The following is a 144,179-nucleotide window of genomic DNA, read 5'->3' on the forward strand; positions in this document are numbered from 1 at the left end:
TTCCCCAGCCAAGTCTTTACAGACTGCAACAAAGGGATGTCATTTCCAATGAGTAGTTTGTCATCCACATACAATACAAGGAAGACAACTGTATTCCCAACAACCTTCTTGTAGACACAGGGCTCATCTTCATTCTTGATGAAATCAAACTGTTTGATCACATCATCGAATCGAAGATTCCAGCCCCGAGAAGCTTGCTTTAGTCCATAAATGGAGTTATACAGCTTGCATACTATTCCAGTATGCTGTGAATCTACAAAACCCTCAGGTTGTGTCATGTACACATCCTCGAGCAAGTTTCACTACAAGAAAAACCCTCATAGACATCGGTGGAACAACATCAGTTTTAAGCAAAAACCGATGTCTTTGAGTATTTTACACCGGTTTTTCCAAAAATCGGTGTCTATGAGCACAGATTTTCGCTCATAGACATCGGTTTTTTAGGCAATATCTATGAGCATCTTTTTTCCGTTAATAGACACCGATTTTAACAGCGATTTTAAAACCCGGTGTCAATGAACCAAAATAAAATTATTTAATTTTTCTACCAATACTTAGCCAAAATTTATAACACTTCACTCTTCCCTCCAAACCTAAACCTAGAGCGTCGTCCACCGTATACACTTCACTCTTCCCTCCGTAACTTTTTCACTCGCCCGACAAACCCTCAATCCCTAATTCTCATCACCCTCCTCCCTCTCCCTCCTCCGCTCCTGGTCAATCCACCACCCACCTCCCTCTCCCTCCTCTGCTTTGCTCGCCTCCGCTACTTCTCCTCCTCCTCATCAAGCCTCTGTTTCTTTTCTCTTCGAGATCCTCACTTCCTCCACCCCTTCCTCAGTCGATCGTGCCCTTGATAACACTGGCGTCCGTGTCTCCTCGCAGGATGTGGAGGTCGTGCTCAAGTTCTCTTACTCCCAGCCAGGTGTTGTCGTCACTTCTTCCATTGGGCAAGATCCCTCTACCTTAGCGACCAACACTCACCCTACGCGTGGAACCTTATGGCCGACCTCCTTGACAAGAACCCCCTTCATCGGCTGCCCCCTCGAAGAAGGATCGACATATCGTAACTTGGATACCTCAGGCCTCAGGTCCCAAATTCCCATCTTTTTGGTTGTTGGTATGCTGATGTCGTTGCAAAATTGAGATTTTGAGCAATTGGATCTTGATTTCTTGTAGGAGGATGATTTACTATGGGAGAATATTTCTCTGCACAGGACTGATAAGTTAGTTTACAATATTGGTTTCTTCTTTTAGATCTTGTTTGAGTTTGATAGAACAATTTCTATACTGACATGCAACAATCCTTGGTTGGCTTTGGCTACAATTGGACAAGTATCGAAGCTTTGTTTAATGACAAGACTAGCAGATAGTATCGGAGAAGGTGAACAAGTTTGTAAATTGTCAAAAAATAAACATTTGAGATTTCAAATGTGTATCATAATTATTTTAGTAGAGGTTACTCCTGGTGAAACTTGATCAGCAATGCCAAGCATTAGAGCTTCATCATCAAAAAGGACTACAAGTTTATTGGTATCCCTTTCAATTTAGTAAAAGTTTGATAATTTTTCAAAAGAGTTACTATAATGCCACATTCTAGTTTCTTTGTGTAGGTGGCAGTAAAATGTAGGCCATTGACTGAAGTAGAACAAAAGCAGTGCATGCATATTATTCAAGTTATGGATGATAAGGTATTAACAACAGATTATTTATATTTTCCCTATTCTTTGTCAAGTAAAATTTTCTCTCTAGAGTCTAGTCGTGAGATGATTGTTTCTTACTTTACAGAGCTTAATTGTCTTAGGTCTTGACATGTCAAAGGACTGTCTTGACCTCATACAAAATCGGACTAAAGAAAGAAGATATAACTTTGATAATGTATTTGGATCTAGTTGTTCCAATACGTGGTATGTGCTTTTTATTTATTTTCCTTGTGTTTTTGGTTTATGTATTCCCCCTTTTTTCCACTTTCTCCTTGTGTTTTTGGTTTATGTTCCATTTTTGTATATGCGCATCATCTTGTGTAAACTTCAACTATTTCTATGTTTCTTTATTCTTCATAATTTCTTCAATCATGTGCATTTTTGAGAAAGAGGAAAGGTGTTTTTTTTTTCTATTTTGATATTATAATTATAAGGATGGTGCGATTCATTATGCTTATGTAATTTCTATGTTTCTGGCTCAAAATCCTTTTTGTTGATCATAAATTAATAATAGTTGTAATTATGAGAAAGGTGCAAGGAGATTAACTTTTGTGTTTCTTGCCCCTTATGCATCTGACCAGTGAGTCACCTTACTTATAATCGTCATACTTAGTTTCTCTTGCAAATTACATTTTTACCTAATTGAAGGGTCCAAGTATATAAAGAATCCACTCAGTGTCTAAGATATACATAAAAGTGTTTGAGTAATTTGAAAAAGGAAAAAATATGTATTTCTGCTTTGCTGTTGGCTCATTCTAGCCATATATGAACCATAATAATTAACTATATTGTAACATATTTGGAAGAAAGAGTTACCTACTGATTTTTGATGATTTGGTTCTCACAACTAATCGAGAGTATGCTGTTGGAAGAAAGACATGAACAACAATGACCTAGGTATGCTGGTGCATGGATGATCGAAATGTTTCATTTAAGTCACTATTAGTCGAATGGAGCTTGCTGAAGAAACCAACAAATATATTCTGCGTTGGCACCCATTTTGAAGCTACTTTGTTTTATAAAACTTAGTGTTGGATCTGCTTAGTTATGCTTGAGCCGTGTAGATTTATGAGTATGAGTTATAGTCCCTTGTTTGGCTAAAATTAAGCAACAATCACACAAAAAGTGGTCATCTACTTATTGTATACACATTGATGTTAGCTTCAGAAATGTTATTCTTGTTGCTAATATTGTATGAAATTCTAGGATGGGGTCTTTGACATGGTTTCTGCACTGTATAAATATTAATTCCTCACATCATGTTAGCAATGTGCTGTGCTTAACAAATTTGTCACTAACCACATAGATTTATGGTAAGTTCTTTATTGATACTTCTTCAAAATTCGTGTGATTCTATGGGCAAAATTGAGTTGCCTGTGAGAGATAACCCTTTTAACACAAATTCAAGCACAGACACTCCGACACTCCAGGTTGACATCCAAAATCCCTCTGCATTGTTCCGGTGTTGTTGTTCCCTTTACATTATTCTAAAAACCCAGTTTGTTTTAATATTGTTGTATCTTATGCAATGCGTTTTTAGTGATGCGGAACCTTGGGCTTGTTCCTTGAAGACCAATGCTCGATATAGAGTTTGAGACAACAAAGTAATGAGTGGATGTCATTCTTTCTAGGCTTTTAGCAACTTTTGTAGTATTTTTTTTCTTCTATATCGCTGGCGTTGGCTCCTGAAGGCAAAGGATAACTTCTATTTAGGAAGACTAGATCAAGCATTTGAATTGTTGAAGAAGCTTGAATAAAGAGCCTTAATTGCTGTGTTCTATGAATAGAAACTGATTATTAGATTCACATGTGTCAAGCTGTTCTAAAAATAATTGACCATCAGTTGCTGTTATTCATTTATTTGATTCTGCCAGGTCAACTTCCATGCAAGGAAAATTACTTCAACACAATTTAGAACCAGAAGTAGTTCATGCTCTGAAAGATCTAAAAAGAAAGCTTTTAGAGAAAGAGTCGATTTGACCATCTCTTTTTGTTTGGTTCAATCAATGGAGTTGTAGACTCAATTTGGGTAATTGCTTCAGCACAATTTTGCCTTTATTGTTGTAGGAGCTATAACTCTGAGCATGATCTTTGCTATCAGGGCAAGCCCTTCAGAGTTTGTCATCCCTCTAGATAAGTATGTCAAAGCAGTATATCACACCCGTGTTTCCATCGGCATGCGTTTTAGAATGCTATTTAAAATTGAGGAGTACAGTGTGCGCAGGTTGGTACTGTAGCATTTCTCATTCCTGAGTTACATTTTTCTTTTTGTTGTTGGAACATCCATTAGCTATCTGATGTGCAATTGAGTATTGCTTTCCCCTATTTACATTAAAAGCATCTATATTAGTTTGTCATAGGCTTTTTAATGCACAGTAGCTTCTAATTGTCTTGTCCTTTTATTATTAGATATATGGGCACTGTCACAGGGATAAGTGATCTAGATCCTGTCCGATGGCCAAATTCATATTGGTGCTCTGTGAAGGCATATATACTGAAGTTTTCTGACTTTCCTCTTCAGCAAACCTACCATGTAATAACCATTTTCTGACTTTTATAGTAACATGTAAAAGTGTTGCAATCCATTAATGTTTCTTGAATGCCACCGCTATGTTCTTAATTTGCCACTTCCTCTTGAAACTGAATCTGGCTTTTCTTGTAGGTTGGCTGGGATGAGTCAACTTCTGGAGAGAGGCAGCCAAGAGTCTCTCTTTGGGAGATTGAGCCTTTAACAACGTTTCCAATGTATCCATCTTCCTTTCCACTTAGGCTCAAGCGCCCTTGGCCTTCTGACTTGCCCTCACTACATGGTACATATCATGTTTGCTTGCAGAATCTTAACTAAACAGGTATGAACTCCTTGTTACTGCCATCTCACTTCTGTCACCTATATGTTTAGGTGGGAGAGATGATCTTATGTGGCTTCGAGATGGAGACAGAGCAATCCAGTCTTTGAATTTCCAGGGATTCTGTAATCAGACGTTTACCGAGTGCTATTTCAAAGCTGGAAATATGAGTGGCTGAAGGGGAAGAGAACACTAGGGAAGATTTAGTTAAATCTCTGCACAGAGCAAGAAGAATAACGTTGGCACCGGTAAGAAGAATATTTGTGTACTATCTATTACCATTTGATGTTGTAAGAAAAATAGTTATGTGTAATTATGGATATTGACTTGATGTGCACAATATCTATTATCTTTTTATGTTGTAAGAAGAATATTTATGTGTTGGTTATATGGATATTGACTTGGTGTGTTTAGATACATCGGTGCATTTTTATTTGTGATTTTCTTAGTGAATTAATAATATTAACTTAATTTTATGATTTGCTTGGTGATAATATTGGTTTTTCACTATTTCGAAAATCGAATTTGTATCGTTAAACAATACTGATATTACATCGGTTTTTCACCGCTGTAAAACCGGTGTCATTAACTAATATTACATCGGTTGTATACCGCTGCCAAAACTGTTGTTATTAACATATAATATTACATTGGTTTTACACCCGATGTCGTTAAGTTATACTACATCGGTTATAACTCGATGTCTAAAATGGCAGACCTTTTACATCGCCTTCATAGACATCGGTCGAAAATGTAATAGACATCGGTGGAAAATCGATGTCTATGAGGGTTTTTGTTGTAGTGTTTCCATTCAGAAACGTGGTTTTGACATCCATCTGCCAGATCTCATAATCGTGGTATGCTGCAATAGCAAGCATAATCTGAATGGACTTAAATATCGCTACTGGAGAAAAGGTTTCATCATAGTCAATACCATGAATTTGCTTGAAACCTTTAGCTACCAAACGACCCTTATAGGTTATAAGTCCATCCATGTCAGTCTTTCTCTTAAAGACCCACTTACACCCAATGGGTTTGACGCCTTCAGGTGGATTAATCAAAGTCCATACTTGGTTGGTGTACATGGATTCCATCTCAGATCCCATGGCCTCTAGCCATGACTCAGAATCTGGTCTCATCACGCTTCCTAATAGGAGGTAGGCTCATTCTCAACGGGCATAACGTCATCATGGTCAGACATGAGAAATGAGCATCTCTCAGGCTGACGACGTACCCTATCAGACCTGCGAAGAGGTAGGTCTACTTGAACTAGTTGTTGTTCTTCAACTCTTTGTGGAACAATCTCATCATCCACAACATTTTATGGTTCCAGTTCAACTTCCATCAAGGCCTCAATGCTATGGTCTATATCTTGAATTTCTTCAAGATCGAACGTACTCCCACTAATTTTTCTACAAACAAAGTCCCTTTCTAGAAATACCCCAGTCTTAGCCACAAATACTTTGTGTTGACTGGGAATGTAGAAGTAATATCCCTTCGTTTCCTTGGGATATCCAATAAAATAGCACTTGTCGAATTTGGGTCCTAGTTTGGTCGAGACTTGACGTCGAACGTAAACCTCACAACCCCGAATTCTCATAAAAGACACCTGAACATCTCTCCCAGTCCATATCCTATATGGTGTCTTTATCACAGCTTTTGGATGGAACACGGTTAAGTGTGAAGGCTGCTGTGTCTAGAGTATATCCCCAAAAGGATATAGGAAGATCTGTGTGACTCATCATAGATCGTACCATATCTAATAGGGTATGATTCCTCCTTTCGGATACACTATTCCACTGTGGTGTTCCAGGAGGAGTGACTTGGGATAGAATCCCACACTCAGCTAGATAGTCACGAAACTCATGGCTAAGGTATTCACCACCTCGATCTGATCGAAGTATTTTAATACTCTTGCCTAGCTAGTTTTGTACTTCATTTTTGAATTCTTTGAACTTTTCAAAGGATTGTGACTTATGTGTCATCAGATACACATAACCATATCTACTGAAATCATCAGTAAATGTAATGAAGTACCTATAACCACCTCTGGCAGTGACATTGAAAGGGCTACATACATCACTATGTATAAGTCCTAACAAGTCAGTTGCTCTTTCGTTGTGTCCACTAAAGGGAGTCTTGGTCATCTTGACCAGTAGGCATGACTCGCATGTCTCATATGATTCAAAATCAAATGAATCCAGCAAACCATCTTTATGGAGTTGGGATAAGCGATTATCATTTATATGACCTAAGCGACAATGCCAGAAATAGGTTCGGTTCAATCCATTTGACTTGAACCTTTTGGTATTTATATTATAGATGGGGTTCTCTAAGTCTAGAATGTAGAGTCCGTTTATCAGAGGTGCACTATAATAGAACATATCATTTAAATTAACAGAACAACATTTGTTCTTTATTATAAATGAAAAGTCTTTCTTGTCTAAACAAGAAACTGAAATGATGTTCTTTGTGAGAGCAAGCACATAACAACATTCATCTAATTCTAGTACAAGCCCCGAGGGCAGAGATAGATAGTAGGTTCCTACAGCAACAACAGCAACCCGTGCTCCATTGCCTACTTGTAGGTCCACCTCGCCCTTCGTCAATGCCCTGCTATTTCTCAGCGCCTTCACATTAGTACAAATATGAGAAACACATCCGATATCCAATACCCACGATGTAGAAATAAATAGATGGACTTCTATAACATATATACCTGAAGTAGAAGTCTCACTCCTCTTCTTCTTAAGATCTTCCAGATATACATTGCAGTTCCTCTTCCTATGCCCGGTCTAACCGCAGTGGAAGCAGGTAGAATCCTTGGCAACCCCTCCTTTAGGTTTCATTACCTTGCCTTTGCCCTTGACTTGGAACTTTCCCTTACCTTTAGGTTTGCCCTTGCCTTTATGTTTTTGCACCATCAAAATGGAGTCGGGCTTTACCTTCTTAAGGTTGAGCTCAGCAGGTCTTAACATGCTTAGCAGCTCAGGCAGTGGCTTGTCAATTTCGTTCATGTTGTAATTCATTACAAATTGACTGTAGCTCTCTGGCAAGGATTGCAAGATCAAGTTAGTGGCCAGTTCTTGGCCAAGTGGAAATCTCAGCCTCTTTAGGTTTTCTATGTACCCAATCATCTTGAGCACATATGGACCTACGGGAGTCTCATCTTGCATCTTGCACTGAAACAGTGCCTTGGAGATCTCGAATCTCTCGTGCCTCGCTTGTCCTTGATATAGTTGACGAATATGTTCAACCATATCATAAGCAGACATCAACTCGTGTTGCTTCTGAAGCTCAGAGTTCATGGTCGCGAGCATGAGGCATGACACATCTAATGCATCATCTTGATGCTTCTTATAAGCATCTCGGTCAGCTCGTGTGGCAGTGGCAGGAGGTGCCTCGGGAATGGGTTGCTCCAGGACGTACAGTTTTCTTTCTTGTGTGAGAACGATTCTCAGATTCTTGTACCAGTCTAGGAAATTAGCTTCATTGAGCTTGTCCTTGTCAAGGACAGAATGCAGGGAGAAGGTGTTCATGTTTGTCGACATGGCAATCTACAACAGAAATAATGCAGAAAGTAAATATCATATTCCATTTATCATTTAATTAGGCCTTTAACTAAATGATGCTCCAACTGAATTATAGAGCTTTTGTAGAATCAAGTTATAGATGTGGTCAAACCACACTACTAGATTCATACTAATGAGATATAATTCACGCGGGACAAGATCCACATCATACTACGCCTTGAGTTAACTTTAGCTAAATTGCCCAAGATTTAGTATAATCGGTAGATAACTAATTATCAATTACATCTCTATGCAACTCTTGTTTATAGAATCAAGATCCTCATTTTTACTAAAGCTTGAGTTAGCTTTGGCTAAATCGCCCAAGATTTAGTATAAATGTGATTTTTATCCTATCTTCCAACCGTTGGAAAATGCTTATAGTTATACCCAATCAAATTGAGTTAACTAGTTATACTCAATCTAATTGAGTTTGTACTCACCCAAGCTTTGATAGGCGAGACCAAGATTATCCCTCCGCACCCTACCAAGATAATATGCGTTACTCTGCTTTGGCAGATTCAACAACAACAAATGATCGAGGTAGTGATGGGTATCAAAACATGGTAGGCATTTCGAGTTGACTCGATTAAGATCTAATCTAATTGGTAATGTGTATCATATACTCATCAAGGCACTAATTACCCTACAATAGCATGCATCACATACACACAGAATATATCACTATTCAAAAATAATGTGACATGGTTATGGCCCTACTACGATCCTCTCTAGCCAAAGAGAAGATCAAATGGTCAACCTAGGGATAGCACCTTCTCTAAGGTCTTCATTTGACCACCTTGTGTTATCGGCTCCCTTCTTGTAACTCAATCTTCAATTGTACATTACAAAAGTGAAACTCGAGTTACATTCGAGTCTAAAACTATTTTACAACAGGAATATTAAAAGAAAGAGGGCACGACACACAGGTCGTGTAACAAAATACAACACGCACAACCAACTGAAGGCTTGCAGGCCGTATTATGAATTACAACACACAATTTTCAATCATATTGGGTCTTTTGGGCCATAACCATGAACACATCACACACATATTCAAAATATGTATTTTCATTAATTTTTATAAATTTACTACCATTCTAATAACCATTTATGAGCCGCAATTTCGTAGCGGTCTAGTTTGTTGATTTTTTGGCCGAGGTCAAGTAACAATTCCCCTGGGGCAGCACCCCTACTCACAAAATTAATTTTGTGAGTGTTACATAGACCTTACAGTACCTAAAATCATTTAGATCGCCGATTTGGTCGAGACCAACTCGTTTGCGAAAATTTTTCTTAGTGGCTGAAACCTCCAAGTGACTATACACTTGTTATTTTGCGCCCAAGAGGAAAATACTCATAAAAATGTTGAAATTTAGTAAATCTACATAAATTTATAGATCTGCAAATATCCAATAAAATGCAAATAAAACTAGTATATGCTTCGCACGTGCTCTGATACCACTGTAGCAACTTTCGAGCCGCAAAAACCGCTTTTTGTATTGCGGAAATCCCGAAGTTCTTGCCACGGATCCGTGCGAAGATAAAAATTAACATATACATAGTTTTCTCCTAGATCTACACTAGATCTACATGGTAGAGATTATACCTTTGTAGCAAAGCCCTTCGCTTATCCCGCTCGTCCAAAAGGTATCGGATCTCGAAAAGTATCAAGTGAACACTCCTCTACAAGTATCCACACGGACAAAAGGTAAAGAAAAACCACTTAGAGTGTGCTAGCACTCTTGGGTGGCTCGGCAATGGAGGAGAGGGAGAGATGAGAAGAGAGGAGGAAGAAGATGATCTCTTGAATGAGCACTTGATTGCTTCACATCACCATTAAGTGGCAGGCCACCTTATGAGAGGTTATATACCTCCATATAATACCAAGAGTCATGGCTCTTGGTCTCCCTCATGAGGTGGCACACAATTATGTGGCCATGATGATGTGGAACACCATCATTGGTCGGCCCCATACCAAGTCACAATGAGGTGGCATTTGGTCAAGTCAAACTTGACCCTTCATCTTCCCTCTCAAGTTAAGTCAAACTTAACCCATTTATCTCTCATGATTGATCAAATCTAACCATTGATTCAAGTCAATTTGATTTAATAAATCTCTATTCATTGAATTAAATTGATTCAATGAGTCATAATCTAAATTAGACTCATTCAACACATGAATCAAATTGAGTTCAACTCAATTAGTCTAATTTGGATTACTCTTAATCAAATATGGTTCATCATATGAACCTAATCCTCTTGGTCTATCATATGAACCTAATCTCCATCTAATTGCCCTTTGTGTGTGACCCTATAGGTTCTTATAACGTTAGCAATGCTCCTAAACTCATTTAGAAACATAAGTAAAGAGCAGTATCTAGCAACACATCATTACTACCCAAGTTACAAGAATGTTAAGATCCAACATCACCTTTGTGACTATTAATTGTGACTCTCACAATATATGATAATATCCTTCTATCCTAGACATCTAAATTAATCAACTGAGGCATAGACCGTGTCATCCTCTAATCAATTTATATCTCGAACTCCAAGTAGACTCACTCTAATCAAATGAGCTCAATATCTCATATTGACTCATTTGGGCATGGCCATGCACTTAGTGGTCTCACTCTATCAAGAATCATGATGTTACTCCCGTCATATAGGAGGGATAGATCTCATCTACATCACTCACATCCCTCCGCATAATTTGTTACATACCCAGTAATCGCTTTTATAGTCCACCCAGTTACGGGTGACGTTTAACGAAGCCAAAGTATGTAACTCCTTATGTAGGGAACCATGGTGACTTCAGGTCCAAGGACTGATAGTTATACTAATAGTCACATGAGAAAGTATATGACACTCGTATAACAATCCATGATACTTTCTCATGGTGGGTCATTCAGTATACATTCTTCAATGCATACTCATGTGTCAACTTGATATCTCTATATCCATGACTTGTGAGATCAAGTCATCGAGTTGACCTACATGCTAGTCTCAGCGCATTAACATTGTCCCTAAATATTAATACTTGACTAGGAATGATTAAGAGTAGTGTTCTCTATATCATCTCACTATCGATTCAACCAATCGATTGATATAGATAAGAACCTTCTACTCAAGGACGCTATTACACTTAGTTATTTGTCACTAATACAAGTAAGTATAATAACCATAAAGAAATGTCTTTATAAGTATATAGGAATATGATACATCGAGTCCATATAACAATCATCATATGATTGGTTCTAGGGCTCTAACTAACAACGTTGTCTTCCCTGAGCCGACGACGGTGACTCGCTTTCCTCACATGTGAGTGGTAGCACCGATGTCGTCCATGTCGAAGTACTCCATCGAGTGCATAGTCATTCCATCGAACACCTAAGCTACACCCCATCGCGCAAAATTGGGGAAATTTGGGGCATTGCTTAACCTTCCGTTGCACACAATCAAGAAATCCACCCAATAGATCTAGGGATTTGATGAGATTGAAGTTCAATTGCTGAAATTGGAGACAGGTATGAGCATCAAGAGAATCGGTTTGGGGATCTTACCTCGGTGGAGGGATCACCCTTATAGCTGCTCGGTGAGGTGCCATTCTCCCTTGGCGACGCCAGTCCAGAGGTCCTATACGGCGATCTCCTCTTCGAACGTCCCAACGAGGTCTATCAATACCACACTAGAGTGGAACTTGATACGGCGGAGTAGGTCGAAGTGGCATGCATAAGATTTGAGGTAGTTCATGAGCTGGTCGTGGCAGGGGAAGATCTCAGTGACGTCTGGTCGTGGTGAGGTAGTTCATGACCTCGATGGAGGAGGCTTGGTCACGGGCAGCGCGGATGCAGGTTTTGCATGGAGTCTAGGTCTTGGACGGAGATGGAGGTTTTCACATGGAAAGTTTTTGAGGAGGGGTTTCAGCGGAGATAGAGGTTTTTGTTGCCATCGCGTGAGAGGGGTTCGGGAGGAGACTGAAGACGCATGAGAGAGGTTCGGGAGGTATTCGAGAGATAAGTGGGTACTGAGTGAAATCTAGGACTTTTCTACTCCTTGATCCAACGGTTCATATCATCCCAAATTTAGATGAGAACTTAACAATAGATAACGCTTGTTAAAAATCATTGTCGTAGACACTAAAAAAATACTAATAGATAACACTTTTCAAAAAAACGTTGTCTGTGACCTATAAAAATTATTAATAGACAACGGGTTTTAAAAAAACGTTGTCTATTAGTAAGAAAATAAAGAGATAAACAACGTTTTTCACTAAAAATATTGTAAAAATAAAAAAGACAACGCTTTTTAAAAAAAAAATGTTGTCTTTTAAGTGTTGTTAAATCTCAATTTTCTTGTAGTGTATTTAAATTGACTTTAATTGAATTTATTACAAAAGATGAATGATATGATAAAAAAATAAAAATAGTAAATTTATTCTAGTTTCTAAAAATAGAAATTTAAGGTAATTTATTTATATAAAATATTTGTGCTTGGGATATTATTTTTAAATTAGTTTATTCCCGATAACTGTTATAAGGATACTCAATTCTGATAATACTAATAATATTATATTATAGCGTATATATTTTATCTCTCGTCAATATTATAATGAAACAGTTATATATTGTAATATATATATATATATATATATATTATAACAGTGACTGCAATTGTATAGCAAAGTTATAATAATAAAATTAAAAATATTTTTAGAATAAAAATGAATTATAATAGAATGGAATGTATTTTAATAATAAATAAAAAAGAAACGTCAGAATTTACCTTTTCATTTTTACCCAACTATATTTTCAAGATAACCTAGCAACTTTTTGCTTCCGTTGGTGGTCACTCATTAATTAATATTACAATTAGAATTCAGAAATAAATAAATAAATACAATATTTTAACAAAAAAAATTAAATAATTTTATATAATAGTCTTTAAAAAATAATATTATTTTATCAATAATATTTAGGTGTTCATCATCCACCATCAGAACAGATATCTTTCTCTATAATTCCTCGCTGATGCTCATCAACCCTGATACATTTAATATGACAAAGCCACATTATAGTGTACCAGGGCTTAACTCTGGGCAAACGACGTAGTTGATCATATTGAGAAGAAGGTCATAGTGACGGGAGAAAGAAGAGATCAGCTCAGTTATAAGATCAGCCTGGTTGGCTCTGTCTTGGGTTACATTAATGCTCCTGCTCTTTCCGTCACCTCCTCTATCTCTATCGTCGCAATGCCGCAAATTCGCAGCGGGAAGTTGAGGACCGCTCGGGCATCATGGATGCGGAAGACACGATCGTATGCAAGCGCGGCCTCCTCTATCGCGACTTACACCCCCAACCATAATCGCGCCCCCTTTCACCCCATATCCTATATCTCTGTCGCATACTTTCCTCATGATTGTTGCCTCACGCCCCATTAATCCTTTAATTTTTTTTTTTTTTTTTTGGTCCCCAGGGCGTAGCACAGATGGGGAGTGCATGGTTCTGTGGTCCCCGGGGTGTCACTGCCTGGGGTTAACGTCTCCGCTATGCACTTTCCACCTGTGTACCTGCATTTACCTCCCTCCATATCCGTGGGACCGGCTCTATGGGGGCCGCTGATGTGGCGGTTCCATATTTTTTTTAAATTTATTTATTTTTATTAGTAAAATCAATGCTTGTTATTTTTTTTACTCTTTTATAATTACATATTAAAAATTGAAGATATTAAAAATCAAGAAAAAATATTTTAATATTTTATTAACCTTTTTTTTATATATTTCAATTTTTTATTAAATTTATAAAATTAAAAATAAATAAATTTAGAGGGTTATTATTAAAGTTTAAATAGTGTTTAAATTAATGTAATTTAGGAGGAAAAAGAAAATAAGAAAGAGAAGTTGAATGCATACAGAAAGAGAGAAAAAAAATCTTCATACAACGGTAAAATTATAATTTGGTGGGCATTTTGGAAATAATGAAATATTGGTGTGCCTTTTGAAATTTCTGAAATTTCATATGCCCCATTCAGAATTTGCCCTTTTTTTAAATAGTTCCATTTAACTATCTTTTGTAGCTCTAATATGTTACGACAGTTGGCCTCCAACCTAATTGAATAGTTTGTTAAAAAAGAGTCAGAGCTGTACCTATGTTCAACGGGGCTTGAAGCGCATACTAAAAGTGACCCTCTTGATGCGGTAAATAATGATAAAATTTAATTTACAAATAATATATATAATAAATACATAAATAAACTAAAAATAAATATACTATATCAATAAAAAGTTAATAAATATTTAAAATAATTATATAAACACTACTCATCAAGCTGTTTTAGAGATATTTAATCAAATTTGCATAATCCAATTGCCAGACTATTTCCTTTTCAATCGATAACATTGATAGTCCATTTAGTGTATCTCGTAACATTGAGACAAATGCGGTAACTGTAGTCAGTAGCAAGGCGACAAACAGTAACCACCATGCAATTAGGTCGTAGTTCGCACAAGCGACCAGGGTAACGTGCGACAGCCACCACGTACGGAATTAGGTCACACGAGCAAAAGTCAACTGGCAGCCCACGTCGCATGAGATAGCCACTGCGAGAATCGACTCGATTAGGCACACAAACAACCGTTGTTGCACGATTAGGATACAATTGGTGTCGCGTGTTGCAAGACGAAGAAGATGGTCGAAGAAAAAGATTATGATTACCTCTTGTTCAATGAATTCGTGCCTTGGTAGAAAGAACGTTAAGAAGAAATCGTGTGCAAAGAAGTGCAACACTAGATAAGAAATTGCATGCAAAGAAGAGTCATGCGTTAGTGTATGCCTCAGAGCCGTGAGAATAGGTCGGTCATTTAGGGTCCATGTCTTTTTTTTTTTGTATAATAAAAAAAATGGGTCCTTCATTGGGCTGGGCCCTCAGGCGATTGCCTCTCTGACCTCATGGAAGTTACGGCTCTGAAAAGAGTGTTAATCTAATAATAATAATAATTATTATTATTATTATTATTATTATTATTATTATTATTAATGGTACCATTAATTTTTAGACTTAAAATGATTATACATCATGAAATGACGGAAAAACATGAAATTTTGGATCATTTGAATGCCTCAATTGGTTTAGATAATTTGTTTCTTAAGAATAAAAGATAGGAATAAAATAAATATTTAAATTGACTTTAACTGAATTTATTACAAAAGATGAATGATTTGATTAAAAAAATTAATTTATTCTATTTTATAAATATAGAAATTTAAGGTAACTTATTTATATAAAATATTTGTATTTGGGAAATTATTTTCAAATTAGTTTATTCTCGATAAAGGGCACTCAATTCTAATTAATAATATGAATATTTTATTTGGGAGGTGCGATCATGTCTTTTGGCACGACTCAATTCTAATTAATAATATGAATATTTTATTTGGGAGGTACGATCATATCTTTTGGCACGACCATGGCTTTACTCTGCTCTGCTTGCCTGACATGGCCATGTGAAAATACACGGATAGAGTCTTTCTCTTCTCTAGACGAATGGCGTGGCCGTGTGAAAACACACGACCAAAGTCTTCCTCTTCTCTGGATGAATGGCACGGTCGTGCCTTTTGGCACGGTCCTGTGTTGCTTGCTCATGGGAGAAGGGACATGGTCATGTAAAATAACACGGCCGAAACTCTGCTCTGTGTCTCTCCGAAGCACATTTCGCACCGTTTTCACTCCAAAAGTGCATCCTATTGACAAAAAACCAAACAAAAACAAATCTCCGACAAAGAGTGTAATTATGCTGAAAATATGACAAATAAGAGTAACAATGCATTGAACAAATACAAAGAAAGCAAGTGAATATGCATTAAAACATATATAAAAATAGATATGTTCTACGCACATCATATCCCCTAGACTTAAACTTTTACTCGTCGTCAAGCAAACTACCGCAATCTAGATACATGTGCTAATATATTGCATTATAATCTCTAGTAAATCAATCAAATTTTATCTACTAGTTTTATTGATGAGAAAAAATTGTAGAGTAATCTAAGAGTGGTCTAACCATGAGTTCTTGTACAAAATGTAATAAGTGATGTAAACTCTTCAAGTTTCAATCCCTAGTCCTAGTCAAGTCATCATCCCAAATGATTTCCTCATGTTCCCAACGATAGACATTTACCTGCCACATACTTGGTTTATATTTCTTAGTCTACCCAAGGTCTTAAAGACGTGCTCGACATCAAGAGAAACATAACATTTATTTCCCCAGTAACCTAACTCGATGTCAAATGGGTAACTTGCTAGTTTCCACTTGCGAAACTATTTTTTTATATCCCTTATTCTTTTTTTTCTCAAAGTGATTGCTTGTGCAACACTTGAATTTTTTTTTTCTCTTTTTTTGGTGCTTTAGATGTAGCACTAATGACCATAGGGATATTTAGATTCTTTTCAAACAAGCTTATATGATATGAGCATCATCCTCTAACCAAAATGTAGTCTAAGAAATCACCAGGAAAACCTAAGTATTAGATAAATAAGATGAATCATAACTATTTCAGAGTTATCTACTATTAAAGCTCAAGCAAAGTGAAAATAAGATTCTTAAAATCAAGCCAACACTCAAATCTATCTCATTACAATACAATGCTCACTTCATGCTACTAGTGATAGAGAAAAGAAGTTCACCAAAATAACTCAAAACTATCTCATTACATTACAATGTTCATTAAAATATGAGTTATTTTGGTCTTTGTAACACATTATGACTTAAAATTAAATCAGATGGATGTAAAAATCGCTTTCCTTAATAGTATGTCTAACGAAGAAATCTATATGGTTCAACCAGGAGGTTTCATTACTAAATACCAAGAGGAAAAAGTATGTAGACTTAAAAAGTCGATACGTGGGCTAAAACAAACGTCAAGATAATGAAACATAAGATTTAATAAAATTATTTTATCTTATGGTTTCAAGATAATTAATGAGCATCATTGTGTTTTCCTGAAAAGAAAAAAAGAAAAGTAAGTTATTTTACTATTATATGTTGATGATATGTTAATAGTTGGAAATGTCATAGGGTATGTCAAGAGTAGTTGTCGTCACAATTTGATATAGCTGATATAGGAGAAGCTGAGTACATCTTATGGGTGAAGATCATTAAAGATCGTTCTAAAAGACTTTTGGGTCTGTCACAAAAGTCTTATATAAATAAGATATTACATCATTTCAGCATGTCTAATTACAATGTAGAACATATGCTTATTGTAAAAGGTATTGCTTTAAGCAAGAGTATGAGTCCCAAAACTCCTAAGGAAATAGACAAGATGAATAAAAAATTATATGTCAGTATTATTGGTAGTTTGATGTACACTATATTGTGTACACATCTTAACATCAGCTATGTTGTTGGCTTAGCCAGTCGCTTCCAGTCAAACCCAGGACCAAGACACTAAAAGGTGGTAAAAAGGATATTCAAATATCTAAAGACGACAACAAATTATTGTATTTGTTTTCAAAGATTATTGTAAAATACCGAAAAAAGGCTAATAACCATAAGGGAATTTTCTAAAATTTTTAAAAAATTTCTGAAATTTTTAGAAATTTTCTGAGAATTTTTCGGAGACCGTATGGTGTAGGTTACGGGGACAAATATTGGGCTCCGGGAAAGCCTGTTTAGGCTACCCTATTTAAACGAGGAAAAGTTGAATTTTTCCTTTTTCTTTTATTCTTTTCCTTCTCCCCCCACGTGCCCGAGCCCTAACCCGGTGCTTCCTCACGCCGAGCCTCCTCTCACGTCGATCTCTACCCTAACCGCACACGGTGGTTTCTTCTTCCCGAGCATACAAAACCCATGCCTGATCACTTCTCGCCTCTTCTTCTTCTCCCGAACTTCTTCCCCTCTTCTGATCTACGCACCGATGCCGACCGTCGTGCCCTAATTTCCTCATCGCCTTCTCCACACAACAGCGTCGACGCCCACAGAAGCCTCGCTCCTCTGCCCTAGGGCTCGAGCCACCGTCGACCAAGATTTCCCTCTGCCCTAACGTCGACAGTTCAGTCCATCTTCTCTGTGAGTCGCTCCACCCGATTCCTCTTCAGTGCCGGAGTAGTTCTTCTCAACCGGTGATGCCCTCGTGAACCAGAAGCAATAGTGCCACTCTCCCTTCTTCCCCCTGTGTTTCCACCAGCTACCACAGCCAACACCGACTTCACTGCGCATTGCCACCCCGTGCCCTAGATTGGGTCCACCTAATCGCCGACGCCAGCCAAGGTGTAGCCGACAGTTGCCACTTTTCCGGCTACAAGAAGGTAGGATGTGTAGTTGTCCTGTTATCCTTCCTATTAACCCCTGCCACAGCTTGTCACTGGTTTAGCACGATCTGGATTTGCAGATCTGTAGATGCGGCGGGGAGGTGTCGGATCATCCTATTGCTGGTTCTTCCCCTGATCAGATTCTTGGCTTCTCTTTCTTTCAGTTGATTGGAGTCTTGGATAAGAGGTGTTGGGAATCAGTAAGGTCTTCTTGGTAGCTGTCAGCAGAGGCTTATAAGGCTGTAAGCTTTGTATCTCGGTTGTATCTTAAGGTAAGAATGTTGTACAGTGAAGTGAAGAATAAATTGTACTAGAATTGATTTAGGTTCGGATTATTAATCTAATGGGTTGATTGGGGATTAGGTAACTAACCCTAATTAACCGTTGGATTTAATTTAGGTAGGTTGAGGTTTATAGTTTAGGATTTTTCCCTAAATTGTTCTTAAGGATTTTTATTTAGCTATTCGTTTGAGTTATAACTAAATAAAAATGTATATATATTGGTGACACAGGACTTTGACGCGAGACGAGTATCTCGACGTCGGATTTGGACCGGATTGGACCTTTCTATTAGAGGCGGGTACTTTGACTTATCTTTTTAGATATGTCATTTAATATGCATAGTAATTTTTAACAAATAGTAATAATTATGTTCCTTATTTGCATCAGTTTGTCACTACCGGATACTTGTTACATGCTTGTTTTTCTTACTTGTTATGCATTCCATGTTAGTACCCACCTGATTTTATATGCTTATAGAAGTAGTGACATAATCATGCCTTATTATGTGAAGGACCTAGTTTTAATACCTTCTCTGACCTGTGTACCTAGATCTGTTTATTTGATCCATTTATATTCGGTACATATTTTATGGAGGTAGATATGGTCAGGATTTGTATGCTTAGTGTCATGCACCATCTCGCATGATTGCATGCTGTGTGATAGTCGGCTCCATTATTGTTAAGCACATCACCAGTTACATGGATCGTCACACACAACCACTCATGGGTTAATGGTTTTTATCAGACAGGGTGTGTTGCAGCAGGTTGCTCTGTCAAGGGCTCCGTTGGTCCACTCATGGGTAGTGTGATGCAGCGTAGTAGCAGGATCGGGATCCCTCCTCTGGACTGGCTCAGGGAGATGAGAGCATTGTGCTCCCCCACTTATGATTTGGGGGTAAGGAGGATAGATGTACTCCGACAGCATCCCGTCCACTCGGTCACTTAGGAGCAGTGATAGCAGAGTGCACGGTTGTCACAGCTTTATCCACTCAATCTCACCATCGTGTGTGAGACGGCTGACTGGCAGTAGGGGTGACTAGGACATGTCATTGGCATCATACGCATTGATGCATTTATTGCTTATGTTTGCTGCACTTATATGCTGCATATTTGGTGGATGCATATGTTTGACAATGCATACAGGATTTCTATACCTCTCGGTCTATTATCCATATTTACCATGTCCTGGTTAGTATAGATACTCTTTATTCCTTTCAGTGTGCATTTATCATTCCTATATCAGGAAACTGTACGCATAATTATTGTTATTGGTTATTTCTTACTATGTATGTCAGTAGTTACCCGCTGAGGAGTTGACTCACCTCGTTGTTATCACTATTTTCAGGTTGATGCTGTCAGGAGAGTTCCAATAGCTAGTCCCCCTGCAGATCGCGAGGATATTTATTTGGTCATTTGGTTTTTCTTATGATGCTATATAGACTACGTTTTAGACTTGTACTAGTTTTGTTCTATGGATTATTGTATGGTCTTTTATTTGTCGATGGGTTTTCTTTTTATATTTATTTGGATATGTTGTGCTACATGCCTGCCTGGACGGCAGAAGAGGTGAGTTGATTTTATTTGCGTCGTTATGATTTGTGTTTTATGGGTGTAGTTGAGTAGGATATAAGTTTTGAGCTTTATGGGTGTAGTTGAGTAGGATTTTTTGAGATGGTTTTCCTTATCGATGCATTAGTTTAGTCTACTATTAAACTGCGTGGTATGTTATCAAATATATATTGTTCCGGCCGTGTTGGCCGAGTATGAGTATGTTGTAGGAAGTTTCAGATTGTCACCCGTACAGGGGAGATACTGCCGAAATTTCTTCTGGCATGGACTCCCTCGCGGCGTGACAATTATATATGAGTTTGAAAGGCTATTCAGATGTAAATTGGGTTGAAGACCTGGATGATAGAAAATCTACATCAGGCTATGCGTTCTTGTTGAATGATAGCGTCATCTCATAGAACAACAAGAAACATGCTTGTATAACTTTGTCAATTATGGAAGCTGAATATGTGGCATATTCAACGGTTGTGCAAGAAAAAGTCTTACTAAGAAGGTTCCTGAAGCATCTGAAGGTTGCTAAGAATAGTGGGAGTCCAATAACTTTCTACTGTGACAGTCAAGCTTAGGGGTGTAAATGAGTCAAGCCGCTCGTGAGCTATTCGAAACTCGATTCGATAAAAACTCGTTTAATGAGGCTCGTTAAGATAAACAAACCAAGCTCAAGCTTCACAATATTCGGCTCATTAGCTCGCGAACATGTTCGTTAAGCTCATAAATCAACTTTTAAATAAAAATAATAATAGTTTTGATATTGAATTTATAAATTTTACACTCTACTATGAAAAACATATACAAATATATTAAATTTATTTATTAGAATAAAATTATAAATTTTAACAAGAATATTATAATTTTTTTAAAATATATAATTTAGTTTTTAATGAATATTTAAATTTATAATTTATATTTATTAAGCTCGTTTATGCTCGATAAAAGTTCGAATAAGCTTGTGAGCCATGAATATATTCGTTAAATAAAGCTCGAGCTAGGCTCGATTATAAACGAGCCAAACTCAAACATCCAAGAGTTCGGCTCGGCTCGGCTCGGCTCGGTTCGGCTCGGCTCGATTACACCCCTAGTCGAGTTAAAGTAGCTTTCTCGAAGGATCCCAAATATCACAATAAGGGTAAGCATATAGCTATAAAATATAACTATGTGAGGGATGTTATGGCTAAAAGGAAAGTAATTCTTGAGTATGTCCCTACACATGCTATGTTTGCAGATCTTTTTACTAAGTTATTGACTTAAGAGTCATCATTTCAAGGATATGTGAAGTCTTTGAGACTTCGTAAAATGTAACACTTTGTAAAGACAATTGGATATATAAAATGTAATGAACTACTCAGTGTAAATATCTTTGTTACATTTGGATAAAAGTCTTGGTGAGCATGTGACAGGTTGAGATTGGTCCACTCACGTGAACAATCGTCTCTATTTGTTAAGTATAAATAGAAGTGAGACAGTTAGAGGCATACTCATAAATTAAAGTCGCCTTGATAATTGTGTCAAGATGAAATCATTTATGAATGAATAATGATTGAAGTAAATGTATCTACCATTTACTAAACCTATTGGAAGCTAAATTTAAATTCATGAGTTGAATTCAGGATTAGCCATTAGGTATGTCTAGATCAAAATCTATAGGATGTTAAATTTGAGAACAGCATGCACTCTTTTTAGTAAAGAATATCATTGTAGCATGTGATTCATACTACATATATTACTACGACAATAAAGGTAGTAAAAGAATGGATCCGTGCTTTTTTACTTTGTGAGACCCTTGAGATTTAAGTTAATCTTAGTTTTAACCTAAGTGACTATTTAGCTGTTTACTTCAAGGTCTAATCAATAACTGCTACTTTAGCATGTATCCTATGGCTATGGATGATTCGGTGTATGGAACATAACTAGAAAAACAACTGATTAGAATGAATAGATTCAAGCTAAAAAGATTAAGATATATTTATATCTTTAACATTTATTCACTAATGAACCAGTTATATTTTTTGTTAAGTATATAAAATATGATTGTAAATAATTGTATTATTTGGAAATATAGAACTTGCTCTCGACATAATTATTATTATGAGGGACTAAAGATCTTCATACTAATGTATATAACTTAATCTGGAATAAAGATAAGATATGAATGTCTTTGATTCATTTGGTAGAGTGACAAAGTAAAGTGTAACAATTTGAATAGCATTGATCGCTCTAAGTGACTATGTAAGGTATAATAATCTTCTTCACATCAAACGCTCGGTATACTTACTATCACATTAACTATTTTCCCTAATATATGGAATAAATATTCTTGTATAATTTTTGTAACTTGATTATTATATTGTCTTTATGATTTAATTTTTATTTAATTTTTTGAGTAATTAGTCTTGATAATTTGACTTGCGAATGGAAGATGTAGGTAGTGGATAACGTGTGCAGTGGCATCACACGTTATCGTGGGAGTGGGCGTGTGCAATTGTAAATTGTTGCACACGTTGCCCCCACTCTTTCCCTATCCTCTTTTTTTATAAGCAATATGAAGAGAACAGGTCCCACGGGGTTATCCGAAATGGTTAGGACGTAGAAATTTACCCAATGAGAACATGGGTTCGAATCACGGCGGCAGCAAGGGCATAAATCCCTTATCCTCGTGTCCCTCAGCCTACTACGCCCTTAACCCCTTCGGCTACCATGATTAACCCTCCTCGTGATAGCCTTGGGCAAAGTCCACGGGAGCGCTGGGGGCGAGCGTTATCGCCTTTTTTGCCCAATATGAAGAGAACAGTGTAGGAATTGGTTCGTCCAAGTACAAGAGAGAATATAAGAGAGGAAGGCTCAAATTCTCTTCGAAGGAAGAACATCCAAGAACAAGAATTTGATTTGTAAAATTTGGAGGGCTTTTTTTTCATAATCACTCTATTGACATCAAATAAGAAGAATCAAGATCTCCGAGAGATCGCTACAAGTTTTTTTACTGGCTTCGAATGATGTATAACATACATTTCAATTAACATATATAATATTATGAAATGTGTTATCTTTAACTGGATTAGTCGTTGCAAGAAAAGAATAGTTAGTTTAGTAACCCCATTTAATATTAAAGAATAATTTAAATTACCGTTGATTGATTAATTAAAATTATTTTAAAATAAATAATTAATAATAAATGCTGTCTGAAAATTTAAAATTAACCCATTTAATATACATGCATACATATAGAGAGACATAATTGATATGTTAAGTGACGCTATGTACGTGACCATGAGCGACATCCAACATAGGTGATCTGACGCAACCAAAATTCATTTTTTTTAATCCCGATTTCATCTGCATGCAATAATTTTTCTTTCTTTCCTCTTAAATTAAAATAAAATTTTATCTTCTCTCTTATTATTACATGTAACAATAATTGTAATACTGATGTTACAACGTTGTAGCAGCTACTATGTAGTAGCTGCTACAACTATATAATAGTTGTTACAACTTGTACCAATTACTATGCAATAATTGTTATAACTGTGCAGCAGCTGCTACAACTATACAACAGCTGCTACAACTATGCAGTAGTTGTACAACTTGTAATAGTTACTATACAGTGGATAATACAACTGTACAGTAGCTGCTACAACAATACAATAGCTGCTACAACGATGCAACAGCTACTACAACGATGTAATAACTACTACAACATAATATCTACACAATAACTGTTACACGTTGTTGCAGCTACAACACAATAGCTGCTACAATGCAATAACTATACAATAACTACTACAACATATAACAGTTATTGTGTAGTAGCTGATACGACATATAACAATTATTGTATAGTAGCTGCTACAACTTTTAAAAATCAGCACTACAATGATTATTACATGCAATCATATAAAAAAGAAACGTTTATTTTAATTTAAGAGGAAAGAGAGAAAAGTTGTTATATGCAAATGAGAGAATGATTAAAAAAATTAAATTTGAGCCACGTCAAATAACACACATCGGATTTCGCTCACGGTTGTGGACGAAGCGTCGCTTAACCTATCAGCGCTCTCTCTCTCTCTCTCTCTCTCTCTCTATATATATATATATATATATATATATATATATATATATATAATTTAGAAATTAACCCACACAAAAATAAAGGTTACAGTAGAATAACTAAAGATAAAGTGGCTGGCCCATCCAAAAAAAAAAAAACAGAAGTACAAAATCAAGTTGGTATGTTTACATGCAAATCATGAGATGAAGCTATTTCTTTCTAATTTTCAATCAAAACAAAAGTTTATTAGAAATTACACAATGGACGTGATCCAGATATCGTACAATTTGTAAATCGTATGAATGGCTACTGCTTCCCCTCTTTTAAATAATAAAGCGTATTCGTATGTGGGCAGAGATTTCACCTGTTCGGCTTTGAAAGCACTGTGGAGTTCCAGTGAGTTTGTGGGAGGTAAGCGATCATGTAGTTCACAGCCTCACATGAATGTTCACCACTGTTGGTTGCATGTAAATTTGTTGGATCGAAAGCACGAGAGGCAAGTAGGGATGGAAAAGAAAAGAAGACCGCTTAGCCCTGCCGTCTGCATTGCTGGAATCGACTCCTACATAAAAAGATTTTGTGGAGTAAGTCCATGTTAGAATGATCTCGTTGATTCAGTTTTGCAGGATCCGTACAATGGACTATGGTTTATCACGCCAAGACATGAATGATCACTTTGTTGCACAGAAAAATTCTCAGAGCAGTTTCATGGAGTAATTTGTTGAAAACAAATAACCAGATACATCAAAGGATACATAAGCTATATCGCGTTCCTATATATGTATAACATAGTTTGAAATAGCATAAATCCTAAGAACTAACAAGTTTTGCAGAAAAAGCTTATCAGTATCATGAAGAGTTGTACGCTTGTAGCAGAGACAGTGCAACACAGTCCTAACACTGTAAATCATATATTACTCTAAATTCCGAAGACCAACATATGTATATAGGTAAATATGCAGAAATTGAATCAAGAAATTATACATCAATAAGTATGCACAAACATTATTAGTCCATATTGGAGTTCCCGTGTGTAAATTGTACGTTCTCTTTTATTCTTCATGGTTAAGTTCTTTGAGTACTCTGCGTCCTTGTGAAGCTATATGCTACCTCTCACTATGTCCATTTAGATGTATTTATTTTGTCTATATCTTAATCCTAAGCAAAAAGAAGTTACCACCATTTTATCTTTCAAGTGCCTTTTGAGGTTATTATCTTTTGCAGTAAGGGTAATATTGCTATTGCTGAGTTACATCAAACCGTTTTTAATTAATGTGACAGTTTTTAGCCGATTTCTTCTCCATCTCACCTACATGGCTAACGCACTGGTGTTTAAAACCGAGGTATTTTATCCGTCTTCCGTGAATCTACCCCAGCATCTTCTATTGTATATTTTTTGCCACTCTCTTGCCATAACTCAAGCCTGTTATAACTGCTCCTTAGAATTTCATTGCATTATCAGAACCCTATGTAACACTAGATGCTACCTCCAATTTTGGCATTCTAATTGCCAGAAGAAAAAAAAATACTCTTAAATGAACCATCTCTTCTTTTTCACCACAATATTCTACTACCACTTTTTCTTCGGCTTTATTTAAAGTTCTCCATACTATATCAAAGATTATTTTAATCAAGTTGGAGATGACCTATGATGGATAAAATGGTAATGTTGCACTCAAATGATATACAAGAACTAGTTGGATGCAAATGGGTGTTTACTGTTAAAATTATCCTCTGATGGTTAAGTTGACAGGATCAAAAATTGACTGATGGTAGAAGGATGCATATAATATATGGTGTTTACAGTAGGTATAAATTCTCTCTTATAGCTAAGATTGCTTTCATATTTTTTTCTTTCTAAAACTAGATGTAACATTGCTACTTGTTACATCATTTGGATACCAAGAACACTTTCTTCCATGCTGATGTTAACAAGGTGAGTATGGCAAATCTTTTGGATTTGTTGCTCAAAAGGAAGTAGGAACTTGAATGCAAATTTAACAAGTTTTTGCATGGAATATGGATTGAAATATTTAGACTTGACAAATTCAGTTATGTGCTTATTAAGTTTGGCATGATCAAGAATACAACAAAAATAACAACCGAGCCTCAAGTGGGGTTAGCTATATGGATGCTCATACACCATTGGATTCAATCCCCTACAATATCTTCATCTATATTTAAATAAAAATTATCTTATTTTATCATTGATAATTAAGTCTTCTTTTGTCTCTCTTCCTCTATTACTGTGTGTATTTGATATAGTCTCACATTATCTAACTGGGACATTTATCGGATACCTAAGTGCATGTATATACCATCTTAAATGTGCCTATTAAAGTTTTTTCTCAATAAGAACCTAACTTTCTCTCTACTACTGGTTTCTTATTAGCATTTAAAATTTCTCTTTAAACTTTAGAGGTACCTTAGGATTATAAAACACATCTAATGTCCTTCATTTCAACAATTTTACTTGTATCCTATATAAAATATCTCTATCAACCCTTCTATCCTTTGGCAAAAACGATCTTACATATGTCAGTTGCATGTAATTCGCCATCTCCTAGCTTAATAATTGTCTTGCTACATCTAATACTACTAAATTTAAATTTCATATATTATGTCTTTATTCTACTAAACCTAAAACCTTTTTATTTCTAGCATTTTCTGTCAAAATTCGAGCTTAGCATTTACTTCTTCATGTATCTCATAGACCAAATGAATATCATCTGCAAATAACATACATCATTGCAACGTGTTTTGGATGTGTCCAATAAGTTCATCATGACTAGTGTAAAAAACTATAACCTTAGAGTTAATCCTTATGTACCCGTATCTTTATAGGAAATGATTCAATTAATCCATCTAAAGTCCTCACTCTTGTCATTACATCTTCATACATATCCTTAATTATTTCAATATATGCTACATTAATACTTTTCTTTTTTAAAATTCTCCACATAATTTCCTTAGGGTCTCGATCTCCTTAATATTGTTTCTATCGCTCTTTCCCAAAATCTCATGGTATGACTCATTAGCTTAATGCCCCTAAATTAGCATAATTTTATATGTCTCCTTTGTTTTTATACAAGGAACTAGAGTACTTACCCTCCACTAATCATACATGTTCTTCATTTTCAATATCAGGTTGAATAACTTCATAAGTCATTCAATACCCTATTTCCCTAAGCACTTTCATACCTTTGTTGGAATATCATCCGATACAACCGTTTTCTCATTTTATTGCATCATATTTAATGTTTGTTCTACTTCTGCGATTATTCTTGACATGGTCAAGAATGTATCAAGTTATTCAGTGTTTCATGTTCCCCCGATTTGACAAAGTCGAGAGCTCCTTTTTTACTTTGAATTTATATTCGTTATAGCATATAACAACGAAAATATACACTTGATATACTTGAGATATGTTAGGTAACTAGATTTATTAACACTTGAACGGATCCAAATACCATATTAATACCAGGAAAGGATGAGACGCCATTTGGATCAGGAATATATCATTGATTAGTTGCTGAACTATCTTATATAGCTATTAAACCTAAACTTCTCTTTTGTGGAGAGTATAGAAAGTCAATTACTTGAGCACCTTGTCAAGGAGCCTAGAAGGTGTCTTTGATTACCCCACCATGAGCCTAACGCCTGTTTACCTACATTTACCTCTCTCTATATCAATGGGACCGACACTAGGGGTGTCATTAAGGTAGCAGATATACTTTTTTTTCCCCCTAGAAGGTGCCTTGAGAGTCCTCTAATCCTGTACATAGTAACTTTTATTGTGATTGACGCCATCTCTCAAATTAAATATTACAGTGATGCAAATTGAGCATGTCTCCTGATAAATTTATAATCCACATCAAGTTATTATATTTTTTTTCTACAATTAATATATTGGAAGTATAAAAAAGTATAATTAATGGTGAAACAATTAGAGGTAAAATACAAGACCATGGCTCTAGCCACAGTGAACTTGTTCAGCTGAAAAAATTAATGACTTGATGAGGTGATGCTCCTACTGAACCAATAAGGAAACATTATGATAAACTACCTGCACATTTTCTCCTTTCTAATCTTCCTAGAAGGATAAACTATGCAGTAATAGGATTGCCGCCTTGTTTCAAAAAGATACAATTTCTTAAGATCATTACACATACTGTTGGTTTCAAAGTTAGTCCTTGAATTTGCTAAGTTTTTGAGAGGTAATAGAATAAAGTAGATTTGTAATAAGATGGGGACATCCGATATCAGTCAAAAAATTAACCTACTTGTAAATAAGTAAATGTACAATGACCTATCAGTAAAAGCATCTAATATTGGCTACCTAGGTTATTGATTTATATCAGATTATTCTGCATCAAACATCACATTATTTAAAAGTTGATCCATAAATAATGTACTAGAACGTAGTTTACCTGTCTTTATCTTGAATTTCAGAACATTTGGTTGCCTTCTTGAAATAAACTTTAATGGATGATCAGTAGAGTGTCTATGTCGATCTGTGGCAGAAATTAACTACCAATGGAATTGAAATGCCATGTATGTAAGAAGCATATCAAAATGACAATGATTAAACTGAAAGATATAAATTGTGAGAAAACAAAGATACAATAGAAAAATAAAATGAAATAAATAAAAATTAGATTCTGCGGGTCAACCAAAATGAATTGCTAGCTGTTATATCGAAAAATGTTTCAAGTAAATAAAGGTGCATGCAGTACCAAAGGAACTTAAACCATGGATTCAGAATAGAAGAAAAATCATAGAAACGTAAAGTATCACTACAAACAAATTGCCAGTATGATCAGGATCTGGGTTCAGAAGATCATGGAGGGCATTAGCAAAGAGATCAGCTCATCTGCAAACTACCAGGTTTGTGAAACCAGTAAAATCAAAGTGAAACCCAATTCACAATCAGGCAGGACAAAATCAGAATGTCACTTAAGGTATGACATCATCCTAATGTGCATGGCATACAGACACGTATAATCAGTCCATGTAAAATTATTTTCTTAATTATTTGTAAAAACTCCAATTAAAACAATCATCAATTCAACAACCATTATATAGATGGATTACATCTACCACCCACTTAATTAAAATTGCAACCGAAACTTAAGCCTCTAACATTTGCCAAATTGCAGAAAGACAAGTAATGCGAAGCATAAACTTTAGATATGCAACACCAATAATCAAACACTCAAATGCTGGACATTTTTAACACCTCATTTTTTCAATTTTCAGATTCATTTAAGCATAAATCAGAAACTTATAATTTTGCATTAAATTAAACATAACAAAATCAATGATAGTGTCACATTATTGTAGATATTAATTTAATTCAAACCAGAAACTCTGGCTGGATTTGAATGAGTCGATTAAAGATTATAGCCACATGCAAAAGCATATACTATGTCTGTATTATGACTCAATATTGAGTCTGACTACATAATGCTTGTAGGAAAGCCCAGCACATGTATATGTGGCTACGTGGTACAAAATTTCACTTCATTTATTGTGCATTCAATGTTTCTCTATTTTAAATAAGAAATTGTAGAGCATGCCTCACGCAAAATAAAGATGGTCAATTCCAGGAACGTGTGCAACATGAACATCTCACATGGAATCTGGATGGAGAAAGTACATGTAACTTGAGGTTGTTTTAATTAGTCAAGACTCAAGAGTAGGCTTTTTGATGAGAACAAAATCTGTATATGTTCCTTTTGAAGAGCATATACTGCCAAGCATCTCAATAAAGGAGGACTTCCGCATCAGAAACTTCATATAGGCTAAAGGAATGTGACAGCTAAATTAGCCATTCTAGAATAGAATCTAGAAGAGATCCACAAAAACTTAGAAAGGATTGAAAAGAGTGTGGTCAAAGCACTCAAAATCAATATCAAGATGGCTAAGCCATCTTAAAATTATTCTTTCTTGAGTAGCTATATCTAGGATAGTTTCAATCTTCAATCAGAACCTTAGGTTCAAAACTACAGATTACTTGGTAGATACCATGGTTCTTCTGTTAGTTTTCAGTGCAAATACACATCGTCTAGCCAGTTGCAAGTAAATCCTCACAAATAATAGAAAGTAAAACACACACATAACTTCAGTAGAAAATATACCTTGCTCTGCCATCTACTGGACTCAGAGAGTTGGTACTTTATACAGAAAGTCAATTTTTCTTAAAGAATATAGCTACTGTGAAGAAAATAAAACCAAAATAACAAGCAATGTCACTCTTAGCCAAATTTTAGCATAACTTATGAATACAACATACACTAAGAGGTCAAACCTTTTCATCATATCGAAAGAGTGAGAGATCAAAATATGGTGAAGGGCTTTGTGATTGACAAGTGTATGGTAATGAGCTCAGCATCTTCTTCATGTACTGCAAGAAAATAAGTAAAATGGATTACGAGAGTTAAACTCTTCAACCATTAACAGTACCATGTTTCTGCCCAGCATATCAGTACACAGAATAAATCTTTTCTTCGGTTACAACTTAAGCAAAAATATCAGATTAAGAAGTTTGAGAAAGAAAAAAAAAATAGATTTATAGAACCATGCAAAAATGGCCTCTAATGAACATCATGACTTAGAAATCAATCAATATTCATGCAGGAATATGTAGCTTCTTGTGATAATTGTCTAGGCGAGTAATAAAGATTACTATAGTGAATTAATATAATGATGAAAGCCATAATGCCACAAATTAAGAAAAAAAAATTAAAAAAAGATAGAATATATGAAATAAATAAAGAATGTGCAATCTAAACAAGTCGCATGTCCACAATGGATGCAACCTTTTATCCGGAAAAAAAAAAGATAAAAGATTTGGTTAGATAATTCGCAATATCTCGATTACACATCCTCCTAGGATATCATGTATATGAGTGAACCGTCCCCTCGGGACGGTGCGGTAGTTGAGACATGGGATGTTGCCACATGAGGTCTTGGGGTCGAAACTAGGCACGTTCGAGCATGCCTTCTCCATGCCTTGGCCACCTGCACTAATGGCTGGTAGTCACTCATGATTTACCTCCTCCGTATTAGCCTAAGGACGGGTTGACGGGGGCGCTGGGTGAGCGAATCGTCTTTTGCCACATGTATATAAGTGAACCAACCCACTAACTTGTGGACTCTTAAAGTAGGTAACTTATCGAAACTTATAAAGCTCTTTTATTAGGCTACATCCCACAATGTGGGACTAAATCGAGGGTTACAATTTCCCCACTTAAAGCTTGATATCCTTGTCAAGACCTAAACCCCTAACTCATAGCCTGAAATCCCCCACAATTGGTGACATATGAGACCCAGTAGTAGCTACACCTTGACACAAACAACCCTTTTAAATAGCTCACCATGCCTATGATTAGTTTCATTCTAATTCCAATTATTGCACCTTGCTTAGATGAGAGATCTAACTCATTAATTTATCAAGTCCAACAGCTGATCCAAAATGCTTAAATCACTAACTCATCAAAACTTATAGAGCTCGTCTGTAAGCCCACAACTCAAAGATTAAACTGTGATGTTTATACTACATCTTCTCATTTGCCAACAAACTAGAGTTATCACTTGTTAAGGGGAAAACTAGGTTACATTTTCCTAGGAATTTCTTTCTACTATATTTAATATTCATTACTAGAAATGTATACTCAAGTTGATTCAAAGATATTATAATGACCCTAACTTGTTAAAAAACATTAGATTCAAGTACTCATCTATGTACTTTATCCTCTTGTGGAACATTAGGTTGCTATGTATATGGTTGTTTTGTTGTCACAATATAATCACTCAGGGAGTATATCCCAACTTGATCATCGATTGTTTGACCCACATGTTTCTAGGATCACAACCCTATTAATTAATGATTATAAAAGTGCTTTGTGGTTTAATTTTGTCAATCCTAGATTTGAGATGAGCAGTGGATTGCTAATTAGTTTGAATTGTGATCACCCAAGGTATTAGATCTGGAGGATAATCAACAATATGTATTTGATTGCACTTTGACTTATGATTCTATAATCTCTATTTTGATAGAGAATATGAATCTCAATGATTTTTTATCTTTGTGTGCAAATTTTGTTGATTTAAAATCTATAGATAGTTAATTTTATTAACTAGTGGACAAATGAGTATATCATTTTGATTGACAAAGTAGTGTGTAGGATGATATTGATATGATATTATACACTTGGTGTTAATGTGAAGTATATTTAATTCAAATCATGCACCAAAAGTGGAGATTGTACGTGTTGCTCTATATAAAGTTTGAAATCTCATTTTGAGTTGGGGTTTTAGTTCCAATCAAAACAAGATGTTGGTTGCGTCAAGTGTCTATGATTGTGTTCAGCACCAACCCTAGGTGGGAGGGAACATGGAATTCACTGAAGCCTTGCTGCATCAGGATTGCCTTGAGAAGCCTCATGAAAGTCTCACAAAGTTGTATCGTGTCAAGACTGTCTCATGAAGCCTACAGAATCTTCACTGCTGTAAATTTATCTCTCAAAGACTCGTTATTGCAAGCCTAGGAAAGCCTCTCCTTCATAGAAGATTGGTGGTCATGGCGTCGTTGTCCCACAGTTTTGTGTGTTGATCCATAGGTAAAATAATGTTTCACCCATGTTGATTGACATGAAATGACTCTTCAAACCACACGCCTATACAGAATGAACATAATTGGAGAAATGACTGAATAAATATGAGTTAGATTCTGAGGATCACTCTTCTTTATAGTAGCTTTGAGGATGGAAGAATGTTATGCCCAGCATTAATTAAAACCTAAACAATAGATCAATTGATCTAGATATTTGAAGCTCTAATTAAAGATTATAAGGTGCTAATCAAGTCTATTGGATTTAATTTTAGCTTGATACAAGCTCAATTTAGGCCAAAATTTATGTTGAACTAGTTGACTCAGCTATGAATCACTAACTCATTTGAACTGGACCGGAACTGGTTCGTTGAAAACTTAGGCCTTTAAGTTTGTGTTGAGAAGTGGGGTTCCATTTGCATGCCTACTTAGCCTTACTTCAACCATAATCTCCCCTCCCTCTTTGGGGAACAAGCAACTAGTCTAGATATTTTTTAATTGATAGAGTTATGCACATTCGAGAAAAACAAGGTCTAGAGTAGTGCAGCCCTTTCAACTCCTCTCGATGCCCAATCAATGGATCGAAGAATAAGAAAACTTAGAAATTATCTTACACTATGTTAAGTCGGGATTGCTAAAAACAATAAATTTGTGTTTTCTACTTCTCATATTAGAACTTCAGACAACCCATATAGAAACCAATATTTTGATTGTGAAGACTTACAACAAAACTTCATGGGATGAAATTCACCTGTGAGAGGCTGCTTGCTTTGCTCTTCATGATTTGTAGATGCTCAAGAGCATAGATGTTATTGGAGTGTGAAGAAATGAAATTAGCATGCAAAGGCTCTCTCGATTTTGCATGAAAATAGTCATAGAATCGCTCAAACAAGGAATATAATTCTTCAGATGGATTCTGCAGAAAATAAAATAGTTAAGTTATTGAGAATGATATCTAACAATGACAATAACAAGAGGTCATTACCTGATAAAATGCAACAATCTCAGTAGTTTCCATGTTATAGACAGCAAAGAAAGCTAGATGATGATCAGCCATCCGAACCTAATTATTAGATAATTAGAGCAATTGTTGACCACAGATTCCATGAGAAAAAAAGTAGAATGAGAAAGAACTAAAAATTTTACTCAAAGTATATAACAAGATATAAGTGCGTACCCCACCATCAACGCTGCCGAACTTCAATAGAAGATGCTGACGATCCAAAAATTGAACCTGCTGAGTATCCGAAGATGTTACAGACTGTAAATTGAATGACTGAGGAAAGTAGGATGAAGGTGAGGGAGGGGAGAAGATTGGAACTTGTTAGTATCCAGAAGTTGGAACGAGAAAGATAAGCAGGTAATGCACAGACTAAATATTTTGCTTGATGTCATAGAAGTCTGATGAAAGGCCAAAAGAAGTAGCATTCAGATGAAAGATCCAGAATCTCCATACATGGTGGCATTCAGATGAAAGGTCTAAACATGACAGTGCTCAAATGAAAGATCCATAGAAAATTTAAAGAAGACTTAAAGTGGGTCACCTTCGACATCATGAGATCTAGATAATCTTGGAAGTGATAATAGAATTTCTTCTTAAGATGTTGAACCCTCTGAGAAAAAAATTCACATTTTAGTTTCTTTTCACGAGAACTTCAGTATAAAATACATGCCAGAATAAATTACAGATCAAAAGGCAAGGATTTGAGATTTCAAAAATATCTTAATCAGAACAAAAAATGCAAGTAAAAGAGTTAGAAAATCAAACCATACTGCATTATGTTACTTCCAATCAGTAAAGCCAATACAAATTGACAAGCTACCATTCATGACATATTAACCAGTGTCAATTTTTCTTTTTATATGAAGAACACCATATGGAGACTTCGTTAAAACAATGCTTATCAAGATTCATCTTTATAAGACTTCTCAGACTTTAGCATACTATAGTGGGTTTATGACTGATGCAAATTATATCTCAAGATCTGGAAAATATTATCAGAAAAGAAAACCAAATTATGAAGGCCAATAATAGTATAATTTAACAAAGAGCAATGATATGCTCAAGGAAAAAAACTCAAGGAAAAGCTCAAGGATAGACACATAAAGTCATGGCCCACCATTTCACTTTTTGTGGGTCCCAAGACTTTATGTGTCTATCCTTGAGCTTTTCCTTGAGTTTTTTTCCTTGAGCATATCATTTTTCTTTAACAAAATTCCCATTTTCATCTAGCTTAAAGTTTAAACACGGTTCTTTTCTGTGTTTTAGGTTTAAGTATTTTGGATACTGAATTATGCAATAGATTAGCAACAGTAACTTAGTTAATAGTAGCCAAATTGCAAGCTTGTAATTTCTTAGTTATTTAGTCTTTTAGCTCTTAAGTTTTACAACCTCCAAGTTTACCAAGTTCCTAAACAGATTTTTCCACTAAGGATGCTATATATTGAGCTTCTACCAAACTTTCATTCAATGCACGGTGTTGCCAAGTTTTTCAGCTTATGTTCTCTTAATTATGATTGTTTAGGAAACTCCATCTGTGATTGCCTAGGTTCTCTTTTTCTCTCCTTCACTCTTCTTCCTTTACGAACACTCAACCTTCACTCCTAAGCTATACAATTAAACTGCACTGCAGTAAAAGATCCTGCACCAAACAATCAATTAAATATATTATGGGCACTTCTAAACTAATGTTCCTATTCAGCTACCTCAAGAAAAGATTTCAAGCTGATGCTTTTCTGGCATTAGTTACTGATTGCACCAATGTTCCTATAATATAGAAGATGCAAACCACTAGGTTTTGTAGGCCCAAAACTGATGACATTTTTATCCGCCACCAATCTTCTGCATGAGAGAACCATGTTGCATCACAAAAATTCTGCATGCAAGGCTGCACATGTGCGGCACTGCATGCAAGCAGACAACCTGTAGCTACACATGCTACAATGAGCAGTGAAAAAGGGGAGGGCATCCATAATTTGCAACCTCTTTGGTTCCTGAAACTTAATTCGGGTTGCAGAAACTCTCCTATCTCTCCCTCACATGCCACTTGATGTTGCGTTGCCGCTCAAATTTGTGTGCAGAGCTACTATACTAACGAGTGGTGACCTCATTCTCCTTTGATAAGGTGAAACCCTAGCCTAGGTGTTTCCCGTTCATGATCTTCCTCTTCCATTTCCTTCACTTTAGCTGTGCCTACATAGGCAGATTGGTTGGCTTCTATTGGCCCCATGTGGCCAGTTTGCTTTGACAAATAGTGGTGCTACCATCCTCTCTAGCTCTCTCCCACTCCTTTGTGCATCTGCTTCTCTAAAATTGATGGTTGTGTTGGGTGAGGATAGTCGACATCAATCAACCTTCGATAAGCTCTTTTAGTTTATTTGTCACTTTTAATTCCAATTATATCTCTCTTTTGAATCATCTTGAGTTGCTGGGCACATTAATGGTCTATTCCTTTGAATTTCATGATCAGTGGTCAACTAGAACGAATCAAGCATTGGTAAAGGGTTTTGGCGCTCTTCCTTGTTTATGATCTTATTTGGTCATTAAAATTTAGATTTTGTACCTTCTTTTGGTTGTGGTTAGTTTGGAGTACTCTAGGTTCCATTCTTTGTCCATGATTGAGGGAGTTATGAGGTAAGAACTTGGTCTTATTATATTTCTCATTTGGATATGTTTTAATATTTATGTTGGTGTATCTTGTTTAGGAAGGGATATTAATGATTGTTTGTTAGTAATGAAAGCTGAGTTTTTTAATTTGGGTTGAATTGTCGTAATTGGATCTATTGATTTTTGAGTTTTAATTAATTTTAGTTTATGTATTATTACAGCATTTAATTTTTCTTTTTTTTTCTTTGGATAAGAAAAAAATATCATATCATAGATCAAGAGTATAGAAAATGATCTATAGTGGATACTTATGTCTGATACAACATTAAATCAGAGTACACCCCTAAAGATCTGTATATACGTATACTCACACTCTTGAATATCCGCTCCATTCAATTGCTCATTCTTAAAAATATATTTATTTTTAGTTCTCCATACACTGTATTAACGAAGATAAAGTCAAGTGTTGAGCATTCATTAATACAATATGCCCATAGTAATATCTCCCAAAACACCCTTAGAGCCCGTCTGAAAGTCGACATCTCTGGCCACATATAAAGCTAGTTTCTGACCCTCCTCTATAACTTCGCAATAGGGGGCACCCAAAAAACAACACCAAAATGCACAGTGCTATCCTCCGAGTACTCCTACATGTCTTTAGTGTGAAGATGCCCCAAGGCAGCAAATGGTAGTATGACTAGGCTAAAATAAGTCTTCCACACCGTTCGTGTTCATACCTTTTTTGAACGGGATGTCTAAAGAAGTTATATGCCCAAGCCACTCTGCCGTCCTGTGCGAACCAAGCTGCCGGTCTTTGTCCAGTAAGAGTCGGCGAGCCCGCATCCGAAAAAATTCAGTCCCATATTAGCAATAACATTTTAATTAAGAGAGAGTTTGTAGAGGCTACTTCTTGGGACCACACATTTGCACACCTCAATCCACTAAAGTACCTTAGCTAGTAGTGCTAAGTTCCAACTCTTTAACTCCCGGAATCACAAGCATCCTTCCTCCTTCGGTTTACACATATCAGCCCAAGAAATCGGAGGATGCTTAGATGTCCACATGAAAGACTACAAATTCTATAGATACAATCTATGACTCCCAAATCCCTAAGGAAGACGGACACCCAGAAACATTCCACACCTTGAATTACCGAGAAAAGAAGTTGTGCCTTGCCCACATAAGATGAGTGTGCCTCAGCCATTCATTAACACATCGGGCTAAGGAGTCAAGGAGGTGGCTATAGTCCGAGATATCTAAACAGTATAGCTCCCTCTTATACTCCCTCCTGAAAGTCTATGATAGGCAGCAACCTCATGCGGACCCTATCCTCAACTCAAGCCAAATAGATGCAAGATTTTAGTCTGTTAATTCAAAGACTAGCTATTTCTCCCAATTCATGCAAATAGGCACCTAATGCAGCAACCGAATTCTCATCACCTTTATTGAATAGAAAGAGATCATCACCATAAGCTAGGTGAGTTAGTCCTAGAGACGCATACTGAGGGTGAAATCTGAAGGCCGAACCAACTGTGCAGGAGATTGGATAGGGTCGGGATAAGAAGATTTCTTTATCTACGATCAATTATATTTGTTTAATATAACATTGACAATATAAATATGACTAGAATGGTGATAAAACGAATAAAAAACTGAAGTAAATCAAATAAATATTTTTGTTGGATTGGCACAAACAAAAAAATATAAATAAATCAGAAATTTTTATAAAATAAGGAAGAGATAAAGACAGACAGGTTTATTCAATCAATAAAGGATAAACAAGATTAATTCCTTGTTTGTTGCTGGATTCCTATAACAGGAAAAGGACAAATTATAGATAATAAATTGTAGGTAAATGTAAATAATTACACTATATATATTTATTCCTCCCCCTTTTTTCTTTATTTTGGTTTTTTTTCTTTTAATTAACTTTTCATTTTAACTAATTAACTTTTTATTTTAACTAATAAAAAAAATTTTTGTGATTGTTCTAGAAGAAATGAAACAAAAGATAGGGTAGAACTAGGACAGTTATTGTATGAGGTCTACCCAATGCTAGATGCAGAGGCGCATAATAGATCGATATGAACATCAAGAGTTGTCCCATAATAAAACCAGTTGTTGTTGCTACCTCCTCCAACTGAGGGTGAAATCTGAAGGCCGAACCAACTGTGCACTGTTGGATTTGTCTCTTAAAGATTTCTAAACATATTCCAAGTAGATATGGTGACAATGGATCTCCTTGTCGCAACCCCCTAGCTCCCGGTATTTAATTTTTCTTAAGTCTTTTTAATTTATTCATATATCTGTATTTGTAGATACTCATTAATCTTATAGGGCTTTTGGTTCTTCCCTTGTTATATATTTGAGGTGGGTAAATGTATTCTTAAACTCACTTATACAATTCATTGGCATGAATTAAGTGTGTGTGTATATGTTGTCATGCTTGTTTTGAAATGTGGAAAAAATCATAGTTATTTAAGGCGTAAGGCCCCTAAAAGCGCATAGATGCTATAAGGTTTGAAGCACAATGCACAAGGTGAGGCGCACACCTTTCCAAAGTAAAGTGCTCTAGGTATAAATTTTTATAATTTAAACATATATAGAAAATTTCTACTGAAGTATTTCACTAACAAAACTATAGATAGTAAAATATTAACAATAATATAAATATAAAATTCACTAGCAAATAAATAAGTTATACACATAATTTAAATAAAAAATTCAAATATCTAAATCATCAAAATCTTCATCATTCTCCTCAATCATATCATTATCATCATCACCACATGTTTCAGATTTGTATAGCTGAATCATTCCTCAAGACCAAGCGACTCAAGATAAGCTTGTTGCCTATCACAAAGCGCACACATAAGGCAACTATGCACAAGAGGGTGACTTGGCTGCGCCTAGGCACAACGAGACGAGCGTCTTTAATAACTATGAATATAATGGCATTGAACTAGCAAAATAAATTCTAAAAAAAATAGATTTGGGGGTTAAATAAATAATATTATTTTCTTACCATATTACCATGTGGGCATGTGGGTGATCTTGTATAATTAACATAGGGTTGTTTTCAAATATAATAATGATACTCTTGTTACTCCATATTTGATGCTTATCTTTAAATTATTTTAGTAAACCTGTTAAAGCCGGTCCTAAGCCCGGTAGAAAAACGGCAAGAGTTGCATGTTAGGTTGTGAGCTAGCATGGACTTAAAGTAAATGTTCAATGAATGGATCCATGAAACTAATGTGTTAATGCTAAGATGTTCTAAGGAACACGTTACACAATAAGGACCACTACATCTCTATGAGAATTCAGGTGTAGTGTTAAATATGCAAGAATTCGCGTTGCAGGGTTCGACTATAACGCTATGGCAAGAACTACTGCACCTCCATGAAAACTTGGGTATAGTATTAAATATGCAAGAGTTATCACATCATAAGTTGGGTAAGAACAAACATTATAAGAAAACTAATTGTCGGCAGCCCGATGCACGAAACTCCCACCCTGCGAGGTCCCGGGAAGGATCCATTGTACGCAGCCTTACCCTGCTTTTTACAAGGGTCTGCTTCCAGGATTCAAACTCGTGACCTTTTGGTCACAAAGCAACAACTTTACCGTTGCGACAAGACTCCCCTTCAAGAAAACTAATTGTCTAAGATTTGGAATATGGAATCTAGGAATATTGACTAGTAAAATAATGGAGGTAGTAGATACGATTATTAGAAGATAAATTAATATTTTGTGTGTACAAGAGAAAAAATAGGTAGAGCATATGGCAAAGGTGATAGAGAAATCGAGTTTTAAATTATAGTACACAGAAATGAGTAAAACAAGAAATAGAGTAGGTATTGTTGTTGATAGTTTGCTAAAGGATGAAGTAGTAGTAGTTAAAAAGGAGGATAGGATTATATCTCTTAAGATAGTGGTGGCGAAAGAAACTATTAATATAATTAGCATATATGCACCTCAAATAGGATTAGATGAACACACCAAATCTAGAATTTGGGGAGGCCTAGATAAGGTATTACAAAGCATTCAGCCAACTAAAATAATTTGAATAGGAGAAGATTTAAGTGGACAAGTAGGAGTGGAAAATGAGAAATATGATAGGGTGCATGGGGTTATGGGTTAGGAACAAGAAATGAAGAAGAGAAAACTATATGGATTTTGTAATAACATATGACCTTATATTAGCTAAACGTTTTTTAATAAAAGAGAAAAACATTTGGTTACATTCAAAAGTGGAAATAGAAAATCGCAAATAGACTTTCTAATGATTATGAAAATGATAGAAAGATTTGTAAAGATTACAAGGTTAGAAAATTTAATTATCCAACATAGGTTAGTAGTATTGGCAAGATTTAAAATCTCGACCCGTGCCGAGGTTTCAATCCTAAACCGGAACAATATGGTTTAAGTATCATGTCGTGCCAATACGATTTCGATATTTTTTTATTTATATATTTAATTATTAGACAAATATGTTTCTGGTGTATAATTTAAAAATAAGTTGTATATTTATTTTATATAAATTCTCCATTATTGAATAACTTAATATTGTTAAAAAAAATAATTAAATATAGTTTTCTTTAAAGAAAATTAATCTATCAATAACTCAAAATAAAATTGACACAACATAATATATTATCTTACTATACCAAACGAGATGGTGTGAATCCGATAGAAGCATTGGTTCTCCATATTAAATAATAAAAATTATATAAATTAATACAAAGATACTATTTTATAAATAATAATTATATAAATTAACTATTTATTCATTTGATTAATTAATAATTTAAATAATATATTTAAAATGGTAAAAAATATCAAAATATCAAATAAACAATAAAAAATAAATTTAACAAATTATCAAAATATAAATTTGATTTAATAAATTTTTTTAGAATTTTTAAATAAAATTTAAAACAATCAAATTATTAATTAATAAAATTTATTTTTTAAAAAAATAAATATATTTTTATATATTTTATTGGGATAATTTAATTAGGGTTTATGAAAGCCCCTTCGAAATATCACACTTAAGTTAAGAAATTGTTTTATTTAATTAAATATAATTTTAATTTTCTTCAACAAACAGAAGCATCGCGCTCGCGAGACGCCCTCCAACGGCATCACCTATCGCGGGACGTTGCGGGTAGCGCCGAAGGCATACCGCGACGCCTCCGATAGCGTCGAAGGTATCCTGTAACGCCTTCGGTGGCGCCAGAGACGTCCTGCGATGCCTCCAGGACGCCAACGACCTGTCTTCTGGCGCGTAACACCCGCGTGTGGCGCACGCAAAATCGTTCATCTGTCGGTGCCAATTTCCCTCCGAAGTCGGAACGATAAAAATCGTCTACGCCGTCCAACACAAAACGATATTTCAATCACTGAGTGTTAGTAGGAATAGCAATTTCTTCCTAACCCGATGAAGAATCTGATATCCAACCCTAATGGAGAAGTGTATAGAGGGATTTTTGGACCCAATTAAATAATTGGATAATTGAGTATGGGTATTCAGGTATGGAGGCAAGTCTAGTAGAATCCTACTAATACCCGACTTGAATACCCTATTAAATTATGTGTGTGTGTCAGCTATATATATATATATATATATATATATATATATATATATATATATATATGGCTGACTTTTTAAAATTAACACTATAGTGGTGTGACACCACTATGGTGGTTAAATTTCGATTTAACCGAATTAAGAATTTTAAAACCGAAATTGAACTGAATTACCCAAAATAACTGAATCAAATTTTTAAATTCAGTCGGTTAATTCGATTTAATCGAAATTTACCCCAAATAAAGGATATCTGATACTCTGATGGATATCTAATCCTCCGATGAGTATGTGGATAGAAGAAAGTTGAATACCCGATAGGGATAGGGATGAAAACAGAGGATATGAAATCTAACCCAAATCCGACCAATTGTCATCCCTAAGTGTTGGATTAGGCCTCAAGCATAGTATCAATAAAAAAAAATATGCACGACTTCTAAAATTAAGTGGTGGAAGTTAAAGGATGGGAAGCAAAACATATTTTTGGAGAGAATAAGAGTACAAGTATTAGGAGAAATATACGATGACTCAAATACGATATGGGATAAGATGGTATCAAAATTGAAAATCATAGCCAAGAGTGTATTCGGTAAGTCAAAAAGACGTGTATCACTAAGTAAAAAATCTTAGTAGTGGAATGAGAAAGTATATAAAAAAATGAAGGAAAAAACGAACAGCCTGTAAGTAATTATATATTTGTAAGAACAAGGAAAACTTAAAAAACTATACAATAGCCAAGAAAGAGACTAAGAAAGCAGTGAATGAAACTATGAATGAAACTTTTGAACACTTATATCAAAAATTGGATACAAAAGAAAGGGAAAGAGACATTTACAGAATAACTAAAGCGAGATAGAAGAAGACAAAAGATCTTATCCAAATAAAATGTATTTAAGATGAATGTAATAGAGTACTAGTAAACAATGAGGAAATCAAAGAGCGATGGAAGAAGTATTTTCATCAACTTTTTAATAAAGGTTTAAATGATCAATTTAACTTAGGTAACTTAAGTAGGTCAAATAAGTATAGAAAGTTAAATTTTTATCGTAAAATTCAAACTTCAAGTTTTAAATGGGATGCAAAATGAAAAAGCAGTTGAACCAGATGATACTTAGATAAAGGTATGGAAGTATCTTAGGAAACAAGTTATTTAATGACTTACAAAGTTATTCAACTTAATATTGAAAACTAAAAAAAAGACGGATAAGAGGATAAGTACTCTAATTCCTTATATAAGAATAAAGAAACATATAAAATTGTGTAAACTATAGGAGTATTATACTAATGAGTCATACCTTGAAACTTTGAAAAAGAGTAATAAAAAAAAAAGACTAAAGAAGGAGACCACAGTTATTGAAAATCAATTTAGATTTATGCAAAGAAGGTCGACAATATAAGTTATACATCTTATGAGACAATTAATTGAAAAACATTGAGAGTAGAAGACTTACACATGGTATTCATCGACTTAGAAAAATAAAGTCTTAAAAGAAATTATATGAAGAATTTTAGAAAAGAGAAGTGTCTGCATAGCGTATATTGAACTAATTAAAGATATGTAGGACGTAATGACAAGAGTGAAGACTTTAAGCTGATTAACCGAAGCGTTTCTCATAAAGATAGGATTACATCAAGGATTAACTCTAAGTCCCTATCTTTTACACTAATTATAGATGAACTCATTGGACACATCAAAGATACAATACCACATTCCATGTTATTTGTAGATACCCAGGATCGAGTTTACCTGACCTGATTGATCTTTTTTTTAGATAATATTGTTTTAGTAGATGAGACACGTAAAAAAGTAAATGCTAAATTTGAATCTCGACGGGAAACGCTAGAAGTGAAAGGTTTTAAATGTTGGTGCAATATCCCTCAGGTCAAGTTTGACCTAGTTGACCAAGCTTGAGTCTTGGTTTGGGTTTCGATGTTTGACAATGCAGTTGTTCATTTGAGGAGATTGTTTTGGTGCAATTCCCCTCTGATCAGAGTCTGATCAGTGTTGGTTGAAGAAGAGTCAAGTAGGTCAAGGTTGACCAGATACTTGATTGGGAAGTCCTAACTGGGATGTTAGGCAGTGAGAAAATCCTGGTGAGTGAAGCTAGGTGAAAGTCCTGGTGAGTGAAGCTAGGCAGAAGAGAAGTCCTGGTGAGTGAAGCCAGGCACAGGGAAATCCAGATGGGTCAAGGTTGACCAGACATCTGGTGAAAGTTCAAGTAGGTCAAAGGGATTGACCGGATACTTGGCATGATGAAGAAAAGTCCAAGTGGGTCAAAGGGATTGACCGGACACTTGGTGAAGGAGTTCTAGCAGGTCAAGGGTGACCGGATGCTAGGCATGATGAACCAACAGGTCATGGATTGACCGGATGTTGGTTTAGGGGCTTTGGGACTTGGTTTTGGGCAAAAACCAGCAGTTGGATCGATCATCCGATCGATTGGCTGGAGCCCAATCGATCGGCCGATCGATTGGGGTGTCCCCGCAAGAAGCCTTCGTCCCAATCGATCAGTGGATCAATTGGGAGGAAGTCGCGAGCGCACAGAACGTCTTTGGATCGATCAGCTAATTGATCCAGAGGTCCCAATCGATCAGTGGATCGATTGGGAAGGTGCGTTTTGTTGCGGTAAGCCCTGGATCGATCAGCCGATCGATCCAGGCAAATTTCTAGAGCACATAGGCGCTCTGGATCGATCCGTGGATCGATCCAAAGCCTCCCCGATCGATTGGGAGCAATCCAATCGATCGGGATCCGACCGTTGGCGTCGATTTAAGCCGCAGGCGTTCATTTCCTTCGGAAGTACTTCACGATCAATCTCCGATCTTCACCAGCAACTCCACAGCTCTCTCTCAAGTTCAGATCGCCAGTTCTTGAAGATTCTTGGAGGTTCTTCCAAGTCAAGAGGCGGATCAAAAGCAAGAAGAGAAGTTAGGGTTACGGTTTATTATAAGCTTTTGCTTGTATTTGATATCTTTTCCTTTCTTCTTGTATTGAGAGATTGTAAAGGCTTCTCCACCTTCGGTAGTTACCGTAGAGGAGTGTTTTTCATAGTGGAGGGTGCGTGAGTGTGTGGATCCTTGGATTAGTCACCTCTTGTGAGGTGGATACCAAGTAAATTCTTAGTGTTAGCGTTGAGTGTTGTTTTCTTGTATATTTCCGCTGCATCTTGGAAGAAACAAACAACGCCAAGCACACGAAGATCGCAACGAGCTATTCACCCCCCCCCTCTAGCTACTTTTCGGTCCCAACATTAAATAGTAAAGTAAGATAGGATCAAGGTTCTAAAATTCACTAGGCGCTAGTCAGGCGGCAGACCAGCGCCTAACGCCTAGGCCGACTAGACGGGGACTAGGCGCCGCTAGGCGGATTCCTCAGTATCCCTTATTTCATGTGAACTGTGGACAATGTCATATGCAAATCTAAATGTTGTCTTAAACAATTTCATAGCAATGGAGATCTAACTATGTATGCTGAAATAACTGCATACTTTCCAATACCAAAAAATGAAAAACTGTAAAAGAAAACTAAGGGTGCGTTTGGTTTGCCCCATTTTCATTTTCATTTTCTGAAAAACGCGCGTTTTTCGTTTTTTAGAAAATGACTTTTCCGCATTTTTCGTTTTCTTAGAAAACGCTCTCTCATTTTCTTAAAAATGAACGTGGAAAACGCAAACCAAACGCGTTTTTCATTTTCTCAGAAAATGAAAACAGAAAACAACGTGGAAAACACAAACCAAACGCCCCCTAATAGTTTTGTGCAAAGGAAATATAATAGACTCAGTCAATATGAGTAAAACAGACAGTTGAACAGTAGAACATGGAGTAAGTTATAATAATCATGTAGTAAACAGTAGAACATATATCCAACTCGAATTTTAAAACCTTGCTATAAGCTAAAACAACTTTAGTGGTGAAAAACATTAGAAAATAGTAGCAATAGTTCAATTCAAGATTACAATGCATTGTGAACCAGTAACCACTAACAAAATATAATTGTTGAATAACATAAATCATATCTTAACAAAATGAGTTCAAAATTACACAACTAATAATATCTCATAAACTCATATTTATTCTACTTCTTCTTCTCCATAATTTTCAATAACTTGTTCTTCATCAGACACAAACTCAATATCATTATTGTGATCCTCGTCTTCTTCTTCGGATTCAAAATCATCTTCATGAAGTTCTCTCACTCTAGAGCTTCTTCGGGGTTGTAGATTTTCATCTGCTCCAGTTACTTCATCAACCATTTGCCAAGTGAGCCCGGAACCTAGTTCAACTTCATCATCTTCCCCACCATCCACAATCCAACCTTGTGTATTTGAAACATCTTTTGCAAGAAGGACATCGACATTCCTTTCTTTTTCTCTTTTTTGTTTGTTCAACAATCTAGCATTAAATTGGACAAATACTAGATTGTTCAACCTGTTGGCATCCAATATATTTCTTTTCTTTGTATGAATCTAAAAAAACAGAGAAAGTAAATATTATAGTTAATATCTGAATATAGAGTATAGACGTTAAAAATTATAACTAATTTAATTAAAGACTGAAAGTTTAAAACTTACTCCTTCAAATATACTCCAATTTCTTTCACACCCAAATGAACTTGTAGTTAATGAAAGTATCCTCAATGCCACCCTTAGCAAGTTAAGTGTGTGAGCAACTGTATGTACTCCACCATGCACATGGATCAAGTGTATCATCATTTTTTTCACATGCTTTTGCTGCCAATGTTTTTCCAAATAACCCTGTCTTATCTCTATATTTTGGAAATTCTTTGTTAATAATTGTATCTTGTAGATCTAACTCATTGGCATGCAAAGTTTCCATGCATTCAAAAATCCCCGTCGTGACCTCCTCATAAAGAGTAATAGAACTATCTTTATAGTAAAAATAAGGATTCAACAAAAAAGCAGTGGTATGCAATGATGTATCAAGTCTATCCTTCATTTTTGACTCAATAATGGCTATGATAGACTGATAATTTGATTCCACGTTGTTCAGAGCCACCTTGATATCTTCTTTAGCTTGAAGAAGCTCCCCATATAGAAACCCCATCGATGGCTTTCTATCTCCATCTATCAATCGAAGAACTCTTACCAAAGGAGTAAATATTTTCAAATAAAGTGTCACACCATTCCAAAAACTCATGCTCATCACCGTAGAGTAAGTCAATTTTCCTTTGTTTGTTTTTGACCATTTACATTTCTCCCACATATCACTTGTAAACATGGCCCTTAAACTAGTTTTTTTTTCAATCAAACTTTGCAATGTGAGGAAATTTGATGCAAATCTGGTAACTCCTGGTCGGATTATGTCTCTCTTCTTTGTGAAACTTCTCATCAATAACAAAGTCTTATGGTGAGCATAGATGAAAATGGTAAAAGACTTGGATTGCTCAATAACCTTTTTATATCGTAGAAGTTTGCCAATATTTTCAAGCATGAGATTAACCGTATGAGTTGCACATGAACTCCAAAAAATCCCAGGTCGCTTTTCTCTCATCAATTTAGCTGCAGCCATATTGTTGGTGGCATTGTCTGTTACAATCTGAACAATATTCTGAGCTCCTACTTGTTCAACACACTTGTCAACATACTCAAAAATAAGTTCAGCTGTATGTGCCTCGTCTGAAGACTCCTTAAACTCTAAAAATGTAGTACCCTCCTTGCAATTAACACACAAATTTAAGATGTTTCTTCTTTTTTTATCACTACATGCATCTGTCATGATCGAGCATCCATTCTTTGCTCATTCTTCTTCATGTTTCTTCAGCAATTATTTTGTTCTTTCAACTTCGGCTTCCGATAGTGGCTCCCTAAGTTGATATTGAGTTGGAGGCTTGAATCCTGATACAAATTGACCCTATGCCTCCATTAGTTGCTTGAAGTCATCATTATCAACAACATTGAATGAGATTCCATTTTCATAAACTCATCTCCCAACATATTGTTAAACTTGTTGAGTTCTCTCTTTGAAAAGAGCCTCATTTATATTTTTTTGGCGAAGCACTTTACTTCCACTGGAGCCTGCATTTTCTGGAGCAATTGCCGATACATATCTATCCATGGGGTCAAGTGGAAGAGGTTTTTTAATTCCATCCATCCCTTCAATTTCAAGACCTTCGTCTAGAGAAATAGCCACCTCTGCTCTACAACTTTGTTCTTCCATTATTTTGTTCTTCTTTTTGTTCCTCCCTTCTAAAATAGCTTGTTTGCACTTATTTTTGTCTTCTTGAGATGCTTTTCGACAACCAGATACATTTCCAGGTATATTTCCAATGTGCTCTTTTATCCTATACACTCCCCTTGACATTGCTTTTCCACATAACTTACATTTAATTTTGTCGAGGTTCTTAGGATCAATCAATATCCCAAACTCCCATCCGATGTCATTTAACTTTCTTCTAAGAATCCCGGATTCGGGTTGAGTGACATATGCTGTCGAAGATGGATTGCTTGCCATTGATACCAGATAATCTGAAAAAAATTATATATAGCAAGACATAACATGATAATAAAATTTAATTATACCATATAGGCATACAATACAAAATAATGAAATATAACATTAAGTCATTAACAAGTCAGAAAATATTTTTTATATATCTTAATCTAATTAATAAAATTTATTAGATATTTGGTTAAATAAATTAAATTTTAAATATATTTTTTATATTTTTAAATCTGTTTTATATAAAATTTATAAATATGATTTATATAAATTAATAATATGTATTATATTTTTTAAAATTTTAAATATTTTTTATATTTTTAAATCTGATAAATGATAATATTTATTATAATTTTTTAAATCTGTTAACATATAAATTAATATTTAATATTATTTATTTTAAAAAACTAAATATATTATTTATATATTTAAATCTGATTATATAAATTATAAAATTAATAATGGTTATTAGAATTTTATATATAATTTTATATATTTAAATTTGTTTTATATAAATTAATAATATTTATTATAAAAAAAATAAATTTTAAATATATTTAATTGGGATCGTAATTTTATTAGGCTTTATGAATCAACCCTATTATTGAAATTATCCCCCTTAGGAATTGTTTTAATTTATTAAATCTAAAAAAAATTTTAAAAAAAAATGCCGTCTCTCTGTCGCGACGGCGCGGACGCCACCGGCGCCTTGCGCGAGGCCTCCGGTGCCGCCGGGAGCTTCGCCGGACGAGTCCGGTGCGTCCGGCGAAGTCCGGCGTTGCTTCCAGCGGCGCCAGTAGCGTCGCGCAAAGCTTTTGGCACAGCCAGAGGCATCACGACTCTACCGTCGTTGCTCGAAGTAACGTCGAGCGCGTACGGCACGTACGGCGCATCCGACGATGCTTCAGGCGGCATCTGACGCCCTGCAATGCGTCCGGCGTTGCCACGACGAAGAATCGAGAAACAAAAAACATAAATTAACAGAAACAAAAAAAAACTTACCGGAAGGCGCGATCAGAGAAGACGAAGAGTCGGCAAAGAGTCTACGATGAAAGAAACGAAGTGCCTCGGACCCTCGGCAAATACCTAAAAACCGGTTTTAATATGCCTAAAATACCTAGCCCGTGGAGCCCGCCGAAGCCCGCGGAGCCCGCCGAAGCCCGCCTAGGCAGCCCAGCCGCCTAGGTCTTCCGCCACGCTGGTTTCCAGCGCGGCCTGCCGCCGCACAACGCCTAGGCAGGCAAGATTTCGAACACTGGATAAATATATGAAATTTAAGTTTAGTAATATTAGACGTGATGAGGCAATTATTAAGATAGAAAATGACGAGTTGTCTATAGCAGTTTTAAGTACTTAAGATCTTTTTTGCAAAACGATTGAGGGATTGAGAGAAATGTCTTACATAGAATACAAGCGGTATGGTTGAAATAGAGAAGAGTGTAAATTAGCTCAATATTTATTAAAGATGAGATCCTCAAAATTACTATAACTTGAGAATGATACAACTAATGATTTGTAAAACCAAAGAGAAATAATTATCGCGTGTGAAGTCCCAAACAGAAAGAACATTTATTATAAATGGTGACAATGCTAAAAAGTGAAAAGTACCAAGCTAACTTTTCATAAGAGAATTTGATCACCCATAGAGACATGGGTCACCCATAGTGTGTGTTTATTTTGCATGTGGAAGATATATGAAAAAAATCCCTTTCCTAGAATGCACAAGAAAGGGATTGTCGTTTAAACACTATTCACACTCAAGACATACAACAATGTCAAAAATGCAGCAGTCAAGCCAACAAGTTGGATGAGACAAATACCAGTAGAGAATGGTTGTTTGAGCAAGTAGACCGATGATCATATTTGAAGGAAAGAGGGCGCTCGATCAATGCAGTCTATTAGGTGGGGTTCAGGTTCTTACCATGTTCCCAACCTACCCCAAAACTATCACCCCAACTAATAGACTTATCTGATCGAGGGACCTCTAAGAGCTATCAACCCCTACTCGAATAAGTTGGGCACATGAATGGAAGGGGTTAATAGCTCTTGGAGGTACCCTCCTTCCTTCAAATCTAATCATCAGTCTGCTCGCTAGGACAACCATCCCATATTAGTGTTTGCCTCACCTTTATTAATGGTATTGTATTTTATTATAATATCCAACTTGACTGTTCCATTACTGACATTAGTGACCCCTTTTCCATGCATTTTGGTGAGGGTCATAGCCCACATGTCAAATACACTATCTATATTCTAAGGACTTGGTTTGAAGGTTGATAATGAAAAGAAAATTTATTTATGGTAAATAAAAGTGGATTTATTTGTGTTTAAAAAAATATATTGACAATTAAGTGGATTTACTTGTGATAATAAATGGTGATAATCAAGTAGATAGATCTATCTGTATAGTTAATGGCGATAATTGAGTGATTTATAAAAAAAAATGGTGATAAGTAGCATAAAGATAAGAGTTGACTTATGTTAAAATAAACCACATAACTTGAAACTCCAATGTTGTGATAAGAATTATGACTCATTTGAATTCTTAAAACTATTAAGATTAAAAATCATGCATATCATTTTTGTTTACCCAAGGAGCAATTAGTACTTCGTTACGCTATTTTTCTTGACCTCAAGTTTTGTGAGCAAGGGCTGATTTTGAAGACTTAGTCGGTTTCAACTAGTGTACAAAGTTGCTCAAAGATTTTCCAACACAGTGAAAACCAAGTTTTGTTTACATTATTTCCCTTTTGTTCCTCTCATTTAACATTTTGCTACTATATATGTCTTTAACTTTATTTTAACAAAAGGAAAAAATGTATATTTTTGTTAAACACTTCTTGTTTATGTTGAGTTATTTATTGTCTTTATAGGTAGGGTATTGAGTCGTGCTTCGTGAGTTGTGACATATGTTGTATATGGGACAAGCATTCTTTTTTCCCTTTTTTCCTTTCCTTTCTTAACCTTAGTATTTTCGCCCATTAATACTATTTTATTAAACATTTCTGGTTTTTGTAGCTTTATCTTCTTATTCAAAAGATTGTCTTGCTCAAATGTCTACCATTGCTGCAGATATTAAGTTAGCTCAGACTTATAAAATTGGTTTGGCCTTGATGAGCCAATTTAATATTAAACCATAAGCATGGTTTGAAATCTAGTACCGTGTCGGTTCAAAATCTCAAAAGAAAATGTTCCAATATCATGTTGACACTCTGATGCATGGTGCCGATGACAGATTAGAGATTGAGAGATAAAGGAGATGAAGCAAAGGAAGGAAGCATTGTCATGTTGAGTGGTATTGAATTTTAGTAATTTAGCGGAATGATATATTTGATTGTTTCTCCGGACATGATACAAAATTTAAAACTATATTTGGCACAGACAATGTTTCCTTCCTATGTGTTGTCTCTTTCCTTCTTCAACTTCAATACATTATCGACATCATGCATCGAAACATCGGTATGATACCGCAATAGTATGTCAAATACCAAAACTTCAACACGGTTCGAGATTTTGAACCTTGACCATAAGTGACTTAAAATAGGATCAAAGTGAAGAAACAAGATAGATTTGAGATGAGCTTGAGATAGCTAAATTCATTATGCAGCTTGCCTCTTAATTTGACTGGAATGTAGTGCTGATTGAACAATTGCAGCTCATGTGCATTAATGCGTGGTCGTTGATCACTACCTACAATGGCATGGAACGTTCTTCAATTTTATCATTTGGATAAGTCAAGATCTCTTTTGCATCATTCTATTTTGAATTTACAAGTAAATATGCTGGTTTTGATCAGTAAGAACAAGTAAATGTTAGCAAGTCTAATCATAGCAAGCAATTGCAATATAAAAAAAATTGATAGATTCCCACAAAATGAAAGTGAAGTTTAACAGGGGTTTCAACTGTACCAAGGATGGATCTGATTCTTCATTCCATGCTTTTCGAAAAATAAAGGAAAGAAGACGTTGCTTGATACCAGAAAGAAATGAGTTTGCTTGTGTAACCTGCTGGTGATGAATGTTATTAGTTGACAGATGAACAGATTCCTCAGACCTGCTTTTATTGACAACTTCACTGCACTGAAGAAAATATATGACACTAGCGTCACTACATGCCAGAATAACATCAAAATAGAAGAAACCAATGATACTTGGAGTTAAATTTTTAATGTCTATCACCAACTTATTATGATGTTATCAGCTGTGGAATGAAAAAGGACATATGGGTTTCCATGACTGCAAGTATGCTAAAGGTGTAAATGATTCCAAAGGGTCTTCCCCATACTCATAGGCAAGTCACATGAGTTGGCATTCTCGTAGTCAGGCAAGCCTTGGACGAATATATACAACATAAGCCACCTTAGTGGATAATAATAGATTGGGAATTGATGAAACTTGAGGCCTGAGTTTCAGGGTCTGAAGAAAATGTGCAGCGATAACTTCCCATCCTAATAGAAACCATGCTTCATAGTTCTTATTTCTAGGAACTTTATATTCAAGAAACATCTCTACAACAGAAGCAGGGAACACGTGTCCGTCAATAATCTCACATAGTTGGTAAAAGGGATAAATCAGTTTGCATCAGATGGCCATTCCCTGGTGCTCAGATTCAGTGTAAAAGAAACTAAATTTCTAGAAATAATAGAACTAAAAAGCAAAACTATTATAGTTTCATAGTCCAGACCATATACCAATTTATTTTGTCACACTGATATTTTTAAAATAGCAAGAAAAATTAACTTTATATTTTGGCATCATTCTCCCTCCACTGAGAACACAAACTAATGGCAAGTTGTTGTCATCTACTGGTCATCCCTTATAATGGGTAAAGAATAATTATATTGTCGTCTTCTTTTATAGTCTTCAAGGAACCAAACATTAGCTTTATCATCTTCTTTGAGGTTTCCTTTTCAATTAATGAAGAAACATTTCAAGTGAAAACTTTGTTTGCATCTCAACTATGCCTGCAGCAATCAGAAATGATAGTGCTAAAATGAAGGTGTTAGTACTATGAATGAACAAGTGCCTGTACGGTGATGCAAACCGAACTGAGAGTAAGGCTGCCCAGATGTCTATATACTAAAATTGTCACACTTCCAAATTATTAAAAATTGGTGAGAAGTTGTACCTATGAGGCTCCCTTATTATTTATCTTTAAAAATCAGTTTTGCATCAGACCCAAATCATTATGCATTGGGTCTAAAACGATATTGCACCAAATCGGAAATATAATTGTTAAGGACCAAAATGTAGATAGTTAGGAGTGAGGTATAGGTTTTAACATACAAATTGCAAAGGTGTATGTTCAAATGACAAATAGCCCTAATAATTTTTCCGAAATGTCATGCTATCAGAGCTGCCAATTTCAAGACCTCCTCTCCCTTCATTGACTGTTCCTAAGTTATTGCCTTTATAAATTTTTATTGTTCTGTTTTTGTTTTTCCTGCCGATGCTGCATCCTACACTAGTGAGCTTCTGCCTCAATGATTCCCAGCACAGAGCCATGTCCAACACAATGATAATGCAGATAGACTTAGACCTGAGCGCGGTGAGCATGGAATCTAATCTGCAGATCTTCTTCAAGCACAACAACTATAGCCAACGGTATTGACTTCTGTTCCTCTTCCTAGAAATCTGCAGAATTCACATTCTTCAAAGTACGTGGGTGTTTACTTTGAAGGCATCACTCTAAGAGCATTGGCTAGTTGACAGGTGTATGTAGTATGTGCAAGGTTAACTTGAAAGCCAAATGTTTGCTTGTTGCATTGTTCTTTGTGGTTAGATTCACTACACTGGCTTAGGTGTGTATATTCATTTTTCGCTTCCTTTCTTTAATAAAATGATAGGCCAGCTTTAAAATGTTGTAACCGTCATCAAGCCATGTTTGTTCCAACTATTTGGGGTTAGCTAGGCTTAACAATGTACAAAGCAATTTTAACATTAAAAAATGTGTCTTTGAGGTTATGAAAAGGATAAACAGGCAATAATCACTGAAGTCTACAATTAAGCAATGGGTAGATCAAGACATCCACATACTAATTTCAGTATAAAATGATATAAGAATATATGCCTATACGGGTCGCTATAAGGCAAGACCTAATCTAATAAAAAACTAAGTGATTAATTAACTAACAAAAAGAATGAACGCCATTTGGGTATTCTTAAAAGCAGATACAAACATGATATAGTCCTAACTAATGCAATTATTCCTAGATTATATAACTTCAAAGTAAATATTTTAAAAGAATCTACAAAGAATATAACCATGTTCATTTTAATGAACACGAGATGCCAAACTCTTGCAAAGCCAAGCACACTGATTTTAAAGATGTAGAAAAAAAAAAGACAACACACCTGAGAATGAGATTTAAGAAATAGCTCATCATCCTCTAGGCAGAATGGACCAATACTTCGTACATCAACTAGATTTCCTGATTCTTGAACTTGGAGGATATGAATTGTCTGGTATCTCAGGGAGAATACACACAACAAATTGTCATGCAAGAAAACCCCCATGTTGTGAATTAAGCTGACATAGTCATTACGAAAAGACTTCTCATCCATTACCACCCCATCATTCAGTCTGTCAAGAATATTATCAAACTAAAAGATCAGATATTGAGCCGCTTGAGAAACTAAGAGATGAGCATTGCAAAGAGAAAGTATTCCCTGAGTAGCTAACCTTACAAGGTGAAAAGTTATTTTCTCTATTGAAGGAAATCCAAGAACTGTCCCATCAATAGAAGCAAGCTCATGAATTTGAGTTTGAGTGGTTGTTGCAAACAAGGCAAACTGATGGTTCTCCAAATAAAGAAAAAAATCCTTGCAAATGGATTCATTACTGGATCCTAGTGATATACTGTATAGATGGGTAAAGAAGCTGTCAAACTTCTTCGCTTTTTGGGCCAAAGTTTGGTGATCACAATTTTCTCCCTTGAATGAATATGACAGCCATTTGGGTCTGAAAACTATGATATCCTGCATGTTCATGCTGAAACTGACAAGGTACTGCCCATCATCTGTGAACTTCCGAAATGAATGATCTGGACAATCAATATCACATATAGTACAGCCAGGAACAAGATTCTCGTAAAATTGTCTAACAAAATTAATCTGCAAAAAGTGTGAAATTTGTACAGAAACATTGTTAATCTAAAAACATCAAACCAGCATATAAGTCTGTTGAATCTAGTAGTTCATATGAGCAACACTGGCCGAAAAAAGCTAGCCAAGATTTTATTTATTTCTCTCAGAATAACAAATGTTCATTTTGTCCCTTTGTTGGTAATCAGCATAGCATAACATATGTAAGTGTGATTATGAAACGGAAATAACTTCTACAATCTGAATTTAACTTGGAAAAACAGACTGCAAAGAATATCCATCATGAAGAAGACAAATTCAATAAAAAAGATCTCAATGACAAAGCTACAAGATCAGCAGTTACCAGAAATTATGCTTGATGCTTAAAATACTAAAATGGGAAATCCAAAACAAAGCAAATAAAATTTCTAAAGGTGACAGAGACCATCAAAGAACAAAAGTCCGTTTAGCATTAAATGGTAATTCTATAAGGCGATTAAAGCTCCACTTTTGATGCCAAAAAATTTTCAAAAAAAAAATGAAAGTGTCAACTTCCGACAATGGCGCACAAAGGTACTAATCATCCTCAAACGTTTTGTATAGAATGGCATGAAAGCATACACTGGCACCAGGACGAGGAGCGAGGATTTGGCGTTTGAAGACCCTAGCTGCGACGTTGGGGCTCTTAAACATCAGAACTAGGTGGGAGGATGAGGAAGATTGGAAGATGACGTCGCCTGATTCGAGAGAGGGAAGGCCCGGCTGTAGCAAACGCGCATTCCTCCACGAAATCGCGCTCGCTAGATCGATTGGAACTTGACGCCAACGAAGGACCGAAGTAGAGGGCGACTGAGAGCCCTTAACACTGCGGTGGGCGACGCGGTACCGTGGCTAGCTTGGATGTCTGCTCGCCAGGGAATGATTGTGAGGACGGCGGCGTTACACGGTGAAACTCGAGAAAGAGAGTTGATTGGACTGACGAGGGTTTACTCGAATAGGATCGAGCTTTTTAGATGAAGGACGGTCAGTGCTGGACAATTTATAGGCGAAATGAGTCGGGAAAAATGAAGGAAGTAAGTGTATCGATAAAAGCCAAAACGCTCTTCATTTCCCAAAACGATAATTTACCAAAATGCTACTACAGTTAATATATTTATCAAAAAGTGCATCATAGTTTTGTATTTATCAAAAAACACAAGTAAATAATATTTATTACCGAATATAATCCTACCGTCAACTCCTCTGATCAGTCATCATTTCCCAGGCATCCGAACCACATTTTTAAAAAACTTAGATATTAAAAAAAAACGATCATTAGGGTACCTCCCTCCTTCGTGACATGCGAGTGCAGCTCGGTCTTGTGAAACCCTAGTTTAGTGTTCGTGAGCCATCAGTTCGAGTTTTTCTCAAGCGGCATCTAGCTAGCATTTCAGTTTAATTAAAAACCAGGAGTGTTCGTGAGCCATCAGTGAAGGATTCTAAGATTTACATTACATTAATCAGCTAGTATCATAATGGCGCAAAGACGTCGATTGGGTGAATCATCATCCTCTCCATATCAATTAGCTGTAAAGGTTATCATTTTACAAACTCTGTGATATTGAGAAGCTGAACTAGTATGATTTAAATTTTTTTATTTTTATAAAGTATAGGGTTCAGTTGATGTTGGACAGAAACTGCATTGGAACAGTGTCCTCGGTCACTTTAAAAGTTTTTTTCAACCATCCACGAAGAAAGGAACGCATGGAGGCTGTGTTATTTTACATGACCGACACATAGTGCTGATCAAACAGTCACCCTTTCGTATTTTTTTGGACATAGAAGATATGCAGCACATCCGTGGGATTTTGGTAAATATATTTGAAAATTGGGATTCAAGTAGTCAAACCTTAAGATTCTCAGGTACAATTTATAAATTTGTATTTTAATTACAAAGTAGTTGTATGGTAAAATTTAAGCTTTTTCTAAACGTGGGGCTGATACGATGCCGTATCAGGCCCAACGTGGGCCTGATACGATGCCGTATCAGGCCCAACGTGGGCCTGATACGATGGAGTATCAGTGCTTGATATGACATTGTATCATGTCCACGGTGTTCCTAATACTTTTGTATGTGTTGGTAGAAGTCTAATAATAATTTAACTTGGTCAGGTGTTTCGGTTTGCTTCACAAGAGGAGACGTTTCATTGCTGCTCGGTATTGCAGACCGAGGAGCTTCAATTCCGATTGATTCAGCTAAAGCATCCAGTGACCTTTTTCTAACTTACTTCTCAAACAAAAAAGAAGCTACTAGATCAAGAATTGAGGAGTTGCTTAAATTTTATGGCAATCGCGTTGAAGGCGAAGATGATGTTTTATTATTTTGCAAATTCTATATTTTGTATATATTTGTTTGTGTCTTATTTTCTTCTAGTACATATAAGGTCCCATTAAGTCTTATAGATATAGTAGATGATTTTGAGAATCTTGATAGATTCAACTGGGTTGAAGCAATCCATGAATTTATGGCTCCACAATTACCTAAGATTGGGGACATATTTTCATCAACTGAGACAAAACATGCTAACACCAACCTCCCTTACCGAAAGGGATTTGCTGGTCTTTTGGCAGTAAGTGTTTAATTTGTGTGAAAATTTTTAATATTTTGCGAACAATTATAAAATAGTTAACCCTTGTCATGGTGAATCAGGCATGGTTTTTGGAGCATGTTCCAATCCAAAAACCATACAAAATAAAAGGAGTCAGAATAAATAAGTGGAGGAATATTCCTTCACATATTAGTAAGGTGAGAGAAATGATTAACCAAGTTTCATCTGAAGAGGTAAATTTAGAATACTTTGACTATAGTTTGGTTAAAAAGTATGGTTTTAACATGTGGTTTAATATTCTTACAGGTTGTGATTGACCTAATCCCTAACCAAGATGAAAGATCATTGGTTGAGAACCTTGCTAGCGTTGATGACAGTCCACATGCAATGGAGGCATCACAAATTGAAGTCAGTGTAGGAGGAAGGCAGATTAATAAGGATTGTTGTAATTGTATTATTCAAGCAAACATAAATAAAGAGCTAACAATGGAGAACATGCAATTGAAGGAGAGGGTGAAAGAGTTACTTAAAATAGTTGAAAAAAAGGCATGGAATCTCAATATAGCGAGCCTGTAGACGATCCTCAAATTGAACCTGTAGGTGTTACAACAAGAAGTAGGAGAGGACGTGACAGAAGTCGCTATGATTACAGGGATACTCCAATTGATAGTCCATTGTGGCTCAAAACTTTACCTAAGAGGCAGCATAGAAATATACATATAAGTGAGCCTGCGGAAAAAGTTACAAGTATAGGAGAAGAAAAAAATTTGTCAAAGAATATGTTGTTGTGGGCAAGGGGAAAGGAAAAATAGGTTTGGATGAAATGGAAGAAGAAATTAATATTGTACAATTAATGGAAGACAAATCTGATAAAGAGGCAGACAAGGATGTAGAAATGTTTGCCAAATATGACAAAATGAGGAAACAAGCAATTGCTGTAAGATGATATATGCAAATTTCTTTGCAATTTGTTAGATATAACGGATTATCTAATTGCCTTTTTTGTTTGTATGCATAGTATGTGAAGAAGCAATTTAAGTCTTCCAAGAAAAAAAAACAAGACGAAGAGGTGGCATACTTGTTAAAAGCCTTGGAGGAAATAAAGTATGTAAATTAAATAGTTGAATAGTTGAATAGTAAAGTATAATATATGCTTATCTGATTACATATTTGGGCTAAGGTTATCAAAAAGAAATTTGTAAAAATAATCTGTGATTTGTTTACTTTGTAGGTTTACAAATGATATAGTTTGGGAGGAACCACCCTTTTGTTTAAATTTGTATTCCCTTTTATCTGGTGTGAATGGAGAAATGTTGACAAGAGGGGATGTAATCGACACGTATTGTAAAATTTTATTTATGGGGGCATTCCCGTCTGGAAGCACATACAACAAGTCAATATATTGTTCAACATTCTTCACAGTAAGGAATTGATTTGATTATAGTAAAAAATAGAATTCTTTTTATTAGTTGGTTATGTATGTATGACTTTGCATATTTGTAGTTATTAATGAAATCGTCAAGTAAGTTTGCCTTCCAACACATGATAAAGACGGATAGACGAGATGAAGAGGTAAGGTATATATTTATACCTTTGTGCAGTGATAATGCACACTTCCACTTGCTGGTGGTTGACACCAAATCAATGACGTTCAATCAGTACAATTCTCTTGCAAGTGGAAGTAAATATAAATATGAATTTGAAGCAGCGGTGAGCATCTAATAATAATGTGTAGGTTTGTATTTTAATATAAATGCTAGTTGATGGAAAATGGAAATTTCCTCTTCAATCTTCAGGTATCATATTTTAAATTATATAGTCTTGAGCACGTTGCTGCTATTCAACCAAACTTGGAAAGACATTATCCGTTTGATAGATGGGTCTCTCACACAATTGAATGCCCACAACAACAAGCAAGGTAAATCGAGCACAACGTGTGAATATAAATAATTGATAAAAAAATATTGACAATTAAAATGCTGTTGTTCTTTACAGCGTTGACTGTGGCTTCTTTGTGATGCAATACATTCGATGTCTCCTATATGATATGAAGATGGACTTCAAATAAGGAGACATGAAAAAGATTAGAATTGATGTAATGGTAGCAATTTTGAGGGATAAGTATTTTAAAACATTGGATTAAATATCCAGTCTTGTAAGGCAAAAACTTGTATAGAATGTAAATGCACTTATTACGTAGTGTAGACTTTTAATATCTTTGTATGTAGTCTTTGTTGTATAATACGGTGGTATGTAGTGTATGAGAAGATTAGAAACTGTCACTGAAATATTAATAATATTGCATAGTGATTAGTCAAATATAAATCATAATATACAAAATGCAATGCTGGTGCTTATCAGTGGAAAGAGACAATGTATATAAGTTGTAATGCACACCATTTCTATCTTCTCAAAACTGAAAACATGGTAACGGTTGGGATTGTTTAAAAAATCAAATAGGCTCGGACCAACAGTCGGTTTCAAGAGCACGTCACTAGGTTCCGTGCCAACTGCCACGGAGCAATACCTTATTAGAAATGTGGTATAAATACGTTTTGACACCAGATATATCATCTTCCCAGTTAGAAATTCACAGGGAACATGATTTCAGGTAGAACCAAGTAGGGGGAGGGCCATCAGTGGGTTTTGGTCAAAACCCACTGATGGACCTTGACACCTCTGATTGGACTCATTTCAGCTCTAATGGTATTCTGGAGTTACAAGGACTCAGAAGATGGTGGCAAATCATTATTTATATATATATATATATGTGCTGGGAAAAAATAATATAAAATCAGCCTTCGTTGGGCCTGATATGCTTGGATATCAGGCCCAACGTGGGCCTGATATGAGTATCAATTAATAAAGCATTATTCTTTCTCCCCCTAATATAAACTCCAAGCATGCTAACAGGGGCCTGATCAAAATAATAAAATAACATCAATTTTAAAAGTCACTTTCCATACGGTAGAAAAGAAAAGCTGTGCAGTGTTCCGTGCCAACTGGCACGGAGCCATACCTTCTAATCCATGGTGTATAAATTATGTTTTACACCATATATACCATATCCCCACCAAGACCTTCACAGGGGAATTGATTTCATTTATATCCAAGTAGGGGAGGGGCATCAGTGGGTTTTGATCAAAACCCACTGATGGACCTAGACACCTCGGATTGAACCGATTTTAGTTCTAGTGGTATTCTGGAGTTTCAAGGACTCCATATCTAGTAGCAAATCATTATTTAAATTTCTAAAGGTGCTGGGAGAAAATTAAAATACAATCAGCCTCCGTTGGGCCTGATATGCTTGGATATCAGGCCCAACGTAGGCTTGATATGAGTGCATATCAGGCCCAACGTGGGCCTGATATCAAAGCATATCAGGCCCAAAGTGGCCCTGATATCCAAGCATATCAGGCCCAAAGTGGCCTTGGCACTGTTCCGTGCCAACTAGCACGGAGCCATACTTCCTAATCCATGGTGTATAAATTATGTTTGACACCATAAATACCATCTCCCCAGCAAGACCTTCACTAGGGACTTGATTTCATGAAAATCCAAGTAGGGGAGGCCCATCAGTGGGTTTTGGTCAAAACCCATTGATGGACCTAGACATCTGTGATTGGACCCATTTCAGTTCTAGTGGTTTTATGGAGTTGCAAGGACTCAGAATCTAGTGGCAAATAATTATTTAAATATCTATAGGTGCTGGGAAAAATTTAAAATATAATCAGCCTCCGTTGGGCCTGATATGAGTGGATATCAGGCCCAACGTGGGCCTGATATCCAAGCATATCAGGCCCAAAGTGGCCTTGGTATGGTATCCTTTCTTATAAATTTATACTATCTCCCCTTTTCTATAAACTCAAAATGTGCTACCATGCTCCTTATAAAAAAATAATGACAACTTTCACGGAGTCATACTTCCTAATCCATGGTGTATAAATTATGTTTGACACCATAAATACCATCTCCCCACCAAGACCTTCACAGGGGACTTGATTTCATGAAAATCCAAGTAGGGGAGGGCCATAAGTGGGTTTTGGTCAAAACCCACTGATGGACCTAGACACCTCTGATTGGACCCATTTCAGTTCTAGTGGTTTTATGGAGTTGTAAGGACTCAGAATCTGGTGGCAAATAATTATTTAAATATTTATAAATGCTGGGAAAAATTTAAAATACAATCAGCCTCCGTTGGGCCTGATATGCTTGGATATCAGGCCCAACGTGGGCCTGATATGAATATCATTTAATAAAGCAGTATTCTATCTCCCCCTAATATAAACTCCAAGCATTCTTACAGGGGCCTGATCAAAATAATAAAATAACATCAATTTTAATAGTCACCTTCCATAGGGTAGAAAAGAAAAGGTGTGCACTGTTCCGTGCCAACTGGCACGGAGCCATACTTCCTAATCCATGGTGTATAAATTATGTTTGACACCATAAATATCATCTCCCCACCAAGACCTTCACAGGGGACTTGATTTCATGAAAATCCAAGTAGGGGAGGGCCATAAGTGGGTTTTGGTCAAAACCCACTGATGGACCTAGACACCTCTGATTGGACCCATTTCAGCTCTAGTGGTATTCTGGAGTTGCAAGGACTCAGAATTTGGTGGCAAATAATTATTTAAATATCTATAGTTGCTGGGAAAAATTTAAAATACAATCAGCCTCCGTTGGACCTGATATGATTGGATATCAGGCCCAACGTGGGCCTAATATGAGTGCATATCAAGCCTAACGTGGGCCTGATATCCAAGCATATCAGGCCCAAAGTGGACTTGGTATGGTATCCTTTCTTATAAATTTATACTATCTCCCCTTTTCTATAAACTCAAAATGTGCTACCATGCTCCTTATGAAAAAATAAATGGCAAATGGCACGGAGCCATACTTCCTAATCCATGGTGTATAAATTATGTTTGACACCATAAATACCATCTCCCCACCAAGACCTTCACAGGGGACTTGATTTCATGAAAATCCAAGTAGGGGAGGGCCATCAGTGGGTTTTGGTCAAAACCCACTGATGGACCTAGACACATCGGATTGGACACATTTCAGCTCTAGTGGTATTCTGGAGTTGCAAGGACTCAGAATCTGATGACAAATAATTATTTAAATATCTATAGTTGCTGGGAAAAATTTAAAATACAATCAGCCTCCGTTGGGCCTGATATGCTTGGATATCAGGCCCAACGTGGGCCTGATATGAGTGCATATCAGGCCCAACGTGGGCCTGATATCCAAGCATATCAGGCCCAAAGTGGACTTGGTATGGTATCCTTTCTTATAAATTTATACTATCTCCCCTTTTCTATAAACTCAAAATGTGCTACCATGCTCCTTATGAAAAAATAAATGGCAACTGGCACGGAGCCATACTTCCTAATCCATGGTGTATAAATTATGTTTGACACCATAAATACCATCTCCCCAGCAAGACCTTCACTGAGGACTTGATTTCATGAAAATCCAAGTAGGGGAGGGCCATCAGTGGGTTTTGGTCAAAACCCACTGATGGACCTAGACACCTCTGATTGGACTCATTTCAGTTCTAGTGGTTTTATGGAGTTTCAAGGACTCAGAATTTGTTGGCAAATAATTATTTAAATATTTATAGGTGCTGTGAAAAATTTAAAATACAATCAGCCTCCGTTGGGCCTGATATGCTTGGATATCAGGCCCAACGTGGGCCTGATATCCAAGCATATCAGGCCCAAAGTGGCCTGATGATCCTATTCGTGCCAACTGGCACGGAGCCATACTTCCTAAGTCATGGTGTATAAATTATGTTTGACACCATATATACCATCTCTCCACCAAGAACTTCACGGGGGACTTGATTTCATGTATATCCAAGTAGGGGAGGGGCATCAGTGGGTTTTGGTCAAAACCCACTGATGGACCTAGACACCTCCGATTGGACCCATTTCAGTTCTAGTCGTAATCTGGAGTTGCAAGGACTCCAAATCTGGTGGCAAATAATTACTATCTCCCCCTTTCTATAAACTCCAAATGTGCTACCATGCTCCTTATAAAAAAAAATAAAATAAAATAAGATCATTTTTTAAATTCACTTCCCATAGGGTGGAAAAGAAAAGCGGTGCACTGTTCCGTGCCAACTGCCACGAAGCAATACCTTATTAGAAAAGGGATTTAAAGAAGGTATTTAGTAACCATAAATTTAATTTACAATAATTTTATTCACCATAAATTTAAGTTACACAAACAGTAAATCATTACTAGAATAAATTATTACAATTGTTCACTATTTCTATAGTTTAAAGTTTTTGTCAGACATGATTTTGTGTCCAAGTCTAAATCTATAAGCTCTCATATCAGCTTGTACAAAGTATGTAGATCTCCAGAACATCAAACTCTCTGCATAGAGCATTATAAAAAAAGCACAATCCAACCTACAAAACAAATGCACAATCCATCATAAAAAAGGCAAATAGAATTATTATGGAACATACACTAATACTTACGATTTGCTTTGTGTGGGGCCAATAACTTGCATCGTTTTATACTCTCTCCCGGAGAATGGTTCTAAACCTTTATGCCATATGTGATAGTATGACCAGTTCAGCTCCTTAAAAAACAACACCTACAAATATCAAACCATAGTAATTAATACATAAACAATGATTATTGGATATAAGAAATTTGTTACTTACAGTTTGATTAAAAACAAAAGTGTAATTTTCTGTGGTGCCAAGAGAGTTATAATGAATTATTTGACGTTCCTCCATGTCCATGACCATTAGATGCCAATGATCATCTTGGTTATGTAGAGGACAAAAAATATATCTAATGTCCTTGTCGTCATCAGTTTTTGCAGTTTGTTTCAATGCATCCACGTGCATCATTCCAAACAAGTCCTATGCAAATAATAGAGCTATTATGGTGACTGCATCCAATATATAATGTAAACAATTTACAATGAGATAAGGGACATACTGGGAATTCAACCCCACAAAATATGGATGGGTGGTATGGTGAGTTAGAGTGTTTGACTTCATTAGCAAGAATATTCCAATAAACATTTATGCAATCCCCATTGGTATATTGTGTCCAATCAAATATTGTCATAAAAGATTGCATATATAAGGAGAAATTATCATTTGCCCATATTGGTTGCACCGTCACCCTACACACAAGTATACAGTCAATGGTATTTAATAAATTAAAAATAAAAAAAATATCATTAAACTCCAATAATAATCCTTTGTTGACATGTGGGTTAAGAATTTAGGTTGGCAACTACGTTACCTTAACTGACTGAGCTTCAACAATGCATCAGCTATCACATCATCTTTGCTCTTTTTAAAAAATATTTTCGCTTGCTGAGATAATTAAAATAATACTATGTCATTAAGGATTATAAAATAACAACTTACCTACTCTCGACCGTACCTTCAATATTTTGGTTTTGACCTTGTTAATTTCATGACATTGTGTTTCTATCTGTGATGAACTTGTATTTTCTGTCTTTGATGGTGCAGGAGCATCTGGTTCGACACTAAGAACAAACTATTTGCCTTTTTTTTTGGTGCATTGGGATATCAACCTTCTCTGGGTTCTCTTTCTTTTGGGGCCTACCCGAAAATTAGTTGGAATTATAGGCAGATTAGGGTCTATGCCTTCTGATGTTGGGTCTATGCCTTCTGATGCTCTTGGCTCCCCTGATATGCTTTGTATGACTTGTTGGAGCTCTTTAATCTTATTTTCGGCATCAGCTATGATTTTGTCTTTTACAGTTAAAATTCTGTTATCCACGTCAGAATTTATAGTGTGAGCCTTGTTGCCACTCGTATCCCATTCTTTACGCAGTTCACTTATTTGTTGATCCTTTTCTTTAAGCATAGCTTCCATATCAGCAATCACAATATCCTTTGCTGCTACTAGACTATCCTTTTCTTCTATCACCGTTGCCAGGTTTTTATTAGCTTTCTCCAAACTTTGAGAACCTTTATGTAATTCTTGCTTTAAACTCTCAATTTTGTTATCCTTTTCCTTGCACAAACTACAATCTACGGTATCGTCACACTGGAGTTGGCCTTCTTCGGCTTGATGTAAAGATCCTTGGCCAACCAACTCAAGATACTCAGATGGCTGAGGCCGGTTTGATAGTAAATTCAACTCTGATTCTGTCGGAATTAAATCTACTAAAATTTTATCTGCAGTTACACGGTCTATCATTTTTTTTACTGTGTCAACATGATAGTTAGGCCACCTCCATCGTAGTATTCTTGGCAATTTTTCTGGATGGTCTGGATCAATAATGCTGATGTGCTCACACACCCATACCTACAATATGATTATAAAAATAATTCATAATCTTTACACATATCTTGCTATATATGTAATCGGACTTACAGCTAAAATATTTGGAAATCCCTTTAGCAAGGGGGCCTTGGGTGTTGCATCAGCAACCTGTGGTTTTGGTCTTAATGTAAGCTCTAATCCAATGGAGTCTAATTGTTGAGCCATGAAACTGTATACTGCATTGCACCAGTTAAACCTAGCTAAGTTGTCAAAATCATCTACACAGTCAATTAGGGAGAGCACAGGTATTCTGAGAACACTGCTACTCCCACAAAATACAAGATAAAAAGCTGATAGTACAGCTTGTCGTTTGATCTAGACTTCCTAATCAGTTTCTCTAAATGTTTGGCAGAACAATCCGATTCTCGGAAAAACTCCATGTACAGTGCGCTTGAAGCCTCATTTAAATCGAGACGAACTATATCTCCATTGTCGGGTAGGCTAAGAATCAGTCCCACATCTACCTTTGTAAAATTGAGCTTCTTCCCATGGAAGATAAATTTTTTTTCCTCATGATCCCAGTTATCAAACATATTTTGTACCTGAGCTCTTACAAAAGAACTATCAGGGAGGTCGAGGATCCAGGAAAAAGGTGTGCCTCGAATCATCTGTTCTTGTTCTGCAGTCGGGTTAACAGAAGAGATAAACTTTTTGAAGTGGCAAATGGTACTTTTCCAGTTCATTCTTTTAGTTCTTCCTCTGTTGACGTAACTTTGATAATTTGGTCGATCAGCACACACACTTGTCGAGACTTCTTTTGTTGCCATTGCGAACCTAGGTACTGTATAACCGCACCCAGAAAAACAACTCTTAGTTCCCGTAATAACGACTACGCTCTTATTCTAACACACCCACACAAACCCTAGGTTAACCGGTTATAGAAAGCTTAACTAAATGAGCAACCGACCTACATACGGAAATGATTCTTGAACGCCGGTGAAGGAAGAGTCACACCTGGACCGGAGCTGCGTAGAATGGCTTCAAGAAGAAGATGAAGACCGAAGCAGGAGAGTGTGCGCTTTTGCAGATTGAAACTTGGGCCTGATATCTCATTATTTTATTTTATTTAATCGCCTCGATTTATGTGTAAGATTATTTATTATAATTTTGAAATAATACTTTTTATAATATCAGCCCCCACGTTGGGCCTGATATGCACTCATATCAGGCCCACGTTGGGCCTGATATCCAAGGATATCAGGCCCAACGGAGGCTGATTGTGTTGGTGCAACATCCCTCAGGTCAAGGTTGACCTGGGTGACCAAGCTGAGTCTTGGTTTGAGTTTAGATGTTTGACAATAAGAAATTGATTGAAGAAGAGTCAAGTAGGTCAAGGTTGACCGGATACTTGACAAGGAAGTCCTGGTGAGTGAAGCCAGGCAGAAGGAAAACCCTAGTGAGTGAAGCTAGGTGAAAGTCCTAGTGAGTGAAACTAGGTGAAAGTCCTGGTGAGTGAAACCAGGTGAAAACCCTAGTGAGTGAAGCTAGGTGAAAGACCCGGTGAGTGAAGCCAGGCAGAAGGAAAACCCTAGTGAGTGAAGCTAGGTGAAAGTCCTGGTGAGTGAAGCCAGGTGAAAGCCCTAGTGAGTGAAGCTAGGCAGAAGGAAAACCCTAGTGAGTGAAGCTAGGTGAAAGTCCTGGTGAGTGAAGCCAGGTGAAAGCCCTAGTGAGTGAAGCTAGGCAGATGGAAAACCCTAGTGAGTGAAGCTAGGTGAAAGTCCTGGTGAGTGAAGCCAGGCAAGGGAAAATCCAGATGGATCAAGGATGATCGGACATCTGGTGTTGGGAAGTCCAAGTAGGTCAAAGGATTGACTGGATACTTGGCACGAGGAAATACAGATAGGTCAAAGGGATTGACCAGACATCTGATGGAAGTCCAAGTAGGTCAAGGGAGTGACCAGATACTTGGCATGAATAGAAAAGTCTAAGTGGGTCAAAGGGATTGACCAAACACTTGGTGGGAAGTCCTAGCAGGTCAAAGGAGTGACCAGATGCTAGGCATGATGTACCAACAGGTTAAGGTTGACCGGATGTTGGTGTGAGAGGCTTGGAACTTGGTTTTGGGCAAAAACCAAGTGTTGGATCGATCAGTGGATCGATCTGAATCGATCGGTGGATCGATTCAGAGCTGGATCGATCGGTGGATCGATCCAAGCTTCTCTAAGCGAAATGTCGGATCGATCCGTGGATCGATCCAGATGTTCCAATCGATCAGTGGATCGATTGGGGCGCGGCTGCTTCGCGCGATAAGCGCTGGATCGATTCGTGGATCGATCCAGGCGCTTTTCCAGAGCATAGAGGCGCTCTGGATCGATCCGTGGATCGACCCAAAGCCTCCCCGATCGATTGGGAACATTCGAATCGATCGGGATCCGACCGTTGGCGTCGATAAAGGCCACAGGCGTTCATTTCCTTCGACATCTCTTCTCCGATTCACTCCAGATTTCTCGCCAGCTCCTCCACAGCACTCACAAAGCTCAGATCGCCAGTTCTTGAAGGATCTTGGAAGTTTTCCAAGTCAAGAGGCGGATCAAAGCCAAGAAGAGAAGCTAGGGTTAGGGTTTATACTCATTGTAAGCTTGTAAGCTTGTATTTCTTGTATCCTTTCCCTCTCTTCTTGTATTGAGTCTTGTAGGGCTTCTCCGCCCTTGGTAGTTACCATAAAGGAGAGTTTTATTTAGTGGAGGGTGTGTGTGTTGGTGTGGATCCTTGGATTAGTCACCTCTTGTGAGGTGGATACCAAGTAAACCAACCGTGTTAGCGTTGTGTGATTGTTTCTGTATTTTCCGCTGCACATCTTTGAAGAAACAAGCAACGAAGCACACCGAGCAAGCGACGAGCTATTCACCCCCCCTCTAGCTACTTTTGGTCCTAACAAGTGGTATCAGAGCGAGGCCGCTCTTCACCGGAATTATCGCCGGAAGGGTCAAGCATAACAAGAAAAGCTAGAGGGTGAAGAAGTTGGAGCAAATTCTTCAAGTTCAAGATTTTATCAAGCTCAACTTCAAGATGCAATTCCAAGATGGACTTGGATTTGACACAAGGGTGGCTCCACCATATTCATCTACAAGCTTCGATTCTTGGAAATCAAGAATCAAAAATTTTCTTATGATGGAGATAGAGCAATGGTTTGCTCTTATGGAAGGCTTCAAGACTCCAACAAACTCAAAGGGCAAAGTTCTCAAGAGGAGCAAGTGGAGCCAAGAGCAAGTCCAAAGGTGCGAGGCCAATGACAAAGTGACCAAGCTTTTGGTCAATTTATTGCCAAGCACCATCCTTTGCAAAATTGGAGAATTTGAAGATGCAAAGGAACTATGGAGCAAATTGGCCAAGCTTCATGAAGAGATCCCCTCCACTGTACAAGATCATGAAGAATCCGGAGAGGGTGACTCTTTGGAGCAAGATCAAGAGGAGGACTCCAAGGTTGAGAGATGCTCAACCTCCGAAGAAGAGGAAATCCAAGAAGCTTCATCCTCAAGGGAATGTACCGAAGGGAACAAGGAGGGAGCATACTCCTTGTTTCATGTTCAAGATGATGAAGCCTCCACCTCTAGGATTGAGGGGGAGCAATTTTTGGTGACGTCGGATCAAGAAGAAGGAGAAGCTTCTACATCCGGGTCAAGTGAAGAAGAAGAAGATGGTGCCACCTCCGAAATTCAAGAAATATCAAATGGAGGAGCAAGTACCATCCCTATACAAGAAGGTATAAATGTTTCAATTAAAAATAAAAATCATATAATATGTTTTGAGTGTAGGGAAAGTGGGCACTACAAGAGCAAATGCCCTAAATTGGCCAAGAAGAAGGGCCAAGTGGCACAAAAGGGCAAGGAGAAGCCCAAGGAGACCATCCCCGGAACAAAGAAGAGCAAGGAGCACATCGTGTGCTTCTCTTGCAATCAAAAGGGGCATTACCGAAGTCAATGCCCTAAGGGGAAGAAGGTGGTCAAGGCTCATGGAGGAAGCTCTAGTCAAGGGGGAGTCTCTAAGGTAAAGAAGAAGGTAACATTTATTGAGCCTACTCCTTTACATTATGGTAAAAAGCATGATAGTTCTAAATTTTATCATTTTAATGTAATTTACCATAAGAATAGAAAGCATGAGGGCTTTAAGGAAAAACATGTGGCCCTACATGCCAAAACTACCCAACCTAAGGTTAGGAAGGTAGATAGACACTTGGGCAATAACTCTAAAGATTTTAGATACAAGCCCAAGAACAAATATGCTCATGAATCAAATGAAAAATCTAAAACTAAGGACTTAGTGATAGAAAATCAAGTCTTGAGGTCAAGGCTTGATAAAATGGAAAGGACCCTAAAAAGGATGGAAAATATCCTAAAAGGGCAAAATGAGCATAGCCTAGGTCTAGGAGCACAAAGGTCATCTAATGGCCATAGAGGTTTGGGATACAAACCAAAGGCTAAGAAGGATGTGCCCTCTTACCATAGAGTTCCATATAGTTATGGAACAAACCCTAGGTCTAGTGGTCAAGCCAAAAATACTAGGGAAGTCATCCCTAAGAGTATTTTTGCAATAAATGTGACTAAGACTTCTAAGAAGTCTAAGAAAGTCACAAAGAAGGTTACAAGGGAAGCTATCCCTAGAGTTGACCTAGAAAATGTGACCAAGGCTCCTAAGAAGCCCAACAAGGTCACTAGGAAGGTATCTAGGGAAGTTATCCCTAGTGAGTACCTAGAGCATCCAAGGAGCACCAATAGGTGTTGGGTTCCTAGGAGCATCTTCTCTACCCCATAGATGGGTTAGAGAGTGTCAACTCCGATTAGAAGGGTAGTTAACCCAACTTTGAGGAAATTGACACTCAAGGAGCATTTTCAAGGTTTTAGTTAACCTTTGAAAATGAAATGGAATTATTGATTACTTCTTGAAAGAGTAAAATGTGTCTAATGGTGAAAAATTGATTTTATCTTAAAATGGCACAAATTGGGAAAACCTTGAGAAATACCAAGTTGGGATTTTGGTATTCTCTTGGAAATTTAAGGCAATCCGGGCCTTGATTTATGTAATCACTCTTGAGGAAAAATGGAATATGCCAACATTTGAGGACATGTTTATTTTCAATTGGCATACATTAAATCAAGGAAATTAGAAATGCCAATTTAGGCTTTGGCATTCTCTTGTAGCACTTTAGGGCAATCTAGGTTTAAGGTGTAAGTTTAGCTAAGACTTTAAGGATACTTAGATAGTTAATCTAGGTATATTTTATTTATGCTAAATCTTGCCATGATTGTTTGCCCATCATATGCCATGACATCATGTCTAGTTTTGCATTCATGTTTTATTATGAAAAATCCAAAAAATACCATGTCATGACATTCATACATCATGTAGTAATAGGATATTTTCTTTTGAAAATTATTTTCTTTTGATGTATGCCATAACATAATCATGAATTAAGTTTAATTCCTTGTAATTAAGGACGAATGGCATTTAACGACACTTATTGACAAGTGACATCCTAGGTGGATGTCTAATATCTCTAGAATGCCTAGATAGATATGCATGATCCCTAGATTAGGGAAAAATCAAAATCCCACATCTCACAAGGACTATAAGGTGACTTGTCCGTGTTTTAGTGTACATTAGATACAAGTGAGATGTTAGGAAGATGAACAAAACTCAAGATGTTGATTTAGTGCATTCTTTTGAGTTTTAGGTTCATCAAAACACATAGTTATGTGTTTTCCCATCATTGGGAAAGCTAATGTACAAGTCATGTGCATTATGCCCAAGGAACATGATGGGATATTGGTTTTGAAAATGTTTTTAAAATGTTTTTGGAAAACCTTGGTGAAGGCTATCTTTTGATAGTAATCACCATTGAATAGTTAGACACAAACTTGAAGAAAAACACTAAAGTTTTTGCAAGTTTTCAAGTTTGTGTCAATCTTTGAAAATATGATGTATTTTCATAGAAAACTATTTTTCTTTGATAGTATATGCCCTAAATAATGTCTACACGAAATTTCATGATTTTTGGATTTTTGTAGAATTTTCTAGGGGTTTCTGAAGTTGACTGAAATGGAATTTCAGCAACTATCAGAGCTCCGATCGATCCATGGATCGATTGGAGTGCCCGAATCGATCCGTGGATCGATTCAGAAGGCAAGTCTCCCGCGAGCAGAAGCTCGCTGGATCGATCAGCCGATCGATCCAGGTAGTCTGAATCGATCCGTGGATCGATTCAGAAAGGTTCAATCGATTGGAACCCAACTCCAATCGATCCAAGTTGCTGATTTTGGCTGGGAAGGCTTGATTTCAGCATCTTTGAACCTCTTTGAGTCTAGGTAACCATTCCAAACCCCTAAAATACATTTGTATACATACAAAGGGTGTTTTCATGTGAAAACAAGGATGGATTGGTTAAGGAAGGCTTCATTGAAGTTTAGGTTGAGGTTTGTTTCAAATTTTGAGTATTTGAACCTCAAAACTTCTAAATTTGGGTTTCCTAAAGGTTTAGGGATTCCAAGTCATTGTTGGTGCAATGACAGAAGTCACCACCATGTCTTTAGGGGGAGGGACTCTTTAAAGACATGAAAAATTACTTTTCATGAACCTTGGAAGGTGGTTAACCTTCTTTAAAGAAAATGCTCATGTATGAGCTTTTGAACTTGAAATGGGGAGTGAATATCCTCATTATTTCAAGTGGGAACTCAAGTGGTTAGATAATGCTCAAGGTTGGGTATTTGTCTACATTGAGGGAGAAGTTAAGGATAAAAGAAGGGTATGGGACCTTCATTATCGTGTTGATCACAACGAGTGATGTTGTGAACAATGATGAGTAACTCTTCAGGGGGAGAATCGTCAACAAATGGATTTGTTGATGTGTACCCAAAATTGGGGCATGGGTTGATGTGTGCCCAAAGATGGGTTGATGTGTGCCAATAGGGGGAGAATGAAAGGACCTATGAATGGGTGTAAGTTAGGCTTTCATTACCTAGAGGGAGTGTGCCTTCGTAGGGGGAGAATGAAGAGCTTAATTTATATGTTCATTACCTAGTGGCATGAAGATTGAGGCTATAGGATTAGCCTAACTTACATGTGGTATTGTAAGTGTTATTGTGGTATTGTCAAACATCAAAAAGGGGGAGATTGTTGGTGCAACATCCCTCAGGTCAAGGTTGACCTGGATGACCAAGCTGAGTCTTGGTTTGAGTTTAGATGTTTGACAATAAGAAATTGATTGAAAAAGAGTCAAGTAGGTCAAGGTTGACCGGATACTTGACAAGGAAGTCCTGGTGAGTGAAGCCAGGCAGAAGGAAAACCCTAGTGAGTGAAGCTAGGTGAAAGTCCTAGTGAGTGAAGCTAGGTGAAAGTCCTGGTGAGTGAAACCAGGTGAAAACCCTAGTGAGTGAAGTTAGGTGAAAGTCCCGGTGAGTGAAGCCAGGCAGAAGGAAAACCCTAGTGAGTGAAGCTAGGTGAAAGTCCTGGTGAGTGAAGCCAGGTGAAAGCCCTAGTGAGTGAAGCTAGGCAGAAGGAAAACCCTAGTGAGTGAAGCTAGGTGAAAGTCCCAGTGAGTGAAGCCGGTGAAAGCCTAGTGAGTGAAGCTAGGCGGATGGAAAACCCTAGTGAGTGAAGCTGGGTGAAAGTCCCGTGAGTGAAGCCGGGCAGGGAAAATCGAGATGGATCAAGGATGATCGGACATCGGTGTTGGGAAGTCCAAGTAGGTCAAGGATGATTGGATACTTGCACGAGGAAATACAGATAGGTCAAAGGGATTGACCGGATATCCGATGGAAGTCCAAGTAGGTCAAGGGATGACCGGATACTTTGCATGAATAGAAAAGTCTAAGTGGGTCAAAGGATTGACGGACACTTGGTGGGAAGTCCTAGCGGTCGAAGGAGTGACCGGATGCTAGGCATGATGTACCAACAGGTCAAGGTTGGCCGGATGTTGGTGTGAGGCTTGGAACTTGGTTTTGGGCAAAAACCAAGTGTTGGATCGATCGATGGATCGATCCGGCTTCTTCTGCGAGATGGTCGGATCGATCCGTGGATCGATCAGATGTTTCAATCGATCGATGGATCGATTGGGACGCTGCTGCAAGCGCCGGATCGATCCGTGGATCGATCGAGCGCTTTCCAGAGCAGGCGCTCCGGATCGATCCGTGGATCGATCCAAAGCCTCCCCGATCGATTGGGAACATTCGAATCGATCGGGATCCGACCGTTGGCGTCGATAAAGGCCGCAGGCGTTCATTTCCTTCGGTATCTCTTCTCCGATTCACTCCAGATTTCTCGCCAGCTCCTCCACAGCACTCACAAAGCTCAGATCGCCAGTTCTTGAAGGATCTTGGAAGTTTTCCAAGTCAAGAGGCGGATCAAAGCCAAGAAGAGAAGCTAGGATTAGGGTTTATACTCATTGTAAGCTTGTAAGCTTGTATTTCTTGTATCCTTTCCCTCTCTTCTTGTATTGAGTCTTGTAGGGCTTCTCCGCCCTTGGTAGTTACCATAAAGGAGAGTTTTATTTAGTGGAGGGTGTGTGTGTTGGTGTGGATCCTTGGATTAGTCACCTCTTGTGAGGTGGATACCAAGTAAACCAACCGTGTTAGCGTTGTGTGATTGTTTCTGTATTTTCCGCTGCACATCTTTGAAGAAACAAGCAACGCCGAGCAACGAGCGAACGCGACGAGCTATTCACCCCCCTCTAGCTACTTTTGGTCCTAACAGATTGTATTTTAAATTTTTCCCAGCAACTATAGATATTTAAATAATTATTTGCCACCAGATTCTGAGTCCTTGCAACTCCAGAATACCACTAGAGCTGAAATGGGTCCAATCCGATGTGTCTAGCTCCATCAGTGGGTTTTGACCAAAACCCACTGATGGCCCTCCCCTACTTGGATTTTCATGAAATCAAGTCCCCTGTGAAGGTCTTGGTGGGGAGATGGTATTTATGGTGTCAAACATAATTTATACACCATGGATTAGGAAGTATGGCTCCGTGACAGTTGCCATTTATTTTTTCATAAGGAGCATGGTAGCACATTTTGAGTTTATAGAAAAGGGGAGATAGTATAAATTTATAAGAAAGGATACCATACCAAGGCCACTTTGGGCCTGATATGCTTGGATATCAGGCCCACGTTGGGCCTGATATGCACTCATATCAGGCCCACGTTGGGCCTGATATCCAAGCATATCAGGCCCAACGGAGGCTGATTGTATTTTAAATTTTTCCTAGCACCTATAAATATTTAAATAATTATTTGCCACCAGATTATGAGTCCTTGAAACTCTATAAAACCACTAGAACTGAAATGGGTCCAATCAGAGGTGTCTAGGTCCATCAGTGGGTTTTGACCAAAATCCACTGATGGCCCTCCCCTACTTGGATTTTCATGAAATCAAGTCCCCAGTGAAGGTCTTGCTGGGGAGATGGTATTTATGGTGTCAAACATAATTTATACACCATGGATTAGGAAATATGGCTCCGTGCCAGTTGCCATTTATTTTTTCATAAGGAGCATGGTAGCACATTTTGAGTTTATAGAAAGGCGAGATAGTATAAATTTATAAGAAAGGATACCATACCAAGGCCACTTTGGACCTGATATGCTTGGATATCAGGCCCACGTTGGGCCTGATATGCACTCATATCAGGCCCACGTTGGGCCTGATATCCAAGCATATCAGGTCCAACGGAGGCTGATTGTATTTTAAATTTTTCCCAGCACCTATAAATATTTAAATAATTATTTGCCACCAGATTATGAGTCCTTGAAACTCGATAAAACCACTAGAACTGAAATGGGTCCAATCAGAGGTGTCTAGGTCCATCAGTGAGTTTTGACCAAAACCCACTGATGGCCCTCCCCTACTTGGATTTTCATGAAATCAAGTCCTCAGTGAAGGTCTTGCTGGGGAGATGGTATTTATGGTGTCAAACATAATTTATACACCATGGATTAGGAAGTATAGCTCCGTGCCAGTTGCCATTTATTTTTTCATAAGGAGCATGGTAGCACATTTTGAGTTTATAGAAAAGGGGAGATAGTATAAATTTATAAGAAAGGATACCATACCAAGGCCACTTTGGGCCTGATATGCTTGGATATCAGGCCCACGTTGGGCCTGATATCCAAGCATATCAGGCCCAACGGAGCCTGATTGTATTTTAAATTTTTCCCAGCACCTATAGATATTTAAATAATTATTTGCCACCAAATTCTGAGTCCTTGCAACTCCAGAATACCACTAGAGCTGAAATGGGTCTAATCCGATGTGTCTAGGTCCATCAGTGGGTTTTGACCAAAACCCACTGATGGCCCTCCCCTACTTGGATTTTCATGAAATCAAGTCCCCTGTGAAGGTCTTGGTGGGGAGATGGTATTTATGGTGTCAAACATAATTTATACACCATGGATTAGGAAGTATGGCTCCGTGCCAGTAGGCACGGAACAGTGCACACCTTTTCTTTTCTACCCTATGGAAGGTGACTATTAAAATTGATGTTATTTTATTATTTTGATCAGGCCCCTGTAAGAATGCTTGGAGTTTATATTAGGGGGAGATAGAATAATGCTTTATTAAATGATAGTCATATCAGGCCCACGTTGGGCCTGATATCCAAGCATATCAGGCCTAACGAAGCATGATTTTATATTATTTTTTCCCACCACCTATAGATATATAAATAATGATTTGCCAGCAGATTTGGAGTCCTTGCAACTCCAGAATACCACTATAGCTGAAATGGGTCCAATCAGAGGTGGCAAGGTCCATCAGTGGGTTTTGACCTAAACCCACTGATGACCTTCCCCTATTTGGATCTACATGAAATCAAGTCCCCTGTGAAGGTCTACCTGGGAAGATGGTATATCTGGTGTCAAAACATATATATACCCCATTTCAATGACCTAGAACTGCTGACCTATCTTATTTTGCAAGGATTACTACACTCCCTTTGTGCATGCTTTAACACATCTATATTTCACTACATATTAATGTGACTTTGAAATTACGAACCCCTTCCTGTTGAATTGAAATGTATCGCATTTTTATTTGACACAATGGAGATTTGGTGTGAAGTATTATTTCTGCCTTGCAGGTGATGGTTTACACTTCTCATACCTACCATAAAACTGTAACACAAACTAAATACTCCATAAACGTATATAACAGAAACATCACTTTTAACAACTGTTTGTCTTACAAACCTATTTATGTACTTCATACAAAACATATGCCTCAACTCCTCCAATTTACAATTCAGTCAAGATCCAGGGGCTGGCGGCATTCTACAGGTCCTCCGATTATGGCCCAGTTGTTTGCACCTGCTGCATTTGATTTTTACCTTCCCATTATGTTTTGACTCGATCCTTGCCTTCTTTCGCCTACCAGGCTGCACAAGGCTACGGGGGACATATCACTATAATGTTGTTGACACCCCTAGGCCAAAATTCTTTGCTTCAACAGGGGTAAATACGATCCATGTATGTCGTTTTCCAATTATGTGAATGAAAGTAATGCTCACAATATGGGAGTGTATCCATGTTCCGGTGAATTATGACAGCATTTGCATGTGAGCAAGGCAATCCTGAAATTTGAAACTCCCCACAGTTACAATATTTCCTCTCCAAATCAACAATGTATGAAGCACCCCATGTCTCTACTTCTATTTCGGATTGAGAGTAGGGGTGGACTTTATATCGTCTAGCTTTCTCCCTCCATGATTGTATTTCTTTGGTAGCATGAGGTGTCAACGCTACATACCATTTCGACGCTTCCTCCTTACGGTTACAGAACCATTGAGCTACCTTTCTTCTGGTATTATCAATTAACCTGTTTATCGGAAGTTCACGCGTCTCCTTGAACAAAGCATTTAAACTCTCTACACAATTGGTGGTTAGCATTGTGTACCTTCTCCCACTAAAGTGTGCATTAGCCCATCTTTTAGGGCCAATGTTCTGAAGCCACTTATGAGCATCTGGATGTTTTTTAAGCATGGACTGCATTATGAGATCATATTGTAGTGTTGTGTTTGCTCGAGCAGCTGCCCAAAACAACCCTAAACCTGACCTACTGCCAGTATCTGTTACCATATTGCAAGACATGTGGTGGCAACAAAAAGCATGATGGGCAGTAGGGTAGACTTTCCTAACTGCTGCTATAATGCCACGATGTCTATCTGATACTATACTCATTGACTCTGGATCAACATTAAAGAATCTCTTCGTATGATCCAGAAACCACTCACATGCAGACCCACATTCAACTTCAGCGATTCCAAAGGCTACTGGGAGGACATTGTCATTAGCATCTATTGATGTAGCCATCAACAACACACCCGGATATTTGCCTCTTAGGTGTGTGGCATCAATTCCAATTAATTTACGCAGATAAGACCTGAATACTCTCCTACAAGCTCCAAAACTCCAAAAACATCGTTGGAACTGATTATCCCCATTCCTGTATAGTGCAACATAGGTTTCAGGATCCCTTACTCTTAACTCACGCAGATATAGTGGAATATCTCTATATGCTTGATCATAATCTCCAACAACTTTCTTCATCGCTTTCTCTCGAGCTATGTAAGCTTTTCTGTAGGATATGGTCACTCCGAACCTGGCTTTTATATCTGCTATAATCATACTTGGCTTGTATTGTTCATTAGCAAGAAATTGCTCTTCAACAAAAGAAGCTACAAAGGATGAAGAGTATGCTTGATGATCAGCACTTTCCCTAATGGTGCCACATTGGTGTTTCTTTATATATTTCGTAACAATGAACTCGACATCCCCCCTGGCAACTACTCTCCACTTACACGGTTGATTGAAGCAGACAGCTTTTACTTTATTTTTCCTAGTATCAACTGGGTTATATCTCATATGTTTAACCATGGCATGCTTCACAAGTTGATTCTTGAACTCTTGTCGAGACTGAAATATCTGTCCTACAAAAAATTCATGTTGATCTGTTGCCTCTTCAATTGGCCTTTGGAGCAATCGAGAATTTAGAATATATGGATCATCGGCTATTGGGAACTCCTCCTCTAAGTAACTATACTACTCTTGAGATATTTCATATTGTTCAATCTGCATATCATCAGCAAAGAATTCTTGTACATCTGTATTGCATTGCATTTCCTCTCCATTTCGGTTATAATACCCTTCCTCCTCACCCCAACTAGGCTCATAGTAATCAACAAGTGTTGCACACGGGTTCAGAACCTCATCTTCTTGAATACTAGCTTCTTCATTTAGATCAAATGTGAAATTACTGCTTGTATTTCTATTTGTGTTATGCACACAACTATACTGTGAAGATGATGGAATATTTGTTCTGGATACTTCTCCTACATTATCTGCATGTCCAATGCTAGAAGTTGCATCAAGAGTATTCCATATCTCAGATAGAATTTCGTCAGTTATATGATCATCCCTGATAAATAAATTACAAACTATTTTAGTAAATTTGCAACTACATAATCTTTTTCTGTAGTTAAATTGTAATTTTGCTCAAACTAGGAAGGGTCTGATGTAAAAGCAAAGTTTTAACCACATAACACATTATCGATATCAGGCCCAAGGTGGGCCTGATATCATATATATCAGGCCCACGTTGGGCCTGATATCATATATATCAGGCAACGTTTGAAGCAGATACTTCTTGTAAACTAGGCCCACCACTGACTAAATCTTAAACCATAAATAAATAATTTTTAGCCAAACTTAACTATCTACGTCAAAAACTAACATGAATTAAATCGATTAAGTCTTCTATTACATCATAATTCAGGTGTTATTGAATATTATTCCCCACATAACCAAAATTAACCATAAAACCACTTTTTGCTGCCACCCTTCACACACAAATGGTGTACTTTTTATTTACCTTCACTACCCTATTTTACAGTAAAAAAATCCATACATACATGTCTAAATATTTAAATGTGTACTTCTAATAATTTCCCTCTTGCAAGAAGTTTGTCATTCTCAGCTGACCTTCTTAACTTAATTTGTCTTTGGTCTCCTCTAGCAACTCTTACGCAATTATGCCATATACCTAACTGGTCTATTGCAATCGCCAACCACCACGAGCAGTAATGGCAAGCGCAGGGTTCATATTTTTTTTTCTTTTAAGTTTATAACACCACACAGAGGGATGAAGGGAGAGAGACGGTGAGAAGACGTGTATCCGAACCACAAATTATTTTTCTATCCTACTTTCGGCTTGGATGCTTGGAAAAATGTGTTTGAAAAAGGCGGTTGCCAGGTTAGTCAGAGGGGTAATCTGGGAATTAATTTTGGTAAACTCCGCCTTTTGGTGAATACAAAACCGTGATGCGCTTTTTGGTAAATACATTAACCGTAGTACGCCTTTTGGTAAATTGTCGTTCCCAAAAAGTCTAAATAGGTTTTCGCTTTAAAATACTAAATATATTAAGAGGAATGATTCTCGCAGCGAACTCAGTCAGCGAAAACTCATCGCGACTGAGTTTGCTGCTTGCGTGGTAATGCCCACCTCAGCGAATCGGGGATAACACCCGTGCCCTAACTTTTTCTCCTCCCCCTTTCTCTTGCGCGAAGCCCGTCGCATCCTCTCCTGCCCTAACTCAGCTCCTCCTCCTTCCTCTTTCGCGATTCTCCTTCGCGAAGCTCCCGAACCGCTTCTGAGTTCCCTTTCGAGAAGAGAGAAGCGAAGCCCGTCGCTTCCTCCCCTGCCCTAACTCAGTTCCTCCTCCTCCTTCCTCTTTCGCGAGCGTTTCTGAGTTCCCCTTCGAGAAGAGAGAAGCGAAGCCCGTCCCCTTCGCGCCCTAACTTCTTTGGCCGCAGCCTCGCGTTCTCCTTCCTCTTACTCCTAGTGAGTTTTCTTTCTTTTTTTTCACAGTTCCATCTTCTTCTTCCCTCCCTGACCTAGCTACGGGGTGAAGTAATAGCACCAGCAGACAAGGAGCAGTGAGCACTCTTTGAGGTAATCAACTTCTATTCCATTTGTTGTTCTTCTTCTTCGGCGCTTCATGGTTCTTACAATGTTCAGGTTCTTAAATTGGTCAGGTTCTTAAATTGTTCTTACAATGTTCAAGTTCTTACAATGTTCAGGTTCTTAAATTGTTTAGGGTCATGCTCTTAAAGTTCTTACAATAATGTTCAGGTTCTTAAATTGTTTAGGGTCATGTTCTTAAAATGTTCAGTTCAAGTTCTTAAAATGCTTAGGTTCTTGAAGAATGCTATAGATTTATCAATAACAAAGAAAGAAAATATATTTGCAGTAGTAATGTGAAATGAAAGTTTTTTCTTCAATATAAACTCATAATCATGTTTAGAATTGACCATAGTATTTGAATATGTGGATTTACCTTCGAATTCACCTCTCCTTTTGATTGCTAATATCCAAAAGGTATTATTGATTTGCCCTTTTATTAGGTTGCTATTTCATGGCTGAATCAAGTTACAGCAACATCGACAATACAAGATTTCAACATGTAACATGTAGGAAATGCGGAGAAAGAACAATGGTGTGTGTTTCTAAATCAAGCAAAAATCCTGGAAGATACTATTACAGATGTGGGCAACATGGATGGCAAAAGTGGGTGACGACTGATACTACTTCATCTTGCAAAATTGAAAGTGAACACCATGCTTCTCATGGGCATAATCAAAGAATAATCAATGTACCAAAATTCATTTGGATATTAGTGACAGTGAACTTGATTCTCTGTGCCGTAATCCAGATTGGGTTGTTAGTTCATCTGTTTAGTTAGTGTTAAGTAATGTTTGCATTGTAATATACAAGTTGTTAAGTAATGTTTGTGTTGTAATATTTTGGCTGTTAATTCATTTGGATATTGTAATGTTTGTGTTAAGTAATGTTTGTGTTCTATGTGATGCCATTGATTTGAGAATCATTTCTCTTGTATAATTTATGTGATGGTTATGCTAATACTGTGGTAATAATTTATGTGATGCCATTGATTTAGTAATGTCTCTGTACTATCCATTCATGCTTCTTGATTCTAATTAGTGTGTTTTGCCCAACCTAGCTTAACTCTATCAGCATGGTGGGATGCTTCTATATGGTTGTTCATTGACTCTGAAGAAAGACCAATATTAAAATTTTAGCTTTTCAATTCTCAATATTTTTGTTACGTACAATACTTTTTCCAACATACCTTAAAATATTAGGCGACTAAAATTTCCTAGTTATGACGTACCATAGGTGAGCCTTTCTATGATCTCCATTCTCTACTTTTTTTTCCTTGACCCAATATTGTTATTAGCAGTTAGTTATTGTCTTTACCATAGTAGAATTCCATAGCTTGTAGTGTGCATGCTCATATCTGAGACTCCCCAAAGACTATCCACCTTCTGTACCAATCACTTTTGTGAACCACTTATGTACAAAATGCAAATGATTTGTCTCAGCATGGATGTCACGTTGTCTAATTTCCACAGGCTTCCTTTCCTTGCTGCTGTCAGAACTGGTGCCTTAGTTCTTCTTGTTTTTGTTTCTTTGGTTACTTAGCCCCTTAATTCTACATTGCTTGTTTTGAAATAATAGTTTCTAAGATGAGATTTCGATGACAGAACAAAGGAAACAAGAAACAATGAGTTTTGCTTCTGCAGTGATTATGTGAATTAGTATTATGATATGGTTAAATTTGTATTTAACCTCATGTAATCATGTTATATTTTCCTTTCCAGTTCTCCCATCTGGCATGGGTTCAAACAGACAGGAAACCTCATGTAATCATGTTATATATTTCAAAAAAGAAACTTTTGAATGAGTCTTAGAAATATTCTAGCAATCTTTCTCGTGAATCAGTGATGGAGCAACTCATCCATGCAAATCAGGGGCTGAATTTTCAACAGCAGAATAAAGATTTATTTAATGTAACTCCAAATTAAGCTAGAATAATACTTCCATAGACTCCGGATAGAAGCTAGAATAACACTTTCACATTACAAGTAAGCTATGCCAATTCCATCAAAGTAACTCCAAATCTAAAAAGACTCCAGATACATATACATACGAGCTCAACAATTATGCCAAATGATCCGGCGGTTAGAACACGGGACCCCATAGCGAGGGGTCAACGCCACGTGGAAGTCAAAGGGCCAGGTGGTCCATCGGAGAAGGGTGAGCCGACCGGACTCATGAGAGAAGGGCAGACCGACCGACCGACCAGAGAAGGATGAGTCGGCCTCCCGACCGGCCGACCGATGAACATCCGATAATAAAAAGACGCCCTGACAGGGATCGGGGTTCCGACGCTCGATTGAACAGTAACGAAGGGCCGAGCGGACGTCATGATCGTCCAAAGGCAATGTAACATACTGCTAGTAGTCCCTACATAACATCTTACCGAAGATCTCCCCAGCATGCCGATGGAGAGAGAAGGTCGGACGTGAAGTAAGTGTCGTCCGGCCAAGCGTAAGAAGAATGCCAGCCGGACGGACGCCCCGTCCCGCCGGGCGGACGGACGCCCCGTCCCGCCGGGCGGACGGACGCCCCGGCCTGTGGTCGGTAGAGGAGGACCAGAACATCTTATGACAGCTGTCAAGTCCTATGGCTAGGCCATACTCCAAGTCTGACAACGAGGTGTTCTGTTGTCCCATCGAAGACATACTTGGACTGTAGCAGTATGGCGTCAGGTAAGCTTTCTGACAGACACATACCGAGGTATGGGCTGCGGACACGTATGCGCCTCGGTGGACGTGCAGGAGCTCTTTCACCGCTCTATATAAAGAGCCTTATACTTCGCCGGAGGTACGCGTGAGACACCTTTGGAGCCACTTTTTTCATTACTTGCTTGCCTGACTTGAGCGTCGAAGGGTCGCCGCCGGGAACCCCTTCCCGGCCCGACTTCTGTGCAAGTTCGCCGGAGGTCCGTACGCCCAGTAGGGGATCTACGTCAGCGACGCGGAGAGCTCCACGTGCCCAGCGTCCGTTGATTCAGCGTTCGGACAGGATCACCAAAAAAACAACAATGAACTAGGCTCCAGTTACATATGCAGGTCAGACAACAACTTCAGAAAAAGCTTCAGACCCAGTAACTCCCTGCAGCAGGTTCAACCCTCATATATCATAGAAGCTCCGGCAGAATTTTACTCAGGACAGCAAGCTGCAAATTGAAAGAGTCGGCTAATAGGATAGCAATTATGCAAAAGGAAAACAGAAACCAAAATATGCAAATTGATATTGACTTAGACTACAAGCAATCAGCCACCAATCAACTCCCTGCAGTGATTTCAGAACAGCAGGTCATACAATAGTTTCAGAACAAGCTTCAGAACCAGCAACTCCCTGCAGTGATTTCAACCCATCATATATCATAGAAAAAAAAATTTAACTAGCTAAAACAAGACCACACAATTATTTTAGGTATCTATTATATGTATCATTTACCTTCTTTCGGGCCTTTGCAATTGATTTCTTCATAATTTGTTCAACCTTAGATTGTTTCCTCTTTGTAGGTGGACGACCTCGAGATCTTACTTTTAATGGAGAATGTATCGCTTTTGCACCGGATGTAGATACTTCTTTCAATTGTTCAGCCCTTGAATGCTCAAAATCAATAGCAATCAATTTTTTCCTTCGTGTCTTTCAACATTTCCACCAAAACTGAACAACTGTTGTCATTTTTTGTGCCAAGTTGTTGAACCTCTTATATCAATGGAGTGAGAATATTATACCGATGTCTTTCTTCATCACAACCATAATCATCATAGATGTTACTAATACTTTGATAACCACGCTTAATATCTTTGCGCCATCGGTCCATAATATAATTCATAGGAACCTCAATCACCTTCATTCTTATCAACACATTGATCACATGCCTACATAAAATTCCCCGAAACTCAAATAGACGGCACACACACTTCAATTGGCAATGTAACTCCGTGTAATGTACCCTAAAGGAAACTTCTCTTACAGGTTCTCCATTCTTTCCCAACATAGTTTCTACTACTTCAAATACTAAAGTTGTCCCTTCTTCTTTCAACAAAGAGGCATTGCAAAACATCAACCCCCTAATTTCATCTTGGAACAACTTAAATAAGTTGTTTGTGTAAGCATTTTGAAATTGTCTTTCAATAGGATGACCAAGAATAACTGGCATTATAGAATTAAAAGAAACAAAATCCATATGTTTTTCATTCTCAATCTTCTTCTTCAAAGCACTATCATACTGCTCAACAAATTGCTTCAAGGATGTTTTAGAATGAATGTAGTTATCAAAAAATGCATTCATACTTTCACTTCTTTGAGATGTGGACATACTTGCCCAAAACTTATCTTTAACATATACAGGTATCCATCTATTCCGTTCTTTATGCAAATATTTCAACCAATCATTGTTCTCCAAACTAAACTCCTCAATCATTTTCAACCAATTTTCATCACACTCATCAATTGTAAGTGAGTTATAAACAATGTTCTTCAATTGTTTCTTTATCGTTTTGTATTGAGCATGACCACCTAATTTTGCTGGAAGTTTTTTCTGTTAGGACCAAAAGTAGCTAGAGGGGGGGGGGGTGAATAGCTCGTCGCGTTCGCTCGGTGCTCGGCGTTGCTTGTTCCTTCAAAGATGTGCAGCGGAAAATACAGAAACAAATACAACAACGCTAACACGGTTGGTTTACTTGGTATCCACCTCACAAGAGGTGACTAGTCCAAGGATCCACACCACGCACGCACCCTCCACTATGAAAACACTCCTTTTCGGTAACTACCGAGGGCGGAGAAGCCCTACAAGACTCTCCGTACAAGAAGAAAGGAAAGGGAAACAAAATACAAGCGCAAAGCTTACAATGAGTACAGAAAACCCTAACCCTAGCTTCTCTTCTTGCCTTTGATCCGCCTCTTGACTTGGAAAGCTTCCAAGATCCTTCAAGAACTGGCGATCTGATCTTTGAGAGCGCTGTGGAGGAGCTGGCGAAGATCTGAGATGAAATCATGAAGAGATACCGCAGCCATCACACGCCTGCAGCTATAAACGACGCCAACGGTCGGATCCCGATCGATTCGAATGTTCCCAATCGATCGGGGAGGCTTTGGATCGATCCAGAGCGCCTCTGTGCTCTGGGAAAACGCCTGGATCGATCCACGGATCGATCCAGCGCTTATCGCGTGAAGCAGCCGCGTCCCAATCGATCCACTGATCGATTGGGACCTCTGGATCGATCCACGGATCGATCCAGAGGCTCTCTGTTCGCTGGGACAGGTCTGGATCGATCCACTGATCGATCCAGAGCCTGGATCGATCCACTGATCGATCCAGCACTTGATATTTGTCCAAAACTAAGTCTCAAACCTCCCAAATCAACATCCGGTCAACCTTGACCTGTTGGTATGTCATGCCTAGCATCTAGTCACTCCCTTGACCTGCTAGGACTCCCTTACCAAGTGTTCGGTCAATCCCTTTGACCCACTTGGACTTTTCTCTGTGCCAAGTATCCGGTCAATCCCTTTGACCTACTTGGACTTTTCTTTCATGCCAAGTATCCAGTCAATCCTTTGACATACTTGGACTTCCCAGCACCAGATGTCCGATCATCCTTGATCCATCTGGATTTTCCCTTGCCTGGCTTCACTCACCAGGACTTTCACCTAGCTTCACTCACTAGGGTTTTCCATCTGCCTAGCTTCACTCACTAGGACTTTCACCTGGCTTCACTCGCCCGGATTTCCTTGATCCATCTAGATTTTCCCTTGCCTGGCTTCACTCACCAGGACTTTCACCTAGCTTCACTCACTAGGGTTTTCCATCTGCCTAGCTTCACTCACTAGGACTTTCACCTGGCTTCACTCACCAGGATTTCCTTGATCCATCTAGATTTTCCCTTGCCTGGCTTCACTCACCAGGACTTTCACCTAGCTTCACTCACTAGGATTTTCCATCTGCCTAGCTTCACTCACTAGGACTTTCACCTGGCTTCACTCACCAGGATTTCCATCTGCCTAGCTTCACTCACTAGGACTTTCACCTGGCTTCACTCACCAGGATTTCCATCTGCCTAGCTTCACTCACTAGGACTTCCTTCTGCCTGGCTTCACTCACCAGGACTTTTCTTCTGCCTGGCTTCACTCACTAGGTCTTTCATTTTGCCTAACATCCCAGTTAGGACTTCCCAGTCAAGTATCCAGTCAACCTTGACCTACTTGACTCTTCTTCAATCAATATCTTATTGTCAAACATCTAAACCCAAACCAAGACTCAACTTGGTTACCCAGGTCAACCTTGACCTGAGGGATATTGCACCAACAATCTCCCCCTTTTTGATGTTTGACAATACCACAATAACACTTACAATCCCATATGTAAGTTAGGCTAATCCCATAGCCTCCTTCTCCATGCCACTAGGTAATGAAAGCATAAATTAAGCTCTTCATTCTCCCCCTAAGAGGGCAAACTCCCTCTAGGTAATGAAAGCCTAACTTACTCCCTTTCATGAGTCCTTTCATTCTCCCCCTATGACCTTCCTATAGGTAATGAAAGCCTAAACTTAATCATACATTCTCCCCCTATTGGCACACATCAACCCATCGTTGGACACACATCAACCTATGCTCCAATTCTGGGCACACTTCAACAAATCCATTTGTTGAAGACTCTCCCCCTGCAGAGTTGCTCATCGTTGTTCACAACATCACTCGTTGTGATCAACACGATAATGAAGGTCTCATACCCTTCATTTATCCTTAACTTCTCCCTCAATGTAGACAACTACCCAACCTTGAGCATTATCTACCACTTGAGTGTTGGAGTGTATACTGAAAGCCTAAGCTTTGTAAACATTCATTATGAATAAAGAATCACATTTGGTCTAATTATCTACATTTGTTTGTAGTTGTTCATTTAATTTATATTGTAGATAACATAGTATGTGGTGTCACATACAGAAGATGATGTTATCAGTACCTTATAAATTATAAACAGTAGCTCACGACCAGAATGGAAAGGAACAAACCATTAGAAGGTCGTAGTGTAATTAGGTATTAGTTTATCTTGACTATATAATTACACTAGTACACTCAGAGTGTATTAAGTAGGACCATTTGAGGTCGTTCCTTTTATACTGACTTTATAAAGGAACAAAGACCTCAGTTATTATGGAAGTGTGTGCTCTTAATCCTAATATAATAACAAGCACATATATTTGATATTTATTTCTTTAATTTATCAATGGGTGAGATTTAGTTCGGTGAATCAATAAGCCCGATAAGTTGGGAAATAGTATCACTCATAGTGTGTGTTGTTGATTATAGAAGGAAACTGTGTCCTAGAGATACTAGGTTGAGAATGTCCCCAAGAGGAGCTCATAAGGATTGTCATGTTAAACCCTGCAGGTGGACTTAGTCCGACATGATAATAAGGTTGAGTGGTACTACTCTTGGACTTAGATATTAATTAAATGAGTTGTCAGTAACTCACTTAATTAGTGGACATTCGATATCTTAAACACAGGGAGACTAACACACTCATAATAAGAAGGAGCCCAAAAATGTAATTTGGGATTGGTGCGGTAGTTCAATGATAGTTCTCTAGTGGAATGAATTATCATTGATAAAATTAAGTTGTGTGTTCGGGGCGAACATGGGATGCTTAATTTTATCGGGAGACCAAAACCAATTCCTCCTCTCGGTCCCTATCGTAGCCTCTTATTTATAGAGTACTATACCCACATATACCCACCTTCTATACCCACCTAAAGGGGGCCGGCCAAGCTAGCTTGGGAACCAAGCTAGGGCCGGCCTAAGCTTGGGTTTAAGGTGGCCGGCCCTAGCTTGAACCCAAGCTAGTAGGGCCGGCCATAATTAATTAAAAAGAAAATTTAATTTTAATGTTTATTATTATGTGGAAGATTTAATTTAAAAGAGAATTAAAATTAAAATATCTCTCTTGTAAAAGATTTACAAAAGATTAAAGAAAGAGATTAGATCTCTTTCCTTATTTGTAGATTGGAGAGATGTTTTATTTTCTCTTTAAAATTATTCACATGTTAATAAAATCAAAAATTTTAGATATTTCCTTTTATTAACCATAAAGAGATTTTAAAGAGAAATTTTATTTTTTAAAATTTCCGGAAACAAATAAGGAAAGTTTTAATTGTTGATTGAAACTTGTCCAATTTGCTTCCTATTGATTTGGCCGGCCATCATTGTTTAATTGGGGAAATATTATTTTATTTTTCTCAATTAAATCATGTCAAGGAAATTAAGGAAAATTTATTGTAATTAAATTTCCTAATTTACCTAGGCCAAGGAATATAAAAGAAGGGGTGAGGGTGCCTTCACAAGACACAACATCTATTATTCCTCTCCCTCTTTTGTTCCTTGGTGTGGCCGGCCATCATCTCCTTCTCTTCCTCTTGTGGTGGCCGAACCTCTCCCTCTCCCTTGGAGTTCTTGTGGTGGCCGGATACTACTCGGAGAAGAAGAAGAAGAAGGAGAAAGCTAGCATCTCTTGGAGCTTGGTTAGTATTTTGGTTTTCTCCTTGGTAAAGCTTTTCTTTTGTGGCGAACCTTGCTTGGAGGAGAAGAAGGTGGTTGGTGGTTTCTCATCTTGGAAGATCGTTGCCCACACAACGTCCGAGGTTAGAAGAGGAATACGGTAGAAGATCAAGAGGTTTTTTCTACAAGGTATAACTAGTAATTTCTATTTCCGCATCATGCTAGTTATTTATGGAAATAATACCAAATACAAGAGGCTTACGTTCTAGTATTTCGAATATGTTTTTTCGAAGTTGTGTTCTTTTGTTTCTTTCTTTTCCTTGTGATTTGATTGTTCTCTTTGGTTAACCTAAAGTTATTTTAGGAAATTAAATATTAGCTTTCTATTAAAGGTTTTGTCTAGTCGGTGGTGGTTGCTCCCATATCCAAGAAGGCCATGTGCCTCGCCACGTCAGTACTGGGAACCTTTTATGGAAATTAATATTTAATGGAATTAATAACTTAAGGAGACTTGGGTCGAACGTGTTAAGTTCCGCAGGAGATCCAAGTCAAAACCTAAAAGAACAAATAGATTAAGTTTTGGATCAAACGTGTTAAGTTCCGCAGGCGATCCAAAATTTAATTTAAAAGAACACATGGTAGCTAGGAAAAGGTTCAGACCTTTGTACAAAATTTTTGTACAGTGGAACCTATAGGTTTTCCGAGTAGCAACCAACATTAAGTGTCCACTTGAAATAATGAGGATATCCACTCCCCATTTCTCCCCATTTCAAGTTTAAATGCTCAACCTTGAGCAAGTTCACAACAGAAGGTTAACCACCTTCCAAGGTTCATGAAAAATAATTTTCATGTCTTTAAAGAGTCCCTCCCCCTAAAGACATGGTGGTAACTTCTGTCATTGCACCAACAATGACTTGGAATCCCTAAAACATTAGGAAACCCAAATTTAGAAGTTTTGAGGTTCAAATATTCAAAATTTGAAACAACCTCAACCTAAACTTCTACTTAGTCTTCGTTAACCAATCCATCCTTGTTTTCAATATGAAAACACCCTTTGTATGTATACAAATGTATTTAAGGGTTTGGAATGGTTACCTAGACTCAAAGAGGTTCAAAGATGCTGAAATCAAGCCTTCCCCAATCATCAACTTGGATCGATTGGAGTTGGGTTCCAATCGATTGAACCTTCTGAATCGATCCACCGATCGATTCAGACTACCGAATCGATCGGATGATCGATCCAGCGAGCTTCTGCTCGCGAATTGCCGTTGAATCGATCCATGGATCGATTCAAGAACTCCAATCGATCCATGGATCGATCGAGCTCCGATAGTTGCTGAAATTCCATTTCGGTCAACTTGAAACCCTAGAAAATTCTACAAAATCCAAAATTATGAAATTTCGTGTAGACATTATTTAGGCATACTTAATCATGGAAAAATAGCTTTCTATGAAAATACATCATATTTTCAAAGATTGACACAAACTTGAAAACTTGCAAAAACTTTAGTGTTTTTCTTCAAGTTTGTGTCTAACTATTCAATGGTGATTACTATCAAAAGATAGCCTTCACCAAGGTTTTCCAAAAACATTTTAAAACATTTTCAAAACCAATATCCCATCACATTCCTTGGGCTTAATGCACATGACTTGTACATTAGCTTTCCCAATGATGGGAAAACACATAACTATGTGTTTTGATGAATTTAAAACTCAAAGGAATGCACTAAATCAACATCTTGAGCTTTGTTCATCATCCTAACATCTCACTTATATCTATTGTGGACAAAACACATACAAGTCATCTTAGAGGTCTTTGTGAGATGTAAAATTTGGTTTTGCCCTATTCTAGGGATCATGCATATTTATCTAGGCATTTTAGAAATGTTAGACATCCACCTAGGATGTCACTTGTCAATAAGTGTCGTTAAATGCCATCTGTCCTTAATTACAAGGAATTAAACTTAATGCATGATTATGTTATGGCATACATCAAAAGAAAATAATTTTCAAAAGAAAATATCCTATTTCTACATGATGTATGAATGTCATGACATGGTATTTTTTTTGGATTTTTCATAATAAAACATGAATGCAAAACTAGACATGATGTCATGGCATATTATGGGCAAACAATCATGGCAAGATTTAGCATAAATAAAATATACCTAGATTAACTATCTAAGTATCCTTAAAGTCTTAGCTAAACTTACAACTTAAACCTAGATTGCCCTAAAGTGCTTCAAGAGAATGCCAAAGCCTAAATTTGGCATTTCTAATTTCCTTGATTTAATGTATGCCAATTGAAAATAAACATGTCCTCAAATGTTGGCATATTCCATTTTTCCTCAAGAGTAGCACTTTTAAATTAAGGCCCGGATTGCCTTAAATTGCCTAAAAACATACCAAAATCCCAACTTGATAGTTCTTATGAATTTCCCAATATGTGTCATTTAAGATTAAAATCAATTCTTCCACCATTAGGCACATTTTACTCTTTCAAGGAGTAATCAATAATTCCATTTCATTTTCAAAGGTTAACTAAAACCTTGAAAATGCTCCTTGAGTGTCAATTTCCTCAAAGTTGGGTTAACTACCCTTCTAATCGGAGTTGACACTCTCTAACCCATCTATGGGGTAGAGAAGATGCTCCTAGGAACCCAACACCTATTGGTGCTCCTTGGATGCTCTAGGTACTCACTAGGGATAACTTCCCTAGATACCTTCCTAGTGACCTTGTTGAGCTTCTTAGAAGCCTTGGTCACACTTTCTAGGTCAACTCTAGGGATAGCCTCTCTTGTGACCTTGTTTGTAACTTTCTTAGACTTCTTAGAAGCCTTAGTCACATTTATTGCAAAAATACTCTTAGGGATGACTTCCTTAGTATTTTTGGCTTGACCACTAGACCTAGGGTTTGTTCCATAACTATATGGAACTCTATGGTAAGAGGGCACATCCTTCTTAGCCTTTGGCTTGTATCCCAAACCTCTATGGCCATTGGATGGCTTTTGTACCCCTAGACCTAGGTTATGCTCATTTTACCCTAATAGGATATTTTCCATCCTTTTTAGGGTCTTTTCAATTTTATCAAGTCTTGACCTCAAGACTTGATTTTCCATCACTAAGTCCTTAGTTTTTGGTTTTCCATTAAGTTCAAGAGCATTTTTGTTTCTAGGCTTGTATCTTACATCCTTAGAGTTATCGCCTAGTTTTTTACCTACATTCCTAGCCTTAGGGATAGTAGTTTTGGCATGTAGGGCCACATGCTTTTCCTTAAAGCCCTCATGCTTCCTATTCTTATGGTAAATCGCATTAAAATGATAAAAATTTGACCTAGCATCCTTTTTACCATTTTGCAAGGGAATAGGCTCAATGAAAGTTACCTTCCTTTTTACCTTGGAGGCTCCCCCTTGACTAGTGCCTCCTTGAGCCTTGACCATCTTCTTCCCCTTGGGGCATTGACTTCGGTAATGCCCTTTTTGTTGACACAAGAAGCACACAATGTGCTCCTTGCTCTTCTTTGTCCCGGGGGTGGTCTCCTTGAGCTTCTCCTTGCCCTTTTTTGCCATTTGGCCCTTCTTCTTGGCCAATTTAGGGCACTTGCTCTTGTAGTGCCCATGTTCCCTACATTCAAAGCATATAATATGATTTTTATTATTAATTGAAATATTTATACCTTTGCTTGTAGGGGTGGCATCTTTTTCTTTGGATCCAGAGGTAGAAACTTCCTTTTGATAGGACCTTGATTCTCCTCCATTTGATTTTTCTTGACTTATGGAGGTAGAAGCTTCTTCCTCCTCTTCTTCTCTTGACCCGGATGTAGAAGCTTCTCCTTCTTCTTGATCCGGTGTCACCAAGGATTGCTCCCTCTCAATCCTAGAGGTGGAGGCTTCATCATCTTGAATATGAAACAAGGAGTATGCTCCCTCCTTGTTCCCTTCGTTGCATTCCCTTGAGGATGAAGCTTCTTGGATTTCCTCTTCTTCGGAGGTTGAGCATCTCTCAACCTCGGAGTCCTCCTCTTGGTCTTGATCCAATGAGTCGCCCTCTTTGGATTCTCCTTGATTTGATACAGTGGAGGGGATCTCATGAATTCTTGCCAATTTGCTCCAAAGCTCCTTGGCATCTTCAAACTCTCCAATTTGTTCCAAGATGTTGCTTGGCAATAAATTGACCAAAAGCTTGGTCACTTTGTCATTTGCCTCGCACCTTTGGACTTGTTCCGGGCTCCATTTGCTTTTCTTTAGAACTTTGCCCTTTGAATTTCTTGGAGCCTTGAAGCCTTCCATTAGAGCAAACCATTGCTCTATCTCCATCATAAGAAAATTTTCGATTCTTGATTTCCAAGAATCGAAACTCGTAGAAGTGTATGGTGGAGCCACCCTTGTGTCAAATCCAAGCCCATCTTGGAATTGCATCTTGAAGTTGAGCTTGATAAAGTCTTGAACTTGAAGAATTTGCTCCAACTTCTTCACCCTCTAGCTTTTCTTGTTATGCTTGACCCTTCCGGCGATGATTCCGGTGAAGAGCGGCCTTGCTCTGATACCACTTGTTAGGACCAAAAGTAGCTAGAGGGGGGGGGGGGGTGAATAGCTCGTCGCGTTCGCTCGGTGCTCGGCGTTGCTTGTTCCTTCAAAGATGTGCAGCGGAAAATACGGAAACAAATACAACAACGCTAACACGGTTGGTTTACTTGGTATCCACCTCACAAGAGGTGATTAGTCCAAGGATCCACACCACGCACGCACCCTCCACTATGAAAACACTCCTTTTCGGTAACTACCGAGGGCGGAGAAGCCCTACAAGACTCTCCGTACAAGAAGAAAGGAAAGAGAAACAAAATACAAGCGCAAAGCTTACAATGAGTACAGAAAACCCTAACCCTAGCTTCTCTTCTTGCCTTTGATCCGCCTCTTGACTTGGAAAGCTTCCAAGATCCTTCAAGAACTGGCGATCTGATCTTTGAGAGCGCTGTGGAGGAGCTGGCGAAGATCTGAGATGAAATCGTGAAGAGATACCGCAGCCATCACACGCCTGCAGCTATAAACGACGCCAACGGTCGGATCCCGATCGATTCGAATGTTCCCAATCGATCGGGGAGGCTTTGGATCGATCCACGGATCGATCCAGAGCGCCTCTGTGCTCTGGGAAAACGCCTGGATCGATCCACGGATCGATCCAGCGCTTATCGCGCGAAGCAGCCGCGTCCCAATCGATCCACTGATCGATTGGGACCTCTGGATCGATCCACGGATCGATCCAGAGGCTCTCTGTTCGCTGGGACAGGTCTGGATCGATCCACTGATCGATCCAGCACTTGATTTTTGTCCAAAACCAAGTCCCAAACCTCCCAAACCAACATCCGGTCAACCTTGACCTGTTGGTATGTCATGCCTAGCATCTAGTCACTCCCTTGACCTGCTAGGACTCCCTTACCAAGTGTCCGGTCAATCCCTTTGACCCACTTAGACTTTTCTCTGTGCCAAGTATCCGGTCAATCCCTTTGACCTACTTGGACTTTTCTTTCATGCCAAGTATCTGATCAATCCTTTGACCTGGCTTCACTCACCAGGACTTCCGATCATCCTCGATCCACTCACTAGGATTTTCACCTGGCTTCACTCACCAGGACTTTCACCTAGCTTCACTCACTAGGATTTTCCATCTGCCTAGCTTCACTCACTAGGACTTTCACCTGGCTTCACTCACCAGGATTTCCATCTGCCTAGCTTCACTCACTAGGACTTTCACCTGGCTTCACTCACCAGGATTTCCATCTGCCTAGCTTCACTCACTAGGACTTCCTTCTGCCTGGCTTCACTCACCAGGACTTTTCTTCTGCCTGGCTTCACTCACTAGGTCTTTCATTTTGCCTAACATCCCAGTTAGGACTTCCCAGTCAAGTATCCAGTCAACCTTGACCTACTTGACTCTTCTTCAATCAATATCTTATTGTCAAACATCTAAACCCAAACCAAGACTCAGCTTGGTTACCCAGGTCAACCTTGACCTGAGGGATATTGCACCAACATTTTCATGATATGTCAAAGACACAGACGATGATGCGAATTCGGAAATACCTCTTCAATTGCAATTGCCATGGCGCAACATTGGTCTGTGATTATAGCCTTTGGAGCACGTCCGAGCATACATGACAACCAAGATTTGAACAACCATATGAAAGTTGCTGAGTCTTCACTTGATAATAATCCACATCCTAGCAAAATAGATTGACCATGATGATTCACCCCAACAAATGGAGCAAATGGCATGTCATAACTATTAGTCAAATATATTGTATCAAAAGTCACGACATCAGAAAAGTATTCATATATATGCAGCCCTACATCTTGCATCTGCCCAAAAAATATTTCTTATTCGAGATTCCCCATCTAAATCAAGCACATAAAAAAAGTTTGAGTTCCTACTTTGCATGCGACAAAAATAATTACTCAAAGCTTCAGCATCTCCATCCCCTAACCTCAACCTTCTAACTTCTGAAATATAATTTCTACACTTTCTCTCATCAAATGCTAAATTCTCATAGCCTCCAGCCTCAACTACAAATGATTGAAAACTTTTACTTAAAGTTATTCCAGCTTGATCATTTAACTCTAATTTTCTTTTTGTAGCTGAATCCAATACTTTATTACATCTAAAATGTCGTGACTTTCCAGGGCTCAAGATATGATTATGATCAAGGCATACACTAGTTATCACAAAGTTTCCATCATTGTGAATAACAACATTAATCTTAGCTTTGCAATTCGTCTTAGTAGAAGGTCGAGGGTATAAAACATTTTTTGCTTGAGATACTTTTCTACCATTTTTGGCACATCTAATAGAGAAATATTTTTGCTTTCCATCATCTCCATTTCTACCACCTAATTTGCAAATACCGAAACCAACATTCTGAGCATAGGAATTATAAAAAGTAAGAACTTCTTCAGATAAAAAAGTCATTCCAATCTCAGGGAGCTTGACTTCATTTACACTAGATGGAGATGAGTCTTGATCCATATGGTCATTGTTATCCGTTATCTCATTTGAATCAATTTTTCCTTCTTCCATGATACTTTCTTCACCTACATTTATTTAAAAAATACAGGGCCAAAAATAAATAGAAAACATAGACAGGATCAAAAAACATGAAACAAAGTGGAGAAAAACAAAACAAAGCTAAAAAAAAAAATATAGACATTTAATTCTTCACCTAGTTCATATAATTTGTAAACAGTAGACTAATTTGCAAGCATACAACTATGAGCATGAATAAAATTCAAGCAAACAGTACACTAACTTATTAAAATCATAAACAAAATTCAACAAAAAATCTCATTTATGAGCATAAACAAAAAAAGAGTATATAGTTGACTATTTTGGTTGGAAATCTAGCAATCAACGGATGTATAAATCAAATACCCTTTAACTCAGTCAATTTTTAATCAAGCACGAAATTGATTGTTGAAATCGAATCGGAGAGGTGCAGAGATGAAAAGAAAAAAGTGGGTTACCAAAGTTGCGACCGACAAAGTAGAGCGAAGCCTGATTTCACACAAAACTTGATGTGCTATAACTTGCTGGTTGGTGCTCAAACTCAAATTGCTCCTTGTCTGCTGGTGCTAAGGGAGAGGGAAGAAGAAGGAGGAGTTAGGGCATGCAAATGGAGCAAAAACGTGAACTGTGAAAAAAAAGAAAGAAAACTCACTAGGAGTAAGAGGAAGGAGAACGCGAGGCTGTGGCCGAAGAAGTTAGGGCGCGAAGGGGACGGGCTTCGCTTCTCTCTTCTCGAAGGGGAACTCAAAAACGCTCGCGAAAGAGGAAGGAGGAGGAGGAACTGAGTTAGGGCAGGGGAGGAAGCGACGGGCTTCGCTTCTCTCTTCTCGAAAGGGAACTCAGAAGCGGCTCGGGAGCTTCGCGAAAGAGGAAGGAGGAGGAGCTGAGTTAGGGCAGGAGAGGATGCGACGGGCTTCGCGCAAGAGAAAGGGGAGGAGAAAAAGTTAGGCACGGGTGTTATCCCCGATTCGCTGAGATGGGCATTGTCACGCAAGCAGCCAACTCAATCGCGATGAGTTTTCGCTGACTGAGTTCGCTGCGAGAATCATTCCTCATATATTAATATATGATTCTGTACCATAAACATAAAGCTTTCATTATAATATGCACATTATTTTATATTGTAAAGGTGTCTAATATTTTTAAATTTTTTTATAAAATAATATAAAGCGAGTGCACTGTTATTTGATTCAAAATAGATTTTTTTTTTTGTTTCTTTACCACAAATTTGTGAGTCACATTTCACCACTAAAATTATTGAGCAAAAGACGAAGTTACAATTCATTAAAAATATCATTATGAAAATTCCTTCTGATCTAATTTTTCCAACAATCGACCAAATAATAAGTGTTGGTAAAGTTCAATAAAAAAAAAATCCAACTAATTAAGATGCAACGCTACGCTTTCATAATTAATTAGGTATTTACGAGTTGATTTCTAATTACAGCGCAATGCAAATTAATTTTCTCACAATCTTGGAAGGTTGAATGTGAAATGACAAACTATTTATATTTTTAAATTTATCTTAATAGTCAGATGAGAAGTATTCATGGATCAAAAACTATCACCTCAAAAAATAAACAGTTTTTATCATCTGAAAAGGGCAGATGACAGATATTAAAAAATTTATAAATATAATATTTTATTTATCTTTAGTTGGTTTGGGAAAAAATTGTAAAAAACTATAATATATATATTTTTTTATTTTGTATATTTAACTATGACATTATACTAAGAAGATCATGATATACCGCCAACAATGTGAAGTTAAGGAGAAAGAAAAACACTAAATTGTAAGAATATGAAAAAAAAAAAAAAAATAGGAGGGAAAGTAAAAGAGCAAGAAAGAAAAACGCTAGGGATGTGAACGACCATGTAAAGCTTGTCCAGCTTGTCCGCCTAAATAACAAACTCTCACCGGTGGATTGTTATTTAAACTTTTATGATTATACATAATTGCATTTGCCTCCCTGAATTTATCATCATCAAACCATCCAAATTTTATAACACGAGATAAAGTTGAATCAAGACCCAATTACCAAATTTAGTGCAAAATAGGTAATGTTGAAAACAATTTAATGTGATCATGTATATATACTGCTAGCTTAAACAATATAGTGAGCAAATAAATAAAACTCTAATAAAAGCCAATAGGCTAAACGATTAAGAGATAAGGAATCAATAAATCACATTCAAGCATAGTGGAAAGTAAGATAGATGCAACATGTTGATGGTAAGGTGAGCTTTATTTTTAGCATGCATTTGATATTTAGAATCTGAAAATACACTAGAAGAAACAAAAACTTAGAAGTGTGCAACAGACATACAATAATACAGTTTCAAATGATGAGAAGAGAGCAATATAGCAACAAACTGAAAGATGAAAGGGCGTTGTGGAAAAAGATGAGAAGTAGATGGAATGCATAGCTCATGTTTTAACTAAAAACGAAACTTAAGTTATACACTGCACATGAGTGGAACATGAGAAGAAAAATTACAAATACCAATAAAGAAACATTAGAATAAGACAAATGATAGAAAAACGATAAAGTAAATAAGAATGAAATTAAAAATAAACCTGAACAAGTAAAAAATAGAGGACTAGGTAAAACATTAAAAAAAAGGTAAAAGATAAAAAATATATAAAAAGAAAATTATAACAAAAACAACACAAAAATAATTAAAATAAAGGATGAAAAAGACCGGTGAATTAAAAGAAAAAAAATCAAATATATTAGAGAATAACAAGAGAAAGAGACTATGCAAATGTTGTCAGAAGTTCTTTTACATAAATTCTCAATCGTAATATTTAATACTATAATTTAAAAAAATAAACAATTAATCTGAATTTATAAGTTGTAAGGAGTTCCTTTGAAATCCAATCTTCAATTTCTCAAATACTTTCACATATAGCTTTAGCTTGGTATTATTTATTTCAAAAGTCCTTGAGAGTCGTTGCACTACCAATTGAGAGTTGGAGTAGAGCAGCACTCGCGTAGCTCCCACATACCTTGCTGCTTACAGATTGGCTATCAACACTTCATATTTTGCCTCGTTGTTCAACGAACAATTACATTCGATCTTCATGTGGTGATATCAAAAGTATGTCCACGCCACTGCCTTGCCTTGCTGGTGATTTTGACAGTCGACTGATACCAGTCTTGCATGAAATTCCTAACTCAATGGGGAGCATAGGTGTAGGGGGGCCTTGTGATAGGTTCTTAAATAGCCTTATAATAAAATTCCTAGCTTAATGGGGAGCATAGGTGTAGGGGGAGCCTTGTGATAGGTTCCAATGCATGTTTATATTTTTGATTCGGCGATGTAAGTCCAAATGTGTAGCCTTGGCAACGTAAGTCCATTCGGCGGTGTAAGTCTAAGTGTGTAGCCTTGGCAATGTAAGTCCATTCGGCGATGTAAGTCCAAACATGTAGCCTTGGCTACGTAAGTCCATTCGGCAGTGTATGTCCAAGTGTGTATCCTTGGCAATATAAGTCAATTCGGTGGTGTAAGTCCAAGTGTGTAGCGTTGGCGACGTAAGTCCATGCGGCGGTGTAAGTCCAAGTGTGTAGCCTTGGCAACGTAAGTCCATGCGGCGGTGTAAGTCCAAGTGTGTAGCCTTGGCAACGTAAGTCCATGCGGCGGTGTAAGTCCAAGTGTGTAGCTTTGGCAACAGAAGTCCATTTGTTTTAGCATGTGTATTTGCTAATATGTTTTACCCTAACTTAAACGTATTGTCAAACATCAAAAAGGGAAAAATTATTGGAGCAATCTCAATGGTTCGTGCGACCATGTGTTTTGGTGTTTGGGCAAAGAGTTTAAGTTAGGTTCACCCTTGTATTAGATATGTGTATGTGAGTGTTCAGGTTTATAGGATACACATATGACTTAACTTGATGGTTTCAGGCCCGGTAAAGGATGGAGCATCCGAGGGACCGTAGACAAGGCAGCAAGACCAAGGGTCGAGGGAAACGACTTCGAGGCATACGTGAAGGATGACATTGGGGATAAGCCGTGGGCTTGAATGCATCCGAGGGACGAGAGCCAAAGGAAGTAGACTTGAAGGCAAGAGGTCAAGGATGCAATGAAAAGTCAAGTGAGTCGTAAGGGTGAGGGTCCGAGCACTGAGAGATTGTACTCGGGTACTAGTCGACTGGTGGTTTCATCAGTTAACTGGAGCGAACAGAATGTTTCTGTTCGCTAGGCCAGTGTGGAGCAGTCGACTGGTACTTTCACCAGTCGACCAGTATCGAGTCGTTGGGTTGTAATAGTCAAATCTCCATAGAGGGCAATCGACTAACACTTTCACCAATCGACTGGTATGCGGGGTTTTTCAACCCATGGCCTATATAACTAAATCTTGGAAGCTTGGTTAAAGTTGACGAAATTAGTGGTGGTTAACCCTAATTAGTAGTCAACTAGTGCCCTAGCAATCCGTGTGATCTTGATTGAGTTGTGGCGAGCTTTCTCCACCGACAAGGAGGATTATGCTAGCCGGAGTTTCTGGGGACTAATCCACCGACAGATAGGGATAATCTATCTCAAGGACAGCTGTGGTGTAGGAGCCTTATCTCTGAACCACGTAAATCGTTGTGTTAACGGTTTGCTTGTTTTTCTTTGTCTTTAGCTTTTTTTGTATTTATATTAGTTTTGTATTTCCGCTGCGCAAACTAACAAGTGTAGAAAGCTATTGATTTGAAGGCACTGACTATTCAACCCCCTTCTACTCGGCCATACAAGATCCCCAACAGAATTCGCTCAATTATATAGTCCACTTAATCAGTCGCACGGATGCTTCCGGGTTGAGGAGGACTCGCCCTAGAGTGTTGTTAGTCAACACGATGATCGGATGCAACAAAAAGTAGGGGTGTAACCTCCGAGCGGCTAGGACCAGCCCGTATGCCAGCTTCGCAAGACAGGTGTAGTGACATTCAACATTTTTCAATATATGACTTAAAAAATACACCGAGTGTTGTTCAGTGCATTTTTGCTGCACCATCTCTGAGCCAACCGCTTGCTCTGTTGACGACAAGTTTATCCAGAGCGGCTCGCAAGTGATGGGCTTCACCAATACGGGTAAAGAAGACATATAAGTCTTGATCTCCTTCAACGCTTTGTCGCATTCAATGTCCCATTAAAATTTTGTAGCCCAGCGTAGAACCTTGAAGAATTGATGGCTTCAGTCAGAGGATCTGGAGATGAACCTAGATAACGTCGTGATCCGCCCGATCAGCCATTGAGCTTCTTTCAGGTTGCGTGGTGGCGGCATGTCTTGAAGTGCTTTTACTTTATTAGGATTTTCTTCGATCCCCCACTCGGTCACTATATAACCGAGGAAACACCCACTTCTTACTCCGAGCAAGTACTTGTTTGGATTGAGCTTTGATTATATACCTTCTTAAGTGTTCAACAAGTCTTCTCAATATCTGCACAGAGATCAATGGCTCTGGGGGATTTTATCAAAATATCATCGACATATACCTCCATGTTTCTGTCGATCTATCATCAGAACACCTTGTTCATCAGTCTCTGATAAGTGGCTCTACTTTTTTCAGTCCGAACAACATCACATTATGGCAGAAGGTTCCGTCGGTCGTTATAAAGCTGACCTTCTCTTGATTTTCTTGGGCGAGTGGCACTTGGTGGTATCCCTAGTACGCATCCAGCATGCAGATTAGCTCACAATCCACCATCGAGTCTACCATCTAATCAATGTACGACAGTGGGTAGTAATCCTTTAGACAGACCTTGTTTAAATTTTGAAAGTCGATGTAGACCCATCACTTATTTCTCGGCTTGAAGACTAGCACCACATTAGCTAGTCAGCTTGGGAATTGCACCTCGCATATGTAACTAGCCTCCAGTAGTTTGTCTACTTTTGCTCGAATGATCTGAGTTTGCTTCGAGCAGAAGTCTCTTTTCTTTTATTTAACTGGCCTGACATTCAGTCGGACATGTAACTCATGCTGTGCAATGGTCGGTGAGATGCTTGAGAGCTCATGTGTCGTCCATGTGAACACATCATGATTTTGCCTTAGACAGGCGACTGGCTCCTTCTTCTTTTCGGCAGTTAGGTCAGCGGCTATGAAAGGGGTAGCCTCCAGTCGGGCAGGATGAATTTGGACTTCTTCCTTCTCATTATACACCGGTGCGGGAGGTTTCTCCATGATTGCATTTACCTCAAGTCGCTGGGCCTTCCAAGCGGCTTTCAACCGAGTCTTGACCATCTCGACGTAGCATCGCCGAGAGGCCAACTAATCGCCCTTCACTTCACCGACCGAGTTTTTAAAGGGGAACTTGATCTTCTAGCGAAAGGTAGAGACGACCGTCTGAATTCATTCAATGCCAGCAAACCCAGTATGACATTATAGGCGGACGGAGCATCCAACACAATGAAATTCGTCATCCTTGTCCTCTTGAGCGGCTTTTCTCCGAGAGATATGGTCAGCCGAGCCTGCCTGATCGACAATACTTCATTGCTAGTGAACTCATATAAGGGATTCTTCATTGGCCGCAACTCGCTTCGGTCGATTTGCAATTGATCGAATGTATTTTTGAAGATGATATTTACCAAACTACTTGTATCTATAAAAGTATGATGAATATTATAGTTAGCGATTACTACTTAGATGATTAAAACATCGTCGTGAGGGAACTTCACTCCCTGTAAATTTTTAATTGATATTTTATGACTTGTCAAGATTGGTTGACTAGTTTTTTTTTTTCTTCTTATTTTAGAAAGTTTGGTATATTATATTTCCACTATTTGAATAAGTCTATATAAATTTTAATGGAATAAGGATTTTGCAAACCTGGACTCGGGGGACTAACAAATAAAACAGTAGATATTCATTTATGCATGAAAGGGAAATCAAAGTCAACTCTCTTTCAGACCATGTGGGCAGAAACACTTTATCCTTGAGAACAAACTAGCATATCCCTTGCTTAACACAGTCTCAATTATGGGATCGAAGCTAGGGTATCCAATGGCTTGTATTATTATTTGGTGTTCATGATTGTTTTAGATACCTATCTTACAAATGTCCTCCCTTGTGCTTCCCCACTGGCTTTCTGCAGTTGCCTTTAGCTCATTTTTTGCATGTCTATGTGGGTTGATGGCACAATATAATTTCTTTTGTATGCCTTTTTTTTTCCCTTTTGAGTTCATTCCTTAGTTTCTGTGCATATAATTTAGTGTGATTTTTTTGTTTTTTTAGGTTATTCTTAGTAGTATCTCTACTATGGTTAGTTTGCTATGGATATAGTTGTGATTCATATGCAGATGGAGTCATCATTATTGCATAGAAATCTTGTTTTTATGGCTTCTCTCTATGTTGGCTGCCTTTGTGCATTATGTTTTACCTTTGTTGCTGCACATTTCTATTGCTCCTTGTTCCCTTTGCCTGCTACTGTGGTAATGCTTCCATGACTATCTTTTGTTTATATTGCTCCTATCTCAAATAGTGAGTTTCGTTAGCTTCTCACCTTCCCTACTTTTGCAACAAGATTTCATGCCTCATATTGTCTATCTTCTTCGTTCAATTGTCGATGCACTCATAGTTTTCATGTTTATGGTTCTTCACCTACCATTATTTGTTGTAATCTTTGACTTTTGTGAATTTTTCTATTTGTTTTGTTCTCTTTTTTAGATTGTTCGAATTATCTATTATTCTGACCTACTTTTCTTATGCTGCAAAAATTTTATGTGGATGGCTGATGTGACAATCATCCCTCGAAAGGATTCAAGTATTTAGATTGTTTTGGTTGCCGGTTTTATACTCTTATTTTCTCTTTTTTTTCCCATTTCAGGTCTAGGCAAAGAGTATGGGTGTGTTGTTTCATCATATGAAGATTCAATATTCTTTAGTAATTTCTATAAAGGTACAATACATCTTAATTCCAATTGCTTTAAGCATCCATGATAATAATTCAAGTATGGCGCCTTAAAAGTTTTATGACTAATATTCGTGGACAACTGAGAATATACAATGAAGAATATCCCCAACATTTATACAATCATGAGGAGTGGGCAAATAAAGGGTGTTAATTTCTATTTTGTGATAGCATTTATATTCTTCTCACTATATATGTTTTGTTTTGAATTGGATAAAATAAGTTGTGAACAAGTGACTCAAGTTTTCAGCACTAGACCAATTTTCAGCCACTTATTAGACTTTTGATTTTGCTAGTAACCTATAGTTTCAAAGGATCTTAATTATAAACAATTTAGCAATTGTAGTAGTTATTTCTTTGTGTAAGTTTCCTTGATTGATTCATGGTTCTAATGATCTTTTCTGCAAATTGAATCTTTGATCGCTCATCGTGCTGCGAATGGGCGATAGTATGTTGCGTAACAAGTATCATTTTTAGTTGTATCCAAATTATTGGTAGCCTTTGGATCTCTTCCATAATTGCGATGGATCTCTTCCATAATTGTGACGCTTATATAAATGACAAATATAGATCCATAGAAGGTTGTCCAATTGTTTTTTTTACATGGTATAACTCCTTTTTGTTTTAGATGATATCGTTCCATTGGATTCCCCTTTTTATTTTAAGTTGAACCTAAAATCTTTAAACTCAGGGGGTGTTTGGTTTGGAGAAATACAAATAGAGAATGGAAATAGTAATCAATGTTAATATTTGATTTACAAGAATGGAAATAAGTGAAACTTTCTTAGTAATTGTCCATGCAAATCCTTGAATTTAGTTGGGCATATCTATTGTCTCTCTATACATTATTCTCTCATGTTATTTATTAGTTATGCTTTCTTATCAAACAATTTGTAGAAAATAATAGTCCATGCAATTCATGCTTATTCTTCAATTTTATTGATAATCTATTCTTGATTTGACTAAAAGGTTTATGATGTAAGCTTTGTTGAATTTAGAATAAAATTATTTTCTTGATATAAGTAGGAGTTTTCAAAACTTTTTACAACTAAATTTGTCTTTGCTATATTAATTTTTTAATGAAATTTATATTTTTTTATTTATTAGACGATTGTATTTGCCCATGCATTAATCTAAACTTTCATTCACTCGATTTTATAATTTGACATGCCTAAAATCGTTGACATACACACGTATAAAAACAGAGAGCATCAATTAATTCTTTGTAAACAAAAAATAAAAGGTTAATTTGTTACTTTAACGATCTTCTAGTGACCATGAATATAGATAAAAATAAATATAAATATAGGTATTATTAGATTATATACTAAAAGTTTAATTTTTATAATATATTTATTTTTGAAATAAAAGAATCACATTGGTCAAATGTCTACATTTTATTTGTTAAGTATAGTTGTTCAATTAATTTATATTGTAGATAACATGGTGTGTGATGTCACACACAAAAGATCATGTTATCAGTTCTTTATAAATTATAAATAGTTGCTCACAACTAAGATGGAAAGGAACAAATCATTGGAATAGTCGTAGTGTAATTAAGTATTAGTTTATCTTGACTAATAAATTACACTAGTACACTCTAACTGTATTGAGTAGGACCATTTTAGGTAAAGTTCTTTTTATACTGACTTAATAAAAGAACTAGACCTTAGTTATTATGGAAGTGTGTGCTCTTAATCTTAATATAATAACAAGCATATATATTTAGTATTTATTTCTTTAACTTATCAAAGGGTGATATTTAACTTGATAAATCAATAGGCCCGATAAGTTGGGAAATGATATTACTTATAGTGTGTGTTGTTGATTATAGAAAAAAACTGTGTCTTAGTAATCTAGGTTGAGAATGCCCCCAAGAGGAGCTCATAAGAATTGTCATGTTAAACCATGCAGGTGGACTTAGTCCGACATGACAATTAGGTTGAGTGGTACTACTCTTGGAGCTAGATATCAATTGAGTTGTCAGTAACTTACTTAATTAGTGGACATTCGTTATCTTAAACACAGGGAGATTAACACACTTATGATAAGAAGGAGCTCATAATGTAATTTGGGATTGGTGCAGTAGTGCAATAATAACTCTCTAGTGGAATGAGTTATTATTGATGAACTTGAGTTGTGCGTTAGGGGCGAACACGGGATACTCAAGCTCATCGGAAGGTCAAAACCAATTTCTCCTCTAAGTCCCTGTTGTAGCCTCATTAAAGCCTCAAGTCCATCCACATAATAGTCCATCTTGGTGTCCAAAAAGAGGGTCGACCCAATGCTTGGTGACCAAGCAAGGGTCGGCCACTATCTCCTCAAAGAGGGTCGGCCCTTTGCTTGGTGCCCAAGCAATGAGGGGCCGACCACTATATGTCAAATAAGGAGGGGTGTTTTGAATTTTTAAAATCTTCTTTTTGTAGAAAATTACAAGTTTTAAAAGAGAAATTTTAAAATTTAAAACTTTCCTTATTTGAATTAGGCCACATGATTTAAAAGAAAATTTAAAAGATTTAAAACTTTCCTTTTTAACCATCCTCTTGGTTTTAAGGAAAAAGGAAGAGAAGTTTTAAATTTGAAATTTTCTATTTTTGTAACCATGTTTAAAAAGGAAATTTTTAGAAGAAAAGTTTTAAATTTTAAAACATGATTTTAATTTTTAAAACTTTCATTTTTTAACTCTCACTTTAGGAAATTGGAATAGGGCTTGTAAAATTTTATAAGAGCTTATAAATTTTTTACAAAAATTATTTTTCCTTCCTTAAAGGGGTCGACCACCCTTGCTTGGTGCCCAAGCAAGGGGCTGACCAAATAAAATCAATTAAATCATTGATTGATGATTGAATCAATCAAGAGAAAGGAAAAGGAAAAATAAAAAAGGAAAAGAAAAAACAAGAGGAAGATTTTAACTTTTGTAAAAAGTCTTTCCTTATTTGCCTTGGACAAGTAATATAAAAGAACGGGAGAGGAGACCTCATGTAATAACAATTCTTATTCTCTTGTTGGTGATCCTCTTGTGGCCGGCCCTCTCTCCCTCTCTTTTCCCTTTGCTCTCTTTTGCTCCTTGATGGTGGTTGTGGCCGAAACATAGAGAAGAAGGAGAAACTCTTTAGGTGGTGTTCATCTTGGAGGATCGTCGCCCACACGACATCCAAGGCGAGGCGAGGAATACGGCAGAAGATCTCGAGGTCATTAGCATCATGTTAGTTATTTTTCTTTATATGAATTCCAAACACAAGAGACATTAGATTCTAGTTTTTCGAATTGTAATTCGAGATTGTGTTTTCTTTTTGATTTTCGAATTTGTGATTCGATTGTTCCTTTTGGTTAAACCTAGAGTTATATAAGAAAATTAAATATTAGCTTTCCTTAAAAAGCTTTGTCTAGGAAGTGGTGGTTGCTCCTATATCCAAGAAGGCCTAGTGCCTCACCATGTTTAACCTGGAAGTCAATTTTAGAAATTAATATTTAATTGAATTTATAACGTAGGTGGATTTGGATCAATAGTGTTAAGTTCCGCTTGCGATCCAAGTCTAAATCATTAAGAACAGATAAGTTAAATTTGGAATCAATAATGTTAAGTTTCGTTTGTGTTGAGTTTTAATTCACATTATTCCCTTTGCTTTTGGTAATGCATAAATGTAAGCTTTTAGTCCCACATTGCTAAGAAAAGAAAGGTTGGAAGGCTTTATATATGGAGTCCTTCCATCCATGCTTAGCAAAATTAAGGGGACCTACACGCATGCGCGGGCCGAGCCCAAATCAGGTGGTTTCAGGGGGAACCGAAAATCCATAAACCGGGCGCGACGCACGCGAACATCGCGCGCAGGGGGGGTGCAAATCCCCAGCTCGTGGGCCTCGCGATTACGGGCGGCCCGGTTTGTTTTTGCCAGTCTGATTTGACTACCTGAGTCCGGTTTGGTTCGCACCTGATGGTATCTGTCCGCATCTGAGAAAGCGAAGAGACGCACCTGGCTGGTCTCCGCGTGAGAAAGCAGAAGCAACGCACTTCTTCGAACCGACGTACACTTTGGTTCCTGTGCACTGCTTCAAGTGTATAAATACATTGCCTCACTTCCTTCTCAACTCACTCCAAAGCAAAGCATTCCTCTGCTCTCTGCTTTCTCCTTTCTTCTTCCCGAGTTTGAGTTCTGAGGCTTGGTTTCTACGATCTGAGGTTGAGTCCGAGTGCGGCGTTCATCTTGGAGTGCACCTACGGACGACGCGAGCAGTTGTCGGATCTTGGGAGGATTTTGCCGGAGAGCCTCTGCACCTTGGGCGGCAATAAATTATCTAAAGACAGTCGGCAAGCCCGACGCTTCAACCGGAGATACACAAATTCTTAACCTTACTCTTATTACCGTTTATTACATGCTTGTCATTTATTGGTGCAATTATAGATTAGATTACTGTGTTAGCGTAATCATATTACAACAATTTGCGATTCCTAATTTAACTTCTAAAGAACACAATAAGTTGTTTAGGAAAGGTTCGACACTTGTACAAAATTTTTATACAGTAGAACCGGTACGATCTTTCTAGGACCAACCAACAGGTATATAAGCGTTAGACGCATAGTGAGATAAACCTCAGGTCGTCAGTTTCCTGAGAATCGACTCTTGACCATTACGCTAGTGATGACATGCACCCATCATCTACGTTACACCCCGGGGGATCAATTAATTCTTTGTAGATTCTATGATTTATTGTTTTGGTTTGATTCTCTAATAACTGATGCAATTTGTAGCTCTAACTTAAGATGCAAAGATTATCCCTAGAAAGGGGCACTCTCTTTTTCTTGTATTCATTAGGTCTCATTGTGGTAAGTATCAAATGAATTTTTGTATTTTCAATAGCACTGTAGTTTTTGATATCCAAATATAGATTTCTCCACTATAGTTTGATGTGTCAACTTACAGAAAGGTGATATTGGAATAATCATAGATGTGCATGGGGGAAGTCATTTGGAGTTGCCGACGCACATGTGCATGGGGGATTGATGATTGTTTCTTGGATGAGCCTATATCTTATTTCAGTAAGGTATTTTTAGCAATCTAACAAGTTATGTTAAGGTTAGAGAAAGCATTCAAGCATCAAGTTTTCTTGTAAATGCAGCCCTTATTTAGGCCAACACCTTCTAGGCTCTTTAATTTGCTCTGAGGTTCATTATGAAAGGTTTTTTGTGAAGTTTTAAAATTCTGGAAGGGAACAAGTATTTAAGGCATTGCTCTATACTTACTATGGCATTTGATATCATGTGAATGTAGAAAATTAATCCAAATGGTTAGTGTATATATGACATTGTTCAGGAAAGGATTGTGAAGTCTCAAAATGCTGCAAGGGAACAAGTATGTAAGACATTATAGATGCATTTTATGTGATATGAATGTTGAACTTTAACATACATAAAAAAAAAAATTATTAAATAGAGAAAAAAGTTTACAAAAAATTTTAATTTTGAAAAGTTAACATTTTAATCTTTTTCTTTTAAGTTCCCCATGAAAATAGCACCTTTTTTTTAAGAAAATGTGTTTAGCTTAAAACATTTTAACTAAATACTTAGTTTTGAAAATAATTTATTTGAAAAATAATTAGCTAAATACTTAACTTTAAAAAAAATTTAAAAAAATTAACTAAATACTTAGTGATCCTGTCCGAACCAAGAGTCAGCGGACGCTGGGCACGTGGCGCTCTCTGCTGGATCCTCGAGGGCTCCGGCGAACCTGCAACAAAACCGAGCCGGGAGGGGTGTCCCAGCGACGGCCCTCCGACGCTCAAGTCAGGCGAGGAAATAGCAAAGAAGTGACTTTTAAGCAGAAGACTCGTGTACCTCCGGTGAAGAAATGGAGGCCTTATATAGAACTATCGAAAGAGCCCGAGCACGCCAATCGAAGCAGTCATATGCTTTAGACCATACCCCAGTATGGACCTGTCAGAAGAGCATATATGAGGGCATACTGCTACTGTATCCACCTCTCCCTGATGTGACGGCGAGATCTTCCATCGTGCAATCTTGTGTACGGTCTAATCATCAGACATGCCTCCTCTGACATCCCAGATCCCGAGACTAGCGCATAGGCCGCTCGGCCACCTTTGTGCCCTCGCCCTTATCTTGGCCGAACGGACAACCCGCTCGGCTCTTTGGTTCCAGCCGAGCGGATTCACGCTCGGCCCTTCGATCCTCCTGCCTTGGCGTCGAAAACCCCAACCCATGGATGGGTTATCTCTAGCTCCGCTCGGACCATTACCTGCTTGACCAGCCTTCCTTCCGTCCTTAGGCTGGGACCCTTCAGAGGGTGGGCCCCCCATTCTTACCGCCGGATCACTTGCCTTCCCTTCAAGTCTAGTCGAAGGAGGCAGTGAGTCCGACTGACTGGACTATGTGTCCGAGCGGGCGGTCGTCGCCTTCCAGTCGCTTATAATATTTCTGGGGCCGCTCGGCCCTTCTACCAAATTCAGTCGTTCGGCTCTTCATTTTGGTTGTCTTGTCGCTCAACATGGATGTTTGCTTGTCTAGATCTTCTCGAAAATCACGCAAATCCTCTCCATTAAGTCGAAGCATGCGCGGCATGGGCGCATTAATTGCGCCTGGAGACAGAGCGCCACGTGGCATCTCTGGCGTGGCGGTGATGACCCGTACGATGGGACGCTGGTCATTTTGAAACGGACGGATAGATGATGACCTCGTCTTCCGTGACCTGCATCCGACGGACGAGGCCGACCAGCCTCGTTCGTATAAAGCCCTCGTCCTCGCCTTTTACGCCGCATTCTCTGTTTCTTCGCTTATTCTCCGTCGAAGGTGCCTGCTGCCGCTGCATCCTTCCGGCCGTCCCAGCTCTCGCCTCTTGGTGGTCTTCGGCTCTTTTGGTGATCCTTTCTGTCTACCTTCCCTCAGTAAGCTTCTCCCTTCCATTACAAGGCCTTCCCAACTTGTTCTGCCTCCTTTGTTCCCATTCCTTCGATTTCTCGCTGTCTTTTTGCTCCTTCGATATGGCAAGCTCCTCTGAACCCGCTGTTGGAGTTCATGGCCCTTGGTACCTGTCTATGGAGAGCCGATTTGATGAGGAGGGCGCTCGGCGCCTTGTTCGGACGTATGGGATTCCCGACAACTATGAAATAGTTGTAACCGACCCGTCTGACCGGCCCCATGACCCTCCGATCGGCACAGTTTGTTTTTTTTTAGACCAATTCCAGGGCGGCCTTAGGTTTCCCACCCATCCATTCATTTTGGAAGTTTGTAATTATTTCCGCATCCCGCTCGGCCAACTTGTGCCGAATTCCTTTAGACTGCTGAGCGGGATGGTCGTCCTCTTTAAGCTGCATAGTATCCCTCTTGACCCCAAAATATTCCACTTCTTTTTCTACCCTAAGCAATCCGAGCTGGGGACTTTTATTTTCCAGAGTAGAATAGGCTTTAAATTTTTTGACAATATGCCGACCTCCAACAAGCACTGGAAAGAATTTTTCTTCTACATCCGATTCCCCGAGCGGCCAGCATTTCGAACCAAATGGAAAACCGCCGTTCCGACCCAGCCGGATCTCGGCAAATTCAGAAGCAACCCGGCATATCTTCATGCGGCGAACTGGTTGTCTGGTCAGCGATACAAGATTGACCAGTTGCTTCTCAAGGGGGTGTTGTATATTTTCGTATTGTCTCCCGTTCGGGCAAATCTCCCCTTCCGCATGAGTAAGAATTCTTTACTCTCTCAGTCTTTTTTGTCTAATTGATTTTAATTTCTTTTACTGCAGCTGAAGTTATGTGGCGCTCCAAGGCTACCGCTCATCTGAAGTTGAAGGCCGTGGAGATTGAAGCGGCCACCAAAAAAGAGCTCGCCGAGCGGGGTCTCATCCCCAGCCGCCCGGCAGATGCAGGAGAGGGGGGGGCGCAGTCCGCCCCTGAAACAGAAGCTACCTCAGCTGCTTCAACGGAGGTTGACGCGGATCCTGTTTCCTCTGCTCCAGCAGAGCTGGGAGTCCCCCAAGTCGGGGATCCCCCACTGGAACTTCGGCGGAAACGTCGAAGAGACCCCAGCATTCCGACTCAAGAAGGCGCACCACAAGCGCCGATCGGGGTAGATTCGCCGGACCGCACGCCATCACATATCGGGACCCCCGTGGCTTCGCCTACCGCACAGCCCTCCGGCTCTCCTCCCCGGACTCGTCGCCGCATACGTCGGTTGGGCGAAACTTCCACCATAGGGGAGTCCTCTCATCAGGCGGCCGCGACTGAAGAAGCGCCGTCCGGCCATCCGACCATCAAGACTACCCTCCGATTCCCATCGGAGGAATATTTACTGTCCGCCGATCGGCCCTCGAGCCCTGTTCACGAAATAACATTAACGGGTCCGCTCGCCAAGCTTTTTGAGGACGCACAGATTCAAGTGGCCCTCATGACGCCCAAGCAGCTCGGCGACAACAATATGCAGCAGGCCACTCAGGTAAATTCATTTTTCTTTCTGTGATAGGCTACTGTCTGGTTCCTCATTTTATTATTTCCCTTACAGCGCTGCGCCGAGCAAATCGCCACTAGCCACCGGCTGGCCTGGAAAAACTCCAAGTATCCGGGGGTCCATCGGCCGAGCGGGAGAAACAGACCCTCGAGGCCGAACAGAAGAAGGCTGCTGATCTGGCTGCAGAGGTAGCCCGACTCGAAGACTTGGTGAAGAAGCGGGACGGGGACGTGAAGCGCGCCAGTGGCCGGAAGAGGCGGGCGATTGCTGATCTGGATAAAATGAAAGTTGAAGTCCGAGCCCTGGATCAGCAATCTAAAAAGCTAGAGGCCGAGCTGAACGCCGAGCGGGAGATCCGTTCGGCCGAACGCACCAAAGCTGAGATGGACTTGAAGGCAGTCCAAGATACCTTGACCGCCTCCCGAGCGGTACTTAAAAAATATAAGGAGGGTGAGCCGAGTCGCTTAGCCGCCGCGCGCCAAGAATATCTCCATTCGGAGCGGTTCGGCGCAAAATTCGGCGACAATGTCTCTTCTACTTTCGCCGAAGCGGTCAAGGTAACCATGACGTACCTGAAGAAAGGTGGCCACCTTCCCGAGGGAATGCATATTCCTGCCTCCGACCTGGCGTCCATGATTGATGACATCCCGGACGCTTTCTTTAATTTTGAAGACCCGGAGTGAGGCGAGTTCTTTCAAGTGCTTTCTGTATTTCATCCGCTCGGCGGATGCAAACTTTTTTGTACGTGCTGGTCGGCATAATTTTTCTTCTAATGAAACGTTGCTCCTTTGCCTTTAATTTGTCTTCGTACTCATTATCTATAATATTCTTCTGTTTGCTTAACGTTTATGCTTAGAGTCAGTCATTCTCTCAAGCGTTCTCCGTCACGCGGCCGATCGGCTTAATCCATTAAACAAATTTCGAGCGGGAAAGACTATGCGCGCTGCACGTATCTGGCTTACGTGAATTCAGCTAACGCCAAGTATCAAAGGACCACCCCCCGATCGGGCCTGAATGTTTTAATATTCATAGTTTCCGCGGTTTTTTATTCTGATATTCGTTCATCCGCCCGGGGTATTATAGTCGCCGGACCGACTCGATCTTTAACGACGGTGCTCGTCGGCGCGGATGTTTATAGTCGATCGGCGCGGCTCTCGATCTTTAACGACGGTGCTCGTCGGTTCTCCGCTCAATTTTATAGCCGGTCGGCGTGGCTCTCGATTTTTAACGACGGTGCTCTCGTCGGTCTTCCGCTCGGGGATTTATAGACGCCGGCTCGCCTCTCGATCTTTAACGACGGTGCTCTCGTCGGTCTTCCGCTCGGGGATTTATAGACGCCGTCTCGCCTCTCGATCTTTAACGATGGTGCTCGTCGGCGCGGTTTTTATAGCCGGTCGGCGCGGCTCTCGATTTTTAACGACGGTGCTCGTCGGTACGGTTTTATAGCCGGTCGGTGCGGCTCTCGATTTTAACGACGGTGCTCGTCGTCGCGGTTTTAGATCGGCGCGGCTCTCGATTTTAACGACGGTGCTCGTCGGTCTTCCGCTCGGAGGATAGACGCCGGCTCGCCTCTCGATCTTTAACGTCTGTGCTCGTCGGTGCGGTTTTTATAGCCGGTCGGTGCGGCTCTCGATTTTAACGACGGTGCTCGTCGGTTTTATAGCCGGTCGGCGCGGCTCTCGATTTTAACGACGGTGCTCGTCGGTCTTCCGCCGGGGGTCGGCGCGCTCTCGATCTTTAACGACGGTGCTCGTCAGCTTTCCGCTCGGAGCGGCTCTCGATTTTTAACGGCGGTGCTCGTCGGCGGTTTTATAGCGGTCGGTGCGACTCGATTTTAACGGTGCTCGTCGGTTTTTATAGCTGGTGGTAGCGGCTCGATTTTTAACGGTGCTCGTCGGTGCGGTTTTTATAGCGGCGCGGCTCTCGATTTTAACGACGGTGCTCGTCGGTAGCGGTGTTTATAGCCGGTCGGCGCGACTCTCGATTTTTAACGACGGTGCTCGTCGGTCTTCCGCTCGATTTATAGCCGGCTCGCCTCTCGATCTTTAACGACGGTGCTCGTCGGCGGTTTTATTCGGTCGGCGCGGCTCTCGATTTTAACGACGGTGCTCGTCGCCGGTTTTTATAGCCGGTCGGTGCGGCTCTCGATTTTTGCAGCGGTGCTCGTCGGTCTTCGCTCGGGGATTTATAGGCGGCTCGCCTCTCGATCTTTAACGGTGCTCGTCGGTAGCGGTTTTATAGCGGTCGGTAGCGACTCTCGATTTTTGCGGTGCTCGTCGGCGCGGTTTTTATAGCCGGTCGGCGCGGCTCTCGATTTTTAACGACGGTGCTCGTCGGCGCGGTTTTTATAGCCGGTCGGCGCGGCTCTCGATTTTTAACGACGGTGCTCGTCGGTCTTCCGCTCGGGGATTTATAGACGCCGGCTCGCCTCTCGATCTTTAACGACGGTGCTCGTCGGCGCGGTTTTTATAGCCGGTCGGCGCGGCTCTCGATTTTTAACGACGGTGCTCGTCGGCGCGGTTTTTATAGCCGGTCGGCGCGGCTCTCGATTTTTAACGACGGTGCTCGTCGGCTTCCAAGTGAAACTACACACCCGGCCGAACAGCTCGGGCCTTCGTCGTCGAACGCTTGGCTCGGAGGTAGGCTCGGCCAAAACTACCTGGCCGAGCGGCTCAGGCCTTCGCTCCAGGCAATAACCTCCTATCATTCTGAACAGCGCAGGGTTTTGGTTTCCTTCCTGCCACACTAGTATGCAGCCCGGCCGAACAGCTCGGGGTCTTCGATTTCGAACGCTGCTTATATTCTATGCGCAGCCCGGCCGAACGGCCTGGGGTCTTCGGATTCGAGCTCCCGGCTTGGATATAAACCTCCCGGCCGATCGGCTCGGGGGCCTTCGGGTTACGATGATAATGCCTTATATTCGCTCTTTTGACTTTTCATCTCTGCATTTCAAGTATTTAGTCGAAAAATGAAATACACGGTGATTTACAGTGATACACCTTTCACCCCGCCCGGTAAGGCTGGAGGTGGTTCGCGCTCCACGGCCTATCTAGCTGCCGTCCGTCCTCGTCCTCCAGATAATACGCGCCCGAGCGGAGCTTTTCGATGATTTTGAAAGGGCCTGCCCATGGAGCTTCAAGCTTGCCGACGTCGCCGACCGGCTTGACTTTCTTCCAGACAAGATCGCCGACTTGGAACGATCTGGGAATTACGCGCCGGTTGTAGTTTTGCTTCATCCGCTGACGGTATGCCATCAGCCGAACAGACGCCTTTGCCCTCTCCTCTTCTACCAAGTCCAGCTCCATGTTTCTTCGTTCGGCGTTGTCATCATCATAGCTCTGGATCCGGGCTGACTCAACGCCGACTTCGACCGGTATGACAGCCTCACCGCCATATACCAAATGGAACGGTGTGACTCCCGTCCCTTCTTTTGGCGTTGTGCGGATGGCCCACAAGACGCTCGGCACTTCATCCGGCCAACTCCCTCCCAAATGGTCGAGCCGAGCGCGCAGAATGAGAATTTTCCGGTTGGCGACTTCAGCTTGCTCTGAGGATAGGCCACGGACGTGAAATGTTGCTCAATGCCGTAGCTTTTGCACCAATCCTCTAACATCTTCCTGTGAACTGCCGCCCGTTGTCCGACACGCGAGGGATGCCGAATCGGCAAATGATGTGTTGCCGGATGAATTTTTGTTCGATGATCTTTGCCAGCGACTCGACCTCTACCCACTTGGAGAAATAGTCTACCGCCACTAGTAAAAATTTCCTCGCCATCGGAAATGGACCCACAATATCCATTCCCATTGATCGAACGGACATGAGATGGTTGATGCCTTCATCTCCTCTGCCGGTCGGTGAGAGTGATACTTCGGCATGAAAGGCATGTAGATACTGAGCGGCATCTGTTTGTAAAGTTGGCCAAAAGTATCCGGCCAAGAGGATCTTCTTGGCCAATGAGCGTCCGCCCGGATGTCCCCCGCATGATCCTTGATGTACTTCCTGGAGGATGTAAGCTGAGTCCTCCGAGCTTACACATTTCAGCAAAGGACGCGAGAAGGCTTTCTTGTAAAGCTGATCTCCGATGAGTGTAAACCGACCGGCTCTTCTTCTGAGGAGCCAGGCTGCATATTCATCGGATGGTGTGGTGCCCGAACGGAGGAATTCTATAATAGGTGTCGTCCAATCACTTGGAAACGCGAGGCCTTGCATCCGGTCGACATGCGCCACCAGCAGCGTTTTTTCAATTGGTTGCTGAATGGCGACCGGCGTTATTGAGCTCGCGAGTTTGGATAACTCATCGGCCGCCTGGTTCTCCGTTCGGGGGATCTTCTGAATAAGCACCTCTCGGAAAGTAGCTTTGAGTTTTTCAAAGGCCTCAGCGTAGAGTTTGAGGCGAACACAGTTGATTTCAAAGGTGCCGCCAAGTTGCTGAGCGGCCAACTGTGAATCAGAATAGAGTGTCACCCGACCTGCTCCCACATGCCGTGCTGCCTGCAATCCGGCTATGAGGGCCTCATACTCTGCTTCATTGTTAGTAGCTTTGTAATCTAGCCGGACGGATAGGTGCATCTTTTCTTCCTGAGGTGAGAGTAGTAACATTCCGATCCCACTTCCGAGCCGAGTGGAGGATCCATCCACATATATTCTCCACATAGCTTCCGGCTCTGGCCTTTGCACTTCGGTCACAAAATCAGCCAAGGATTGGGCTTTAATCGCCGAGCGGGGCTGATATTGGATGTCAAATTCACTTAATTCTGTCGTCCACTTGATAAGCCGTCCGGACGCTTCTGGATTCAACAGCACTCTTCCGAGTGGACTGTTCGTCCGGACAATAATGGTGTGAGCCAAGAAATACGGTCGCAGGCGCCGAGCGGCTAGAACCAAAGCAAAGGCCAACTTCTCGAGCCCAGTGTAACACCGGCTGTTCTTCGCCGTTCGCCCTCACAAGTGCTGAGCCCACAGCATGTTCAGTTGACGACAGATACATATAAAGTGACTCACCCCCGACCGGCTTGGCTAACACTGGCAGAGAATTAAGATATGTCTTCAACTCTTCAAATGCTTGGTCACATTCTTCATCCCACTGGAACTTGGTGGCCTTGCGCAGGATCCTGAAGAATGGCAGGCTCCGGTCGGCGGTTCTGGAGATAAATCTGGATAAAGCAGTTATCCGACCGGTCAACCTTTGCACTTCTCTTGTATTTCTTGGGGGCGACATGTCTTGCAGTGCTTTAACCTTGCCGGGATTTGCTTCGATTCCCCGCTCGGTCACTATGTACCCCAAGAAACGCCCTCCTTTGGCTCCGAATAGGCACTTTTGGGGATTTAGCTTGATTCCATAGTTGCGCAGCGTTCGGAAGGTTTCTTCCATATCTTTGAAAAGATCGGCCGCTCGGGCGGATTTGATAAGAATGTCGTCCACATAAACTTCCAGATTTCGCCCGATCTGCTCCTTGAACACCTTGTTCATCAAGCGTTGATAGGTGGCCCCGACATTCTTCAATCCGAACGGCATCACATTGTAACAATATGTGCCGTCTGCCGTTACGAAGCTTACTGCGAGCGGCACTTGATGATATCCTTGGTAGGCGTCAAGCATGCAAATTAATTCGCAGCCGGCCGTAGAGTCCACCAGCTGATCTATCCGGGGCAGAGGATAAAAATCCTTGGGGCATGCTTTGTTTAAATCTCGAAAGTCGATGCAGACCCTCCACTTGCCACCCGGCTTGGAGACCAAGACTACGTTGGCCAGCCAGCTCGGGAACTGCACCTCGCGTATGTGGCAGGCCTTCAGAAGTTTTTCCACCTCCGCCCGGATAATGGCATTCTGCTCGGCGCTGAAGTCCCTTTCACCGGCCGAGCGTCCGGTCGGACATGAAACTCATGCTGCGCCAGGCTCGGCGAAATTCCGGTAACTCATGTGTCGACCAGGCGAAGACATCATGATTTTGGAGGCAGGCATCATTCTCCTTCTCTTCTGTTAGGTCCGAGGCGATAAAGTCGTGGCCTCCGATCGGGTCGGATGGATCTGGACTTCCTCCTTTTCATCATAAATTAAAGCAGGGTTTCTCATGAGCGTGGTACCTCAAACGGCGCCTTCCGAGCGGAACAAGCTTCTGCTGGATCATCTCTATATAGCATCGCCGAGCGACCAAGATCTCCCACTTCTCCTACCTTTGTCCTCCGGGAACTTTATCTTCTGGAAGGTTGAGACAACCGCGGAATTCATGGCCGGTTGACCCAAAATGACGTTGTAGGAGATGAGGGAGTCGACCACCACGGTTTATTGTCCTGGTCCTCCCGATCGGCTCTTCTCCCGAGGTGGCGGTAGGATTTGTCCGACCGGTGAACCGTTGAAACCCGTAGAGCGGGGTCGTCATGGGCAGTAGCTCGGCTCGATCAATTTGCAACTGATCGAACGCCTTCTTGAATATGATGTTGACCGAGCTACCTGTGTCAACAAATATGCGGTGAATGGTGTAATTTGCTATTACCGCTTTAATGAGCAGCGCGTCGTCGTGGGGCACTTCTACTCCTTCTAAGTCCCCGGGTCCGAAAGTGATTTCCGGTCCTCTTGCCCGCTCTTGGCTGCAGCCGACCGCGTGGATCTGCAGCTGCCGGACGCCCGCCTTTCTAGCTCGGTTGGAGTCTCCTCCGGTCGGCCCACCAGCAATAACGTTGATCTCGCCACGGGAAGTATTGCTCCTATTTTCCTCCTCCCGAGCGGACGGTCGTGACCGTTCTCTGGACGTCCGGCGATTCTCCTGCCTCGGAGATCAGTGCCGATCGGGTGTCTGCTGATGTCGCCCCTCGGTGCGGGTCCGGTCAGCTTCATGAGTCCTACGTCTCCTGTCGATGGGAGGCGACCGTCGTTCGGCTTTCCTGGGAACAGGATTGGACACAAAGGGGAGGCTTCGGCAATCCCTCGTGTTGTGCGTATCCGTCTGGTGGAAGGTGCAGAACCTAGGGGTCCACCTCTTCTTTGGCTTGGGCCGAGCGGCAGCCACTTCTTGTACGTGCGATCGGGCGTGAGGGGATCGAATTGCTTCGGCCCTCGGTCCTCTGGGTGGCTGCTGAGCGGCGTGCTGTTTCCGCTCGGCATGAACAGGTGCGCGCTCGGCTGGAGTTTCCTTTTTCCGAGCGGCTTGCGCTTCTTGGCCCGATGTAGCATGTGATCATAATCTCGGGGCGGCTTTCGGATGAGCGACCGGAAGAAGTCTCCATCCACAAGGCCTTGCGTGAAGGCATTCATCATCGTCTCCGATGTGGCCGTGGGGATATCCATCGCCACTTGGTTGAATCGCTGAATATAACCTCGGAGCGATTCTCTCGGCTCTTGCTTGATGGCAAATAAGCTGACACTTGTCTTTTGATAACGCCGACTACTGGCGAAGTGGTGGAGGAAGGCCGTTCGGAATTCCTTGAAGCTCGCGATGGATCCGTCCGGCAACCTCCGAAACCACCGTTGAGCCGATCCCGAGAGGGTGGTAAGGAAGACTCTACACTTTACTCCATCTGTATACTGATGGAGCGTGGCTGTATTATCGAACTTACCCAGATGGTCATCCGGGTCTGTTGTTCCGTTGTATTCGCCGATCGTCGGAGGCACGTAGTGCTTGGGCAGAGGGTCTCGTAGGATAGCCTCCAAAAATTGGCGATTGATCCGCTCGGGGGAGGAGTCCGCTCGGGGAGCTTTCCCCTTCCTGTCATCCCGCCTTGGCATTTCATCTGAGGAAGATCCTCTATCTCTTCGGGCTGGTATGGCTTCAGGGGTGCGAAATAAGGCCCGATGGAATGCGACGGTGGCTGGAGGTGCTTCCGCTCGGCCACCAGATGCAGATGTTGCTTGTTGCTCCGCCCGCTCGGCGGACGCTTTTTGTTTTTGCTCCATGAGTTTGGCGGCCCTCATCTCAACCAGAGCGTCGAGTTCTTCTGTTGAAAGCGCCACCGTGTGTTGTCGTCCAGCCTCGTCCATTGTTCTTGTTCGAATGCAGGAGCGTTCCCACAGACGGCGTCAATTTTGATCCTGTCCGAACCAAGAGTCAGCGGACGCTGGGCACGTGGCGCTCTCTGCTGGATCCTCGAGGGCTCCGGCGAACCTACAACAAAACCGAGCCGGGAGGGGTGTCCCGGCGACGGCCCTCCGACGCTCAAGTCAGGCGAGGAAATAGCAAAGAAGTGACTTTTAAGCAGAAGACTCGTGTACCTCCGGTGAAGAAATGGAGGCCTTATATAGAACTATCGAAAGAGCCCGGGCACGCCAATCGAAGCAGTCATCTGCTTTAGACCATACCCCAGTATGGACCTGTCAGAAGAGCATATATGAGGCCATACTGCTACTGTATCCACCTCTCCCTGATGTGACGGCGAGATCTTCCATCGTGCAATCTTGTGTACGGTCTAATCATCAGACATGCCTCCTCTGACATCCCAGATCCCGAGACTAGCGCATAGGCCGCTCGGCCACCTTTGTGCCCTCGCCCTTATCTTGGCCGAACGGACAACCCGCTCGGCTCTTTGGTTCCAGCCGAGCGGATTCACGCTCGGCCCTTCGATCCTCCTGCCTTGGCGTCGAAAACCCCAACCCATGGATGGGTTATCTCTAGCTCCGCTCGGACCATTACCTGCTTGACCAGCCTTCCTTCCGTCCTTAGGCTGGGACCCTTCAGAGGGTGGGCCCCCCATTCTTACCGCCGGATCACTTAGCTTTAAAAAGTTTTTTATTAAAAAAAACTTAGTTAAAAACATAGCTTTAAAAAGGAATTTAAAATTTTAAAGAAGTAATTGATTTTCAAAAAGTTTAACTTATAAATTTTTTGAAATATCAACCTAAAAGAAAACTTAATTTTTAAATTTTAAAAAAAATTAACTCTGTATTTCCTTCTCTTAAAAAGTTTAAGTAATTTGTAGAGGATAATGAACTTAAATAATTCAATTAATGTTTTAATTAATGACTATAACCCTAGAGTTCAAGCATGAAAAACTTAAGTTTAAAAGCATGAAAGTAATTATCTATTTATCTAATTTTTCATCTCACCCATTCTATATTATCAAACATATTCAGCATATGAGTTTGTGTGAGATGAAGTTAAGTTAATTTTTAAGTTAATTTTAAGTTTGAGAATATTATTTCTAACTTTGAGAAATATCTAAATTTAAATTTAAAAAAAATATTTAAGATTGGATATTTAAGTTTAAATTTTGAACAAATATTTATGTTTGAATTTTAAAAATATTTAAGTTTGAATAATTATAATTTGAATTTTTAAACTTTTAATTAAGATTTTAAAATAGTTAAGATTTTAAAATTAATTTAGATTTAAAAATAACTAAGATTTTGAAGTTTGAAATTTGAAAATTAATTATGATTTAAAAATTAATTAATATTTAAAAATAATTAATATTTGAATTTAAAAATTAATTATGATTTGAAAATTAATTAATATTTGAAAATAATTAAGATGAATTTGATTCGGTTTAAATTTGGTTAAGTTTAATTAAGTTGAATTGTCTTTGATTTAAAGATTAAGTTAGGCTTAAGCTAATTTTAAACCTCAATCCATCTCACCCTTTTTCCAGATTGTCAATTACGGAACTTTATGAGTTTTGTGAGATGGTTAATTTTATCTTCAATTTTAATTAATATCAAAGGATTAATTTATATTTGAGTTAGATTAAAGTTTAACAGTTAATCAATTAAATATCCATTTCAATAATTGATTTTCAGGTTGTGGTGATGCACTAGGCTTTCTTGGGTATTGGAGCAAGAATCACTTCTAGACAAAGCCTTTTAAAAAAATTAAATATTTTGTTTTATTTTACTGAAAATCCTAGGTCTAACTAATCAAGTGTCGATCAACTCTAAGTCCTTATCAATCCTAATCTAAGTATGTATAATGAAAAGGAAGTAAATCAAGCATCAATTAGGTGTATCTAATAATAAAGATGATTTTTCTATTAGCTCCCCCTCGATCATAGCCTCGATAAGGTCTATCAAGGTAGTGGATTTGATCCTTGGGGATCCAATATTGATCAAGTCTAACTTAATTAGTCGAGTTAGATTTGGGGACTCATGTTTGGACTAGGTTCTTAGTTGATCGATTCACTAAGACAAGTAAGATTTAAATCGATGTCTAGCCTTGTACCCAAGTCCGGTTTGGTTGTATACAACCCTTTTTTTTAAGAATCAGATCAAGATTCATAGAACATAAGGTGAACCATTCCAACATGTCCTTAAGTCCTTTGACTTGAGTTTTCAAATTGAAATTTCCTTTCTCAAGTTGTTGGACTTGAGTTGAATTTTCACTTTGAACTGGTTCAGATAAAGGACTTGGGTTGGTCTCCTCCTTGAGGGATTTATTCTCCTTTTGGAGTGACTTGACCCAGAGATTGGATTTAGCCAACTTTCTCAATAAGTATGAAATTAACTTTTGTAATTTATCTACTAGTGGAGAACTCACATTACTATTTAGTCCTTCAAAAACTGATATGGATCCATGACTTCTTTCAGACTCGATTTCTGATTCATCTCTGGTTCCTGACTCAGACTCGGTTCCGATAATGTAGGCTTATACTGGTAGAGCAAGGAAACTTGCTTACTCGTGTTCTTCTTCGGAGTCTTCCGAGAATTTGGACCATGATGCTTTCAAAGCCTTCCTTCTTCTCTGCTTCTTGTTTGAACATTCTGACTTGTAGTGTCTTTTCCGTTGGGACAATTTTCCTAGGTCAAGTTTGACCAGTTTGACTAAACTTGAGTTGAGTCAAGCTTGAGTCGAGATTTGAGTTTTGATGTTTGACAATATATGGAGATTGCTAGGGCAATCGTCCGGTTGTGGAGATGGTCAAAGGGTTGACCAGGTTGAGAAAAAGATAAGTAAAGTAGGTCAGGGATGACAGGAGACTTGACTGGTAAGTCCTAACTGGAGGTTAGGTGTTTGGAAGTCCTAACTGGAGGTTAGGCAGTGGAGAAGTCCTAACTGGAGGTTAGGCAGTGGTAAAGTCTTACTTGGAGATTAGGCAAAGGTAAGTCCAACAGGAAGATTGGCAAGAGTGAAAATCCAAGTAGGTCAGTGTTGACTAGACTAGGTGGTGAAAGTCCTGATAAGTGAGATCAGGCAATTGAAAAGTCCAAGTGTGATCTTGGCAAAGGGAGAAAGTCCTGGTGAGGAGTCAGGCAATTGGGAAAGTCCAAGTGTGATCTTGGCAAAGGTTGAAAGTCCAAACATGTGGTCTTGGCAAGGTAAGTCCTAATATGACTTGGCAAGGAGAACTCGATAACTAGGATGAGGCCGAAGGAAGATCCTGAAGGTAAGGCGTGAAGGATGGGAGATATCCGAGGGACGCAAGGCCGATGGAGGAGGCTAGAAGGCTAGTTCGAGGTTGATCGAGTGTGGTGTATAATTCGACAACTAGGATGAGGCCGAAGGAAGCTCCTGAAGGCAATGCGTGAATGATGGGAGATATCCGAGGGATGTAAGGCTGATGGAGGAGGCTAGAAGGCTAGTTCGAGGTCGGTCGGATGTTGGCCAAATGCTAGGCATGGATACCCAACAGGTCATGGTTGACCGGGAGTTGGGTTTGGGACCTTCAACTTGAGTTTGAGGCAAGTTCAGGGTGTTCAATTGATCGGTCGATCAATTGAACCAGTGTCCAATCGATCGGTTGATCGATTGCACTAGTGTCCAATCGATCGGTCGATCGATTGGAGTGTGCTGCGAGTGTGGGATGACTCCAATCGATCGGCCGATCGATTGGGTGTATTACTCACAAGTATAAAAGCTTTCCCAATTGATCGGGCAATCGATTGGGATCTACTAATCGATCAGTCGATCGATTGGGGAGGAGAAGCTCTCACGCGGACGCGAGAGCACAGAATGGGTTTGAATCGATCGACCGATCGATTCAGATGGTCCCAATCGATCGATCGATCGATTGGGAAGTGACCGTTGAGCAGGAAACGAGCAATGGACGGCTGGGATTGTGCAGATGTGACGTGGCAATCGATTGAGACTAATTTGGATCGATTGGGAGCACTGTATAAAGTCTGGGCGGAGCATTTTCTTCGCCAGAACTTTGCGTTCTTCTTCTTGCCAGATCTTTGTGATTTCTCCTGCGATTTTTCTGTGATTCTTCACGTGAACTTTCAGATCTTCACTGCTAGTTCTTGAAGACTCTTGGGGTGCATCTCCAAGGTTCAAGAGGTAACCTACATCAGCAAGATCAAGTAAGGAGAGGTTTTATTTTCTACACTTGTGTATTTTCTTCTTGTTTAAGTGACTCTTGTTGTGAGGTGTTTGTGTAAGGCTTCTCCGCCTTCGGCTACGATCGAGAAGGAGTGTTTCATAGTGGAGGTGTGTGCTCGGTGTGTGGATCATTGGATTAGTCACCTCTTCTTGAGGTGGATACCAAGTAAATCCTTGAGTTAGTGTTGGTTGTGTTTGTATTAGTATTCCACTGCATATTATCAAGACAAAGCAACTGAAAAAGCGACGAAATACTATTCACCCCCCTCTAGTGGGTACAAAGGTTCCAACACTTTCTTGTTGCAGTAGTAGCAAGTAACTTCGGGCTTAACCTTCATGTTTGATTGAGTCACCTTCTTCTTCTTGTATAATTTTTGTACCAGTTTCACGAGCTTGGTGGTGATTTCATCGTCGTCTTTGAGTATGATTTGTCTTCAGACTCGGATTTGGTTCGATGCTTATTCCTAGACTCCTTTGTCTTGCTTGTACCTACAATTAACGCAATACCTTTCTCGACTAGGCGTGCATTAGTTTATTCGTTAAGTTCAAATTCTGAAAATAGTTCATCTAGTCTAATCAAAGAAAGATCCTTAGATACCTTGTAAGCATCTACCATTGATGCCCACAAGGTATTCCTCTGAAAAGAGTTAAGGGCATACCTGATGACGTCACAATTCTCTACTTTTTGCCCGATCGTATGGAGCCCGTTAAGTAAGTCTTGGATTTGACATAGAGTTAACTTGTTGACTCACCATCCTGCATTTTAATATTGTAGCTCGAGTAGTTTTTGCCATAATTCCTTGGCACTTGAGAATGGACCGACTCAATTTTGCTCCTCTTTTGTTAAGCCACATTAGAGAGTACATGTCGCTTTTGCTAATCATATGATGATTGTTGTATGAATTCATTGTATCATATTCTTATGTATATAAAGGCGTTTGTTTTGGTTATTATACTTACTTGTATTGGTGCCAAATAACTAAGTATAATAGCGTCCTTGAGTAGAAAGTTCTTATCTATATCAATCGATTGGTTGAATCGATAGTGAGATGGTATAGAGAACACTACTATTAATCATTCCTAGTCAAGTATTAACATTCAGGGACAATGTTATTGCGATGAGACTAGCATGTAGGTAAACTTGATGACTTGATCTCACAAGTCATGAATATAGAGATATCAAGTTGACACATGGGTATGCATTGGAGAATGTATACTGAATGACCCGCCATGAGAAAGTATCATGGATCGTTATATGAGTGTCATATACTTTCTCATGTGACTATTAGTATAACTATTAGTCCTTGGACCTGAAGTCACCATGGTTCCCTACATAAGGAGTTATATACTTTGGCTTCGTCAAACGTCACCCGTAACTGGGTGGACTATAAAAGTGATTACTGGGTATGTAACAAATTATGCGGAGGGATGTGAGTGATGTAAATGAGATCTATCCCTCATATATAACGGGAGTGGCATCGTTATTCTTGATAGAGTGAGATCACTAAGTGTATGGTCATGCCCAAATGAGTCAATATGAGATATTGAGCTCATTTGATTAGAGTGAGTCTACTTGGAGTTCAAGATTTAGATTGATCAGAGGATGATACCATTTATGCCTCAAATTGATCAATCTAGATGTCAAAGATAGAAGGACACTTGACATATATTGTGAAGAGTCACAATTAGTAGTCACAAGGTAATGTTGGATCTCAACATTCTTGTAACTTGGGTAGTAATGATGTGTTGCTAGATACCGCTCATTACTTATGCTTCTAAATGGGTTTAGGAGCATTGCCAACGTTACAAGAACCTATAGGGTCACACACAAAGGGCAATTAGATGGAAATTAGGTTCATTTGATGTACCTAGAGGATTAGGTTCATGTGATGAACCAAATTGGATTAAGAGTAATCCAAATTAGATTAATTGAGTAAGACTCGATTGAGTTAGACTTGAGTTAGACTCAAGTGAGGTTAGATTTGAGTTAGACTCAAGTGAGGTTAGACTTGAGTTAGACTCAAGTGAGGTTAGACTTGAGTTAGACTCAAGTGAGGCTTAATGATGATATTCATTGAATTTTGAATTCAATGATAAATGAAATTCAATTTGAATTTGAGATTCAAATTTTGAATGAGTTTCAAAATGGTCATTTAATGAAGAATATTAAATACTCATTAAGGCTCATTAATAAGGCTCATTAATGATGTTAATGAGCATTAAGTATTTTCATTAGATGAAAATACTTAAGCCATTGTTTACTCTTATTTTATTATCGATCATTATTATTCCTCCTTGCTTCTTCTTCTCTCCCTCTCCTCCTCCTTGGTCGAAACATCCAAGAGTGCTAGCACACTCTAGGTGTTTTTCTCCACCTAATCGTTCGTGTGGATACACATAGAGGGGTGTTCACTTGACACCCTTGAGATCCGGCATCTTCTTGGACGAGCGGGATTCGCGAAGGGCTTCGCTACAAGGGTAATCTCTTAACCATGTAGATCTAATATAGATCTAGGATAGAAAAACATGTGCACAAAATTTTTGTTCTTTTAATCTTCGCACGGATCCGGTGACATGAGATTTCGAGGTTTCCGCAACGCAAAAAGTGGTTTTTGCAGCTTGAAAAATCCCAACAGTGGTATCAGGGCCACGTGCGAAGCGTGTACATGTTTTATTTTAATTTTTATGAAAAATTACAGATCTATAACTTTATGTAAATTTACGAATTTTATATATTTTATGGGTATTTTTCTCGTAGAGGCGAAGCAACAAGTGTTTGGACACTTGTAGGCTTCGACTACCGAGAAACACCTTCTAAAACGGCAAGGTCTCGCACGAAATGATTTGGGACAGCAGGCTAAGGCGCTATTAGATTGTCATGGGACACTCGTGAGATTCATTTCGCGAGAAGGGGCGCTGCCCCTAACCCCGCAAGGGGCATTGTCCCGCGATCGTGCCCAAAAATCACTAAACGGGACTGTCGGGAAGTTGCGACTCGTAAAATCGCAAAAATCAGTAGTAAAATTACAAAAATTATGGAAAATACATAATTTAGAATTATGTATATATTTGTGATAGTCATGGCCCAAAAACCCCAATTGGAGTGGATACATGTGTTGTAATTCATAATATGGCTTGGGTGCCATTTTGTGTGATTGTGCGTGTTGTATATTTGATACGCGACCTGCGCGTCGTGCCTATCTATTTTATTTCCTGTTGTAAAATAATTTAGACTCGAATGTAACTCGAGTTTCATCTTTGTAATGTACAAAATGGAGCTGTGGAAGGTCCACTCGAGGAGGAGTTACGAGGAGGGTGCGAGCAACATGTGGCGGTCAAAGGGAGGAGCTTGGAGAAGCTGTTGACCTTAGGTTAACTGCCCGATCTTCTCATTGGCTTAAGAAGATCGTAGTAGGGGCATGACTAATCACAATTTAATTAATTGCTTGTGTGTGTGTATGTGATGTATGCTAGAGTAGAGTATTTAATTAGTGCCACCACGATTAGATTAGATCTAAATCGCGTATATGATGCATCCCGATTAGATTAGATCTAAATCGCGTATATGATATGTAACACCCCAAATTTCATGATTTGGAGTCCTAAAAGACCTTATTAAAATCTAGAAATGCTTTAAAAAAATTCTAGAGATTTTTAGAAATTTTTAGAGTATTTTTATGAAATTTTTGGAGTTCGTTTGATATTTTTACCAAGAGGAAAAGGTAGAAAAAAAAGGGAAAAGAATATGTTGAAGTCGGGTTTTGAACCCAAGAGCTCGGACCCGAGCAAAACCGGATCAACCAACTGGGCTAGCAATTGTCGCTTGATTAAATAAAGGAAGAATCTTATTTAATGAGTAGAAGTTAATAACAAGAATTAATAGATAAAAAATTGGTTACAGGCAGGATTTGAACCCAGCTCCTCGGCCCGAGCAGAATCCGGCCCAGCCAGCTGAGCTACACGGACTTTGTCAATCCAATATGGAGAAAATTGATATTAAAGCATAGTTGTGATTAAAGCCGAGTATAAGAAAGGGAGTTAGGTTTTGATTTTCCAAAAACAAAACAATTCCTCCCGAAATTCTTTCCTCTCCTTCTCCCTCGCGACGGCGCCGTCTCTCTCGGCGGAAACCAAGAGGAAGCTAGGTTTGGTTTTTTCGGCGCCGGCGAAGCTTTGTTCCAGCCATCCTTCATCGGGGGTGGTCATCCCGACGGAGAAGAACTCACGGGCACAAGAAGAAGCCGACGATTTTGCAAGATCCGAGCCCTTCAAAAACCCTAGAAGCCTTCTCCTTCCTCCTTCTCGGTTGTAAGTGCAAGAACAAAGGGTGAGTTGCTTCTCACCTGCAGTAGGAGTAGTTTCGAGCTTCGATTTGCTTTCTTTGCTTCCATTGTAGTTCGGATTCGGTTTTGAGGGTATTAGGTAGTAGCTGGTTTGGTTTCTGATGCAGAAATTGGATTCCTCAGTAGGATTTAGCAGTAGGATCCATAATTTAGCTTTAAGATTGTGAAACTGCGAATGGCTCATTATGCCTGGTTGATCCTGCCAGTAGTCATATGCTTGTCTCAAAGATTAAGCCATGCATGTGTAAGTATGAATTGATTCAGATTATACTGTGAAGTTTTGTTTAGCACAGCAATTCATTTCTTTTGAAATTTTTGCTGCGAGTTCGAAGGTTAGGCATATGAATTCGGTTTAGTTTGAGTTCTCCAAGTTGTAGCATAGTTCTAGCATTCTGGATAAATAAGATGAGTTACTGGTTTATAGATTGCCCTGTATAGGTTCAAGTCATGTATCAGTTTCATATAGGATTCTGTTCTGAACTTTCAGCAAGCTTAATTTGGTTAGTTGGAAGGGATACAAGCCTTAGATTCCTGCTGCTAGGCTATGAATAAGAAAAGTTCAGTTTAATTAGCATGTAGTTCTGTTTTTGGTGGATTTCTGCCGAAGGGTTATGCTTTTGTTCCCTTACCGTAGCACTAAATAGAGAATGCTTGGGTTCGGTTGTGTTATGTAATAGGTGTGAACAACTTTAGTTATGGAAACATTCAAATGGATTTTAGTAGCTATATTAGACCCTCCTTTGTCAATTCTGTAACATGAGGGTAGACTTGGTGTTATTAATGTTGTTTTGACATGCAGATTTAGATTCCTTTGCAGTGCAGATTTTAGTTTAGTATTTCAGCTTCAGCTTCAATCTGCAGGTTTAGATTTCAGTAGAACAGCCCTCCTCCTTGTGTAGTTTTCCATGTTTCATTTAGTTCCTTAATAATAGCCTATGTTAGCTTTGCAGAATAGGTTTGTATGCCATTAACTGGACATGAACAACATATGCTTTAGTATATCATGTGGTAACTTTTGATTGTAGCAGAAATCATCCTTTCCTTATGTTCCACTTTGTTGGGATTAATTAGAATGAGCAGATTTCTTTTACATTGCTAATAGAAGAACAGTTTTCTTTTTCTAGCTTTTCCTTAGCTATTTGTAAACATGAGCATACTTCTTTTCTATTGCTATTAGATATACAGTTTCCTATTTGCTATTGGAATAACATGAGCAGTCCTATTTTTATAGCATGCAGATTTTAGATAAGCTTAGTATGCAGATTTTGATAGGCTTAATATACAGATTTTTGTTAAGCTTTGCATGCAGATTTATGTTAGGCTTTGTATACAGATTTTCAGCACGTAGGGTGTGTTCTAGTGCACACCAAGTGCTTGATAAAATGCTTAGCTCAATATAATGCTACAGTAGGCATTTTAATAGCTCAGTAAATGCAGTAGAAGCATTTAAAATAACTTATTTAGTCTTGCTTCAGCTTATATGGGACTACGGTCCAATGGGTGGGCTCCCACAGTCGCCTCTAGGTTCAGATAACCTAGTTCTAGGTTCAGATAACCTAGTAAAAGCAAGATAAGAAAATTAGCTATGAAATCAGTATTTTATTTTCAGCAGTGGCACTGTACTGGATTAGATATCCATTGGGTTGGGCTCCCACAGTCGTCCCTAGGTTTAGATAACCTAGTAAACCCTACTAGACTCGGAACTTGCAATCCCGGGTTTAGTTAGGGATGCGCGCACAGCAAGTACAATTGCCGGGCCCATCAGCAGCATGATTACTATTTTTATCTATTATGTAAATAGTTTTCAAAACTTCACAAATTAGTTATGTGAATACAAGTTAGACTCAGTTTAGCATTAATTAGTTCAGCTTAGGTATTAGTTCAGTTTCTTATTGATACACATGATAGTTCCATGATTAGCTATACATGTTTAGCATTTCAGTTAGTATGATTCCTTTATTGCTATATATGAGCATGATTAGCTATACATGTTTAGTATTTCAGTTAGTATGTTTCCTTTGCTATTTATGAGCATGATTAGCTATACATGTTTAGTATTTCAGTTAGTTAGATTCCTTTGCTAGTTATGAGCATGAGTAGCTATACATGTTAGCTTTTCAGTTAGTTGATTTCTTTGCTATTTATGAGCATGAGTAGTTTTACATGTTAGCTTTCAGTTTTAGCATGTTCTTATTTATATACATGCATATCGAGTTTTTGTGAGTAGGATAGCACTCACTAAGCTTTTAGCTTATAGATACTATTTTCCTCCTACTGCAGATAAAGGAAAAGCTAAAGTATGAGGAAGAAGGCGACAAGGAGATGCTGTGACGGTGTGTGATGTGTGGACTATGGAGATCCTTGAGACTTAGCTAAAGAACTCACTTAGTTTAAGATTTGTTATGTTTCCTTTTCTTTTCTCCTTAATGCTATGATGAGGTTGAGATTGTAATTGAGTTTATTTCCGCATTTGTAGTTTGATACCTCCTATTGTTGGAGTGATATGGTTGTTTGCCATTGCTAGAGTAGTTTCATATTTGTATTGTGCTATTATACTGCGTGGTTGTGAAATTATATGTTCCAGCCGCCTGTGGCTGAGTATACATGTTATGTATCCCAGTTTGGGGTCACCGGTACAGGGGAGACTCTGCCGAAATTTTTCGGTAGAGTTTCTATGTGATTTTTAATCATACCGGTTAAGTAGAGTTAGCAGTTAAGTAAGCGTCCACCTTTAGAGAATAGTAGTAGTGTAGAAAGGTGGGTCGTTACATGATACACATCAACGATTAGATTAGATCTTAATCGCGTCAACTCAAAATGACTACCATGCCGTGATGCCCATCACTATCTCGATCACATGTTGTTGTTGAATCTACCAAAGCAGAGCAACGTATATTATCTTGGTAGGGTGCGGAGGGACAATCTTGGTCCCACCTATCAACGCATGGGTGAGTACAAACTCAATTAGATTGAGTAAAACTAGTTAAACTCAATTGGATCGAATTTAACTATAGGCATTTTCCAATGATTGATAGATAGGTCAAAATCACATTTATATTAACTCTTGGGCGATTTAGCCAAAGCTAACTCAAGTTTTAATATACATGCGGATATTAATCCTATAAACAAGAGTTGCATAGAGATTAATTGGTAATTAGTTACCTACCGATCATACTAAAGTCTCGAGCGATTTAGCCAAAGCTAACTCAAGACGTAGTATGATGTGGATCTTGTCCCACACGAATTATAGCTAGAATCTAGTAAGTGTGGTTTGACCACGTCCATGACTCGATTCTACAAAAGTTCTATAATTCAGTGGGAGCATCATTTAGTTAAAGGCCTAATTAAATGATTAGTGGAATATGATTATTTATTTTCTGCATTTTCTGTTTTAGATTGTCATGTCATCAAACACGAACACCTTCTCCCTGTGTTCTGTCCTTGACAAGGACAAGCTCAATGGAGCTAATTTCCTGGACTGGTATAGGAACCTGAGAATTGTTCTCACTCAGGAAAGGAAACTGTACGTCCTAGAGACGCCCATTCCCGAAGCACCTCCTGCCACTGCCACGCGAGCTGACCGAGATGCTTACAAGAAGCATCAAGATGACGCATTAGATGTGTCATGCCTCATGCTCGCAACTATGAACTCTGAGCTTCAGAAGCAACACGAGTTGATGACTGCTTATGATATGGTTGAATATCTTCGTCAACTATATCAAGGACAAGCAGGGCACTGGAAGAGGAACTGTAAAGGATACTTGGAAGATCTTAAGAAGAAGAGAAATAAGATTTCTACTTCAGGTATACATGTTATAGAAGTCAATCTCTCTATTTCTGCATCGTGGGTATTAGATACCGGATGTGCTTCTCACATTTGTACTAATGTACAGGCACTGAGAAATAGCAGGGCATTGACAAAGGGCCAGATAGACCTATGAGTAGGCAATGGAGCACGAGTTGCTGCTGTTGCTGTTGCTGTAGGGACTTACTATCTATCTCTGCCCTCTGAGCTTGTACTAGAATTAGATGATTGTTGTTATGTGCCTGCTCTTACTAAGAACATTATATTAGTTTCTTATTTGGATAAGAAAGACTTTTCATTTATAATAAAGAACAAATGTTGTTCAGTTTATTTAAATGATATATTCTATTGTAGTGCGCCTATGATTAACGGACTTTATATTCTAGACTTAGAGAACCCCATCTATAACATAAATACCAAAAGGTTCAAATCAAATGAAATGAACCAAACCTATCTCTGGCACTATCGCTTAGGTCATATAAATGACAAACGCTTATCCCAGCTCCATAAAGATGGTTGCTGGACTCATTTGATTTTGAATCATATTAGACATGCGAGTCATGCCTACTGGCAAGATGACCAAGACTCTCTTTAGTGGACACAGCGAAAGAGCGACTGACCTGTTAGGACTTATACATAGTGATGTATGTGACCCTTTCAATGTCGCTGCCAGAGGAAGTTATAGGTACTTCATTACATTTACTGATGACTTCAGTAGATATGATTATGTATATCTGATGACACATAAGTCAGAATCTTTTGAAAAGTTCAAAGAATTCAAGAATGAAGTATAAAACCAGTTTGGCAAGAGTATTAAGATACTTCAATCAGATCGAGGTAGAAAATACCTTAACCATGAGTTTCGTGACTATCTAGTTGAGTGTGGGATTTTATCTTAACTCACTCCTCCTGGAACACCACAGTGGAATGATGTATCCGAAAGGAGGAATTGTATCCTATTAGATACGGTGCGATCAATGATGAGTCACATAGATCTTCCTATATCTCTTTGGGGATATGCTCTGGACACTGCAACCTTCATACTCAACCATGTTCCATCCAAGGCTGTGATAAAGACACCATATAAGATATGGACTGGGAGAGATGCCCAGGTGTTATTTATGAGGATTTGGGGTTGTGAGGCTTACGCTCGACGTCAAGTCTCGGACAAATTGGGACCCAAATCCGATAAGTGCTATTTTATTGGATATCCCAAGGAAACTAAGGGATATTACTTCTACATTCCCAGTCAACACAAGGTAGTTGTGGCAAAGACTGGGGTATTTCTAGAAAGGGATTTTGTTTCTAGAAAAACTAGTGGGAGTACGTTAGATCTTGAAGAAGTTCAAGATGTGAACCATAGCACTGAAGCCTCGATGGAAGTTGAATTGGAACCACAAAGTGTTGTGGATGATGTTGTTCCACAAGGAGTTGAGGAACAACAACCAGTTCAAGTAGACCTACCTCTTCGCAGGTCTAATAGGGTACGTCGTCAGCTTGAGAGATATTCATTTCTCTTGTCTGACCATGATGACGTTGTGCTCATTGAGGATGAGCCTACCTCCTATCAGGAAGCTGTGATGAGACCAGATTCTGAGAAATGGCTAGAGGCCATGAGATCCGAAATGGAATCCATGTACACCAACCAAGTATGGACTTTGGTTGATCCACCTGAAGGGGTAAAACTCATTGGGTGTAAGTGGGTCTTTAAGAGAAAGACTGACATGGATGGACTTATATATAAGGGTCGTCTGGTAGCAAAAGGTTTCAAGCAAATTCATGGTATTGACTATGATGAAACTTTTTCTCCAGTCGCGATGTTTAAGTCCATTCGAATCATGCTTACTATTACAGCATACCACGATTATGAGATCTGGCAGATGGATGTCAAAACCCCATTTCTGAATAGAAACCTGCTCGAGGATGTGTACATGACACAACCTGAGGGTTTTGTAGATCCACAACATACTGACAGAGTATGCAAGCTGCATAAATCTATTTATGGACTAAAGAAAGATTCTCGGAGCTGGAATCTTTGATTCGATGATGCAATCAAACAGTTTGGTTTCATCAAGAATGAAGATGAACCTTGTGTGTACAAGAAGGTTGTAGGGAGCACAGTTGTCTTCCTTGTATTGTATGTGGATGACATACTACTCATTGGGAACGACATCCCTTTGCTGCAGTCTGTAAAGACTTGACTAGGGAATTGTTTTTCAATGAAGGACTTAGGTGAAGCAGCCCGTATTCTAGACATACAGATCTATAGAGATAGATCTAAGAGAGTGCTTGGCCTAAGTCAGAGTACATATATTGACAAGGTACTACTACGGTTTGCCATGCAGAACTTCAAGAAGGGATTTCTGCCGATGTCACATGGAATGAGTTATTCGAAAACTCAAAGTCCCTCTTCTAGAGAGGAGAGAGACCGCATGGATCAGATCCCTTATGCTTCAGCCATAGGATCTATCATGTACGCCATGCTATGTACTCGTCCTGATGTCTCGTATGTTTTGAGCATGACGAGCAGATACCAGTCAGATCCAGGTGAAAGTCACTGGATAGCGGTTAAGAATATTCTTAAGTACTTGAGAAGGACTAAAGAATATTTCTTGATATATGGAGGCGATGACGAGCTAGCTGTAAAGGGTTACAGTGATGCTAGCTTCCGAACTGACCAGGATGATTATCGATCGCAATCTGGGTTCGTGTTTTGCATAAATGGAGGTGCTGTGAGCTGGAAGAGTTCGAAGCAGGACACAGTCGCTGATTCTACAACAGAGGCCGAGTATATTGCTACATCAGAAACAGCAAAGGAGGCAGTTTGGATCCGCAAGTTCATTACTGAGCTTGGGGTGGTTCCTAGCATAGCAGATCTTATTGAGCTCTATTGTGACAATAATGGAGCAATTACGCAGGCTAAGGAACCTCGCTCACACCAGCGGACCAAACACATACTACGACGCTTCCATCTCATTCGAGAGATCATCGATAGAGGAGATGTGAAGATTTGCAGAGTACCACAGAAGCTAACGTCGCAGATCCCTTGACCAAGGCTTTGGCACAGAGAAATCATGATGGTCACACTAGGTCATTGGACCTTAGAGCCTACACTGATTGGCACTAGTGCTAGTGGGAGATTGTTAGTTAGATCCCTAGAGCCAATCATATGATGATTATTGTATGGACTCATTGTATCATATTTTTATGTATATAAATACGTTTGTTTTGGTTATTATACTTACTTGTATTGGTGCCAAATAACTAAGTATAATAGCGTGCTTGAGTAGAAGGTTCTTATCTATATCAATCGATTGGATGAATCGATAGTGAGATGGTATAGAGAACACTACTCTTAATCATTCCTAGTCAAGTATTAACATTCAGGGACAATGTTAATGAGATGAGACTAACATGTAGGTCAACTTGATGACTTGATCTCACAAGTCATGGATATAGAGATATCAAGTTGACACATGAGTATGCATTGGAGAATGTATACTGAATGACCCGCCAAGAGAAAGTATCATGGATCGTTATATGAGTGTCATATACTTTCTCATGTGGCTATTAGTATGACTATTAGTCCTTGGACCTGAAGTCATCATGGTTCCCTATATAAGGAGTTATATACTTTGACTTCGTCAAACATCACCCGTAACTGGGTGGACTATAAAGGCGATTACTAGTTATGTAACAAATTATGCGGAGGGATGTGAGTGATGTAGATGAGATCTATCCCTCCTATATAACGGGAGTGACCTCGTTATTTTTGATAGAGTGAGACCACTAAGTGTATGGTCATGCCCAAATGAGTCAATATGAGATATTGAGCTCATTTGATTAGAGTGAGTATACTTGGAGTTCAAGATTTAGATTGATCAAAGGATGACACCGTCTTGTTGGTTGCAACTCGAAAAACCTAATGGTTCCACTGTACAAAAATTTTGTACAAAGGTCTGAACCTTTTTTCCTAGCTACCATGTGTTCTTTTAAATTAAACTTGGATCGCCTGCGGAACTTAACACGTTTGATCCAAAGTTTAATTTATTTGTTCTTTTAGGTTTAGACTTGGATCTCCTGCGGAACTTAACACTTTCGATCCAAATCACCTAGGTTATTAATTCTATTAAATATTAATTTCCAAAATTGGCTTCCAGTACTGACGTGGCGAGACACATGACCTTCTTGGATATGGGAGCAACCACCACCGACTAGACAAAGCCTTTTAAGGAAAACTAATATTTAATTTCCTTAAATAACTTTAGGTCAACCAAAAAAAACAATCAAATCACAAGAAAAAGAAAAATAAAAGAACACAACATCGAAAATAAATTCGAAATACTAGAATCGCATGCCTCTTGTATTTGGTATTTTTACAAAGAAATAAAACTAGCATGATGCGGAAAAATATTACTAGTTATACCTTTCTTTTGAAGACAAAAAACCTCTTGATCTTCTACCGTATTCCTCTTCTAACCTCGGACGTTGTGTGAGCAACGATCTTCCGAGATGAGAACCACCTTTCCACCTTCCTTCTTTCTTCTAGATTTCGGCCACAATAGATTTCTTCAAGGATGAAGAATTTCGGCCACCACCAATGCTCCAAGGGATGCTAGAGACGAGGCTTGCTTTCTCTTCTTCTTCTCCTTCCTTGATCCGGCCACAAACAAGAGCTCCACCAAGAAGATAGGTTTCGGCCAACAAGAGGAGAGGAGAGAAATAGGGCCGGCCACCAAAACCAAGGAAGAGAGGGAGGAAAAGAATAGAGGTTGTTCACCCATGAAGGCTCTTCTACCTCCTCTTTTATAATCCTTGGTCTTGGCAAATAAGGAAATTTTAATAAAAACTTCCTTAATTCCTTTACCATGAAAAAGAAAAATTTATTTAATTAAAAATAATTTTTCTTCTCATTATTATAATGGCCGGCCACACCAAATCTCCAAGCAAATAAAAATTTAAACACAAATTAAAACTTCCTTATTTGCTTCCGGAAATTTTATAAAAAATTTCTCCAATAATTTTTATCCCTTCATGATTGGTTAAAAGGAAATTTTATAAATTAAATCTTTCTTTAAACATGTGGATAATTTCCGGAAAGTTATCTCAAAAATTAAAATCTTCTTTCAATCTACAAATAAGGAAAGATATCAAATCTTTTCTTAATCTTTTGTTGAAACTAATAAAAGAGAATTATTAATTTTTAAACTTTCTTTTAAATCATGAACATGGTTAAAAGGAAAATTTTTACCAAAATTAAAATCAACATTTTAATCTACAAATAAGGAAAGAGATTTAACTCTTTTCTTAATCTTTTGTAGAATCTTATAAAAGGAAAGATTTAAATTTTTAAACTCTCTTTTAAATCATGTTATCCACATAAGAAAATTTTAAAAAATAAAAATCCTTCTATTTTAATTTGGGCCGGCCACACCAAGCTTGAACCCAAGCTAGGGTCGGCCACCTTGAAGCACCCATGAACCAAACTTTGGCCGGCCCTAGCTTGGTCTCCAAGCTAGCTTGGCCGGCCCCTATGGGATGGGTAAGAAGGTGGGTATAGGTGGGTATAGTACTCTATAATTAAGAGGCTACGATAGGGACCGAGAGGAGGAATTGGTTTTGGTCTCCCGATAAAATTAAGCATCCCGTGTTCGCCCCGAACACACAACTTAATTTTATCAATAATAATTCATTTCACTAGAGAACTATTATTGAACTACCGCACCAATCCCAAATTACATTTTGAGCTCCTTCTTATTATGAGTGTGTTAGTCTCCCTGTGTTTAAGATAACAAATGTCCACTAATTAAGTAAGTTACTGACAACTCACTTAATTAATATCTAGCTCCAAGAGTAGTACCACTCAACTTCATCGTCATGTCGGACTAAGTCCACCTGCAGGGTTTAACATGACAATCCTTATGAGCTCCTCTTGGGGACATTCTCAACCTAGATCACTAGGACACAGTTTCCTTCTATAATCAACAACACACACTATGAGTGATACCATTTCCCAACTTATCGGGCTTATTGATTCACCGAACTAAATCTCACCCATTGATAGATTAAAGAAATAAATATCAAATATATGTGCTTGTTATTATATTAGGATTAAGAGCACACACTTCCATAATAACTGAGGTCTTTGTTCCTTTATAAAGTCAGTATAAAAGGAACGACCTCAAATGGTCCTACTTAATACACTCTGAGTGTACTAGTGTAATTATATAGTCAAGATAAACTAATACCTAATTACACTACGACCTTCTAATGGTTTGTTCCTTTCCATTCTGGTCGTGAGCTACTGTTTATAATTTATAAGGTACTGATAACATCATCTTCTGTATGTGACACCACATACTATGTTATCTACAATATAAATTAAATGAACAACTACAAACAAATGTAGATAATTAGACCAAATGTGATTCTTTATTCATAATGAATGTTTACAAAGCTTAGGCTTTCAGTATACACTCCAACACTCAAGTGGAAATTCATAAGAACTATCAAGTTGGGATTTTGGTATGTTCTTAGGCAATTTAAGGCAATCCGGGCCTTAATTTAAAAGTGCTACTCTTGAGGAAAAATGGAATATGCCAACATTTGAGGACATGTTTATTTTCAATTGGCATACATTAAATCAAGGAAATTAGAAATGCCAAATTTAGGCTTTGGCATTCTCTTGAAGCACTTTAGGGCAATCTAGGTTTAAGTTGTAAGTTTAGCTAAGACTTTAAGGATACTTAGATAGTTAATCTAGGTATATTTTATTTATGCTAAATCTTGCCATGATTGTTTGCCCATAATATGCCATGACATCATGTCTAGTTTTGCATTCATGTTTTATTATGAAAAATCCAAAAAAAATACCATGTCATGACATTCATACATCATGTAGAAATAGGATATTTTCTTTTGAAAATTATTTTCTTTTGATGTATGCCATAACATAATCATGCATTAAGTTTAATTCCTTGTAATTAAGGACAGATGGCATTTAACGACACTTATTGACAAGTGACATCCTAGGTGGATGTCTAACATTTCTAAAATGCCTAGATAAATATGCATGATCCCTAGAATAGGGCAAAACCAAATTTTACATCTCACAAAGACCTCTAAGATGACTTGTATGTGTTTTGTCCACAATAGATATAAGTGAGATGTTAGGATGATGAACAAAGCTCAAGATGTTGATTTAGTGCATTCCTTTGAGTTTTAAATTCATCAAAACACATAGTTATGTGTTTTCCCATCATTGGGAAAGCTAATGTACAAGTCATGTGCATTAAGCCCAAGGAATGTGATGGGATATTGGTTTTGAAAATGTTTTAAAATGTTTTTGGAAAACCTTGGTGAAGGCTATCTTTTGATAGTAATCACCATTGAATAGTTAGACACAAACTTGAAGAAAAACACTAAAGTTTTTGCAAGTTTTCAAGTTTGTGTCAATCTTTGAAAATATGATGTATTTTCATAGAAAGCTATTTTTCCATGATTAAGTATGCCCTAAATAATGTCTACACGAAATTTCATAATTTTTGGATTTTTGTAGAATTTTCTAGGGGTTTCTGAAGTTGACTGAAATGGAATTTCAGCAACTATCAGAGCTCCGATCGATCCATGGATCGATTGGAGTTACTGAATCGATCCATGGATCGATTCAAACGGCAATTCCCGCGAGCAGAAGCTCGCTGGATCGATCATCCGATCGATCCAGGTAGTCTGAATCGATCAGTGGATCGATTCAGAAAGGTTCAATCGATTGGAACCCAACTCCAATCGATCCAAGTTGCTGATTTTGGCTGGGAAGGCTTGATTTCAGCATCTTTGAACCTCTTTGAGTCTAGGTAACCATTCCAAACCCCTTAAATACATTTGTATACATACAAAGGGTGTTTTCATATTGAAAACAAGGATGGATTGGTTAACGAAGACTAAGTAGAAGTTTAGGTTGAGGTTGTTTCAAATTTTGAATATTTGAACCTCAAAACTTCTAAATTTGGGTTTCCTAATGTTTTAGGGATTCCAAGTCATTGTTGGTGCAATGACAGAAGTTACCACCATGTCTTTAGGGGGAGGGACTCTTTAAAGACATGAAAATTATTTTTCATGAACCTTGGAAGGTGGTTAACCTTCTGTTGTGAACTTGCTCAAGGTTGAGCATTTAAACTTGAAATGGGGAGAAATGGGGAGTGGATATCCTCATTATTTCAAGTGGACACTTAATGTTGGTTGCTACTCGGAAAACCTATAGGTTCCACTGTACAAAAATTTTGTACAAAGGTCTGAACCTTTTCCTAGCTACCATGTGTTCTTTTAAATTAAATTTTGGATCGCCTGCGGAACTTAACACGTTTGATCCAAAACTTAATCTATTTGTTCTTTTAGGTTTTGACTTGGATCTCCTGCGGAACTTAACACGTTCGACCCAAGTCTCCTTAAGTTATTAATTCCATTAAATATTAATTTCCATAAAAGGTTCCCAGTACTGACGTGGCGAGGCACATGGCCTTCTTGGATATGGGAGCAACCACCACCGACTAGACAAAACCTTTAATAGAAAGCTAATATTTAATTTCCTAAAATAACTTTAGGTTAACCAAAGAGAACAATCAAATCACAAGGAAAAGAAAGAAACAAAAGAACACAACTTCGAAAAAACATATTCGAAATACTAGAACGTAAGCCTCTTGTATTTGGTATTATTTCCATAAATAACTAGCATGATGCGAAAATAGAAATTACTAGTTATACCTTGTAGAAAAACCTCTTGATCTTCTACCGTATTCCTCTTCTAACCTCGGACGTTGTGTGGGCAACGATCTTCCAAGATGAGAAACCACCAACCACCTTCTTCTCCTCCAAGCAAGGTTCGGCCACAAAAGAAAAGCTTTACCAAGGAGAAAACCAAAATACTAACCAAGCTCCAAGAGATGCTAGCTTTCTCCTTCTTCTTCTTCTTCTCCGAGTAGTATCCGCCACCACAAGAACTCCAAGGAGAGGGAGAGGTTCGCCACCACAAGAGGAAGAGAAGGAGATGATGGCCGCCACACCAAGGAACAAAAGAGGGAGAGGAATAATAGATGTTGTGTCTTGTGAAGGCACCCTCACCCCTTCTTTTATATTCCTTGGCCTAGGTAAATTAGGAAATTTAATTACAATAAATTTTCCTTAATTTCCTTGACATGATTTAATTGAGAAAAATAAAATAATATTTCCCCAATTAAACAATGATGGCCGGCCAAATCAATAGGAAGTAAATTGGACAAGTTTCAATCAACAATTAAAACTTTCCTTATTTGTTTCCGGAAATTTAAAAAATAAAATTTCTCTTTAAAATCTCTTCATGGTTAATAAAAGGAAATATCTATAATTTTAATTTTATTAACATGTGAATAATTTTTAAAGAGAAAATAAAACATCTCTCCAATCTACAAATAAGGAAAGAGATCTAATCTCTTTCTTTAATCTTTTGTAAATCTTTTACAAGAGAGATATTTTAATTTTAATTCTCTTTTAAATTAAATCTTCCACATAATAATAAACATTAAAATTAAATTTTCTTTTTAATTAATTATGGCCGGCCCTACTAGCTTGGGTTCAAGCTAGGGCCGGCCACCTTAAACCCAAGCTTAGGCCGACCCTAGCTTGGTTCCCAAGCTAGCTTGGCCGGCCCCCTTTAGGTGGGTATAGAAGGTGGGTATATGTGGGTATAGTACTCTATAAATAAGAGGCTACGATAGGGACCGAGAGGAGGAATTGCTTTTGGTCTCCCGATAAAATTAAGCATCTCATGTTCGCCCCGAACACACAACTTAATTTTATCAATGATAATTCATTCCACTAGAGAACTATCATTGAACTACCGCACCAATCCCAAATTACATTTTTGAGCTCCTTCTTATTATGAGTGTGTTAGTCTCCCTGTGTTTAAGATATCGAATGTCCACTAATTAAGTGAGTTACTGACAACTCATTTAATTAATATCTAAGTCCAAGAGTAGTACCACTCAACCTTATTATCATGTCGGACTAAGTCCACCTGCAGGGTTTAACATGACAATCCTTATGAGCTCCTCTTGGGGACATTCTCAACCTAGTATCTCTAGGACACAGTTTTCTTCTATAATCAACAACACACACTATGAGTGATATCATTTCTCAACTTATCGAGCTTATTGATTTATCAAACTAAATCTCACCCATTGATAAATTAAAGAAATAAATATCAAATATATGTGCTTGTTATTATATTAGGATTAAGAGCACACACTTCCATAATAACTGAGGTCTTTGTTCCTTTATAAAGTCAGTATAAAAGAAACGACCTCAAATGATCCTACTCAATACACTCTAAGTGTACTA

General features: G+C 38.7%; 1 protein-coding gene and 1 long non-coding RNA gene across 5 annotated transcripts; both read right to left on the reverse strand.

Annotated features, from left to right (window-relative positions):
- Window positions 1–24,404: 24,404 nt before the first annotated feature.
- On the reverse strand, window positions 24,405–56,696 carry LOC122001337 (light-mediated development protein DET1-like). Of its 4 annotated transcripts, none has more exons than XM_042556041.1 (11): window positions 56,295–56,696; window positions 55,273–55,703; window positions 54,945–55,173; window positions 52,500–52,595; window positions 34,480–34,548; window positions 34,113–34,169; window positions 33,921–33,998; window positions 33,687–33,851; window positions 30,632–30,727; window positions 28,752–28,851; window positions 24,405–24,883 (listed from the first exon to the last, which is right to left on the reverse strand). In XM_042556041.1, the coding sequence occupies exons 1-11, from the start codon at window positions 56,364–56,366 to the stop codon at window positions 24,750–24,752; spliced, it is 1,527 nt and encodes a 508-aa protein (XP_042411975.1). In that variant the 5' UTR covers window positions 56,367–56,696; the 3' UTR covers window positions 24,405–24,749. The 4 variants fall into 4 exon arrangements, with proteins under 4 accessions (XP_042411975.1, XP_042411976.1, XP_042411974.1 ...); XM_042556042.1 differs by having other exon boundaries at window positions 52,500–52,670; window positions 55,273–55,633; window positions 56,295–56,695; XM_042556040.1 differs by having other exon boundaries at window positions 52,500–52,670; window positions 56,295–56,695.
- Window positions 56,697–84,653: 27,957 nt separating this feature from the next.
- LOC122000062 lies at window positions 84,654–97,808 on the reverse strand. The gene is made up of 3 exons (XR_006116915.1): window positions 97,725–97,808; window positions 97,531–97,638; window positions 84,654–84,683 (listed from the first exon to the last, which is right to left on the reverse strand). It is a non-coding gene; the product is annotated as an uncharacterized LOC122000062 (long non-coding RNA).
- Between the last annotated feature and the right edge of the window lie 46,371 nt (window positions 97,809–144,179).

Source organism: Zingiber officinale, chromosome 7A (assembly GCF_018446385.1).
Source record: "Zingiber officinale cultivar Zhangliang chromosome 7A, Zo_v1.1, whole genome shotgun sequence".
Classification (NCBI taxonomy): Eukaryota; Viridiplantae; Streptophyta; class Magnoliopsida; order Zingiberales; family Zingiberaceae; genus Zingiber; species Zingiber officinale.

Coding starts and splice junctions, on each gene's coding strand:
- LOC122001337 (XM_042556040.1), bottom strand. CDS start 56,366: ATGTTTAAGAGCCCCAACGTCGCAGCTAGGGTCTTCAAACGCCAAATC. Junction 55,704..56,294: donor CTCCTCGTCCTGGTGCCAGT/GTATGCTTTCAT, acceptor CACTTTTTGCAG/ATTAATTTTGTTAGACAATT. Junction 52,671..54,944: donor TTCTTAAATCTCATTCTCAG/GTGTGTTGTCTT, acceptor TATTTTCTTCAG/TGCAGTGAAGTTGTCAATAA.